The sequence below is a fragment of the Lipophrys pholis genome (assembly GCF_963383615.2).
Source record: "Lipophrys pholis genome assembly, chromosome: 5".
Taxonomy (NCBI): Eukaryota; Metazoa; Chordata; class Actinopteri; order Blenniiformes; family Blenniidae; genus Lipophrys; species Lipophrys pholis.
In genome coordinates this window covers 15,999,309-16,142,522 of record NC_137628.1, presented here as the reverse complement: position 1 = coordinate 16,142,522, position 143,214 = coordinate 15,999,309, and the positions used below count along the sequence as shown (strand labels likewise).

General features: G+C 40.6%; 4 protein-coding genes across 6 annotated transcripts; 3 read left to right on the top strand and 1 right to left on the bottom strand.

The window, feature by feature from the left end:
- Positions 1 to 82,490: 82,490 nt before the first annotated feature.
- Positions 82,491 to 82,820, top strand: LOC308109814 (snaclec 5-like; the record flags this gene model as incomplete). Its single annotated transcript, XM_080463620.1, has 1 exon — positions 82,491 to 82,820. The coding sequence occupies one exon, from the start codon at positions 82,491 to 82,493 to the stop codon at positions 82,818 to 82,820; it is 330 nt and encodes a 109-aa protein (XP_080319746.1).
- A 14,930-nt stretch (positions 82,821 to 97,750) lies between these two features.
- On the top strand, positions 97,751 to 105,380 carry LOC308109626 (CCN family member 1-like). Its single transcript, XM_080463322.1, has 6 exons — positions 97,751 to 97,972; positions 98,711 to 98,924; positions 100,646 to 100,893; positions 101,755 to 101,887; positions 102,769 to 102,950; positions 103,919 to 105,380. The coding sequence occupies exons 1-6, from the start codon at positions 97,922 to 97,924 to the stop codon at positions 104,222 to 104,224; spliced, it is 1,134 nt and encodes a 377-aa protein (XP_080319448.1). The 5' UTR covers positions 97,751 to 97,921; the 3' UTR covers positions 104,225 to 105,380.
- LOC308109625 (ATP-dependent RNA helicase DDX39A-like) lies at positions 104,508 to 112,079 on the bottom strand. 2 transcript variants are annotated; one of them, XM_080463320.1, is made up of 10 exons: positions 111,976 to 112,079; positions 110,990 to 111,197; positions 110,243 to 110,370; positions 108,424 to 108,700; positions 107,706 to 107,824; positions 106,666 to 106,797; positions 106,447 to 106,556; positions 106,093 to 106,237; positions 105,724 to 105,871; positions 104,508 to 105,477 (listed from the first exon to the last, which is right to left on the bottom strand). In XM_080463320.1, exons 2-10 carry the CDS (start codon positions 111,195 to 111,197, stop codon positions 105,461 to 105,463), a joined length of 1,284 nt encoding a protein of 427 aa, XP_080319446.1. In that variant the 5' UTR covers positions 111,976 to 112,079; the 3' UTR covers positions 104,508 to 105,460. The 2 variants fall into 2 exon arrangements, with proteins under 2 accessions (XP_080319446.1, XP_080319447.1); XM_080463321.1 differs by having other exon boundaries at positions 111,935 to 112,037.
- A 2,981-nt stretch (positions 112,080 to 115,060) lies between these two features.
- On the top strand, positions 115,061 to 142,871 carry evi5l (ecotropic viral integration site 5 like). Of its 2 annotated transcripts, XM_080463692.1 has the most exons (20): positions 115,061 to 115,505; positions 126,047 to 126,436; positions 128,249 to 128,438; positions 129,164 to 129,388; positions 130,383 to 130,457; positions 130,743 to 130,868; positions 131,039 to 131,182; positions 131,284 to 131,373; positions 132,303 to 132,400; positions 132,711 to 132,771; positions 132,883 to 132,936; positions 134,465 to 134,497; positions 135,311 to 135,451; positions 136,933 to 137,049; positions 137,856 to 137,996; positions 138,317 to 138,493; positions 138,575 to 138,721; positions 139,028 to 139,123; positions 139,216 to 139,311; positions 141,862 to 142,871. In XM_080463692.1, exons 2-20 carry the CDS (start codon positions 126,195 to 126,197, stop codon positions 142,177 to 142,179), a joined length of 2,571 nt encoding a protein of 856 aa, XP_080319818.1. In that variant the 5' UTR covers positions 115,061 to 115,505; positions 126,047 to 126,194; the 3' UTR covers positions 142,180 to 142,871. The 2 variants fall into 2 exon arrangements, with proteins under 2 accessions (XP_080319818.1, XP_080319819.1); XM_080463693.1 differs by lacking the exon at positions 134,465 to 134,497 and having other exon boundaries at positions 115,097 to 115,505.
- The last annotated feature ends 343 nt before the right edge of the window (positions 142,872 to 143,214 follow it).

Below are 143,214 nucleotides of genomic sequence, written 5' to 3'. Positions count from 1 at the left end.
TCAGACCCTCCACAGAGCACTAGTCCATCACAAAGTGAGACACACACACACACACACACACACACACACACACACACACACACACACACACACACACACACACACACACACACACACACACACACACACACACACACACACACACACACACACACACACACAAACAAACACAGAAATTCATACCTATTCAATTACAAGGAAGCCAGTGTCGGAGCATGTTTTTACAGAAAAAAACAAAAAACAATGCAGAAACATTGAGAATAAATGAAGTTTGCAAACTTTTTTTCTGTGACTTGACTCAGTAAACCTTTATTTCATGGTTGATATTGACCGTTCCATGCGAATCAGTTGTATTGAAGCGGAGAAACATCATGTACGGGACTGTGGACTGACGAATACCCAGAATCTTTCAGATTATCTCGTAACCCATAGCAACGCAGGAAAGTCTGGAACTCTTGATCTTGAGTGCAGTCAGATCTAGTGAAACATGCTTTGAGCTTATTGATTAGACCTCAGGTTTACAAATTCTTGACTCCAAGAAGATTTGTTTTTAACACTGTACAAACAAAATAATACTTTCTGTGATACCAGTTAAAACACGTTTCGTTCAAAATATTTCACATATTCTCTCTGCCTAATACATTGAATTTTGTGTAAAGGCTGTTGTTGTTTCAGCCGAATGCCTTTAATGTGTAGCAGCATTTGGGACTATTTATATTTGAATGTCAGTGAGATAAAATTCCGCACAGTAACACTAGATTACATGCATGCATCATTTCCTGTGAATCCCCTGTGTGTTAGTAGGCAATTTCCATTCAGTGTGGAATGAGTGACTCAGCAACCCAACAATGAAAACTGCTGCACCATATCAAGAGGCAATTACTGAATGTAAATATACTGAATGGCTGTTGCAGTTAAAAAGAACGAAAGAAATAAAGAGCATTATTATAGTCAGGAAATGCAATGATCAGACAATTAAAACTTGTTATGATTTTCATACATTTCAGTTTCCTATATTGGCTTATACATGGTCAGTGCAGTGATTTGTGCTTCTGTTTCACAGAGATAATTTCTCCAGTTCGAGTCCAGTTGGGCCCCTTTCTGTGTTTCTAAGTTTGCATGTTCTTGTGCTTGTATGGACTTTCTCCAGGTGTCCTGGTTTCCTCCCACAGTCCAAAAAACGTGTAATTGAGGTTAACTGATCATTACAAATTGCCGCCGATGTGAATGCGAGTGTGTGAGAGATGGTCTGTCTCTCTGTTCATGGTGGACCACTGGTATCAGGCCCCTGCAACCCTGATTTGGATAAAGCAGTGTAGGTGGGTAGCAAATGCATACAGTAAAAACCATAAACCTGTTGATATCGCTGATCCAATCTCTCCCCAGCATATTACCACACCACCTATCAAAGCAGAGAGGTCCTTGGACATCCAGATGTCCAGAAACACACAATCTCTGTCCTTCTTTATGCTACATGTTTCTAAATGCCCCTGGTGTCCCCCTAAAAACCAAAAACAATTTTTTGACTCAACCAGTGCTTTTATATTATATTTTTATTATATTATATTATTTACATATATATATATATTACATTATATTATTTGATTAGGCATTAATCAGTGTAGAGACAGGAAAGAGACAAACCCATAAAGTCACCAACAAACTGTGATTTTAACAGTCTTGTATCTTTGTGATCTACCGCATTTTACGACATGGATTTTAAAATTTGGGATATGAAAGTTTGACTGTAGCAAGTCCAATGAACGGGCAGTGTTGATACGATGATCTTCTATACACAATGCACATTTCATCTTTTTCTGCTGAATTTCTATTGCTTGTTAGTAGCTGCTGAAGCAGCAGTTGAACTGTGCACTGAAGTGAAAAGACCCTGAAATTTCTGTCGGAGAGAGTGAAGCTCTCTGTGGTCAGTGAACCCCCTCACTGTACAAGATAAGACCACAGATTTTGAGTTATATCTATGATCAAAAGTATTGTTGCGATCACTCATGTTTAGTCTGGGACAACACAAAGTCATACTCATGCTTCAGTCGGCTTCAATAATCATTAGGGATCAGTTTAGTGTGAAAATTCTACACATTTTGTGTTTTAAATCCATCTATTTACTTACTTCTATAATATCTGCAACTGCACTTTTAATTCAGATCTAATCAACCAGGAAGATGGAGCCTGATTAACAATGAGAAGATAACTTTCAGTTAGCTATAAACAGTTTGAGATTAGAGATACAGCGATGTTGTTGGTCTGAATCCGACTGGTTAATACGGAGTTCAATGAATAATAAATCAAAGGCTTGAATGCCAAAGTATATTCATCAAATCCTCATTGACCTGCGATAGCATGAGAAAATAATGTCACCCCATTCACCGCATCACTGTGATTTCAATTTAACAACAGAGTCATTTTAAATTGCAATGAATACTTTTCATCAGAGCAACTCATCCATCTTCTTGACTGAAATATTTACAATGATCATAAAAAAGCACTTAGGCCCCGTGCAGAAAATCTGTTCCTTCTCTCTCTCTCCGTGGACCCATATGCATATGGGCCACGGCCAATGGAAAGCTTCCAGTCACATCTACGATAGTAATGCTAGATGATGTCGCATCATAAATTCATTCATTCACATGAAGTTTGAGGCTAAGCACCGGAGCTGAAAACATTTTGCACTGGGTAAAACTGTTTGGAAGAAAATGCTGCATGTATTATGTATTTAGTTGCTTTCAGAAAAGCCCTCTGGTAACATAGCATGGCAAACAAAGTAAGTATTGATAAATTAATAGGCTGGGTTCTTAATTCTTCATCAGTGTTTTCAATCAGTACACCCAGGCTTTGTTAAAAATATAATATTCAGCTACCAACTCCAAAGTTTACCCATTCCCATAATGCACATTGGCAGCATTGCTGTTTTGTAGTTTGTGTTGTGTGTTTAGTGGCCTCACAGTGAAAATATCTTCTGTTCGAAGGTTTGGGCGTCTTTCTGTGTGGAGTTCGCCTTTTCACCACCTGCATGTGTGTTTTCTCCGAGTACATCAAGTGCCTCTCACGGTGCAAAATATACACCTGTGATGTTTATTAGTGTCTCTAAATTGATTGTGTCCGTCCATCCAACCGTCAACCTGTGAGCCTAATTTGGTTCAAACCATATAGGATACAGGGATGAACATTGTGTCTTGTTTAATCAAACCATTCTCAAAAAGTGAGGCTGGCATCCCCTGGGGTCACCAGGGAGCTTCGGGTGGAGCAGCAGGAAAAGAAATGACTTCTCCGAGCAAGATATGGAGGGAAAAACTAGAAATGATTTTTCTTACTGAATATGATGTAGGTGTAATGGTGTTAAATGAAATCCTGAAATAGGCTTTAAAATAATAGGCTTTAAAAAATATTGTACATACAGTGGCTGACCATATTTGAAACCAGATATTTAAAAAGGAAACAAAGAGGGGGTAAAGCATCTAACTAGCTGAGAACCTAAACAGCCATTAATTAGTTAAAATGCGACAAAGGGTTAGGGTTAGGGTTAGGGTTAGGGTATTGAACTGTGATGAGCCTGTTCAACAAGAGTATAGTTTTGAAATGTTATCTAGTACTTTCTTTTGGGTGATGTGCTGCATGACTCTTGGCCCGGCGCCATCCCAACACAGAGGGAAGTTGCCTGGCAACCAGCCAGCTGATGTGAATGAGTCTCCGCTCACTTAATGAACCGACGTATGAGAGGTGTCTTCTCATCTCACTCCTGTCACCTCCTGTCCAGATAAGTACACTTCTGAACATTGCAAAGAATTTCTTTCGGCTCCAGAGAAGATAGTGTCCATGGTCACCGTGAAAATAGAAAATAGAAAACATCAAGATTGAATTGGGAAGGATTCAGAACTTGGACACAAGCCTCAGGTGAATATACCAAATACTTACGACTTATTTACACTTTCAATTCAAACTGCAATCTATAAATATCACACTGCATCGTTAGTGGCAATGAATAGAAATTATTAAAGATAATAAGCTGCATAAAAATACATAGATGATTGGACAGGTTAATCAGCTCGGTCCATGTGTGGGTGTGTATTATGTTGCATTCATTAAAGTCTGCTCACGCATTTACAATATGTGAACTTGTTTCTGTTGAACAGTTTAAGTGTGTTTTAGAGTTGCACTAGGTTTATCTTAAAATTTGAAAAAGACTTAGAAAGTTGTCATATTGCAAACTGAAGTTTAATTTGTTCACAGAGCGGGAGAGTGTGACTGTCCCAACTACGACTGACCGGATTCTTTATTACAGCGATCACTGATTAACTTCATCCTCAAAGAGAAAAAGAGTTTTTCGTCTCTCCTCGAGAATCTTTCTCCGTTTTCAGGGTGACTTTCAAACTGAACACATGGCTGCCTGGTGACCAGATGGGGAGATTTTTCCCAACAGCTGCATGTGCCGTTCTTGGAGGACCTCTGTCAAAAAAAAACCTCCCGACTCACCTCTGAAGGACACGCAGCATGTGTGCGTAGCACGGGTAATAAATTTAGAACTGTTGTGAAGGAAAAAAATTACATTATCATGAGCTGGCAAGTTAGAAAGAAAATAAAGGAAATCTCCATTTAGACAATACATTTTCACATGAATAAATGCTTTCAGGTTAAACTAAGGACAGGGTTTAGTCAATGTTAGGGTAAGGGTAAGCAGTGCTTACCTGCGTGCGTGCGTGCGTGCGTGCGTGCGTGCGTGCGTGCGTGCGTGCGTGCGTGCGTGCGTGCGTGTGTGTGTGTGCGTGCACATCCAAAAAATGCCTCTTGCCTGTATTTCAGGAACAGTGTTTTAAGGGGGTTTTAGGTTCCACAAAGCCTCTTGGCTCCACATTGAAAAGTATCAGACACTAGCAAAGTAATGCGAAAATCTCAAAAGAAATGATGCTCATGATACATGAAGCCATGTGAATGTCACTTTCAGCCACTTTATTTACCTGCTGCTGAGGGGAATAGTTTACTGGTGTATGAAGATTTTAAAATCGAAAGAAAATTTGATGGCAGTCAGAAGACTTTATCCACAGCTCGGTAGAAAGACTAAAGACAACCACACTTTTCCTGCCATGTCAGAGGATCCACGAAGCGTTTACACAGAGAATGGCTGATCGCTGAGGGTGACGCCTAATCAAGCCTCCTTCACCGAAAACAGCTCATCTGCCTAATGTCTCGGAGACGCTCCTGCGAGTCTCTCTAAACATTCAGTGTGATGCTGTGCTGTGTTCTCCAGCAGAGAGCTAGAACACATTAAAGTTTTTAATCTCTGCTCTCGCTGTTTGCAAGTTCCACTGCCATGATTACGATTCAAACGCATGGCAGGAAAGAACCCGTGTTTTCTCTGTGTGGCTTGCGATGAAGAACGGAGGAAAGAAATGATTCACTGTGGATGCATGAGACCTTTCCTGTGTGTTTGTTTCTGTGGTGGTGTGTTGTCAGGCAACAACAGAAGGTTTATTTCCATCAGCCTCCCAACAGTCGCGTGTCTCCATTTTCAACATGTCGGTTAATTTTTAATGAACAGACACAAAATTTGTGCCAACAATTATGATCAACCATCCGGCTTTCAAGTGTTTGTTTTTTGTTTTTTTTTCTCAAGAGTGCTAGACATTTACTCACCCTGGCTTGCTGATTGTGAGCATTGTACTGCTGCTTTAATAAGAGAGACAAGGACCACAATTAGGAGAGTGAAGTGCTTGTTCCACTATTTCATCTTTTTTTTTTTTTTTAAATCGTGATTTTTTTTTTTTGTAGGGTAAAAGTTGAGGTCCAAAAATCTCCTTATAAACATCCTACCAGGAGACACTCAAATATGCAGATGCGAATTAGCCTCCGGATAAATCTGGTACGGTGCATCAAATGGTAACATTTGAACACGAACCCCTCTAAATAAATAAATGAAATGAAATGAAAAATGAAAAAAAAAAATGCACCATCAGCCATAACAATATGATCTCCTTCTCATCCCTCCTTTTGAGTCCATCTGATTATGAGCTGTGGTAGCCTCCACATAGATGTTCGCAGCAGATCCTTTAAGACCTTCAAGAGAAGAGAATTTAGTCAATGAGCCTTGTTGCGGAACATGACTTTGGGAGGAGTTTCTCAATTTTTTGCAGGAAATGTGATTCATCAGGCAGCTTACATGAATGTAATGTGGAAACTCAGCAGTGCCTACTGAGAATGAACAACCGGCGGCTCCTTAAATCAAATAGTTTAACTTCTGAAAAGAAAAATCAATATCATATTCATTTATTCAGTATTTCCTAATGAAGGAGAATGAATTTCTTACCAGGTAATTGACCTTTTTGTGGAAAGCCACAAGAGAAAAATTGTTATTCAAAGCCGAGTTGTTATAAATCTTCAAATTTGGAATTTTTTTTTTCTTTTTAAGTAACTCTGTATTATAAACATGTATTGAAAAAGAGTCAAATGTAAGGTATTCATTTTGGAGCCAAATGGCTTTGTTGGGTTATTTATTGATACATTAATTTGTAATTACCAATTTGATGAGGAAGCTGATTAAGGTGGTCCTAATGGTGACACAATTAGTTGTTACTTTAATGAAAAACAAGATGCAGGAATATATGATTAATAAGGGAGCTGTTGATTGCCAGAAAATGAACTGGCATATATACTGCTAATAAAATAATCATCATCTTTAAAGCATGATTACAAATATCTGCTTCTTCAGTGTCTTGACTTTATATGATTAGAAATCAAATATGCATACGTGTAGTATGGTTGATACGACAAAATGAAAAATATGCGTTATTCTTGACATTTTTTTTAACGTTGACTCCAAACCGGAATTTATAAGCATATTTCAGTCAAGCATTTTCTATAATGACCTAAAACAAAGCATTAATGAGCTTGGTGTCAGTCCTATTTGGTCTGTCAGCTGTTAAGGATTGTGAATTAAAACCATATCTGAGCATATTATTAATGCCGTTTATACAATAATTAATCAACACAGGAACAGATTGATGTACACAGCTGAATAATTACTGAGCAAAAGATGAGAATAAATATCTTGAATAAATCTTGAGAATTATTGGAAGCTGACATTACTCGGAGAGGAAGATCACATGTTCAGTGGCCAGGTCACCACCTCTGACCTCCATCAGCTCCCCAGAGCTCCCCAATGTGGCCGCATCCTAGAAACAGGATTGGAAAATCCAGAAAAGGATTTTCTCCCAAGGGGTTTGGATTGATTAGTTTAGTTTAGATGTGTGGTCATACACAGCAGCTTGTAAAAGCACGTACACGTATCACTCACACCCACTCCGGCTCCGTAAACACACACAAGCACAAATTGAGACACATATTTCTCCCTCCCGTTCTCTTTATTTGTGTCCTGAGCGTCATTTTTCCAAAAGGTCCTCAGAGGTCCAATTTGCCCAACAAGCCTTTGGTACAATGGTTCTGCTGACACACACTGTGTTGGGTTTTTCTTGTTCACCGTAACTGCTGCAGAGCGTGCAACTATAATGACAGCTCCCACTGATTCCCACTGCTGCACACCACACTGTCCCTATTCAGCCTTTTGTTACACAACTGTGTTTGTTTTTGCATATTAATTTCGGTGTCTTTCTGCACCAGCGTGCACCAGTGTCCTTGTGCGGCTGCGTTGGTGTCTTGCAGAAAACTCTTCGCTGAATGCGTGTGTGCATTTGTAAGAGCGATGTGAAGCCTACAGATGTGAAGACAAACATTCAAACATTCATCTCTTTGTAGTGCATTCTCATGTTTCCTGCCACGACACTTTAATGAAGCCGACATCCGTCTGAAGTGGAGGAGGAGGAGGAGGAGGAGAAGGGAGAGGAGGAGGAAGAAGGGGAGGAGGATACATCCAGCAACCATAGTCATGTGGTCAGATCCCCGCTGGGCTTTTCACATCAAGGTGGAGTGTGCCTATTTCCCTTCACCTCAGATCCGCTGCTATTGCTCTCTCTGAAAAGAAACTTCCCCTGCTGTGCCAGTTCTAATTATTAGGAGGGCTCACACTTTGGATATGTGCATTAAAGACGGGCATGAAATGAACTGACTAAACTGAAATGCTGTGACTGTGAGAGAGACTCACACACTGAAAACACACAGACTAAACCCTCCCAATCCAGAAAGATAAATGAATTAGAGTGTTTTGAAAATCTAGATTCATACTGAACCAACTCTGAAAGCATAGCGGTTAAGACAGAAATACAAAGATGTCTAAATCAGTTGTGAATGTTGGTCTAGTCCAGGGGTCGGCAACCTTCAACTTTCAAAGAGCCATTTGGACCAGTGTCCCACTGAACAGAAACACTGGGAGCCGCAAAACAACTCTTTTCATAAAAATGAAGATAATACTGCATATATCAGGTTTAACCTCTATGCTGCGTAAAACGCTAAGGAATGGCAGATCAAAAATAAAAAGGATAAACAAAACTGCATCTTTTACAATTAAGTAAACATGTCTAAATAAATGAATGAACCAATGAGGACTTGATCCCTGGTCTCCCCATATGGCAGGAAAGAGTCACAACCACTGGACGACATTGATAGCATAGGGGACATGGCTTCCCACAAAAATTTAATCACCACGTCACTCAGTTCAATTGTTTTGATGACAGTTTTGGCTCCAATCAAATTTTCATTTTACAAAAAATACTACTTACGTGAGGAAGGGGAGAGGGCGAGAGAGGCAGCGCGACGGCTCCTTTCCGATCCAGAAACTTCTGACCCACCAGAAATAGACCAACACCCTCTCCGAGTCATCCGTCCGTCCGTCCGCCACCCGCCCACCAACGAGTCATAGAGCTGCATCCACAGCTTCCGCCTACATTTTAACCGCACTCTCTGTGGTGGGACCGCGCAACAGAGTTGGGTTACCACATATCCACCAAGAATTGTGCAGCCAAAGATAACGGATATTATATTATAGTGGATAACAAACTGTGAAAGTCCTTCTGACTTTTGAGGTTTTAAGCAGTTCAGCATAAGACATTTTGTTCTTGCCCAATCATGCCAACTCACGTACATCAAAGGCTGCAATACAGCTTGCATTGTCATTATTCAATCTGCACACAGTTTATTAGATTCATATCGTATAGTGTAGCTTGCAGTGAACTTATAAGGCCCCGTTTACACGACAGCGTTTCACGTGACAACATCTAATCCGTTAAAAAAAAAGGAAGGGCGCTGTTGCTTGATTTTGTAATGAAACCACACAGACATGTGTGCAGAGAACAATAAACTATAAATGTGAAGGAAATGGAGAGCACCCGACATCCGTATGGTGCATCGGATGCTATCAGGGGTGAGTCTCAACTATAATATATATATATATGGACGATAAAACTAGAATACGGACTGTGAGACATACCACTACGGGTCCGCCATGTTTGTTTACAAGTGGATGAGCAGAAGGAAGGGGAGGGAGGGGGAGAGATGCGCATGCGCAGTAACAGGCCCTTTCGCCTCCAGCAGTCTCTGCAGGAGGGAATAGCGACTGTGAAAGAATCTTTCCACTTTAGCAGCTTTGTATCCGCAAAAAAACTTTGCGGATACAGTAGAGCCGCACACTGGTGCCGTGTAAACAGACCCCCCAAAAGTGAAGAAAGTTTTGCGGATACACTCGTATACGTTGTGAAATCGTAGTGTAGAGAGCATAACAGGGAACCGGGTTTAGACCAAGGGAGGTAAACTTTTCCAAAAGCCCACATGAAAAGAATAGTAGTAGTATTGAGGGCCACAACATAAGTTGACATGAGTTTTGCTCAACAAGAATGATTAAGGATTTCCCGGTGAAATCCAGAGGGCTGGTCAAGCAGAGCTGAAGGGCCACATGTGGCCCCCCAACCCTACTGATGACGTATTGTTGCAACAGGGACCCATGTCTGTGTATATATTGTCACAACAGTGGTCATTGCAACAAGAAAGAGCAAGGGAGATGTAATATTGCATGTTAACCTAAGAGAGAATGAGAGAGGATATGTTTGGTTTGGATTTATAAAAGTATTTTTTTCTCTTGAAAAAGGTTATCAATTCTAAGCAAAATACTTCCTTAAAACCAAATATCCAGTTTCAGTTCTTCAGCCTAAACACATAGTGGCTGCATGAAAACGTGACAAAGACATTTATGTTTTCAAGAGTGTTGTTGTGGAGTACTAATATTTCTCCTACAGAAGTCACAAACAACAACATATATTGTTTTCAGAGCAAGTCTAAATAGCCATTTTCTCAAGTATGAATAGGAGGATGCTGTGAATCAATGAATACCAATGTTCAGTGACAATTGTAAACAGAATAAAGGTGTGAATTTACATTGTGTGTATCAATCATGGTAAGTCTGGGTCAAGGTGCAAGGTTTGTTATATTGTCTTCTTCACTGCTTGAGTAGGAATTTTTCATGTGTTTGTCGAGTTTCCCTCTGAATTATATTTTAAGCTCTTGACTTCTCTGCAACAGCGTGGCAGAATAGTGATTTGCACTGTTGGCTCACAACAAAGATTTTCAATTTAGGGGCCAGAGGATTTCTGTGTGGCTTGCATGTTCTCCCTGTGCCGGCATGCTTTATCACGGGTGTTTCAGCTTTCTCCTACAATCCAGAGACGTTATTGACGGATGATTGATGACTAATGGGTGTGTGGGGGATGGTTGTTTCTCTCTGTTTGCCCGGTGATGGACTGACAGCCTGTCCAGTGGGTACTCTGCCTTCTGCTCAATGTCAGCCGCGATGAGCTCCAGCCTCTCACAACCCAAACCTGGATGAAATGTGTATATATATATATATATATGATTATATATATATATATATGATTATATATGATGGTCATGACCTTGCTATGTTTAGCAATGTGATGTGACCGTGTTGTAATTGGTGCTATTTCACTGGAATGTAACTCTGAGAGTAGAGATGAAGTGACTGAGGGGTGAGGAAATTAAAAGGGACCAGAAGATATAAAAAGGTGAAGAAATGAAGGTTTAATAGATAATGTAGTGGGAGGAGAGAAAGGGGGGGATGAACGAAAGAAAGAGGGAGCAAAAGAGACAGGTGAGGTAGGCGATCGTAGCCACGAGAGGCAGACGCCATCCTCGTCAATAATGCATACGTAATTGGCTGACTCCACCTCAGCGTCAATGTGAGCCTGAATAAATAAGGTGGTGTGTAAATAAAGGAGGCGCTCAAATATTTAAAGAGGAGCAAATCAATGGCCGATGCCCCGGGTGAGCAGGTGAGCGAGGGAAGGAAAATCCTCCTCACTTGCTCGCTCACTCGCTCGCGTGCAAACAGCCTTTTTGTTTATTTGCATGTGCTTCTTTTTTGTCTTTGTTCTCTTGCCCAGCTCCCCGCAGCAACTCTCCACTCTAATCTCCATTCTATACACTTTTTCTTCCTCACCTATGCCATCTCTTTTCTGCGCTCCTCTCCTCGCCCCACCGCTCCCTCCTTCATCCTTCCATCTCTGCGGCTGTCCTTGTTCACTCCAACCTATTTCAAAGCTGGCATAGGTGAGGCAGGCTAAAACTGATAAGGGTCCCCTCTGGGAGCCACGGTAATGAGGTAGAGAATGAGGGAGAGACAGAGTCGAAGTGAAAAAGAGGGGAAAGAAGAGCAGATCCAAAAAGCAGCAGTTGTAGTCATGGCACGTGCCTGCAAGGCCAAAAATAAAATCTTAACATAAATGTTACATTCACTCAGCGCCAAAAGGGACAAAAACAATGTAATTTCACTGCATGAATCTTTCAATATTGTTTTGTTCTCAATTAAAACTTTATTAACAATGACATTCAGAAATCTTAGTCAACTTCCTTCTGTCACTGCGGCGACATCTTGGGCAATGCGGCTTCAAAACTTTAAACATTTAAACAGTCTTGGTGCTGAATCAGCATATTTCTGTTAGGTGCCATTTTTGATGCTTGGTCTTTACACCAATGCTTCACAGTCCTGCTTTGCACAATTGAGACCATTTTGAAAGGTCAGGTCAGCTCTTAGTTTCGTTGATTGGGAAAAAGTTTAGTCAGACATTTATACGTCACCTAGACCAGATTTCTGACCTGGCAACAACATTCCTAATGGACTCTTACCTCACATGCATGTTTTGGGACTGCGGGCGGAAACCGGAGTACCTGGGGGACACCAAAGTATAGGGTAGCTCAACTTTTCATTGACGGTTTACAGGTATTTCGGGATCTGTAGTTTATTTTCTACTGCAACACCAACACACCGCACCATTCACATAACAGTTGCACTGTGCAATTGTTATGTGCCACTTACACACCATACAGTAAAAACTGCAATATAAAATATTATTGCGCTACAAAATAAATATGATATTATGCCACCTTCCCGTATTCTCCCGTTTCTAACACATGGACATTTCAGAAGCAAAGAGTGCTCCATGTTTTACTGGTAACACTAAGTTACACAATGATTGAGAAAAAATAATTGCTCTTGCTCTAACAGGAAGTGGTAAGGTCAAAGGTTAAAGCATGCGCTGCATCCATTGGCTGAATCAGACCATACTGGTTTTAAGTATTGATAGATAGATAAATAAATAAATAAATGTTTTTTATTACTTTATTTTTTTTTAACCAGACAACAAATTCACACACATAAAAAAAAAAATCTAAATAAACCAGTTTTTAAAAATCAGATTTGTAAATGGGGTGCTATGGCTATCCCAGGGGTAGCTACATTACCACCAAACCCCTACCTGGCAAGGCCTTTGGAGGAAACCCATGCACGCACGGAGAGAACATGAAATCTCCCCACAGAAATGCAAAGTATTGGAGGGGAGCCATCCCTCTTATTGCTCCCCAGCAAATCACACCTTTGACATAAGAATGAGGTAATTATTCCTGGTGCAAGTCAGTCTTTCAGTGTTCCCGTCACTAAATCCATTAAGCGCATTAAGGTTTTGTATTTTCAGCTACCTAAAGTCCATGACAGAAAAAAGTTGCGCAAGTACACCAGTTTCAGTGCTACACATGAAACATTCATCCACCTGCTGATCGACTGCTGTACTGGACCTTCGCTCATGTGGTGAATGCCGAAATGCTTGAAGATTTCACTTCACCGGAGAGAGCAACTCCCAGCGAGCCACTGCTTCAGAGACTGACAATGACTCTCATCTCGATTTCTTCAGGCTCATCATCTACAAAGTGAAGAGATTGCGAATATCTGAAAGTCACCCTCCTCAGCCCTGCTGCACCTGAACACTCTGTGTATGAGGATCGCTAACAAGATTAGTTACAAGAGACAAAAACAATCTTAATCACACGAAGACCGCAAATACAGCTAATCTCAGTGTATTTGTCAACAATTATGTGCAATTTCCCTACTCAGCTGCATATACACTTGGTTTTTATTTTACAAACTAACACGTTAGGCAATTTCCCTTCCAACATTTTTGCATATTGCAGTCCAATAAGCATCATCTTCTGAGTATAAGGAAACTCCAAAGACCCCCCCACCCACCCAACAGCTCTGGTTATGTTTATTCTGTCTTGAGGTTTCTCAGTTATCAGTATGTCATATATATATGACCATGGTAAGATGTTTTGTTTGTGTTTCTCAGACTGTCTCCATATTTTTTAGTAGGTTGATAGTGTGTCAGCTGAAGTGTCAGCTATATTGATTACTCTCCACTTAAAATGACCCATAACTTCTCTTGTGTAGCTCATTAATTTGACCTACTTTTAAATAACTTTTCTCGATGTGATCACTGCATTGCTTCTTTTTTAGACCAGCTTCTTTGACCTTGAATATGACAACTTCATTTTTCTTCTTTCCCGCTTAGTCCGTTTGGGGTCGCGGTGGCAGTATAGAGAGCAGAGAAGCCCTGTCTTTCCCAGAAAATCTTTTTTCTTTAATATGTTTGGACCAATATGGTCTTTTCAAATCTAATCTCATGATAGAGAACAAATTTTATTTCAGCTTGAACTCCCTCTATACTTAAATACCTGAACTGAGTTCCTCTCACTCAATTTTAAAGCAGTTTTTTTTCCCTCCTGAAATAGAACCATGTCAAACGGCCTTGTATCAAACTTCAAGATCAGGTATTTACTGGTAAATTCAGTATGTCCACAGGTAAAAAACTGGGAAATAGAGATAAAACTATCTAAGAGCTATGCTTTAAAGTTTCATGTCAGTCAAAAGGTCATAGAATTCCTGTAAGAGTTGACTCAGCACATAAATGTTGGGTAAACTGGGTTAAGATTTGTCTTGTAGAAACGGTTTCTGCAGCTAATAGTTCCAAAGCATCATTGTAGTAATTTGTATGCATGGCTCTTATTAAATACGCACACTGAGGTTAGCAAACATCAAAACAAATACATTTCGAAATGTGACTGAAGGTCATTTCCGTCACCGGCGATGATTCAAGAAGAATCGCTTGCAAATTGTCATTCCTCTCTTCCTCTCATCCTGTTCCAAGCAGCGAATTATTTCTTTAAAAGAAAAACAGACAGAAAGCATGATGAAAGACAGCGGAGGAGCTGAAAGCCGGTAGAGAGGCTGGCCTTCAGCTTCCGTCTGCCCAGTGAGGGTGCACAGCAGGCGGGCTGAGGAGATGAAGAGGCCCCTTTGAAAAGGACGCGAATGGGAGCATCTTTTAACATTCCTCCAATGCTTTCCGTCTGATGTGGGAATCAGCTTTGAATGCTTGTCACTTCACACACTGACCAGATCACATTAACAACAAAGCAAACAAGCCAGGCAATAAAAGGGAGACACAAAGGCAAAAAGTAGCAATTACCTACTGTGAAAAATAGTAAATTCAAGTGTTCACCCGCAGACCCAAAATCCCCAGAACTCAGAGTATGTTGAACTGTAAAGTGCTGATCAAACTTCAGCCTGCAGGACATGAACAATGATCTCTGTCAGCCCGGCTGTGTGCCTTCAGACAAGAGGAAATTTCAACAGAAGATTTAATCTTTGTCCGTCTGGCGGACCTACTTAACACCAATTTGCCATTTCGATCTCATTCTCATATTTTTGAAAAGTACCTCTCAAAATATAATGGCCTCTCGTCTCACTGTGATCCCATTCAAAGCTCTTAAAACGCTTGACATTTTTTCTCCACACCTTTTTTTATCTGAGAGAGTTCCGACAGCAGTGTCGTGCTCACAGTCTTAGAGTCATATTCTCAGACTTAAATAAAAAAAAATCCAGGTGGAAGATCCAAGAGAAATGTTTATTGATTCAATTGCTAGGGACATGGAATCTTCAGAAACCTTATTTGGAGAAGACATGTCAGTACCTGTATTTACAAGACTATTTGAATTTTCAGTTGGCAAACTACAAAGTTAAGTAGGTAGAAAAAAAGACAGTAATCAATTTTTTTTTATCTGTTAAGAACATCCATTCACCTTTAAGCAATATTTTCAACAACATAAGAAAACACAATCATTCAGGTTCCTCTATTATAGCTCTATTTTTCCCATAATGATCCTTTATGTTTAACCTCCCATTCCTTCTCGCCAATAATCTTACAAACTGTGCTCGTCTGGTTGTTTCAGTACAGTAAAGATAAATTGACTTCTCTTCCCATCCATGTGTTTGCTGTTTGTGTTAAATTACTGAGTTAGATTTAGTTCATTTCCATTGACTTAAATCATTTCATGAAAAAAAATGAACTTGGTTGTTCTGTAAAACATATAACCTATTTTGTTTATTGTATTTCATGTTGAGTTATTTGGATTTTGATCACAACTGGTGCCGCTTTGCACTCAAATACATTAATAAATAAATCTCGTGAATTTGGTTTACCTCTAGGCACTGGGGAAGAGAATTTTCTCACATTTTTTAATGTCATTTTTAAGTCTTACCCTCCGAGATGGGTGCCTTACAGTAATATATGAAGTGATATAATACTGTTACCATAATATTATTATAGATGCTTTGAACTTCTGTTTTCGTCCCTGAATAAAAAAAAGAAGTCTTTGAGATTAATTGGAGGTTAAATTGGATGTAGAACAGCAGAGTGAGAAGTTTTAGGAGATGGGTTAGGGTGAGGACAGAGTAACTATGCATGATAATTAGTGTTTATGTGTCTTATTAACCCGTGTTTTTATCGCTGTGATTGCTGTTGAGATGTTTCACTGTTCAGCCCAAGTAAGCAAACTGGTGTTTTTATTTTTGGTAGCCTTTTTTCTCTATTGGCATGTCGAAATTCAAAGTTACAGAAAGATGTGTTGCACCTCTGTGTGTCTTACACTTCTATTTATTCTATTTTCTGCTCTCATTAAGGTCATTTATATTTTCTTATGGAACAAATCTTTTTGTGCTTTAATTTTGACGATGATCTCTTCCCTTTGTTTTATTGATGGTCCTAATTATGTCTTAATGGCATAAAGCACTTTGGGTGGATTTGGGTTTCCTTCTTGCAGAAATGTGCTAAACAAATAAAGTTGCTCAGTCTTGCCTCATCATGCCCTTGAGTCCCATTGCAACCCCCCCCCCCCCCCCCCCCCACCAAACACTGAACACTATCCTACCCACAATCATCCTTGTTATGGACCCAGAACAACTACTAAACTGAAAACACCTCTTCAAAACACATTTTCAACTGTTAATGTCTAATGAGGTCAACCGTACTAGATTTCTGCAAAAGTGGGTGGATTATTTTTCCAATTAACAGCTGAGTGTGTCATTTTTACGTCTAATTACCTTCACAAAGTCACCTCCTGGTAATATTAGCCTCAGCAGTGGAAGAGCATAAACATCGTCAATAATCCTGTAGGGAAATAAAGAATCTTTGCACAATAAAAACCCAGCTGTAATCATTATCGTGTGTATTAAGTGTTATAAACTACAACTCTGTGTGACATCCCTCCCAATGTCCTGGATCCAGTGATATTTTTCCTTGGAGGGAAATTGGCTGATGCAGGAGAGCTGTTGATTAATGTAGACTATTAAAGATGGCCCACTTTTGTTTTTGCGGCATCTATCCACATTTGTTTGTTTGTTTGTTTGTTTGTTTAAAAGTTTCATATTTGAAAAGACATGTTTCTTTTTTTGGTTTGTTAGTTTGAATCGTATATGTAGGATATATTAGCATCTTTATTTCCAGCTGATAACCCATGCAGCCGAGGTTACTTTGGTGATTTATCTGAGTTATACACGAGCCAGCCTTGTGAAGATGAAAAAAGTCTGAGTTAATCTCAAAGACAACACATGTCACCTCATGGCTCAATCTTCTGCTCGTTTTATTTGACACTTGGGCCCATGAAGAGATTAAAGTTCGCCCACGAATGTATTTTTCACTTAAATTGCTCAGTAACTCTTCGACAGACTCTGTGCGTTTGACTGAAATCTCCTGGATTCGCCTTTTGCACCTCGCGACTGCAATAAAGCGTGAAAACAGAAGCCAGAATGAGACGTGCGTGTGAGGTTAATGCGTTTTAAAAAGGAAAATATACAATAAGCAAGAGGGGTGGTATAGTGGTTAGCACTCTGGCCCCACAGTGAGAATGTCTAAAACTTATATCAGGTGTGCCAAATGTAAGGCTCGTGGGTCAAAATCGGCCTGCGAGAGGCTCCAACCTGGACCTGCAAATTATACAAATTTCAAAGAAACAACCACCTTAAGAGTAACAGACACAACACAACACTGAGACCAGAGCTGAGATATTCATGATGTTGCCATGAAGGACAGCAAACTGGTTGCTATCAAACTAGCCTCAAACTCATGTTGTCAGGGTGAGTTTGTAAAAACATCCATAATGCTCCAGTTATAAAAATGTGACATTTCACAGTATTTTGCTCCAGAAGTGGTCTTCAATCTTGAAACTATTATAATTTTAAGTAGCAATTCTTTGGTTTTGTGAAACTAGAGACATTTTCATCACATATACTTGGTGTCACAATAAAGCCAAAACTTAAAAGTTTAATTTAAAAGGTTGTTATGGCACTATTACACCGGTCCGACCCACCTCAAGATGAAATGTATTATAAAACACGCATTTAAAAAGTGAAGCCTGACCGTCAATAATAATGCAAGACGCCGTCTCAATTTGCATGACGTGTGAAAAATAATGGAAATGTGGGACTGTACTGCACACAACAGGACATTTGGTCACCCTTGTCCCATCACGCAATAAAGGGACCAGTGCTCGTCTCTTCCTGATTATATTTTAAACCAAGACAATGTTTCCTTGATGTTGTAGTTTCAAAAAAATTAATTTTTTTAAAGCAGCACCACAAGCGAAATAACTGATTAGTTCCATTTTTGATACAGGCGGGGTTTTGGGTAAAGCCAGATGTGGAATTCTGTGTGCATGTCACAAACAGCAAACCTTACAGTGCAAAGCATTATGGGATTGATCTACTGAAATAGTCAGGTGAATCTTGGTGCATATAAACCGGAACAACAGTCTCGTTACTTCATTGAGTGTTCATGTAAATGGAACAATCAGAAAGAATTAGATCAGGGTGACAAAAGGTGACTATGTAAAGGCAGCTACTGTTCAAAATACTCGCTTTGTATATTTGTCATGTCCAACACTAAAAGACTAAGTGACAAGTGCAGGTTTTCGTGAGAGACGTTTTTTACCCATGCACACATTCCCGTCGGCACAGCACTCTCCTTCCCCAGTCTCCCAGTCTGCTACCATCATCAACTAAAAATATCACATCCTGGGGACATCTCACACTCCTTGACTTCCATTTATTTGTTTAGTGAGCTGTTTTTCCCTCACCTCCCTCGTGCCTCATGCAGCTCCAGTCGATTGTAAACAGATAAGTGCTTTCACTATGTAAAACCCAAACAACAGTTTTAGTGTCCCTGAATCCAAAGGCTGCTTTCAAAAAAAGACGTTGATTTACAGTGTGAGAATCACTTAGGCACAGTGTAGAAAAATCACTCAGCGCAGTAGATGCGTCAAGAAATATAAAATACGGTATTAAGTCAATCACTAGGATGTAGTGAACTTCACAGATTTGTGGTCTGTAACAAACTAAGAGGATTTATAAGGGGAATTTCTATAGCAACAAAATGAAAGTTTCAGAACATAAAACCTGAAGTGATTTTTTTTTTTCCCCTCTTGTTCCAACTCAGGACACACTTAAAAGAATGTTCTCTTCCTGATGACATTTTATATGCCAGCCCAGTGTGTTCATGACCTATTTTGTGTGCTGACCTCTGGTTTATGAAACACTGCAGCGAATCATGTTTTTTTATGTGTACTGCTCAAAAATAGATATGAGTTGTAATTATAGCTGGGATTGTTATGATTCAAAGAGGGTGTGTGTGTGTGTGTGTGTGTGTGTGTGTGTGTGTGTGTGTGTGTGTGTGTGTGTGTGTGTGTCTCGCTGTTTCTGTCTCACCATCACACACACACACACACACACACACACACACACACACACACACACACACACACACACACACACACACACACACACACACACACACACACACACACACACACTCACAGAGAGCCTGGGGACTCTTCAGCAGCAGAAGAAGCTTTGATCAGCTCAAGGCAACATGGAAAGTAAAATCGAGGATTATGCCAGGGCGGGTAGAGACAGTTGAACTGGAAAAACACGAACACACTCGACACTCTGAGTGGCCTCGTCCATATTAGAAAAACGATCCGCAGACTCTGTATATTCAACTCAGAGTATAGTCGGTCAAGTGGAACGAACATGGGGAGCTGTGAGATGGACTCTGAAGCTCGTATTGACAGGATGGGACACAAATGACCGAGCTATACATGACAGCACAGATACCATGAAGAGATTGCTACAAGCCAACAAACTACCACTGGGAATACACAAAGAAATGATGCATTAGAGTCAAATATACTGTATGTATCTGTTAAAGCTTCTTGGGCACTTATTTTGACACTTTAAGTAGATACAGGAGGGAATCATATTTTTTTCTGGTAATATTTGTGGACCATTTGTTTTGCTGAAATCCAATCTGCTGTTGAATTTCATCTCTGCTCTGTTAATGCTCCCAATTAGGCTCTTTATTATTTTCGGTTGTGTCCCCAGAGCTGATGCTTCTCTCAGGCTGACAAAAACATTAAATATCACTTTGGAGTGACGCTCAGGCTGTTTTCACAGAAATGAAAAAAGCCACAGATGGTTAAAAACGTATCTTTCCAAATTTCATCACTGATGAAATCCCAAGAAAGACAGAATTCTATTTATTTATTTATTTATACATATTCAGTTTTGTTTCTGTTAGTAGGAAACCACTTTACCAGCTACCAGAAATAAACATTTATTGTTCAAATCACCATCGTAAACATTAATCTATGTCACTCACACATGGTTTATTGGCAGCAATCTTGCTTATTGTTTGCGAGTCCTGCTTCCTCGAATACTTGGGTTTGTCAAGCGAAACATCTGTCTAGCATGTCATTCCTAAGAGACTAACATAATAACACAACTCAAAAGCTTTTTTGATAACTGACACACATCTAAGTACAGATTTCATTGAGAACTGATTCCCTTCATCAGCATAGTTCCTCTGCAGATAAAATCCTGAGAAGAGATTCATTATTTGCATGTCATTAACAGGCGTTTACTACCCGCTGATGTTGTATTTTAAGTTACAATTTTAATGATTAAATGTGTATGTGTGTCATTGTTTTTCATTTGAGTCTAAACTGTTTTCTTTTATTCAGATTTGACCGTTTCCATTTTTTGAGGTGACCCTAATCATAAGTGCTCTGGGCTCTGAATACTGATGCAAACCCTAATGAACCTCATTAGAGCTGATATTAAGACAAGTGTTTAATTAGATAGATTTTGAATTAAAGCCTCAAGCTCCTTATTTGTACAGTATAGTCCCTGTAGCTCCTCCGTACTAAGCAAGACAGCTGGTACTTCTCCATTTGCATTTTCTTCATTAAAAAGAAATACCTGAAATATATGTCACAGTTGAGTGTAAAACGATACAACATGGCCAAGAGCAAACAACACAGATGGCGCAGAACGTTGCCTCAACACATGAGTTCAACTTTTTACGGCTTTCTTTTATAATCTGTGGCATCTGTGGATTGTCAATACATTGGTGTATGTTCAAAATATATGATTACACTGCTCTTCTTTTTGGGGATATTGTCACTGTTTTATATGTTTTCTTGTGCTCATCTGTTTAAACATTTTGTGGATGATCTGTGAAGCGCATAGAAGTACACTCTATAAAAAGTAGGGGAAAAAAATGGCTGTCGGTTGTTTAATGGATTGTCTGATGGCCATTGATCGGTCAGTCAGTCGGTTCGTTCACCGAAGATGAAAAAAAAGTTCTATAAATCTGGATATACTGCAAATATTTTGGACCCACCTAAGGGGTTTGGGTTATTCTTCAAAGTTGATCATCAAAACTTCATCCTACAAACTTTGATATCTGCATATCAGACTGCAAACTTCATATCTGTGGTGACTTTCTGACTCTATCTTCAGTGGATGCAAATATGCTGACGGCATCTCTTGTGACTTGGATGAAAGTTTTAATGAGATTCAAAGCACGCACATACACACACACTCACACACAGACACACACACACACACACACACACACAAAAACACACACACACACACACACACCCAAAAAAAACTTTAACCTGAAGCAACTGTCACCCGGAGTGTGCAAAACAGTCACGAGAACTATACATGGATATTTTCCCTCAAGGCATTACACAGCATCTCAGTCAATGTGCAGACGCCGGAGGGGCATTTCCTAACAGCAGGTTTAAATTTGTCCATTCTTCTGCCGAAGGTTGTGGCAGGAGTCACCCATTTTGCAGTCTGTACAGACCTTTTCCTCATCTCAAAGAAGCCAAAAAGGTTTTGCAGGTGTGAAAGCCTTCACTTTAAGGTAACAAGAGCAATATTAGGAGGACAGGAAAACTGCTCTCCGCAAAGCTTCCCGATATCTTGCTTGTATCTCAGTGTCCCTGTACTGCTACAGATAATCCTTCACTCCTGTTAAATTCTCTTCTCAAGGTTTCAGTTGACAACCTCTGAGCTCAGCAGGCTTTGGTCACTGTGTTGATTTGAGATAAAGGATATCAAACAGTGACAGAGAGAAGGCCGCGTTTCCATTTCCAGACAGCTGCTTCTTGTTAACCCTGCACTCTGTGGCATCCTGTGTACCAGCAGAGACAGCCTCCATCCTAATGAATGGCTTTGGCACTGTCAACACCAGATTGTCATGCTTGTGAAAAGACATTTTACTGTCAAATGCCTCGCATACTGTCATCAAACGGCCCTGGGTAGAAGCTATAATGTTTGCACAGGCACACAAAAGCTGACAGAAGCCACATGTGTTACCACCACCGACATCACTAGCATCAGAATGAAGGACATGTCACCTTTTGTTGTCCAACTTACTCAATCAATTACTTGATGTCGGTTAGTAGTCCCAGTCACAATGCTGTTGGTTTGTTACCCCATCTCACTCTGCATCTGGGTGCTGAAGTGTCCTTGCGCAAGACAATGAACCCTCAAGCTGGGTGAGCGCCTTGCATGGCCGAGCAATCATCACTGGCAGAGACTGGTCATGTAAAAGCACATTAAAACTACAGAAGCGGTAAAAATGATTTATGATTTACCATTCAGGAGTGTAAGAGCTCGAGTGGGTTCGGAGGTCACTCAGAAAGTGCAGCTGCACATCAACACATCACCACAATCAGAGATATTGTGGCTCAGAAGGTAACTCAGTACTGATCCATTGGCTGTTTTCAGATTTAAGCCAAAATACTGCATTTATAAAGCGCAAAACTCAATACTCCATTTAAATCTGGCCGCCATCCCCTTCAAAAGTGGCCACCTTGTGCTACACACACCATCTCTCTTAATGCCTTATGAAGTCTCTTTTTTTCAGTGTACAATCTGCCATCTGGATCTTCTTCACCGCCAAAAGATCATCCTCTCAACTTGGATTTCACTTTGAGTAAGGACGACGAAGTCACAGGAAGCCAAACCCAGGGAGCAGTGCCTGTGGAGCAGCAGTGGGAACACAACAAATAAAGAAATTAGTGCTGTCAATCGATTAAAAAAATGTACTAATTAATTGCACAATTTTCTGTAATTAATTGCGATTAATCATATTGTTTTTCTACTGAAGCTTGTAATGGACATTTATTCAGGGAAAACCATGGAATTAATGTTGACTCAACACACGGAGACCATATTTAAATTAAAAAACAATTTTTATAATGTCCTTTTAGCTTTGCAAAATAATAAAAACATAAATAAATTAATAAATATCTAACATAAGTCTGGGTTTTGTTAGAGTCCAGGTCCACCACTTTGAGAATTTTAATATTTCTGGAAACAAAGACACACACACACACACACACACACACACACACACACACACACACACACACACACACACACACACACACACACACACACACACACACACACACACACACACACACACACACACACACACACTCACACACAGTATACAGGAGAGCCAGGGAAAGAGAGAAAGAGGAGAAATTAATATTTTACCTGCAGTATTTCCTCCAGCGTTAGCAGTTTAGTGGCTACTGGTCAGACAACATGGCAACCTGCTGTTTTGCTGCAGAATTACTTCTGCGGTCGGTAATTTCGGCTTTATAAAGTAAAGCTAATGACTTTCCCTTTCTCAATCAGCCTTCAGGTAAACTTTTAAAGTGAAACTTTCTGCCTTAATATTATTCCACTCAGTATTGTGCTGCTCTGTAGTCATGGTGCTGCGCCCAGAGACGCTACACATGCTGCTGCTCCGGTAAGGAAGTAAACAAAACTGCGTTAATTCCGTAAAAAAATTTTTACAAATTAAATGTGTCAAATCAATTAATTAAATTAACGCGTTATTTTGGACAGCACTAAAAAAATGAATGAATGAATGAATGAATGAGTAGAAGGATGAGTTGCAAATCAAACTCAATATCTTTATATATCTTTGTAAATAGTGTCTTAGCAGTTTAGTATCTTTTCCTTTTACTCTGCTTATACGTTTGTCTCATTTATGTCAACCTTTGCATGCTGAGTCAGCAGTTTTAGGAAGTAACATTTGCTGGCTTCATGAACCAACAAACTGAAAACCAATGATATGAAGCAAAAAAATGAAAAAAAAGAAAAGCAAACGAAAAAAATGAAGGAAATAGCATGTACTACATAAGCTAAGTTGAATTTGTTGATCATTTCTCAATAGCCTCATGCAAGCCGATAACCAAAGGGCCTATGTGTGGCCCGCAGGCCCTGCAATGCCCAAGAGTGATCAAGCTCAAGAGTTTGAGCTGATTCAGCACTGACACAGAAGGAGAAATTTGCAGAGCCCAAGAATGTCAAAGTAATTCACAAGCACGCTCTTGGTTGAGCTCCAGATCTACTAAATCTCCAGCCTTGGAAAGTGCAGGCTCGCCCACTAAAAAGACTGCTCTTTGTTTTATTGTAGCCACGAACCCAGATCAACCTCACTGATGATCCTCAATACAAAGTTTGGTTGTGCCAGGAGAAAATACAGACTGCCCCACAAAAATCAATTTAGTATATTTCAGCAACACGAATGGTATTGGTTAGCACTGTTGCATCATGGCAACAACATATTTGGATCAAGCCCGAACTTTGGAGGTCTTTCTGTGTAAAATATGCATGTTCTCCTTATGCGTGTGTCCATGTGTTGTTCTCTCCCAGTCCAGAAACAGGCATTTGGGGAATGTTTTACAACATAATGACATTTACAACATTTGTGATTTAGGAAAAAGCCATTTGTAGAGTTTGAGATTTGACCAAACTGTGTAGTAAATCAATATTGTACTGCTGTTATTCCCTGAGACAAAGCCGACACCTGAAACGATTCATTTTCTTTCAATGCACTCCGCTTCCAGCCCTTCCCTGTCCCAGGAGGTTTGTGAGACAGGGAAGGGGAAACACTCAGAAGTCTGCAGAGCTGATGTCATACAAGAAAGACTGAACTCCTGATTCCCTTTCTATGCACCTGGCTGATCTTTTTAAAGGAGCAGCTCTAATCCCAATGTGTATTTTCCTCTCTGCTGAAGTTTCTCGCTGACAACACAATGTTTAACATTTTCTGCACTGCGTCTTCATTTTCTCACTCGCCCAACTGACACTCCCTCCGGACCAAAACACATAAAACATAAAGTTGCTTCAGTTGAATTTTTCTTTTCTTTTTTTTTTTAATTGATCTATTTTGAATATGTGGTTCACTTTTTCAATTCTTTGTGATTGTATGACAGCATTCCATTACCTTGGATGACATTGTGTCTAGCAGGGGTTTTTTTCTGAAAGCCTTTCTCACACAAATTCACTGACTGTTTTATTGAAAACAAGATTGGATATTCATTTCGAACAGAAAGAGATTACGTTTTTCATTTTGTCTGTCAATCAAAACCTGGAAGTAAACTTTCATTATTTTTGCATGCCAGAAGCATAGTTGATTATGAAGGATGTATTTTCTTCTGTAGAAGTACAGACAATGTTATGAAAAAGTACTATCTATTCAACTACTTTTCTCAAGTCAAAGTAAGAACCTTCCAGTTCATAAATTTAATTAATAACAACCGTGATAAGAGACCGTTATCCTTGGTTTAATGATTTAGAAAGAAATGTTTTGCAAAAGAACAACCCAGTGGAAATGGAAGAAAAGAATTAAAAAAAAAAAAAGGCGGCAACACGTAAAAGGGCGTGTAGCCTATCAGCTCACTGAAATATCTTCGGCCTTGGGTTCAAATGTGAAATAGACAGTCGAATATATTTTACATTGTGGATAAATGAACCATGATTTGCCCTGCAGGAATAGCTACGATTGTAAAAAGTAATATGGAAATCAACCAGCAGTAAAGCTCATGAATACTGCTATATATTACTTGTAAGGCCTATGCAGTAAAAATATAGTAGAATACCCAACAAAATACCATTAAAGGAATTAGTTACAATGAGAAGAAAGAATCAATTAGACTAAAATCATGTCACAATATTGTCAAAAGCACTTGTCTCGTATAGCTTAAAACTAATCCACACAGAAGACAGAACTCCAACAGGAATCAGACAGGGAACAAGGTGTGGAGATGTCACAGAACTGAACAGGGTACAGGACCGAAAACAGAAACTAAGCAGACAGACCAATGAAGACAGGGACAGACTGACACTAGCAGGACGTACGTGACAAGACTCAGGTGGAACTGGTTGAGGGGTAATCTGAGAGGGAGCACAGAGGAGCACACAAGAGCCCAGTCACTCCCGACATGCAAACTAAAAGCAGACATGAAGCCAGCACTATGAATAAATAAAACATGTTGAACAAAGCCATGAGTATTACAGCCTAAAGAGACTTGACATGAAACAAGTAACAAAACCATGAACAATCATGAACATCGCGCAATGAGTATAACACCGGGGATCAGAAATACAAGCAGAGGACATATACAGGAGACAGGAAGAACTAGCGGGACAGAAATAAAACTGTGACCATATTTTCTTCATTTGCTTGAAAAAAGACCACGTGAAGACATCAAAACAGTGTGTGTTGGTGTTCAGCAGCTGAACAAAGCTTTCTATAACAACCACCAAGACCCTGTGTTTTTTTTTCCCTTTCTATGTGCACATTTAAAAAGCTTTAAAAAACTAAATTATAAAAGATGCTTAATCCCATTGCTCCTGTACTGAGCTATCACCAAACCTGAACGTTGCGGTGGCAGCTTATTGTGAAAGCTATAGAAAACGATGGCCCGATTCTCTTGCAGATGTAGAGATGGGAGGCACCCAGAAATCACAGCACCATCTATCAAGTGTAGGTTGGCTACAAAACATTCAACTCCTGTCTCTCGTGTGTCACTCCAGGGAGGGCGATAGTGTTGGCCAGTGACGAGAGCAGTGGTTTTATTGCTGTAACAGCTGTGGAAACCGAGCAGGCACTGAGAAACAGACAGGCACCTGGCACTTCAAGGAAGCTCCCTGTGGCACAGTTGCAGCTAACAGCTACGCTACAGGGCTTGAAGGTGTAGTTGCACCTTGCTCCCTCCTCAAGACGACACCATTCCAAAAAGAACCGCTGAAAGATTTCACGACGTTGAATGTGCTGCTGGATGGCCTAATGACAAGGGACTTCAAGGTCATTGAGGTATAAAGAGATTGCATCAATTTCCTCATCCAATTATTCTTAAGAGAGCAGCCATTTCTAAAGAAAAAAAAAATTCATTGGCTCTTGTATAAGAACCTTTTTTATCGTCACAATTGTTAATACCAAGGTGAAACAAGGACTTTCTGTTCACTCACTCTCTGGTTGTCTTGAATTAAAGACATAGCAGCAATAATATTTGAAGTTGCGAATGTCAACATATTTATTACTATAAATGATCAAAAGAATACCAGGACTGTTAGAGGCGTCATGACACATTTATTGGGGAGACCAAGGAGATTAGGTTTTATCCTCAGCATTTTTTGCAGTTCACTAACAACAGATTCTCAGTATTTTTGTATTTTGGGGCAGTACCAAAGACATCATCAGCTGCACTCCCTACAACATCTAACGCCAGACAGAGGACTCTGAGAAACTTTCAATGAAGGAAAAGTAGACCCAGATCTGTGATAGTCCCCAAACTCAATGACATCATGATCACAGTGTCATCCTAACAGCAGTCATAGCAAAGAGGCTCTTTTAAGCTTTTCATACAGAGAATTTATATAGAGCAGCTCATTTTGTATGTCGTGAATAAATTACAGAAGCAGAAATGGGTTAAACATGTTAGTCATGTGAGTTGTCTTTTCAACATAACATGTTTTGTCAATGCATTCATATTTTGAAAAATACAGAATGATTAAAATTTGATGCAGACAGGAAATTCTATTCTTGGAATAGCACTTGAGGCCATATTGAATAAAGTGCTTCAGACTTTTCAGTTTATACAAATGAGAAATAAATATCACCTTTTATCGTATTCACATATTTTGATAGATGCCAGTACATTTTTGTTGTGATGGTTGAAAACATATTTCAGGGTACTCCACTGAAAAATGTGTTAGATTTGACATTATCTACAATACTGTACACACACAATGTGACATTTGGTCGGATAAATTGTTATATGAAAAAGGGACAAATTCACTTATTATATGTATGTTAAAATGTCAGCGCAAAACTATGAAAAGAAGCCCCTTGTTTTGCTTTGATCTTTGGTTTTTATGGTGATGGAACACAAAATTCCAGTTCATTTCTCATTTCAGTTTGTTTGTTCGCATTTCACCTGCAACCAATCCTGAAAGTGTTTCCTGATCGACTGGGACTCAACACAGAGATGCATCGCAAGTTTTGAATTTTACAGGAACTCTTTGTTAAGTTTGTGCTTTATTTCATGTTAAACTTTGTCCGTCAAAGAAGAATCCACACGCTTCTATGTTGATGACTAACCTCTCTGGGGAAGATAAATAATGGCAGATTTTCACAATCTAAAAAAAACATCTTCATTCACTATCAAAATCTTCTATCTCGAGAAAAAAACTAAACACGAAATGACTCATGACGGGCCTGAGAAGCAAAGCAACAGCTATCATACTGTATAACGCTCCTCTCTCATACATTTACTCAATTTGTGCATTTTGCTCTACAGGAAGCAGCAGGAGCAGGGGTGTTCTGTCTTTCTGTTCCATTAGGAAAAAGATTTGTCCTCCTAAGAGCCCTTAACTGTTAGTAATGGTGCTTGTGTATCACCCCCAAGGCCTTCAGTGCTGCTGCTATTCCCTTCAACTGTCAGATTGCCCTTCAATCAGAAAGAATGAGACTACACTGAAGAGTATGCAGACTTTTTGAAAATCCTTGAAGGACAATCGCGGAAGTTTAGGCAGCTCCCTAAATACTAACAAAAAATTGTATTCTTATGGCTTTTGGCTCCATTTTTCAATTAGTGTATTTAACATTTTTGCCCAAAGATCAGGAACCAAAAAGCACTAAGTAGAGTGTACAAATAATATTCGTATTACTAGACAAATTGTTGCAACTTAGGCCCCTTTTATGTGACAAGGTTTTCAAATGAGAATGTAAAACTTTCTTTGCGATTTGAGTTTCTGTTTACACAAAAACGGTGCTGGGAGCAACTAAAAACACAACTCTTCCAACGGCTTCCAAGGTGGAACTTTTTGAAAATGCTCTGACTCCGTCTCGTTCTCTGAAATGCTGATACTGCTCATGCACACTGTGGTCATACTAAATCATTCCACACATGCGTGACAAGGACTCTCACGCCTGAATTTAACAGCGCTTCTCCAACAAAGTGTACATTTCCTACACCATAATCTAGAGATCACATGTGGAGAAACAATATTTTCTTAAAGACCTATACTGAGTGGACCAAAACGATGGCGAAAGACAGTTTAAAGGAGCTTCAGTGTTTTACAACGTACTGTTCTCTGCGTCCATACAGTGGTGACAACTCAGCATTGGTTTGACCTCGAAGTGCATTCTTTTGACATATTTGTCCCCATTTTCAGAGCTGATACCCAGTTGGTTTGTCTATTATCTACTTTAAAACTTTAATAAAAGCTTTATGAATGTTGCTTAAATCATGCCAGTTAACCTCATAGGTCCACCTGACCGCAAGCTGTCAACTGATTGTAGATCTGCGACTTCGCCAACAGACAGTTTCCATCCATCTGTTTTCTGTAAGAGAGGTAAATGGAGACTTCACCGAGGCTGAATGACCACTTAGAATAAATCACCAAGACAGTTGGACTGATAAAGATAAAGCCCAATCACCTGGTTGTTGCCACTCATTGAGTGAGAGGAGAAGAAGAAAGACCAAGTGAGGCATTATGGTTGCTTTGATTTGAGAAATCAATGGAAAGGTCCAAATGCTAGTGCATAGTGAACATAATGTCCAGGGTTGTGCAATAACACTGAACTTATTACCACCCCTGGGGTAGATAATTCACAGAAATACCATGATTCTAATGGCACTCTGCTTTTATCTGTTAATTAAACCTACTAACACTGATTGTGTTGATTGACTGATTAATCACATTAAAAACTGGATTACTCAGAACATTCTGCTGAGCTACTTGGACAGAACTCAAGTAGCAGTTGTTGGTCTTGATGCTACTGCTGGGCAACCGTTTTTTGACAATCATCACAATTGCAGACATTTCTGTAGTAATTTCTGTTCACGGGTAATTTCTGTTCACAGTCATGTTCAAACACCTTTATAACAATTGTGACATTGTGTCAAAACAATAGCTAATTAAGAAAAACTAAAATGAACCAGCAGTGGGCCTAGGTATTAAGATTAACAGTTCCATTACTGTCAAATAAACCCCACAATTAATGTTTATCCGGGTCAGGTCTAGTGTGCTGTAAACATGGATTTCAAATCTTATGAAATGTATCAGTCGTGAAGTGCAACATAGCCATGAGGAATTCCTCACCAAGATAAGACATATCAATGAAATCTAATGCTACTTAAAAGATTGCCAATAGTGCTGCATCCAACCAATACCTTTCTATTTTAGTTAGGGTTTGGGTTCTCTGCAGTCACTTTCCTATACTTAAAATTCAAATTACAATTATTTTTAGTAGGTCTCCCTTTTAAGCTTTTATCCTTTCAGGAATTAAATCCGGTCATTCAGACCTGGAAAAATCAGGATATGTATCCTTCTAACCCCTCAGAGACTTGTATTAGAACAAAACATTTTGGTCTGGGTGAGACCTTTAAGATATAATATGTTTCAGAGTGGACTGTCATATTGAGCAACCTCTGTATCTAACCATATGCAAGCGTGATTAGACATTAACTGCGTAGGTTGAGCGGGGCATCTTCCATCTTAGATTCCTAACCTGTCCATCTTTCCAGTGATCATCCCCTCGACATAGAACCCAGCTGTCATCTTAAATGTGTAGACTGTTGACCGAACACGGGCCCGAAGAAGTACAATGTATTATATAAGTAGTGTCCATTTACCATTCAAGCATGTCCACAAAGTTGTCAGACACTTTTGTGATATTTCCATAAACTTTGCAAAATCACGCCGAAGTTGACTCACACAAACTCTGAGACCGTCATTTACACTTTTATTACCTCCCATTTGGGCTAATGGAGCTTTCTGTTAGAATCTCCGAATAAACAATATATTCATAAATTATAGCCTGTTCAAAATTCAGCTGTCAGACCAGAAAACCAGAAAAACTCAGTAATGTGTTTGATTTGATAAATTTCCAAGCCCTCTCTGGATGTTCATTAAATGGTAAATGGACTTTGTTTATATACTGTGGCCCATTTTCACCACTTCATTAGTCTCAGAGAGTTTTACACAGTTCGTCACACATTACGTTCAGTCTCTGAAAGTTCAGATTAGGAATCAAGGTCTGACTTTTCCATTGAATTATGGTTTTGATGTCATTTTTCCAACCTACTATATATCCTTCATATTTTCTTTTTTATATACCCTATAAATGTTTTCCCTTTTCAACAAAATATAAAGAAGAAATAAGACATTTTCTAGATTAACATTATAACATATAAGTGACATAGATACATACAGATGACCCTGACAGGACATTTAATTCAATCACAGAGGATGAGAGCTTTGTATACATTGAGTAATTGTCAGGGATTGCAGGTGGTGTGTGGATGGACCCAAGCGCAGACTCACAGAGTTCCATAAAAACCAGAGTTTATTGAAGTCCAGGGAACACGTGGAGACGCAGGGGACACAAGGGCGATGAGAGGAGCGACACAATGACAAGTAGACAAGACGATCCGACAAGGACAGCAGAGGGAGAGGGGTTTAAATACACAACGAAGGGGTGGACACAGGTGGAACGCAATGATGGGTGGAGACAGAGGGATAAGGCCACTGGTTAATTGTAAACACGAGAGGTACGTCCGAATTGTCCCTCCTAATCTTAACTATCGACTTTTCCTTAACCCCGGAAGTGTTTTGTGTGGCGGCCATGATAAGGACTGTCAGAATTCTCAATAAGCTAAGGAAAGGAGGCTTGATGCTTCCTTTAGAGCCTCCTTTAGCTTAGGAACCACTGATGCATCCTTTTGCAAAGGAGGCGAGCTCATGCTGCCCCACAATTCCTTGCGGCAACAACATTTAAAGGGACCCGCTCATCCGAGCGTTCAGGGAAACTCACGATGTCGGAAAAAGGGAGCAGATCAAAGAAGAAATAATCTGCCTTTAACAACTTCATATCATATAAAACCCAAATGCGCTTTTTGTAGTCCATTTTTGGAAACTTGTAGTTCTTTCCTCACAATGGTGGACGTCACTAACTTGCGCCGCCGTCACATTATTATGACGTCGCTAAGTGAAAGTGCTGTCTGACTGCCACACTAACGTGATCGCCTTTCACTAACTACTTTAGAAAGCCCTCTAACACCTTTCTTTAACCCGTGACGTCATCCATGGGGTTAAGGTAAAGTCGGTAGATAAGGAGTTAGGAGGGACAATTCGGACGTACCCGAGGTGAGACACAGGGGCAGATACAAAGACCTGACAGTACCCCACCTTCAAGGGCCGGCATCTGATGGCCCAAAAACGGGGGGGGGGGGGGGGGGGGGGGGGGGGGGGTTCACGGGGACACGGAAGGCACAGAGACTTCAGGACAGAAGGCAACCAGGACTCGTGAAACACAAGACTGGGGGGAAACACGGGACCAAAGAGACTGGGGGGGACAGACGGGAACAGGTCACGGGGAAATCAGGCCGGACGTGAACAGGCCATAGGGATCCTTGAAGTAATGGTGTGAAGTGGTTCTGGTGGAGTCTGCTGGGTCCATGATTGGTCAGATCATTCTGTCGGGGATTGCAGGTGGTGTGTGGATGGATCCAAGCACAGACTCACAGAGGTCCATAAAAACCAGAGTTTATTGAAGTCCAGGGAACACGAGGAGACGCAGGGGACATAAGGGCGACGAGAGGGGCAACACGATGACAAGAAGACAAGACGATCCAACAAGGACAACACAGGGAGAGGGTTTTAAATACACAAGGAAGGGGTGGACACTGGTGGAACACAATGATGGGTGGACACAGAGGGATAAGGCCATTGGTTAATTCAAAACACGAGGTGAGACACACAGGGGCAGACACAGAGACCTGACAGGAATTACTTTTTTTTCCAATTGACAATTGTTCACCTTAGAAAGTCTGGTAGTTGGTGGATAATAAATCTATGTAATTTAATGAAGGGACCCCATGTTGGATTGATTTTTGAGAGGTAACCACACTTCAGGGTCTAGTAGAAAATCAAATCCATGTATCTTGGATAAAGCTTTTCAGAACTTTTATAGAAAAAAAAAAATAAAAATCTGGTCAGTTAAAAGATTTTTTTTGGGGGGGGGGGGTTGCCAGATAATACAGTCTACATTTATAGTTCTTCTGAATCAGGGGTCGACAACCCGCGGCTCCGGAGCCACATGCGGCTCTTTCGTCCCTCTGCTGCGGCTCCTTGAGCCTCAGTCCCACTTCAGTTTCATCCTGGAATGGACCCAGAACGCAACCAGAAACAACTGGGTTGCGCGGTCCCACTACAGAGAGTACGGTAAAATGTAGGCGGTGTTGTGGACAACGCGGGCATGGAACGATCATTACGCAACAATAGTTGCGCGAAGAACGCAGCTCCGCGGTCATCCGAAGCCGCGAGCTTCCTTTGTCAGTGACACAACAGAAAGCTTTCCCAATCCGAACTGCAGCGCAAAGATCCCGCTGGATCTCTTCCTCTTCTGTTACTGAGAGAACCTTGTCAGAAGACCGCGGTGCTGTGGAGCACCGATGTTTCAATAAACCCAGTCAACAAAACAACCAGTGCGTGCAAAGCGGCATATGTGAACAATAACGGGAGGGTTTACGGCAGATGAGATGTTTTATCATTGCCGACTTGTTGAGAGTGACGATCGTCACTACCAGTCAGCAGGGTGAACGGACGACTCGTCCACAAAACTGCAAACCCGGACAACTCGTCCACGGGATTCCAGACAACTCTTCCACAACAATTCTTTTCAGCATTATTGATTTGAAGGATTGGATTTCAAAGTATATTTGACACATTTAGAAGGATTATTACGTGTATTTGACACAGAAATATAACATATTAAGTATATTTGAGACAAAAACATAAACATTGGCAGCTGCCCAGAGCGCTCCCAGTGTGTTGTGTTCAGTGGCAAACGAGTCCAAATGGCTCTTGAGGTTGCTGACCCGTTTTAGATTATCTAAAGTTAAATGTTCTGAAGTGACACTTGAAGATTTTACCATTGCAGGATTGTTTTCCTGAACATGCAGAGGGAAAAGGAACAAAAGGAATTGAAACAGATTAGAGGATGTAGAAACATTTGCATAACACAAGTTTTTGTCCGGTAAAGTAATATATAGACTGGCTGGAGTGTTATATTTGGGGAAAAAAACCCAGAAGAAATACATCGTCCTCAAATGATTATATTTTATGTGTAACCAATCCAGTTTCAAAACCACATAAGTTATATCAGTCCTGATAGCTTCAGAGTTTTCGTAGCTAATGTAAAAAGGTTTTGGATAGCACAACAGCATATTTCTTATAGAGTAAATTAGAGAAAATCTATGATTTTCTGCAGCTATGAGTTCAGAAAAAAATGTTGGTTGCCTCTTCATTCACTGACAGTGAGGCACATATTCACCCAACGCCACATTCATCTCAAGTTCAAAAAGCTTTTTAACTGCAATAAAGCCTGATAAAGGGAAGGACAAAAGCCAAGAGAGAAGGACAAGAGTGTGAAAAATCACTTGAGGCCAGAGTCGTCCTCCACCCATCCTTGACACTCCATACCATCTTCCTAGATCCTTCTGTCTCCTTCTTTCTTTGGTCTTCGTGTACTTATATCTGTATCTTGTACAAAATGGAACTTTAAAATGGATACACTACATCTCACTGAAATGGTTTTGTGTGCACATGTTAGGAAATCCTAATGAATGTGAATTAATGTTTTGTTGACAGTTGTGAACTGACACCTGATTCATTTTGTATTAATGCCTGTCATGTATTTAATTTCTCTTCACACAGAACTAGAACCTACGTTTTCTTCACTATACAGTTCCAGGCCAGCTGTGAGGGAACTTTCCAATCACATCTTTTGTGGATCCTCAGATCACCACATTTACTTCATTTCTTCATTACTGTGGTGAAACAAGTGTAATGTAGATTTTATTGTACATTTTGTGTGTGATCATATTCATCATAACTAACTTTCTTGTGTGTTGAACTTAATTACTGGAGGAAAGTGCTTTATGTGTCTGCCTCTTCACATTAGTTTTTTTGTACTCTGAGTAAGTCATACCTAATTAACAGCAACTGATTTATACATGGGGAGTTTTCTGTGTTTCTCGACCTTGGGGCGTTATCTGTATTCACCTCCCATCTTAAGATTCTCTGTATTGGGATGTTTTACCCTTCAGAGAAACTTCCTGATGCCCCGCTGTGCGCGCCGTGTGATGGACTCCTACTTGTCTCAGCTCTGGTGAACTAAAATTTCCATGACACAGGTCAAGATACACGACACACTTTCTCCCAGTGAAACACTGAGTTTCAGGAATACTAAGGCTGATGTCTGGATGCATCAGGTTTATTGGTTAATATGAAAAGTTGTTGTCAAACCTGCAGAAGAAATGCCTATTTTTCCCCTTTTACATGGCTGGATATATGTGCAGATAGGTTTACATCTCAATACCATCACAATAGACGCTTCAACCGATATGTTGTCTCACAATATTCACCCTAAATTGTTCAAACCAGTAACCAATCATGCACTATAATCAATTTGAAAGGAAACCCACACATGAAATGTGTTTGCATAGAAAGTTGTGCATTTTATTTCATGCACTGTACAAACGAGCATGGTCACAGCTTCAAAAGGAAAATATAAAAAACTAATAATAATAATAACAATTATGTGCAGAGTTTTACTATCACTTTTTTTGTGCAAATACAAAGTTTTGGTAGATCTCCTGTATACGAATGGCTTTATAAATATAGGCCATTGTATTGGTCATGTATGGTAACTAATATATCTAGCTCCAAGATATCTACTGGAAATGGGTCACTGCTCGACCTTTCACTAATATTGTGTTGGTCTTGCTGGGTGAAATGTACAGTAGAACATATGAATGTTTAGGGTTTTTTTTCTTCTTTTTGTTTTACTGTAAAATTGTGTCGTTCTATAATTGAGTGATTATGTATTATGTGTACTATATATTGTACTGTGTACTATACAGTTGGTTTGCATGTGTGCTTGTCTGTCTCTGAACCTGTAAATATAGGTTCAGGTACACATACATCTTCTTTCTTTCATTCTTATTTTTTTGAGTGTTTTGTCAGATTGTACTCAGGCAGCACCAACAGAACAAGAGCTGACTCAGGACTTCGAGGGCTCTATGCGGACTGACTGAACAGGACTGACGCGATGGTAAATTGAGGTGGCTCAGTGTCAACATAAAGAGATCTTAGCAGAGGAATATCTTTTGTTTGTTCCTTTCCTCTGTAAATATACCTTACTTGATGGCTATGCTTACACATGGTAGCCATCAGTGAACTGGCACTCTCTGGAGACTTAAACATGACAAGGGACCTGCACAGTAGTCAGAAATGTAATAGTAAAACCTTATCAATAATCAAGACTATCTGAACTGAACTGATTAACTGAAATTGAACAAGCCCTGTAGGATTGCTCGTCTTATGTGTATACAGAGGTGGATCGCTACGTTTTTGATGCCCACTTCTTTATAATGATGTCTTTATGTCTGTGTTCTTGTTATGCATTTGTTCTATACACAGAAAAATGCTCGGGGACACAGTCAAAACATATGAACCAAGGTATTTACAAAGCTCCCAATTGGTTCATGCACGTCCTCTCACCTGCTCTGCACAGCAATGACCAAAGAAATATAGCGCTGAGGCAACAAAGGTAGTGAAGAAAAGAACTGCTGACAAGTAAACAAAGCTATAAACCATGTTTGCACAATAATATTTTAGAAAGAGCTTTAAAAAGGTTCATGGAGGACAGAAGTGCCTTCAACACAGTTGCTAGAATGCAGGAAATGCTCACAGCTATTTGGTGAGAAATACTGTAAATGTAAGTATTTCTTGTAGACTCCAGAGAGGACCTTTGAGGATTTAAGGCAACTGAGTGCCTGTTAGCTGCTATCTGAGGTACTATTATATCACAAAAAAGGAAATAGGTGTTGTCACGGCTTCTTGATATGAGTTTTATGTACAGTTGTTCCCCCTCCTTTCTATTTTCAACGAGGAGCTGACAAATAGTACTACAAGAGTCTGATTGTCCTATACTATAATTGTATTATCAGCCATGCACAAAATAAATCACTGCAGCTTGCAGACAGGTGCACAGCTGGAGTCCTTGGCAAGACTTTTCACTTTTCTCGTAGCTATTCTGGCTTCTCTCCTTTCCTTTTTGCTTTCTTCCCAGCTGATTAATCTCCATGAAATGCGTCCCAGTTCGGGTGACGCACAGCCGGAGTGCTATAAATGACTACAATCCCACACCATAAACTGTGGCAAAGCCATACCACGGACAATAGCAGTCTTAGAAGGATTCATTTGGAGAAGGGGCTGGTGGAAAGACAGCTCGTCAGACAGATGGGCAAAAAGAGACAAAGGACCAGCCGAGAGCGGAGTCGGTCTGCTCTCTGCAGCGGGACAGTTTGAGGCCCTTTGTAGCATAATGCTTTATAACAAGCAGCACAGTGCAGCATGCTGCCTTGTTAACAGGCTATCACATCTAAATCAGGCTTAACAGTGTGTGAAAACATCAGGTGTCTGTCATGCTGCTGCAGTGGACATCTCGCATGTTGAGAGTGGAACAGTATTTATCTGATGACTGTCGAATTTGCATGATACGTTGAGGTGTCGAGCCACATTAATCCTGTGTAATGAAAAAGAGTGTATCTCCAACAGTGCTTCAGTTTCACATAAAAGCACTATTTCCTGCTTTTCATTCACCATCCTCTTAAATGGAGGGTGGTTTGTTTGACTGACAGCAATTTCTAACTTATATATACTTTATAAAAACATTTTGATGTTATGTGATGTTTTGATTTTAGATCTTTGAATAAATGTTTAATATACCACGGCTTCCTCTGATTATATTAAAAACTTTGGGAGCAGCAGATACAGCTGTTCAACATTTAATTGAAGAACTGGTGGTTCCCCCTCGGACTCCTTCTGTTGAGATATCAAACTGCCCTCCAGCGAGACATCTGACCAAAGACAGTTCTACACCTCAGCCCAGATTGCACTATAACTCACTCCATCTGGTAGGAGTCCCATAAGGCAGCTTTTGGATAACAACTCTGTATTCAAGAACCTGTTTGGCCACAATGTGCTTGTCAGCACCAAATCAATTACTTGATAAGAATAAGAAACGCTCTACATTTTTATTAATATATTTCCTTTAAATAATGAAAATCCCTTTGAATTCGCGTCAGTATTTCATTGTTTGTGAGGTAACAATATAATGTGTCGTGATTTCTGTAATGCCACTACATTTGATAGTTACATGCTAGTAACTGATTACTCTTATGAAACTAAACAAGCAGTTAGATTTAGCTGATTACTTGTCACGTTATGACTCCATTATGAAGCTACTGTCTCTCTCTGATGGGCTCTTATTGCTTTAGTGCGAAATGAAGCTTTTGTCCTAACACTTGCTTTAATCCCAAACTTCTGCAAATTGTTTTAACTACCTTTTACCCCGAGGCGATAAACCTGAAAACACTAGCTCAGCGTCTCCATTGTTACAGGCAAGAATAGCTGACGCCAAAAGCCCCACCTCTCGGTTAACCTACATGTGCTAATTCTGCCAACCAACAACACAACAATGGCGGATTACAGGGTTGTGTTCGTGCTGAAAAAAAAAAAAAAAAAAAAAGCTTGTTGTGGCTTTTACAACAAAAACCAGATGCTCTTTTCTTCCTGTGTTTTGTATTTCATTAGTATGCTTGATGCCTTTTTATCTGTTTTGGTGTATTTCTATGGAAGCATTATTGCACCGCTAAAGTCTTGCTATGAATAATACAACATTTCCAGCATTTCGGTGGTTTCTGCTTGGACAGATTCATGTGTACAGAAAAAGGTTGTTTTTTTTTAAAGAAATGTTTGCATATTGGTGTGGATAAGGTCCCATTCAGTTCTCCTAATGGCTTAATGAAAAATGCTTAGTAACATCAACTTTAGTCATTATATCTTCTTAAAATAAACTTTTAATTCATTGATGAACTGTCTCGTTGATGTTGCTGTCTGCAGATTGTTAATTATCTCATCAGTTTTGATGTTTCTTTTTCCTGCTAGTTGTTCTTACACAGGTCCATGTGGAGGTGAATATTAACCAAAATAAAGCGTGTGCATTACTATTTGATTTCAAACTAACTGGTGTAACTTAAGTTAAACTTCATGAATGAATCAGTTATTAGACTATAAATAAATGTACAGACCATCGCCTGTATTGAGGGACACTGAATATCCAGATTACTTGGTTGCTCAAACGCACATTAAATAAAATTTGCTAATAAATCAATGAGAGCTCAGAGCAAAATCAACAAATATTTTTTAAGAGTATACATTATTTCAGCAGTGCAGATGGTCCGACGAAAAGGTTCTTCACAACAGGTGGAATCCTTCAAGGTGACACCCTTACCTCTTTGTGATCGTTGTAGACTACATCCTCAGGCAATCACTTTATTGCATGAACACCAAAGGCCTTGCCGTCAAACCGAGTCACACCAGACGATTGAAAGGCAAACATCTTACAGATGTTGATTACACAGATGATACAGCATTCACAGCTGATCATCTACAAGACACTCAGGACCTATACTAACATGTCTAGATGACGCAACAGCCAAGGTTGGGCTCTTTCTCAAGAAGACCGAATACATGACGATCAACGAGAATGAAGTCCATCAGTCCATCCAATCCAACGATGGCACTGTGCTGAAAAAGATTGACAATTAAAAATGCCTTGGACCGTTTGTCTCTGTTAGTAAGCCTGTAAAAAGCTACATCTTATCTGGCAGTCTGGAATATCCAACTCTGCAAAAACATTTCGATGGCACCTACACCAGGCTTCTAATGAAAGTGCAAAACATCTCCTGGCGAGACCATCAAACCATGGACCGAATCTAGGGGACATCCACCCAGTATCTACCATCGTTGCGCAGCAAAGGGCGAGCTTTGCAGGGCACTGCGCTCAGGCACAAGACCAGCCGGTTTCTGATATAATGTCCTGGAGACTCCCGTGCCCAAATAGAGGGAGGCGACTTCTCAATGACATGGGTACTGTAGCTCGAGACCTGCAGCAGTCGGTGGATGACATCCCCACCCTAATGAAGGACAGGGAAATCTGGCGCTTGCTAGTGAACACCATGTCGACTGCAGTCAACCAATAGAGAGATAAATAACAGGATTTGTTTGTTGTCTGGTAAGTTTTACAGAAGGTTGTGTCAGTTCAGAAAAACCTGCGCAAACAGCAAACGTCCACAGTCATTCAGCTTGTGGAGGACACCATGTATATGGATTCTCTAAAGAAAATCAATCAACATATCCAGTTTAAACTGTTGATTTTAACCCATGAAACTTCACAATTTGCTGCACTGTTGTGCAACTGTCAAATGTCACACTGACAACAACGTGACCTCCATTTACTCCACTTCTCTTAAGCATTATCTAAATCAAGATAATTTCTTTTAATCATTTACAGTGTAATAATCTTTAGATAAGTAGGGATTCTGCATCTTCCTAAATTAGTGTGGATTGAGGCTTGGCACGGGTGTAATCCCATTTAATGACAGAGCTAGCCCAATAACCGCATATTACCTTATTTTACTTCATTTAAATGGAGTGATTTATAGGAACATTTCCCGTTTTACTTTCTTTTCTATATGCATTGGGGGTTATTTGTCTATTCTCCCATTCTATTTGGTAGTTTCTCATTTGTAATCGATGTGTACGTGGAGGCAGTAATATCAAAGCTCCCATGCAGCTATTAGTGATGTCGTTGATTGTGTTCTACAAGAGAGGCGGCATGTTAATGAGAGTTCAGACATGTGGAAACTCCTAACAAACACACACACCAATACACAATTAATCACACTTGAAAAATACGCATTCCTATCAACTTCCAACGCCTGTAAAAATTAATTATGTGAACTCATAAACACCTTATGGAGAGGCAAACAGAATCGGCATCCATCTCAGTCACAAGGATTTTAATAATAAACACAGACGTTTGTGTTTCTTTGGGGAACAGAAGTACAATTTTGCAATGCATACTGATAGTGCTCCAACACCATCTGAGTCCCATCGTCACTCTGTTGGCGCTATGACTCAGTCGCTGTCCCTCCATGGAAATTCTCCTTTAATTAGAACAGCAACACACCGGCACAGCAGGCAGGGTTGTGTCAAAATTTGGAAAGTTCCTCAGGTGGAGATGAAGAAAAAGAAAATGAAATTGACGAAAAAAAATGAAGCTTTTGTTTTCATCAGCCAAAAAAAGCACATTGATCTTGAAGTAATGCTTTTCAGAGCTCAACAGTCCATGATAATTTCAAGAATAATATTTAGTGTCCTTAAGATTGTATTCATCTTTTTGTAGAAATTGATAAATAACTTTCTCCTCCACTGGTTTAGATAATCCTTCAATACTTTCATCTAACTCTGCAGTAGTTGTGGAAGCTACAATCCCTCTTCTGCTCTGTGCCAACAAGGCATTTGTTCCCTATTCTCAATGCAAATTTACCTGCTGGATTATTTACTCTGGTAATCCTTTAAATCCTCTGTTCCCCACAGTTATCTTGGTCCAGAGTCAAAGCTGTGGCTGTGCTTTTGTACTTCCCAAAGGTCAACTGTCAATCAACAAAGTTGGTTTTTTTTTCTTCTTGCTGTCTTGGTGGGCAGAATTGTTCATACGATCTGTGAACTCATATGTAAATATGTCACGTCATGCCTGCCAGGGCTCTTCCATGTGCTTACTCTGTGTGTGTCCAGTGTTTGTGTGCATTGTAACAGTCACTGATTTATACAATCAACCAACAAACACATCTGAGAGGTTAAACTATGTTGAAACAGATGTGACATGTGTTCCTGTGGCAGAATAGTCATTCTTGGGTCATTTTTTAATTATATTACTATTATCGTTTGTTAACTTTTTTGGTTAGTCTTGTTTTAATACACACTGAGTCAAAACTGTAAACCACAATATTAGTAGATTTGTTTATTGATGATCTGTTGGTAATGTGTTGGGACTCAGATAGAGGGAGACACCTCTAATCAGTCTCTCATTCTTCTTACTCATCTTTATTTCTCCTGTTGAAGAGAAGGCATCATAAACTTGACAAAACATCCATTCATCTTCTCTGCTGCTTCGTTTAACTTTAGACCCCAGAGCACAGCACTGTTGTACTTTACAAGTTCATGTTTTTGTGAATGAGGCCGACAGCGATTGAAACAGTATGTCACCTTCAGACAGCAACATTTTTAAAAACAACCACTTTATACCCTGAAACACCACAAAGGCTGAAAAAAGCTGTAATTTGTATTTGAGGCCTATGAGTTTTGTGTTACAACTACACTACACACACACACCCACACACACACACACACACACACACACACACACGTGCACACAGAGAACAGAACAAAACAGTCTTTCTTTATTGGATATTTTCACTCAGTGTCTGATGTATAAATATCCTTCTCCACGTAGGCATACGTGGAGAAGGATATTTATGCTGTGACGATGCTGTGAATGTACAGGTCACTATATACACAATGTTCAATTTAAAAGTGCAAAGAGCAATGTGTTTCGAAAAGTGATTTCAAATCCAAATGTTGAGAACAAAACCATCCAAAAGGCAACAGAAGTCATATGTTTTCACATAAAAAGGCTGTTATGTAAATGAAACATAAATTGGATTTTTCAGCAAATGTCATTTATGGCTTTTTGGTCAGTTGTTGAAAGGATAACCTTTGTTTTTACGGCACCAAATATGTGACATTCAGCCATTTTCCTCGATGTGAGTTTGACTTTTGAGTTTATTGGGTGAGTTTAAGTCTTAATGTGTGAGAGGGGACAGTTTTGCTTTCGACATTTATTGGCTCTAGTTTTCTCCAGTCTGTTGGTGAAGTAGCCTCAATCATTATGCAGGGGGGATCAGTCTTATGTCCAATGTTGGGATTCGTACACCACATGGAGGTTCCATCCCAAAACACAGACTGCCATTATATTTCCTCACTATTCCTGGTCTCCCATTTGGTGATTAAATACAGAGATACCTATTGACATTTGTTGGTAGTTGTCTGGAAATTCCTCAAAACTGTGATAAAATGTTTCATGGGAAGACTTAGAACAGAAAAATTAAAGCCATCAATCAGTTGTATAGACAAAGAAGAAGCGATAACCTAGACGCTGTCGGGTTTCAAAGCACCCAGTCAACCAAACAAACTCAGTGTCCATTCACACTAACCCTGAACTGCTGGTGTTGAGACACATTAACTTCTTAGTCTGTGAAATAACAAGTATTTCCATTAATGCACTGTGCTTGAATGTCACACTCTCGTACATTTTGAGAGTTTGTGCCTCCGCTAATTACCGCATTCTTTCCTGCTCATTAAATGTTATAGAGGTGCATTACCAAGCAGGTGCTATATTCTGAAATCTACATTTTTATGTCTTTTCTTTTAAAGAGAAATAAATAAAAAAGAGGCAGTCAAGTTAAATCATTTAGTAGTGATTATTAGTGTCATTTAAAAGCACTTTCTGACTTTTACTTCTCGAACTGATGGCATTAATGAAAAGATCCTCTAATAGCTGAACAATGACAAAGATTTTCCACCTGTTTCTGAAAAAGTAAGTCTTTTTTCTATTAAAAGATAACGGGCAAGATGTTGTCTTATAAAACAGTCATCTTCAGCAGTCATGCGGCTTAGTAAAGGACGGCTAATGGCAGTCCATTGGGATGTAAGGAATTTGAGAAACAAAGTTTATCAACAACAAAATGATGATCACAATCACAGCAGCTCCAATGCGTACCAGGAGAGAATACGCCTGTGTGGCTTTCGATGTGACTAATCAACAGCAGAGCATATATTAGGATATTAAACCAATCATCTCTACCTTTTCAGTGCCTCCTGGGATTCATTTACTGCCGCAACAGGGAAATGGTGGTGGAGGAAGTGCTTTGTAAATGAATAATAGAGATGGGATTTATGTCTGTTTGACGGCAGCCAGATCTTGAGGAGCTGTTCCTTTCAAAGAGCCGTTCAAAAGATTGGCTCTTTGTTATGTTCATTTATTTCTTTAGACATCAACCAAGGGTACCTTGTTTTTAATCAAGGAAACAATTGTAGCAGTTATAAGATACAATATGGATCAGAATAATTCACTCTTACACATCAATTATTTTGAAATATTGGTCATTGTTTCATTTGGCCTGTGATTTCATTGTAAACATTCCATAAGGTGGTGCCATATCCCCATGCTTTGACAGTGAGATCACTATCTGAATCTCCCCCACTTAAAAAAAAAAACTTTGTAGCACCATAAAAACTAAGCAGACTGCAGATAACTTCCATGCATTGTGCTCTGTCTTAAAAAATAAAGTGCATCCAGATGCTGCTACACTTCCTCTGACCGGCTTATTTTATGTTGGGTTTTTTTTTTTCATTGCTAATATCTCCTCCCTGATAAAGCAGTAAAGGTGGTTCTGCTCCAATCTCCACCCACTCTTTCTCCTCTAAGTTCGCTGTGAATAATGTAGCTGCAGTTCAAGGAAATGGATCCTGCTGCGGAAAACTCAAACTCAGTAGTTCACGTGACGGGAAGGTGGACACCTCATTGGGAAACAGATGACATGTGAAGAAAGCGAGGGCAATTTGTACATATGAATGGCTCCCAAATGGCAACCGGTTCTCGTCATTCACTTGAAAGAGCCTTTCAATCGACTGACTCGCTCCCGAACGTCACATCTCTAATAAGTAGCCTATACACCCTTCACCTCAGCCATTAGACATTCGATAGTATGAGTGTGTATTTGTGTGAACGAGAGGGAAGAAACGAATGTGAATGTTTGGGTGCCCAAGTAACAATACATGAAAACAGCGAGAAGAAAAAAGCAAGAACAACGAACAGATGAAAAGGAGGAGCTGCTGTTCAGTTTTCTGCAAAAGTGTGTGTAGACATGAGGGTGGATGTCACCCCAGAGTCTGCTGCACATTAGACCCAGGCAATCACCCACCATCAGGCCTCTCCCCGTTAACTGCCTGAATCCTAATTAGGCCCATGCCTATGCAGACGCCTGCACACATACACTCACAAGCAGAGCATAAAAGACCATCCTCACAGTCACATCCAGTGCCTAGCAATGTGAATCACTTCATATGTTTCACTGCAGGAGCCTCTGAGAGGGAATAATGTCAACCTGGATGCTCATGTCTGAGATCTCTGTGTATCTCTTGTGTTTGGGTTGAGTTATTTCAGGCCAGCTTTATGGTGTGCAATTGTATGGTGATCGGACCGGAAAATAGTGTTTTCCTTTGAAAGGGCGCTGGTTGAGTGGCTGCTCAGTGGACCAAAGAAAATGCCACATACCTGCAGATTTCATGAGCATTCACCAGCTGCGTTATTTCTCCCTGTGCCTCTCCTTCCCTTTCATTTTCTAAAACCAAACGCACAAAAAAGGAAAAATATATATATGAAATGTTCACATCAGACATGGGTAGTAACGGGAGGAGTAAGAATTAATGTTTTTCAAAGAAATTACGACATCTTTTAAAATCAATACTTGACAACAAATGGCTTACAACAGTATTTCCACATATATTCAAGGTTATGAACAGTGCATTGGTTATTAGCATTGCAGATATGTTGTCAAAGATCTGCAGAGCATTTAATCTGTTTTGTTAAGTAGTCTCCTAATGACTCGTTGAACCATTTATTGCAGTCTTCCTGGATGAGTGTTGCTGGAGAAGGTTTGTTATAGCTCCCACTGTATGTTTTCTTTTCATCTTACAGGTTGAATTTAGAGCCAATCACATGCCTCAATATTGGTAAACAGTAGCTAAGTATACAAGTGCCATGAATTCTTAGATTAAAAGACAGTCATGTAAACTCTCACGTCTGAGTAGATTGGACCTATCTGAGAAAAATATGAAATTACGGTGGTGTTAAAATGTTTATGATCAGAGTCGATGTAAGTGAAACATTGAATAACTTTGTACTGCCGGAGCTTTGTGTGCATGCCTGTTGTGTAACGTTATCAAATCGTTGTATGAGAAAATTAGTAAGAAGATGCAAGATGGTAGACAATGGTGCCACATTGTCCCTTCTTGATTGTACTCTGAGCGAGGACAATAGGTTTTGGGAGTTTTATTTTTTATATTGCACTTTCAAAAGAAACACAGGCTTGATTAGTCAACCTCACAAATCCAACTGCTATACTGGTGGGTTTCCAGGCACAGCTGAATATGGGGTCAGGCTTGCATGTCACAAACGGCCAACACAGTAAAAGGATTATGAGACTGATGGAATTGGATCATACTTTTGGTGAATATAAGTCATAGTCTGATCACAATATTCAATGTCCTTGTAAACAGGTCAGTCTGACAGAAACAATTCAATCAGATTGGCAAGGAAGTGACCATATATTTGTAATACGTAGATGAAATGCAGATCATTATTTGTTGGATAATATGGTATCTATGTACATCTGCTAAATAATAAGGCAAAACCATATGTGTTCCATATAAAGTCTAATAAATAGAATATAAAATGAAAAGTAAATTCACCTCACATCAGTCGCACTCTACTGTAGATTTGCCTACGTTCTGAACAGTCTCGCTCAAGCTATACAAATTGGGACGTCTTTCCGTGAGTTGCTTTTTGTAGATGTTTAACTACTCATGGTCTGTCATAGTCTTTGATGGTAAGTCAGGTTTATTCACCCACTTTTTATTCATAAAATTTTTTTTATTGTTATTGACATTTTTTTTTTATTACATTTTTCCAATTTTTTGGCTGACTGCAATTCTAGTGCCCCAAACTAGATTGTGACCAAAAGTCAAAAAGGATTAGTGTTATTGTGAGTGTAGCAAAACTGCACACCAAGCAGCCTTTTGGCGATTACATTAGACACAAACAAGTACTGCTGGGTTCTGTGCAAATAATTTTAAATACATATAGTTTACAAAATAAAAGGAAAACCTTAATTTATAATAGTATAATATTAGATCATATAATATAATCAGGCTAAAGAGGAGCAGGCCCTCACACGCCAATCTGTACATTAGCATGACTGCTGAAAACTGTATGCCAAATTTCAAACTACTTATTATGTTCAGCAATTTCAACAGTTTTTAAAGAAGTGATTTGTAACTGTAATCTAATTTATAATAAGACACACAACACTGTAACTGAACATGTAGATCTGCTTGGTTATTCTGTTGAAAAGAGTCTGGTGACAATGATACTCGCTGACCTGCACATAATCACTTACTGCACATGCAGTGTAAATGAGTAGGAAGTGCAAAATAATGGGCAAAATAGTAAATGTCAAAAACTTTCTCCGGTTTGGTGGAGATTATAAGACTTTATAAACAAAGGTGGCCCCACTGCACTGATGTCATTTGTCTTCATCATGGCCTGAGCTCTCATGTTTATGTACGGCATGTATTTGCATGTGTGTGTTTGTGTTTGCTGTAGATGAATTCAGAGAGGAAGGGTGAAATGATCCCCTCTGTTTCAACGAGCCCAAGCTGGCCACATGGCGGCTGAGCCCGGCAGCGGCCATCTGGATCGGCTGGCGTTGCCCGGTTAATTGACTGGAGTTTTGGCAGGATGAGTCTTCAGTTTGGATAATGGGTATAGCGGTGAAATGAGGAGTCAATTCCAAACTTGGCTGTCAGAACACCACGCAGTGAGTAGTTTTCATTACTGGTTGTATTACATCTTGGTCAGCAGGCACAATTATCTCTGAGTATGAGGCTGAATAAAAATACTGACTACCAAAAAAAATCCTCTGACCCGAATCACCATTTGAGGCTGGCAGGATATGCAATTTCTTTTTAATTGTTTAATGTTTTGGTACCTCAAATTAACTGCTTTTCACTACCAAACTTAAAAAAGATTAAAATAATAATAATAAGAGGACACACAATAATTTGTTCCAACTATTGGTAATAAGCCTCTTGAGCAATTAGCCTTTGGGGTTGTTTTTTATGGACAGTCTTATCGGGGAGATCTACTCATTATATAGATTCATGATGCTGAAAGCATGCTTGTGAATTCAGTAAAAATGCTAATTTTTTTACACTGAGGAGTGTTTATGGAAACTAAAGATGGTGCAAGCATGGTAGCTTACAGTAATGCTGGATAGATATTTTCTATTAAATATTTTCCATTTCTCTTTCTTTTATATTAATAGTATTACCTAAAATGTGCTTATGGATGGATGGCTGGATGGATGGATGGATGGATGGATGGATGGATGGATGGATGGATGGATGGATGGATGATGGATGGATGGATGGATGGACGGATGGATGGATGGATGGATGGAATCTGAAAGGTCATTGACCCACTGTTAGTCTGAATTGACTTGATACATCAACTCCAGCCAATTTAAACATAAAGCAGTGACTCCACAAAATTATCTGTCCTGATTTTTCATAAAACGGTTGGAAACTGAAGCGTGTTAATTATATTTGCATTTACTCTCTACTGAAAATTAACTAAGTTGTCCAAGTAAAATATTTATTGGTTTTCGTTTGCAGTTAGCTGAATGAGTAGCACAGTGTAGCAGTGATTTCTACGGACATGGAGACCGTTTCCCTGTGTCGGCTTTCATAGAGTCCCGTGTGTGTGTGTGTGTGTGTGTGTGTGTGTGTGTGTGTGTGTGTGTGTGTGTGTGTGTGTGTGTGTGTGTGTGTGTGTGTGTGTGTGTGTGTGTGTGTGTGTAGTGAATAGGATATCATTATTGATCCAATTAGCCCAGTTTTTCATTCTGACTTCATTCTCTGTGAAAAACAAACATCAGGGAGATGCAGTGTTACCATATACAGTATATGCTCACATAACTGCGGTTCAATTGGGAAAGTTGGTTGCTCTCTCATCTTCCTCCCATAAGTGTAAAAGCATCCTTGGGAAAGACATTGTAACCACAATATGATGTGAGAGCACTTTGTACAGCAGCTGTTTTGATTGGATATGACTGATAGTGTAATGGAAATAAAACAACATTTAAAGTTACTTTAAAAGCGTTGAATATTAAGCCTGTCATCTTTTCTCTGGCTTAAACGTGACTTTCAGTGTTTAACTGGGCGGGAGAATGATTTGACAGACGTCATGAAGAGGGCATCAGAAATGGCCAGCTCAACTAAAAAGGGGTCCTGAATCCCCTCCAGTATTGCAGATTTACTTTCCTATATGCTTTAAAACAGGCGTACAAACACTGACTCACAACCGGACACAGACCCAGAAATACATACAATTGACTGAGAGAAACTATAGAAGAATAAACTGTTTAGTTCAATCCTCTACTACCAGGAAAAAAGAGATTTTAATGTGTATATGATCAGCTGCAGCTGAATTTTCTGTTATAATGTGTTCATCCAGCAAAAGTTATGCTCCTTAATTCTACTAATTATGATATTTTTAAGAATTAACTTTGATCAAAAAAGGTATTGGTCACTTATGTTTGCAAAAGAAGTGTTAAACAATAATTATCTTTTTTGGGGGCTGTTATAAAATTTGCTTACTATTTCCCAGGAATTTGCAGCTGAAATTATCACAGTGCTGGCAAAAGATCAGCTTGTGTTTCGAAAAAGTTGAAACTTGAGGCTTCTGAAGCGGGCCTGGCACAGTTCATAGAAATCCTCTGTGTCTAACCTCCCCGTGCTCCTCTCTGCTATGCAAATAGCTGCTGAGAAGATGACCTTTTTAACTCGAAATAACAGGCATGAATATGGAAATGTATGCATCTGGTGACTTTGGCCAACAAGCAGAGGCGCATAATTGTACTATCATCCACCCACAACGGCTGAAATTTTTAGAGCGCGAGCTGCACTGCGATTGTTGTGCCTAAAGTGAGACACTTGCAGTGTGTGTCTGTGTGTGGTGGTCCTGGACTGTGGAGGATACCGATCAAAGCTCAGGGCGATGCAGGAAGACTTAAGAGGATTGTCATGCTATGCCCTTGTGTGCGCCTTTGTACTTCAGGGCCTCTGTGTGCACACACAGTATGGGCATGTAATTGTGCAAGTGCTCAGGGGGCACTATTGGGTCTATTGGTATGTGTGTTTGCATCTGGGCTCTTGAGCATCTGTGTCTTTATGCACCTCTAACTCCATATGTTTCTACACACAGCGGTGCTACATGTCAACGCATACGATCTTGTAGAGCTTGTAAAGAAAGCAAAATGGCTCTGGAAGAAATTCGATTGAAAAGTAAACATAAAGTTATGCATGTTTTTCAAAGAAAAGAGGACAAATCTCTACGTTTTCAATGGATTCAACAGATTAAGAGCATGACTGATGCAGTAATACAGCATAAAGGGAACAAACTTGTCTTGTGATGTTGAAACTATGAAGAAGAAAACAGAAGTCTGAAAGTATTTTGTGATAGAGCACATCTCTTACTGACTGATTACTAATAAACTGTTTACTCATTTTCAATTAAAGAAAAGTGCCATCTGCTCTCAATGTGTTTATTGCTGTTTTCTTACCTGCGTGAATGTGGTTGAAGGTTTGTGGGCTTTCTGAAACAACCTGAGCACATCCTCTTTAATTGGTTTGGTTTGAAGTCAAAAACCAGTAAAAAGTGCTTTACTGCCCCCTACTGCACCGGAGTGTCAGTCAAGAGTGGGAAAAAAAACTTGTGAATAATTCAGAGTTTTCTACTGATTTCATCAGTTCTAACGTGGCTTCCCGTGATTTTGACCCGCTCTTCTATCTTTCTCATAATTTGTGTCTGTAGGACTTTTGTCCAGTCACCTGTCAAATAATGACAAGTAGTGAGCTGAAACATTTTTATATTTCTTTTGTGTATGTGTGCAAAATTGTCTTCTTATTGTGAAGGAATTTATTGGTAAACTATGAGATAACCTTTTGGGGGACAAAATGTTAAAAATTGTATTGGGGGTATTGGGGGGTTAAAAGAGGTGACACAGAAAAGGCGTATGGTGCTTTTATCATCTTTTTCATTGTTATTGATTGTATTGATTCCTACATACAATACAACCACACAGGCAGTGCAACGACATTTGGAGTAAATACCTCTGACGATATACAGTATACACAGGCTACTAATCAAGGTAGTAAATAAATTTGAAGGCTAAAAAGAAAAGCATTTATTGATTTTTCATGTCTTCTATTGTGAATAAATACTTCAGACAGTGACAATTATTCACTCAACGTTAAATAATCAGGATCTACGCAATAACTTAATGACAATGAAAGCCAGACCACTCACACTCATGGTTCTAAAAAGTCCGAACTCCTGCAAAGAGGTGCGGATTAAATAATACTGTAGCGGCGGCGGCAGATTATTACTGCAACAACACATCATCAGTAGGGTAAAACGAACCTGTCTCACGACAGTCTAATCCCAGCTCACGTTCTCTATCAGTGGGTGAACAATCCAACGCTTGATGAATTCTGCTTCACAATGATTAGGACGAGCCGGCATCGAAGGATCAAAAAGCAACGTTGCTATGAATGCTTGGCTGCCACAAGCCAGTTGTCCCTGTGGTAACCTGGTTTCCAACATCACTAAGTTATTGTTGATAATTACTGTGATAAATCATGAGCATGATCAGTGTCTTCAAATAGATGAGTATCATTAATAATAATAATATATAACTAAAGGCAAACTGAGCAAATATGTTATGTTATAGGAGTGTTTCAAACTGCTCGCCCATCGTATGACTCGGTACCTATGACGCAGCTCTCAGTTTCACAAAGGTTGGTGACCCCTGCTCCACATTATGGCAGCAAAATCCACTATATGAGATTATTGATATTTCAATGTGTTGAATACTACTATTTGGATGGATGGATGGATGGATGGATGGATGGATGGATGGATGGATGGATGGATGGATGGATGGATGTTCTTCCGTTGTTGGTATATTTGAACAATGTGAATATATTTGGTGTGTTGTTGTTGTGTGTCTGTGCTCCTTTATCATAGGCCCGCCACCATTTCAGCAGCCATGTCGATTAGCCTTTCATCCATCCCTCGCAGGCCGAGCAAACACTAAAAGCTGAATACTGACAGCCAGCAGGCCGTTGGTGAGTGCTTTGAGTGAATGGGACTGATTAACAATGTAGTGGCACGGTTGAGATACAGAAGCGGATGGGAGACAGTGAGAGAGAGAAGCCAGACACAGAGCAAAATATAATCACGTATTTCTGTCCAACGCTGGATGGAAGTGACTTTAAACCCACAGTAGGGTGACTGTGTGTGTGTGTGTGTGTGTGTGTGTGTGTGTGTGTGTGTGTGTGTGTGTGTGTGTGTGTGTGTGTGTGTGTGTGTGTGTGTGTGTGTGTGTGTGTGTGTGTGTGTGTGTGTGTGTGTGTGTGTGTGTGTGTTCCTTGCGCACAGTCTGAAGCTGAAGATCAAATTTGCATGAAGTGAAACAAACTAATAAATATTGTACAACAGTTAGTCTCTTGACAAAACACACACAACAGTCATGGATATATGCAATATTGACTTTCGTCATTAATAAATGCATATTGACAACAGATATGTTGGGACCACAGAAGTTGCATTGTGGTGAACAGTCTGGTCTAATAATGAGAATTTTCTCCAGTCGAGTCTGTGTTAGCTTTTCAGCAACATAGAAATTGTGTTCGCCATGCCACTCATGCAGAATACATTCTGAAGGTCTACACAAGTGTACAAAGTTTAAAAATGTTCTTCGAGTCATGTTTGAAAATAAAACAAAACAAAACGCATTTTCATCTCAACTTATAGCAAAACCTTTTTGATAAAATCATAAAAACATCCTGAGAAGCAATAAATATGAAACTCTGAATGCAATATTTTGGGTACAAAGTGATCGTCAAACAAATTGAAACTTTGTTAATGTGATGAAGTGCACTGTTGTTTGCTTTGCTTTTTGAACCTGTATAAATTCAGGCGTAATTTACTTTTGAATTTACATCCAAAGTGGTTCGTTAAAAGCAGTTGTTAAGTGGCAAAAATCAGAAGAGTGATATAATTGAAGATCAAGTATTGTTTTTATACATTGAAAATAACTTTAATAAGACTTAGGAGGGATGGCACTGATGGCACACAAACTCAAACACCATCAGTAATGTTTAACATTTCAAACAGTCTATTTTCCCAACTAATGATCATCAAGAAAACTTCATTCAAATTAAGTTAATTCAACCCATACCAAGGCAGTATGTCCACAGTAGGTTCAATGTTTTAGCCAGAGAGGGTTTTCAGTTTAGAGTTGGCATGTTTTCCCTGATGGGGCGAGTGTGTGCGTGGCTGCCAATAGCCTCAAACACAACCTCCCACAAAACCTAACGTGGAAAAAGGATGGATGACGAGATTTCTCACCATGATGAGGGATAGAGAGTTTTTGAGAAATGGGATGCAATTAAATCTGACCAAGCTGGAGAACAGGGCTGGCAACACATGCGCATTGACACAGTGACATTCACCCTTAATTGTAGATTCCCATTCACCATTGGGAATCCCAAGACATAACGGTTAATGATTTGATATGCAGGTTGTTCATGAAGGTAATTCTAAATTTATCGCGTACAACCATTCTTCCTATCTACTCTCATAATTTTGCATCATAGCTTATAGTTTTAACTTTATCCTTGTTATATTTATGATATCACGTCTCTTTATTTTTTTTAAAAAACATGTTCCTATAAGTTTCATTAAAAATAGATATTAGTGCTAAGGTCACCTTAAAATTTATTTTAACAACTGCTTCACGATGCAACCCATTATATCTAATGTCTTCATTTTAGGCAAGAATGTACCAAATATTACTTTGAGAGTCTATCATCAACCCGTGTTTCTATACTTTATTTTTGTAAGTTATAAATTACATGCATCCTAATAAACTTTTCTACCCGCAAGCATACAACAATAAAGAAAAAGTACAAATACACAAACAAACACGTACGCACACGTAGACCAAGAAAGCTATTAGCCTTCTACTACCTGTGGCTCTGGAAATGTCAAGACACCATTATGTAGTGCGGTATTGTGGTCTTTGCTCGGCTCACCTTTGGTATTTCCTTTATTTTGCGTCTGAGATGCCAGCGGGTCCAGTGTTATGGTAATGTTCATTTTGATAAGCTGGGAGTATTGCCTGATAGACAGGGCCATGAACAATAGAGGCTCTGGCCTCGTCACTCTTGGCAGTAGGTCAGGGACACAAAGGAGACATAATGAGCAGAGATAGCATTGTGACTGGAGGCTGCAGATGAGAGACTCTGAGGGTATTGTATGGTGGGCTGTTTGTACGTCTGAGGGGTGGGTTTATTTGACGGAGAAAGCCAGGGTGCTGTCGTGGGAGGAATTTTGAATGGTAGTTTGATTCTGTGTTTATGTGTGGACACACTCCAACACCAGAGAGATGGAGAAAAATACAAAATGGCTGCCAATCAGTCATCACATTGACAAGCAGCCTGCAGTCATCATACTGTGCTCCTGGACACGTGTGTGTGTGTGTGTGTGTGTGTGTGTGTGTGTGTGTGTGTGTGTGTGTGTGTGTGTGTGTGTGTGTGTGTGTGTGTGTGTGTGTGTGTGTGTGTGTGTGTGTGCAGCTTACCGAAATACACAAAACTTCATAACAGGTTGATCAATAGCCCATTCAAGAGTAATGAAACACCAGTCAATATCACCACCCACATTTCTGCCTCATAAAGTGATGACAGTCTGTCTCTGTTTCTCACTCTCTCCTCCAATTAAAATCAAATAACACCGATCCCCCTGTCTCTGTTGCTCTTCTACTGCAGTTACTGTCTATATGCCTCCGTTTACCTCCATTATGTTCCATTGTAAAAGTATAGATGACCATGGTGCATGCAAATAATGCAATTTTCTTTGTTAGGTGTTTAATAAAGCCAGCTATCAGATGGTCTATGAGGCATTCAGGTGATACATCATGTTGTGAGGCATGTGGCCAAAGGTCAAGTTTCAGGAAAAGCCTTCAAGTTGTCATCTACAATTTTGATGTCAATGAAGTAGTTTGACATTTTGGAAATACATGTATTCACTTCTCCCAGTGAGTCAGACGGGAACATCGATCGTGCTTGTGTGTATGAAGTATGAAGCTGAAGCCAGGAGTTGGCCATGTCGAGCTTTCAGTAAAGACGGGGAATAGATGAAAGCATCCACCTTGTTTCTGTCCGAACCTCTGAGATACATCTTGTTCTATTTTGTAGTGTGAGAGAGAATTATGGTCTCTCACAGCACTCTTCTCTAACATGTCAACCGAATTTCTACCATTGTGTAAAAAACCACTATGCAGTCGAGACTTAAGACCTAGCTACAGTACACAATCTTGTTTTAAAGGTGTTGTTGTTGTATATCGTTTAACTCTCTGCTGTTCTACAAGTCTTTATATATTGTCTGTACTCACATCATGTGGTATAAAAGTTCACATGGGCTGAAACCAATCCCACTGGATGAAAGGCAATGTACAACCAGAACTAGTCACTAGTCCAGCACAAAGACAGGAAACAAGTTAAGTTAATAACAAGAGTACTCTTTCATTGCGAGAGGAGGCTTGAGTACCTGGAAGAAACCCACACAGTTAAATAAAGAGCATGCAAATCCTGGGCCCAAAAGCTAAAGGATTCAAAAATATTTGATTAAGTTTGCCAGTGAAACAAGCTATAGTGTCTCTTATAAAACACAACGACGTTTATCACGGCTTTGTAGTTAAAAAGAACTTTGGTAAGGGGTGCACTAAGAGTTGGTTTACACAGCAACAGTTTCAATTGAAAATGTTAAAATTCCATTCTGTTTTGGGTGTCTGATTGTACAACAACCGTGTTTGTAGCCACTGAAAAAGCAACTTTTTAAAGGAGGAACTTTTCAAAAAGACTCGAGCTCCGTGGGAGTATACATGGGCGAAAATGACACTTTTTGGAAACGCTCAGACTCAGTCCCGAGAAGACAGAAGCGCATGCACACCACGGCTGTAGTAAACAGTTCTTTCTGCACATGTGCAACTTGGCCAATAAAAACGATGGTGGCCTCCAGAGTGGCACGACTCCCAGTCCATATTCTCCTGGGACTTCGTGGGTAGTTTTATAATTGAGAGTTACCTGGAATAGCAATCCAACTTCGCTGTGTGTCCACAAGAATATCTGTGTATTCGCCACTGTCAATGTTTAGAACATATTGTTGTCTGCGCGTGTAAACGCAAAGCTTTTCTCATACTAAAACACAAAAACCATGCATTTTCAATTGAAATGTCATTGTGTAAATGGAGCATAAGTCCTTCCTCATCAAACGTATATTGATTTGAGGAAGAGGCCTTCTGGTCTCCCTCTTGTCAGCCCTGTAGAGAACATACAGATTTAAGTATCTCGGCACTATCAATAACAATAAACTCTCCTTTTAGCACCAGGTCAATGCCAGCAAGCATGTTGTTTTACATAAAATTGAGAAATTTGAATGACCATCGAATCTCTGTGAGAATGTATTATTATTGTTGTATTGAATGTCTCCTGACATTCAACCTTTGTTTGCTAGTATGTTTCTCTCACCCTGAGATAGAAAAACAGACTTAGAGTTAGGCCCCGTTTACACGACAACGAACACGAGTGTATCCGCAAAACTTTCTTCACTTTTGGAGGGTCCTTTTACACGGCACCAGTGTGCAGATCCACTGTATCCGCAAAGTTTTTAATCCAGTTCCCAAGGTGGAAAGATTCTTTCACAGTCACTATTCCCTCCTGCAGAGACTGCCCGAGGCTACAGAGCCTGTTCCTGCGCATGCGCATCTCTCCCCCTCCCTCCTGCTCATCCACTTGTAAACAAACATGGCAGCAGCGTAGTGGTATGACTCGCGGTCTGTATTCTACTTTTATCGTCCAGATCAGTAGTTTTATAGTTGAGACTCACTTTCTGATAGCATCCGATGCGTCATCAGTCCATGTGGATGTCGAGTGCTCTCCATTTTCTTCTTGTTTATAGTGTTCTCTGCTCACACCTCTATGTAGTTTCATTACAAAATCAAGCAACAGCGCCCTCGAGTGGCCTGGCATACTAACTACATCGTTGCCTCTGTGTCCGCTGCTGCAGTGTAAACACACTCCTTTTTTTTTTAAGAGATTAGGTGTTGTCACCTGAAACGTTGCCATGTAAACAGGGCCGTAGACAGTTAGATAAAATTGCATAACAACCAAAGTGACTCATACAAGACTAGAACAATGAAAAAACTTCTGGCAATCTTGGGTGACTGCATGTGTCCTGTTTACCAAGGTGTAGATCCAATACGCATACCAACTCTTTTGTTCCTACTGGCCTGCTTAACAGCTGCAAATAAGTTTGAATATGTGTGTGTGTTGTATGTATGGTTTCTCATATTTTACTGCTGGCTGCCCCACAAATTGCCCACTGAGATTATAAACTTCACTTTGACATTTAATAACTATACCAATGTGCACCAGCAATAAAATCCTTCAATCAATGGATTCGCATTTGATATGCCAATGCTAAGGTCAGTGGGGTTAACCCCACTTATCTCCTACAAGCATTAGACCATGATCAGAGGTGTACGCTGGATTTTCTCTTATCGAGATAACTTCAAGGATTAACCCTGGGTTTTTCGTACCACGACACTCGCTCTAGTCTCACGGGGATAAATCACCCGGGCAACTTACGCTGAATGTCTAACCTGCTCCAGAGTAAGATATGTTCTCGATAAGCAGTCAGAGGTCTGCCTCCTGACCAATCAGATCTCTTGGAAAATGACTTGGCCATTCTTAAATGATGGTGAGTGATGCGTGGGTTCAGCGCTGAGCTGCAGCGGAGTGGAGACAAGAGGAGAAATTAATTTAGAGCGATCTTTTTGACATAATAAAATAAATCCTCTTCACTGAGGCTTTGAAGGATGTTTTTGTTCTTGTTCTTGACTTGTTCCAAGTCTGTTTAGCTCCACGGGGGTTGATCTGGAATAATGAGGTTAATGATCACACACCTGACAGAGCTGCAGAAACATGAATTTACTGTATAGAACGCAGAACTACTCGCGCCGTCGCAGTGATGAATTAATATTCCAACACAAAACACACATGGAGAAAACTCTGGATGTATAATCTAAACTGAAAAAAGAGCAGTGGGGAAGCTCAGCCCAACACATTTCTGCTGTAATAAAGTGAAAGTGAGTGATCACAGTGCCGTGCTGTCTGTTTATTTCTGTCTATTATTTATATGAATTAAAATCGTATAATCTCACAAAGTCACGCATTAACAAGTCAGGAATGGTCTGTCTTTGGACGGGGCAACAGTGTTGCTTTTAGCCTGGTGGATGTGTTTGAATTCTTCATTTTCTCAAAGAATAATTGATCCTTCCGTAATCTGTAAACGGCGCTGCAGGGGTCATCCATGTTTGTGATGGTCAGTCACTGTAAACTCTGCCCCTTACACGCACGCACACATAGGTCTTGGTTGAACCTGCTTCATTATCAGGATTGCACGTGTCTGAATAAGTCAACCCAGAGATCCTGGATATGTTTATTACGATTCATAGTACAGGCCTCAGATTTTATTCTATGCAGGTTTTCTGTCACCATTTCATCATATGACCAATACAGAATGACACACAATTGGAGTCACCAGTTAACTCAGTTGTTATTCCTTTGGATAGTCGCTGAAATTTGGAGTACCTTGATCCAGGAGACCACTGGTAAACATGCATATTACACATACAGTAGAACAAAGCCAGAATGCAAACAACGACACAACAGGCGAGCATTATTGTTGCATGGTTCAATCCAGGAAGTTTCCGGCTGTGAAGAAACCACTTCATTGTCATGCTGCCCTCCGGTCTTCATGTTCTACACTGAATAAATATTTATGAAGACCTAAAGTAGTTTCCAAAATATCAGATTCTTGAGATAAACAGTTAATACTGAATTTGTGTAAATATGTTTACATACCAGCTGCCATACCCACCTTAACAGTGATCAGTTCATTGTTAGTTCTTTTGAGCTGAAGAAAAGACAATGAATGATATTTCAGCAACATGAGCCTGAGTCTCCAGAGTGTCCCCGTTGCAGCATCCTGGTATAAACCTTCAAACTGTATCAACATTTAGAGCATTAAAACGATCAATTAAATATATTACTTTATTTAGTAGATAACCCGAGCAGTGCCATCCTACCACAAACAGGTAACTGCTCAACAACAAATTTTCATGTTGCATTACAGGAAACAAATTGATGTGCACAGCAAGAACAAACAATGGCCATGCACTGCTAGAATAAATAAAAAGTTATTTCTCCCCTGAGTGGACACCAGTCATGCTTGTGTCTTTACAAATGCTGGTTCTCTAACTCTCATTAAATAGTGACAGCGGTTGTCGTGGTTACCACTAGGAGCAGGTCACCTGTAAAAATAGACTTTGTTCTCTGCGCCAAGACAGCAGCTTCCCTTCATCATTTGCTTTGCACCTCTGCCATGCAATTGCATTAATCAGGGAAACAGTTGAAATATGTGTAAACAAGGGATAAAGAGTATTAGGTGTGCATTCAGCACACGGTAAGATGAGGCATTTAGGATTATTTGAACTATTACAACACAATTATACTCTCAACCTGCTTATACACCGAGTGAGGAGATAAACAACAGAAGGAAACACCTGCCTGATGTGAGGTGATGCAATACAGCCGCAGCACAGCAATACATACTGCCATCAGTTTTTAATGAAACTGCTCTTTCAGTAGGTTGTTCATGCTGATTTAGCTTCAAATCATGTTCCATGAATTTAGGAGATTTCGTCTTCTTTTCTGGGTCAACTGTTATGGCTTGCGGTGTGCGCAGGACAGAGAAAGCTGACGAGGAGACGGACTGCAGTGATGAAAATAGTACTTATTGGAACACGTGGATCCGCAGGAGCGGTTTGAGTCCGAGCGGGGGTCAGGCAGCTGGAGTGGAGAACTGGAGCTCCAACACTGGGGCAGCACACATTGAGTCTGAACAGAGGAGGAAAAACCAGAGTTAGCAAAACGAGGTCTAAGAAAGGGCACAAAAGTTCCTCTTTCCAAAAGCTGAGCTGGCCGAGCATAATAACACTTGGTGAAACCGACTGTCTAAGATTGACCCAGAGACTTTATGAAGGAGGTGATGATGATGGCTCTCAGGTGTGCAGCTCAGCTCCAGTGCAGGGCATGTCGACTCCGCCCATCACACAGACACACAAGGGGAGGGGAACACAAGAAAAAGAAAACAGAAAAGCCACGGCAGAAAACCATGACATCAACAACCAATGAACTTTCAGAGTAACCTCCTTTACTCAGACAAACAGAAAGCTAAACACATGGCTCATGGCGATTCTTCCCTCATTTACCTGGAAATGCAGTTTAAACTGCACCTGAAGTTTTGCCTGTCACTTCATGCAGCATTCCTACCTGATTTATAGTCACTCCCTACTAAAGCAGCCAAACGCTCACTCTCTTGTGCATGCTGTTTAACAAATACAACACAGCACATGAGCCAATTTATTCAGGTGACATACTCTGATTTGCTCTTGATGTTTGTACAAATGCTGTGAACACTTGCATCTCTTTCCTTGTTGATCCCTGCCAAAACGAACACAGCCAAAATCAGCCCAGTGTAACATTTTAGCCTCATGATATTTATTATTTCCACTAATAGCCAATAATTAAAGCCAGAACCGCTTCTCCCTATATGCAGAACAAACACTGCGGGTCAGCCCTCACATTACTCTGGGGGCTTCATTTCATGAACAAATGTGCCCTAATTATGCGCGGTGCAGAACAGGCTTAACCGTTTGCATGCAGGCACTAAAACGAGTTAGTGAGGAGAAAAGGAAAGTAAACCCTCCCGCTAAAGTGATTAACATCTGACAAATGAGCGTTCAGAATGGACACTAGTTCAAGTGAGGAGATCATGACTAAAAGACAAAAAGTATTTGACTCAGGACCAAGTAAGAGAAAAGAAAAGATAAACATAGAAGAAGCTTCCCTTGAAAGTTGGTGCAATGTTAAAACTCCACCTGTGAAAGTATGTCCATGTTGCCTTAATCTGTAATTAATGACACAATAATGGCTGCTTACCGCTGCCTGTTAATGCTACTGGAGTTCAGTTTTTTTTCCAGCAGCACATGTTACCACAGCATAAATGTCCTGTTGAGGCCATGACTGCCAATAATTACATCGCTCTCACGGGAACATGTGCAGTGGAGTGCTCCCAACAAAGTCTGATTATAATAATGACTGATTAACTCAACATTGTGTGTGTGAGTGTTACACCATTTGACTTCCTGCTAAGTGATGTAACTTCAGCTGAACTTAATGAGAAATTCTGTCATCAGATTGACCCGCAGAGTGCTGACAGCTCCGCTAATGTGTTACAATAATACAGTCAAATGAGTGAAACTATTAAACGGAACACGAGTGTTTACGTACTGGCCAGTGGCGCCTCATAATTCAATTTCCATTTGGCCATCGACGGCTTTGTGTAACACAAGAAATTAAAATGTGTCAATGTTTTGACTTTAAGTTCACCTGGAAAGGTGTGACGGTGTGACGTTCAACAACTATTGACAGATTTTTTATTTTATTTTTTTCCACTTTTAATTGTCAAAAGTTTCAAGTAGGTGAAGTTAATGTGGAAACGCAAATAACCTCCTCTCTTCTCTTCTGTCTCCGTGCAGGAGTTTCTCATGAAGTAATAAATATCCTGACAAAAACTAACAGGAAATAAAGCCAAACCTTTTTGTTTGTTCTTCCATATATTTCCAACTTAAATAATCGCATGGGAATATAAAGATTGTTCAAGATACTTGTGACTTTGAAGTCTGACATTGTCCCCGTTTTGTTTAGTTTTTTCCCTTTTTTTAACTGGTGAAATATGGATTTGTATTTTCAGAATTCACAGTAACACTGAGCTGAATGAATATACATGAATGTTTATATAATTTGACATTTTGTTCTATTTTATGTCTTGAAAAGAACTAAAGTCAGCAGTGGTCAGTATCGACTAAACTAACGGAGATAGTTGCTTGTTTCTTTGTGAAGAAAAGAAGAAGAAGAAGAAGAAGAAGAAGAAGAAGAAGAAGAAGAAGAAGAAGAAATAGTAAAAAATTCAAAGGTTGGGGAAACTTTGCATAGTCATACCATTGAGAAATAGATCCTCACCTCTCCTTTCTCCTGTTGTGTTCTGCTTGTCTATCACTACTTTTTAAACTGTTGTGAATATTATTCATGAAACCGAACACAAAAATGGATTCTGTATCTTGATCGTCTTTGATGCATTCAGGCACACGCTTCCCTACAACATAACCGGCGTTGTAAACTGCATCTCATGTTTGGAGAAGGAAAGCAGTATCAGGAACATCTCATGCTGGGAAATGTTTCCATATGCCTCTCCTCACAATGGAAACTCTGAATGTTATAAATAACCTCATCAACAATCATATTCAGGACGAACGTCTCGAGCAGAAGCATTTTAACAAAAAGGAATCCACACAGGTGTTCAGATTTTTTTAGGGAGAGTAATTAAGCCTCTCCTCAGGACTGTTTGGGTGCATCCAGACGGCCTCATTAGAAGCTCAGTGGCTCCCAAGTTAGGTGTATTGCGCCTATTAAGATCCAACAATTTTCACATTTATGACGTTTTTAGGTAAATGAAGTGAGCGACCTCAGGAAATTTCAAAATGAGAAATATAATTTTCCCGTGCTTCTAAAAAACACCTGTGAGATTGTGAGAGCTTTAAAAGCCTTGGTGCACAACTGCTGCACAGCACAGTCTGCATTTTAATTATGGCCTTGAGGCATTTACTAACAGGGTCTGTCTGTGACCCTGTTAATACCAGCGGTCAGGTCAGACTGTGCTGTATTTCATTTGTATGTGAGACATTCTTTTTCAGCCAGCATTTCTAGGATTCCATAAATGTTGGCAGCTGTTATAGGTGTCATATATCCATATCATAATTTTGTCTGTTTTACAGCCAACGTGCAAAACATGATGTGTTTACCTAATGCTGCAGTGAAAACATAACCAGGATCAGACTGGGTTTTTATAGTGTCTCTTTGGTCTGCCAAACTATTACTTGAGTCCTTCTGACTGCTCTGATTGATGAACAGCATAATAGTTAGTGATCCCATCTGGCTTCGCTGATTGAACTCTTTGCGTGTTCCAGACGGACTTCATCACAAGAACTCCCATTTCCTGTAATCACCTGGACTGTGGCAACAGGAACCTCTAAAAAGCAAGTGGCCCACTGCCAGTCTTACAGAAACTAATCAAGTAAATAGAGGTTGACTTGTAATTTGTCCAGTCAAAACCTTGTTGACTTACAATTACACTTGTGTGGCAAAATCAGCAGCGTGTTAGCGTGTTTAATGGACTTATTTACGGGGGTCAACTTGAGACAAGAAGTTCGTTTTAGTTACTCAAACTATTTCCAGACAGAAACTGACCAGTTGGGCTGAAGGAGTCAGACTTAGTGACACATTGGAAATATTTTACTTATACAGCCAATCCAGATTCAAATTAAATTGGGGCTTTGTGATGCTGTTTCATTACTGACATTATCACCTGGATGGATGGATGGATGGATGGATCTCTCACATTCACACAGTTGGTGTAACTTTCCAACAGGTCTCCTCAACATCTTGCCAGTTCTGTGCCCTGCATATTCGGTTGCATACATTCATTCATTTTCTTCCACTTATCCGTTTCCGGGTCGCGGGGGTGACAGTCTGAGCACTGTCACCCAGATCACAATGCACCATTTAAGAACCTTCCTGCAGGTGGTGAGCCCACGGGAAGGTGGCGCCCGGCGTGGGACACGAACCCACTACCCTGAGATTGTGAGTCTCATGCTCTACCAACTGAGCTAGCCGGGGGACGCATACATTGTAATTATATTTTCATAAAGCGATAGAACCCGGTCAACATTTGTCGCATCTACTACTAACTCAACTGGCTTAGCCTTCTCCCTATACTGATTTAACACGAAACACATTTCTCCCAAGTGGGGTTTCAGTTAATGGATCGTATGTGTGGATTTAAGTAGGAAAACAACTTTAATCCTCCCAAAACGTTCACGATAACCACTTTCAACAATTTTACTTAATTCTAAATTCAACTGTTGCAGTTGTAATTCATCCCGTTTGTACCATGTATTCACCTCCCTTACGTTTATATATCGTAGGTATCGTTTATACCTGTTTCCTTCCAACACTCCAAAGAAACATACACCAGCTCCCCCCTATTGCTATGCAATGTCGCTGCCTCCTGGATTATAAAATTTCCCCAATGTAAAAAAAAAAAAAGTATTCAAATACTCATATAATGACAATAATTTCAATGTTTCTGGAGGCTGAAGTCAATTCATAAAAGTCTGAGTACATCCTGGACAGGTCAACCACACACTCACACAGTCCATTCAGAGACAAGAATTCAGCAATAACACATATGGACAGACTGATGAGAGGAGAATATATGGAGAGAAAGACCCACTTACTGTATATACAGGAGAACACTTTCCACAGAATGGTTTAACAAGTATGGAATTGAAATGGGGAAACTCTCATTGCAAGGCAAGCCTGGCAAACACTCCACCACACTTTCGGCAAATTTATAATGAGGTCTGCTTCCGTTTTTTGCACATTACAGTAGTTTTCCATCTTGTTGTAATATCTTAAAGAGGCTTTGGCAAAACAAAAATGCCTCCTGTGATTGAATTCTCCTCTGGTGACAGTGAGTCAGTCATTTAATCTCTGCGCTGCAGAGCCGCCTTAAATGTAACCGTATATGTGGATCAAAGTGGGTTTGTGTAATTCGTTTAACTTTGCTATACCTGGCAGAAAGGAAAGACCACCACTACGGCCCCTTGAAGTCTTGTTGTTGTTGTTCCCACATGTCCGAAATAAACTTTTTCAATTCAATTCATTTCAAATGATGGTTTTTTTTCCACAATCTAAAAATTCATAAAAACTTATCATGAACATTCATTATCATTCATCTAAACATCATGTTGATTTCATGTATCTAAAACAAAAAAGCTGTTAGTCAGATATAATAGTATTCATCAATATGTAGGATTTTATTTGAGGTTTTTTTTTTAATTTCTTTTGAAGATGTGGATCAATCACGAAATATGCATTTAAATTGAGGGAAGATGTCCTTTTTCAACCAGCTTACTACGAGGTAATATATGTAAAATCGTAACTGCGGGAGTAAAGTGTGCTGTTGTGCCAGTACTGTCTTTGCTGGAGACTCAGTGATTGGATTCAATTCTGTAAGGTCATGTCCACTTGGATTTGCACACGTCTGCTGTCGACAAAGTCACACACCTGCGGAAACAGGCACGTGGACACACATCAAGTGTTTATAGGCCAGTGGAATGTGTTTCTTGTCTTTATTAGTGGCTTTGGCATCCAATCTGGGCAGATTGTGACAGTGATAGAGCAGTCCATCACTGACCCACATCCCAAAGAGAGAGATTCATTTCATTACAGAACTTGGGAGGAAGAGAGAGAGAGAAAATAGAAATCAGGGACAGGGAGAGAGAGAGAGAGAGAGCAGAAGAGAAAGAGAGAGAGAATCGGGGTGGAGGTGGAGATTCATTTTATTACAGAGCCCCGGAGCAGAAACCTGTCCCCATGGTGACAGATCGCCACAGCAACTGCCTCTGATGTTCAGAGTGAAACAGCGAGACTCTCTGCAGCTGATTAAGTCAGTAACATATCCAGATACACTTTCCAGACTTGGAACTCGGAAAACACACACACACACACACACACACACACACACAGAAATTGCATGCATCCTCCTCTCTGCTGTCTATCTAAACTTAATTCGTCTCAAACATGAAAATCATCAGTAAGTAAAATAAGTCATGAAACATCCTATGTTGTGTAACGCAACTGATATCAACAACATGTCCGGCCTTTGAATTTGGCCATGTGCACAGAAAATGGAACTGATCCCACCCAGTAGCAGGCTATAAACTCGTGGGAGGTCCTGTAATGTGCTAAATGATCCATATATTTATGCCAGACCATGGAGGGGATGCAGCCAAGGAAACTGAATGTCCTCCAGACAAACTGGCCCAACCAGAGTTCACACATACAACTCATACAAATAGAACACTTTGCATTAATTTCAGAACTTTGCTTAAACTTTTATGAATTCATAAGGCCTTGCAATACCACCTCAGCGATCTCTGAGGTTCTTGGTTTGGGTTTTTGTTTGCTTGCTTTCGATTGAGTAAGAAGTCTCCATTTATGCCTTGTTTAAATTTATCAACAACCAAGCATGCACATTTCCTTAGCTTCAGCACGTCCACCCTGCAATTATCTTTGTCCCTACTTGTTCTTCCTCCAGTCTGTCACCTAAATGTCACTCAGCCTTTTCTGATCCTGTAGTGTGCCAACTACGTCTTCTCCCCTTCATCACCACCTCATGCTTTGACCTCAGCTCCACCACCAGTGTTTGGACTTCAGGGGTCTTATCTTTTATTAGCTTCATCTGGATTACTGCTTTATGATGTTCTCCGGTTTTATCCTGGCATGTAAACTCGTGGAAAATCAGTGCAGCTTTAACACCGATTAACTCTTCATCATGTCACCTGAGAATGGATGGGATATATTACTCAACAGGTGAACAGTTTTATGCAACGTTGATGTGTTACAAGCGGGGGGGGGGGGGGGGGGGGGGGGGGACTGCGCCTCACGTGAGGTGATCTCAGTCTGCAGTGGTCAGTATCTGTGAAAAGTGGTGAAACAACAGCTGGGTCATGGCCGACTCCGGCATCAAGCAACACACAGGGAGCCAATAAAGATTTAAAATCATATTTTGTTTGATTTCATCAAGAATGCATATCCATATTTCTAACGTTTTAAAGCACTCAACTTTCTCAAACTTCTTCCCCACATGCACCAGAATAGTAGGATTTTAAACAGTTTAGTGGAGTTTTTGTGAAGTCCTGTGGGGGAGCTGATCAGTGTCTGGATCTATTCTCCTTTCCATTACTCTGATCTGTCTCGGTAACTCAGCGAGCAGCGACGGCATAGAGAGCTGCAGATGTTTGGAAGTGACAAAAGTCGAAGGGGAGAACATACATCACTGCCCTGGGAGTGCACGTATGAAAACCCACTTCGTGAATACACATCTTCACATGTGGTTTGCAGGTGACATCTGGTGCATAATGGTCTGATAAACATTTAAATCAACATCATTGAGAATTCTTTGGCCACCCAAAGGTACCTTGTGTTGTCCTCATATGGATGCAGTTAAAGCTACTGTGATTATAACAACAGTTACACCCTGAATCGAGTACACAATGTGTAAACGATATTTGTACAATTGTGCAATTTAACTCAATATTGTTTTAGTTTCCCTGAGTCTGTAAATGTAAAGTTGAGTTTGAAGTGAAGTGTTTGATAATGCTCTTCCAGCTTCTTGTAAAAGTTCACCTGTGTTTAGATTTCTGTCGCAGTAGTATGATTTCATGACTGTACGCAAACGGGCGTGTTACGATGCTGGTGGGTGAACGATATGTGGAGTTTAGCTGATTGGTACGATCAAAGAGTATAAGAGACGCTATTAGAGCAGTACTCTCACACAGTGGTCCCTCATGAACGCCTTTAGCAGAATAGCACTGTGTTGTTAGGTGTATATAGATGTCGATATTGTCTTTGTACTATTTCAGTTAATTTTTCTTTCCTAATACAGGATGGTTTTAATTTGCTAATAGTTCCCTTTTTTTACCTCCTGTTGATCTGTCCTGCTTAAATTACGCATAAAATGTACATCTATTGTGACTAGCTCAAGCAAGCAGAGCCAGATGTTGGGTTACACTGTGTTAAAGTAAGCCACAGCCTGAAAGATCACACTGAACCTCTCACAACATTGCTATGCAAGCAGGACAACATTCATTCTCTGGCCAGATAGTGCATCAACAAGAACCCATCTGTTCCCAAATCCTGGTGTCAAACACAAACTTAGAGTAGAGCAACACACCACCATGCAGAGCATTGCTGTGATTTTTTTTTTTTCTTCTCTTCTATTTTCCCTTCTATGGAGCCCCTGAGTGGCAAGAGAGAGAGAGAAAAAAAAATAGCCCGTGGGAACAAGAAAATAAGTTGTTACCTCAAATTAATAAAGTGCGGGAACGAGACAATTCAATCCATGGCCACAAGATACTAACTCATTTCCTTATGTTTTTAACTTTCAGTAAAGACTTGTGATCTCATTCTTTCACGTTATATTCTTTTCACCAACGTCACCCCCATCCCCATCTTATTTGCTGTCATGCACACTTTGAGATCAAGTGATGCAGAACACATTAGATGTTGGTGTTTTCGAACTAAACCATGTGAATTAAGGATATTTAAAGCTATCTTGGCCCAAAAATGGTAGATGGACTTCACTTACATAGCACCTTTCAACTGTGTGAGCAGCCCCAAAGCGCTTTACATTGTTCATCACATTCACCCATCCACACACCAATGGAGGCTGCAGCCATGCAAGACGCTGTCCAATGGGAGCAGTGTCTTGCCCAAGGACATGTGGAGATGGGTATCGAACCTGCAACCTTCCAATTGGGAGATGACCACTCTCCCAACCGAACTATATCACCTCAATAATAAAAACAAAAAAAGGATGTAAATCCCAGCAATCCTAAATCTGCCCTGCTGAATCATGTATCCCCTCTTACCATAAATAAATGAGCTTGGGACTTATTTTTCAACATTTCGACATTACATTATGAATTTCCCCTCACTTTATTTCTTCAACATCGGGGAGGAATGTAGGTGTAGAATGGTAGAACTCGTTCCCCCGTGTTATTTTTTTCTCTCTATGGTCACTCAGGGGCTCCATTCCCACTTCAGGGTTACCCTGTGATTTTATGTTTCTGTGGTTTATTAAAGGAGAAGGTTGAATCACACTGCCAAAATCCAGTCTGTTCACTTGTTATTTAAACCTATGTCAAAATATTTTTGGCTGTGTTTGTATTTTAAGTACTTTTCATTTGAAAACGATAGCAAGTAGGGTCAGTTTCATGTTACGTACGTAGCACCGTGTTCAGACACGAGGTAATTGAAAGTCCTTTACAACGACTTAAAAATGAATTAAAGTAAACATTAAAGGAACAATATTTGCACAGGTGCAAAAGCAGCATTTCAAATAGTTGCATTTTCCCCCGTTTCCACGGAGGCAGAGTGTTTTCGAAAAACCTTTCTAAAAGTTACCAAAGTGTCTATTTTTCCTTGAAAACATTGTTGTGTAAAAAGAAATCTTTCAGTTTATTTCTGTATTTAGTTGGAGAAGATTCTGGCACATCCAAGTTTGAGTCTATCACTTAGATGTAAGTGTGAGTTGAACCACAAGCTACACAGGTTGACATTAAAACACAGAAACACTCTTTTTAGATTTTAGTTTTATATATTGTATTGCACTGCAGCCCAACAAACTAGTTTGTCCCTGTTGATATGCAGGCACTGAGAGCTCTGCTGTAAATTCATTTAGTCATTGTTTGGCTCAGAATTGCTTGTGCAGTAAGCATGATTTTAAGTTGAACTTGCAGGGTGATAGATGAGACTTTTTTTTTCTTTACTTCAAGCTTAGTTATTGGAGGTAACAGAGGGGAAGGATGTAATTCATGGACAACAGGAGTCAGCGAGGCCAACGGCAACATGTCATCTGAAGTTAGTTACTGAGGAGATGAGAAAGAGGAAATGACTTGAGATTTCAAATTTAGCATGGACGCCATGATCACCGGTTTACTGCACTGTGATCGGAATCAAAGAGCCTCGAATCAAAGATCAGAGTCTGTTTGCCTTGACCTGGCTAATCACTGCATCATTATGACAATTACCACACTGATTAATGTTAATATAGACCATTTTACTGTTAAACAAGCACAGTTTTTTTTTTTTGTTTTGTTTTTTTATCACGCCAGGCAGGAGAAAAATGTGTGCTAAGTCCGAACAAACAGACTTGGGGGCAAATAAACACTCTCATGGTCACCCCTCAGAGGACAAAGCTGTTACAGTTTATTCCACTATGAAACATGCCCCAGTCCATCCACCGATGCCCCTGTGTGACCTTCCCTGGATAATAAATATTCCACAAACCATCGCTGATGCAATTCTCTTTAATAGCCGTTTCCCAATCTAGACTACCGCTATAGCCATCTAGTATAGCCACGCTTAAACATGGATCTACTCTCTACAGAAAGTAAAGCACACTGGAAAGCAAACTCCTCACTGGCTGTGCCCGAATGTAAACACAAAGAAGGAAAAACTTTAAAGTGATGGACATATATTGGCTTAAAGAGAGACAGAAGCTATCAGGGGAAATTTATTTAGGCTTGAGGCTGAAGCTGCGGCTGGTATACAGGTTTTATTGGTGTTTGGTGGAAGGTGAGCGTGAAGCCCCTTGCATACTGAAGTGCAGCGGCTTTTTTTTCTTCAGGTAATATTTGCAACAGCTGCAACGATATCTTTTGTGATAAAATTAGACGGTTATACTGCACGACATTAACTTTTTAATTTCAGGAATGAGCCACAATATAACATGCATGGAAAGAGTTCTAATACTACATTTGAAACAATCCTGATTCATTTTGTTGCGAGCTAATTATACACAGTTAAATAAAAATTTAAAGTGATAGCGTAAAAGCCTGGAGCTGAAATTGCACATATCACTTAACCATTTGTTACTTATATTGCCAAATTTGTATTGTTGATGTGTTTTATAGGTAGAATCTGGACTTATTTTTTCTTCTTCACATTAGGGCTCAAGCACTCATAAATATGAGTCTGGATACTGTGCAGCAGATGTCAAATTCCTGAGACTTGTACCCCATTAAAACAACTCAAACAAACAACGCTATAAATATACCCAATAAAACTATAGTGAAGCAGAGGATGAAAACGGCTATCCTGTAAAGATGGCAACCTCTGTAATATAGGCAGGGGACCTTTTGAAAAAGACCTTTAGAAAGTTAAATAAAGCTTGAATGGACTGTATTTCACAATATAAGGTCTTCCGTTCTCTCTCCAGCCTTTTTGTCTGAGCAGAAACCACAGCTGTGCAAGTAAGAAAGATTTGTTTGTTCATTAAAAGCCAGAGCAATGATGAGTCATTTGTGTGCCTTATGTAAATCTCAGCTCCGTATTGTCAATTCTCTCTCAGATGTACACTGTAAACACACCCAAAGGCTTGATATTTCCTCCCTGGTCTTGTCACTATTGTCATTCTCTTGTATTTATTTTTTCATCACCCAACGATGTTTCAATTTTTCAAACTTCCTCTCTATTTACCTTCTCATTCTCTGTGATAGTGCCTTTCCATTTATTTGTATCTTATCCCATCACTGCCCTTTGCTCCTCTCTCTGTTTTCCATCTGCCTTTGAATCTCTCTCTCCCACACACACACACACACACACACACACACACACACACACACACACACACACAGTCTCTGATTAGGCTGAGTCAGTCTCCGGCGAGCTGACCTGTCCACCAAAGCCAAGGTCACCACAGTGACATGATGGAGAGTCTGGCCAAAAACATTTAGCCAGCTTCATTACTCCCTCTCCTGGGCCCTTGTACCTGTACCTGTACCTCTGTGAGTGTGTGTGTGTGTGTGTGTGTGTGTGTGTGTGTGTGTGTGTGTGTGTGTGTGTGTGTGTGTGTGTGTGTGTGTGTGTGTGTGTGTGTGTGTGTGTGTGTGTGTGTGTGCGCGTGCGTGTGTGTGTGTGTGTGCGCGTGCGCGTGTGCGTGGCTCCGCTATGAAGTGATTAACAGAAGCAAGGCTATCAGATCAGGACACAACAGAGTGTGGAGGAGCCTGGCTGTGCTCTATAATGTGTGAGGTATATTAATTAATGTAGATACATTTTTTTCACAACATACACATGCACACTCACACACACACACTCACTTCCCAATTAGGCCATAAAATCAAAGCTCTTCATTAAAATTTACTGTACTAATCTTAAACTCACAGATTAAAGCTCAGTCTGTTTGTTAATCTGTTGCCCAGATTCTTTGGTTTAAAGCAGATGATTTCAAAAAGTGAGGTGCACTGTTTTCCCTCCCTGTGGAAATGACTACAGTTTAGACAATCGCTCCCTTTCTAAAACCACCCTGCCTTCTCCATGACCCAACACACATCCTTCATCTTCTTCAAATATCAATTATAAATTAAAATTTAAAAAACAAGATGAATGTCTTCAACAACTTCATTTGCAAAAAGTATAAAATATCATGGTCACCATTCAATAGGGCATGTCAGATGTTAAAAAGTAGAACATTTTATAATTTCATGATACATAGAGAAGTAGCTTGTCTTGAGATGAAAGTCACGGATTCATCTCCAAAAAGTTGTGACACGTACTTGTTTCTTAAGCTCACCACGTATCGTTTTATTCAAGCTGCGTACGAGCGAGCTCACTGAGATTGAATGAAACAAAAGACAGAGTTAATAAAGATGGAGAGGCCGAACAGCACCATTGAAACCAATCTTGAGTTTGCTGTCAAGCCTTCTGCGTCCTCTCTCACACCTGAAAGTCAAACATCTCCACTGTGAATGCAAAACCTGGATTTAAGGTTTTGCCATTGCCCTCCCTCGTTTAATAAAATATATGTAAATGCTTTGAGCATGGAATTTCACCCCAGTGTTTTCTGTCTTTCTTCAGGTGCATCAAGTGTGAATGTTCGGGTGATATTTTGATTTTCTCAACAGCATGCCTTGTTAATACTCAAAAAAAATATTTCTTTGACAAACATTGGCACAAAAAAATACTTTTAAAAGTTTGGAATACATAATGTCTCTTCTGTGTAAAGCGTCAAACCCAACAAAATAATTGCACCAAAAATATTAACATGAAAACTGTCTCCTCACAAATATGCACAAAGAAAAAGTATCTTTACTTCAATCTTGAGTTTATTTAGTTTTTTTCTGTCACACTGAGCGTTCTGAGGTCTCTGCCACCTTTTGAAATAAATATCTGTTTTTGTAAATGCCCTGTGTGTAAATGTGGCCTCTCATTTTGTAAAACTGAACCGCAAATGGGAATTCATATCCTTCTTCTGTCAGTGTGTTCCTAGTTTTATCTTGGTTTTCATGTTTCCTCTGATTATTTTGCGCATCTGATCAAGTCCTGCCTCCCAGTGTGTGTACTCAAGTCCTCCGTCTGTCCCTGTCTTGTTGATTCTAATGTGTATTTCTGTTGCCCTGCAGTTATTCCTTTCATTCTTGGGTTGAAAATAAACTTGCTTTGTTCAAACCTAGTTTAGGTCCTCAGTCCACACTCCCTGGTAGTCTACTTCCTGTTTGTAGCTTTAGTCGGGCTGCTCACAAGGCAGCTACTTACAAATTGAATCACACATAGTACATGCAAAGTGCCTGTGAATTCAAATACTTTGAAAAACAAAAAAGATACACATCTTCATGAATTTGGAAAAATTCTATAATACCTAAGAAAGGGTATGAAGCAAGAAAAAGAGTTCAGAACAGGTGAAGCCTGTTGCTCAGGGGGGAACAGGCGAGGGATGATGGATAAGGAACACTAAAGAGGATCAACAGGCCGGGCATGTTGAGGAAACAGGCAGGAATGTCTGGAAATACCAACACACACTTGATAAGACTCAGGATGAAACGTGTTAACACTCTGGGGTAGATGACAACAATCAAGGTTAATCAGAGGGGGAGATGCGGGCGGATAATACGACGGAACCCAGGTAGTGAACATGAAATGAATTTGATACAAAAAAACGAACAAAACCAGAACAATATAAAACATGAAGCACTATGGAGAAAACAAGATCATCACATTAGCCCCTCTAATAGAAGTAAAAAAAAAAAAAAAAACATTACAGTTTACAGTTTATGAGATAATAACTTGTTTTATGTGATAAGTGATGAGATACACGATATAAACACTCAAACGTCTCCAAATATGTGTTGCATCTGTCTGCAGCAGGAGAGCTGCTCCCCAAAGATGAAACTGGATGAAGCCAACTCCTGCTATTGTTTAATTACCCCCATAAAAGTCTCATTTTGCAGCTTTTCACGCAGAGGGTGCTGAGGCAGACTATTATCCACAGAGAGACGATTGAGGAATCAAAATGAAGAGTCCCCACTGCCAGCTCCTCTAATGGGGAATGTGACAGCCAAGCACTGCATGAATCAATGTTTTCACCAAGTGGAGGAGATCTTGAGGAGGAGAGTTCGTCCACTATTTGTGTCAGGATTAAAGAACGTCCTGAGAGGAGGAAACCGGGTGTGCCGCCGTGAAAAACAAGATTCGGTTTCTTTCTATTAATGTCAAGGAGGCAAAGCTTAAAATGGAGAGGTTCAGAGGAATCCGACTGATAAAGGAGGGAGGACGATGGGTCACCGGCTTTCATCGAGTCAGCAGGCTGTGTGCATGCTTCGGCGAACAGCAATTAAAACCTTTTTTCTGGTCAGACAGATCTAATTAACAAGTGTAACAACAACCATCTTTGCAAATGAATAATGGAAAATAATTGTGTTGTGGGATTGTTTGTTTAGTTTCAGCTATAAAATAACTGTTAATGGCCGTAAACTGTCCAAACGTGGCTTCAAGAGTTTTGCCAAAGAGTAAACATGTAATAATCAGTTCAAGCGACTGAGAATTAGTAATAGAGACCAGTAACTAGTTATTTATTGGAAAATAAATTATCTGAACTTTAAAGAAACAGAAAACATTTTCGATTTGTTGTTGTTTAACTAAGACAGAAAACACTACCGCGAATAACACAAATTCAATTATAAAACATGCAAGACTAATGCGCTGAGGAAAATGACAATAAAGAGTCAAAATAAAAAACTCAAATTCAAAATAGATCAAATACAAAGGCAACATAATGTAATACAAGGTGAATATAAAAAGTAGATTAAGACATAAAATGTTAAAATAAAACAGTCAAGAAATCAGTTTAAAGTTACTCGACCTGAAAAAATCTTTAAAAAATACTTTTTAAGACCATTACCACTCATTTCCACAAATTTCCAACCCTCAGTTGCCTAAAATCGATAGTCGACATGTTTACATTTCCCAACTGACGTCATCTTCGGAGTCCTGCATGCGTGGCCTTCTGGGATAACAAAGATGGTGTCGATGCAGCTCAAGCAAAAATCTCAACATTTCACCGATTCAGCTCGAAAGAAAGCCAGACTTTCTGAAGAATTCAAGCCAGGAGAATAGTCTTGAATGTTGTGAAACTGATCACTAATCGTTTTCTCAGTGTGAATAGAGAGATTGTGAGTGTACAAATGGGATCTTGTGACGCAGTGCTTTGGGAATCTTCAGGAGATTCGATGACCACAAGATGTCAGCAAACCCAGAGTTCTAATGTGACAAAATTTAAATGCTGGAAATCCCTGTTTGGATGAGTGCATTGACACGTTTCCTTCAGAAAGGTAGTGACAACGTATTAGAGATGTACATCAACAAATAAAACTGGCTCCTAAATTTAAGAGGGTGCTACCCCCAATTAAAATGTTTTACGCTGCTTTGTAAGCTGGTAACAGATGGTATCCGGCGGATATAAAACGGAGGAGAATTCCACATTTTCGATGCCTAAAAAGCAGCTTCACCAGTCTTTTTGTGTTTCATGACGGGAACATTTAGTGAAGACTACCTGATCTGGTTTTATTTATATTTTTTTTAATATTCGTGTTGTTTTCTGGAAGCCAACCTTCTAATATGCTACCGAAATATCTGGTTGTAGATGAGTATGGACATAAGAAAAGATATATGGTATAGAAATATATGGTACAAGTGACGGTATAGTCATTTGTGTTAGAGATGAGCAGGTAGTGGCAGGTAAAGGGTTAAACTGTGTAAACTATATCGCAACAAAAGCACTGTGAGGCCCAGCCACAGAGAAGACAGTATATATATATGTATGAATAGCAACATCCCCTGGACTTATTTCATCGATCTTCACAGCATCTCCATCGTGCAGAGCATGTCACAGTGTCCCAGAGGATTTCTGGTTCTGTTCACTCGAAAACTTCAAGGCGGCTGCTGGAGCCACAGTCTCACTTTGGTTTGGTGCAAATGCAGCTTGAATTCTCCTCTGATGCTCTGGTGCAGTGAGGAAAAGCATAAGCACATGATGATTACTAGAAGATAAAAGCGGTAAAGTGACAGTGCGTGACAATGAATATGTTTTTTTGATCACTCACATCTTCCCTCAGACTTTTCACATATTCTCTCATTGCTGTACTTCAAACCATTTCTTTTCTTTCTTTTCTTTCACTTTTCCAGCCTCAAGATTCATGTGCTGTGCAGGATGTTCTCACACCATCAAACCTGCAGCTTATTAGACATGGGATGTCTTTTCCCACTGGATTGGCGGACTGTATATATTAGTCTTAATGCTTTTAGTTCATAGCAAATACCCTGTGACCTTGCAAATGAATATTTTCAAAGCTAATTACCCGCAATCCTTCAAAGTGCAATTAATCATTACAAATAAGCCAGGAGAATGTACTAAGACGAACTCTGCATTAGTCACATATATAATGTATGGTTAAACAATTTTAGTCCTGAGCTTAGCTCACATGCACATTAATCAAGTCATCATCAATAATTTCTCTACAACTGAACACATTACCTCAGAGAGGAGACAGAGGGGGATTTGGCCTGCTGCTTCTAACATGGTCTGTGTCATTGAGAAGTCATGCCTTATTCAAGGTAATCACCTGCTTCATACGAGGGACTGCAGGGCACAACATGCCATGCTAATGAAGCCATTTGCATGACGACGCCGGCAGAGCCCGTGTCGTACAGAGACAAGGTTGATATGGGTGTGTTACTATTAGGATCAATTTTTATTTGATTCATATTTCATTTCAGCCACCTACAAAGAGCTTATCGTTCAATTAACACTAAACTGAGGCCCATGCACGCAGAATGCATCCTGGTGATTATTGTGAGCTTCATAGGTTCAGAGAGCTAGAATACAATTCGCATAAAGTTATTGAAAATAAACAAAGATCCACACTATTGTTTCCACCGTTGCTCTCCACAGTTTTTATTTGAGAACTATAAGACATTTTAATTGTGTTGCCACTCTTTTTTTTCCACTTTGTATTGATTGTGACACATCATCTCTCAGATTAATTCTTTTCTATTTTTGTTTGTCAAATTCAAATAAGTTTGCTGTAGGGCTCAGATACATGAGACAACTTCCTCTACCACCACATCCAACTCCATGGTACCACTCCATGGTGACTTGGGAAAACCAACATGGAAACTACACCATTTATTGCAGAACATTCTCAGGACCTCAGTGTGTGACTCAAACCTGTACTTTTACCAGAGTAATTTTACTCAAGCACGACACCTAAAGTAAAGAATGTATTTTTGAAAACATCTGATTGTCATTCAGAAGCAAAACAGCAGGTATTGAATCCTTCCATTGGCCCTAAAACTGTGTTAACGTAGCAGTAGTTTCCAAAGCTGCCATATAGAGTATTGTGGAGACTTTTATTTTCTCATTATGTTTCTCATCATTTTTCTCTCCTGTTTTGTCAAGAGGAGGCGGCAGCAAGAGCTGCTTATTATTGTGCTTATTAGTACTATGTTATTGGTTCCTTACACATCCTGCCACCTTATCACTTTAATACTCAGTTACTGTTTAATGTGAGTGGGTTTTTTTTCATACTTATTACTGTTTTGTTTTTAGACCTATTACTCTTTTCATTTTCGAGACGCCCTTTAACGTCTCGTCCTGAGGCTTCAGACTGAAGCTAATCACTTGCTTTGATTGAACCTAATGATGCTCATCAGGGCTCTTATGGGGGGGCTTAGCCCTGTGAGCCTATTTGTGCGTGGTCAGTTGGTTGTTAATATTGTGCAGCTTGTCTGACCTCCAGAGCGAGCCTCTGGGATAAAAAAGACAGCTGACCTTCTACTAGAACTGAAAATTTTACACACAGTGACACAAATGAAAGTAAAGGTGTTGCCTGATAGAGAGGGGGGTTCCTTTTTTTTGTCAATTGAGAGCAACATATGTACGTTATAGCTCAATAAACTGTGAGAATAGTTTAGTTGAGTAAAATTAAGCAGATTTCTTTGGTGATTTTCCTATAAAACACTGTGCTTGATGCATTGTGTTTAACCGCAATGTACCTGAATAATGTCATTAATTTGCTCTGGAGGAGAGACTTCTGTCTAACGCGTCGTCCTCTGACTCAATGTGACTAATCAAATGAAGCCACACCTTCATGTGACTGCACACAGATTCTGCAAAGTAAAACCAGTTCAATATCAACAATTACTGAGTGATTCTTTCTGGGCCTGAGATGGACAATATTTCTCTTGCAGAAAGAAAGTGGACTCTGGGCTAGGCTTTGAGAAACTTGTCGCTTTATGGCCACGCCGATATTCTTCTCAAATGTTACTCAGCATGCCCAATATAATCTCTTTTCCAATCGAAGGGACAGACATAAATTGTGAATCTGGATCAGTAGGATCAGTAAGATTAAGCTGCATGAACAAAGAAAGTCTTAGGGTGCATTCACAATTTCATTTGATCTGGACCAGAGTTCTCTTCATGGACCCCTGGAAGACGTCAGTCTCGGTTCTCATGCAAGCGGATTTCCAGCGGGCGGCGTGAGAGGACGTGAACGTGACATAGAGTGCAATGCATTCTGGGTAGTAAACAAACTAAGCTAATCAGGAGAACCAAACGCAGGAAGAAAAAGTTGGAAAATATCTCTCAGGCAGACGTGGTGTAGTGAGGAAGAAGTAGAGCGAAAACACATATTGATATCTGGTCTGAAGACTATATATTGCAGCTATTTGTGGCTACCCATTAGCCACGAGCTAATTGGTCTAACCACCACCCTGGGGACTTCCGCTTTCGGTCCGGACCAATGAATGAGCAGTGTGTCTTCTTTACTTCCTCTCTGGTCAGTGTTTGTTTCAGGCGACAGCGCCCCCAAACGAGCCGCTGTTGAAACTGCATGACATATTCTGGGCAGTTTGATCCGGTCTCAAAACACAAACCAACCAGATGTAACTTGTAAACGAAACACTGTTAACCACCAAGCTAGTATGGAAAGCTAGCCGTGACAGCAGGAGACGGTCAGTAATGGGTTTTGTAAGATGGATTATGGCTGTATAGACTGCAATGAAAGTTGTAATGAGGTAGATAGCTGATATCGCTTCTATCAAATAACTTCCGGCAATGTTTCTTGCTACCTGAAATAGTAGAATAGAATAGAGTACTTTATTGTCACACTGTTTAAACAGTTAAAAACAGTATTAGCAGCAGTGAAATGCGACAGCAGCATCTTCATGAATACACAAGAGTGAAATACAAAAGAGTGTGTGTGTGTGTGTGTGTGTGTGTGTGTGTGTGTGTGTGTGTGTGTGTGTGTGTGTGTGTGTGTGTGTGTGTGTGTGTGTGTGTGTGTGTGTGTGTGTGTGTGTGTGTGTGTGTGTGTGTGTGTGTGTGTGTGTGTGTGTGTGTGTGTGTGTATATAAGGCTAGTCTTGACAAATAGATACACAAACAAGTGTTGTGGTTGCATTTTGTCGCTGAGATTTTACTTTCCGAATTGTTTAATACAATCTTTAATATAATTTGTGTCATTATTCTTCAAGCCTCTGTTGAGCATGATTGCTTCAGTGTGTGATTGTGTGAGTGTCATTGCTGCACTTTTATTTCACATTGATTTTTATTTATTTTTTATTATTATGGATGTTTATTACTTTATTGTAGTATGAGTGGTATTTGTTGTCCATGCAGCAGTCTCTTATGTCCAGGACACCAAACCACCAATAAACACACCTTCACCTTGACCCTGACCTTGAGCTTGACACTGCTTCACTGCTGATGCTCAATGCCAGGAGTCTCAGACACCTGGCCTCCAGAATGACATTGCATGGTGCCAAGAGTATAAAGACAGGGAGCTGATTTTACTAATTTATTCAACAGAGATCACATTGTTTTGTAGAGTAGCAGACATTACTCAACACGGAGACCGAAGCCGAGAAGATGCAGTGAGGGCGCAGAGAGAAAGTATGAGACACACTTGGCAGACCTTTTTTTGTTTGTTTGTTTCTGGGAGAGGAGTTTTTCACCAATATTCAGCAATAAAAATGGCATAATGATATTGCTGTTTTTTTCCTTTCAAAACTTTCAACGTAGACACCAGTGCTCTTCACTGTGTTTAAGTTTATCCTGTCTATGGTGTGAAAATAGAGAGGTGAGAAAACTCTCCAATACAATGAAACCACAAATACCGAACCAGAATTAAATCATTATTATGCTGCTCAATAGTCTCCAGATGAAGAAATGTGCTACTGTAGCTGCTGATTCCAGAGCCACAAGCACAGAACACCAAATTGATCATTTCATCACTTTTCACTCATGGTGGTCTATTTTAACAAACGAGTAGTCATGGGCAACAACTTGGTTCTACATTATTTCGATCCATTGGTCAAACTTGAAGAAACTGCTATTGAATAATTTCTAGTCTCAATAATATATTTACCTCATATATCTTTCACATAAAATGGTTTTACTTGTCATACTTAATACTGTGGCAATTTGTGTCAACATACCATAGAGGTCAGTCTTTATTTGAATATCTTGTTATTTGTGTGTCTTTTACAACTGTTCATCTTGTGATTTAGCCATGACTGATAACCTATTTTAAATAGATTCTTCACCAAAGTCAGATTTCCTTATTTTTTGGGCTATATTTATTCAACACTGGCTTTGGTAAGCAGTTGAAACTAATGAGGTAAACCTCAAGGCAGTGTGAATGCACTTTATTATAATTTGTCAAGAAGATCTGTGTTGTGTAAATGAAGCATATTCACAGTACTGAAGTATGTTCATATCAGTTCTACAACTATTACCAAAGTAATGCCACAAAAGTTGCCAACTGCTAAATGAGCCAAGAGTTTAATCATTTAATGTATCTTGTTTCCTATTGGATATTCCCTTTGTCTACTTGTCAGAGTAACATGAACTGTGACTATGTAAATGATCCACACATATACATTAAATGCATTTAGATCATTTCAGATTGTACATTTTTCCTGAAAACAGCATTATTTAGGAAATAATGATGAAAATAGTAATAATGAACAATCTGAGTTTTAGTGTTTGAGGTTAATTTGTGACTACAAAATTGTACATGGGTGTGACTGTAAAAAATACTTCAAAGTTTGGGTTGAGGTGTAGTGGGAGAAAAAAAAACATTATATATAAATGTTTTACAATAACTTCACTACGTTTCTCAATTAGTTACCATTTACTTGTATGAAATGCATAATACAATTACAATTACTGATTTATTCACTTTTATTATACTTTTCTCATATAAGTGAACCATTAGCTTTATCCAGATCCGTAGTCTGAAGTGCATTTACTATTTCAATAAACAAATCCATCCTGAACATTTTCTGACAGAAACAGAAACAGTGAGGGTGTGCCTACTATATTGTAATGAAGTGGCTTCCTCAAATAAAGAGAGCGATCTTCTGTTGTTCGTTTATTTGTACTTTATCTCAGTTTATGTTAATATGTTACATTAGCTTAGCTATCAACAAAGTGATATGCCTTCCAGTAAGGCAGGCCTGATAAAGAGACAATTAGGAATATGAAAAATTACATTTTCTCAATTCACAAGTTACTTTACATCTGTAAAGGGTGGAGCGGGGGGATGTTTGGTTTTTGCTAACCAGTCAAAATACATGCAAAATCAAACATTTAAGAGCATTGACACTGCAATAACACCATTACAGAATCAACAGCAGCAGTGGGCAGTGTCAGATTGACTTTCAGGGTAATAACCATGGAAATACATACATTTTTCTTCTTTTTTGCTTCTGTTTTTTGTGCAGAAGTTAAGGGAGAAGTAGGAACACACCATCTGGTCCGTGAAAGCAAGAATTGGAAAGACGCTCAGACTTACTGTAGAAAACATTTCACCGATCTCTCTTATGTGAATGACCAGAATGATACTGAGAAGATCCTAAAAGCTGCAGGGGGCTTTAAGTTTTGGTTGGCATGGATCGGCCTTCAACAAGATCCTGCAAATGCCACTTGCTGGAAATGGTCAGGAGAGGAATACGTTACACACACAAACTGGGCCAAAGGAGAGCCAAATAATTACAAGCTTAGAGCGACCAAAGGATGGATCTACTTCAATGGGAAATGGTATGATTATTTTGAAAACATTACCCTGCCTTTTTACTGCATCAAGATATCTGTGATGAAGGATGAGAAGAAGACTTGGGAGGATGCTATGGAGCATTGCAGAGAGAAGCAAAGTGATCTGATCAGCATCGTCTCTGGAACCGAGCGCCTTCTCGCCCAAACTGTGATGCGGCGCAATCAGCTGACTGAACCTGTGTGGATCGGCCTGCGTTTGCTCGCTGACCAGTGGCTGTGGGTGGACGGCAAGTCTATGGTGTACGAAGCGTGGAACGAAAAAGGAAACGATCAGCAGTGTCCAGTGTGGAGACGCTGCGGAGCTCTAACATCGACGGGACTGTGGGGCCACTATGACTGTGTGGAGAAACGTTACTTCCTCTGCACCTGACAGATTCTGGCAAGCAGGCTCAAAATGTATGGCTTCTTTTTAGCAACAGAATGTTGCAACACCTAAACACAATGTTTTGTGAATAGAAAATATAGGACAATTAATTTTCCTTTTTCAATCTCTCCACTGTTACATCGTTGTCTGTCCCTTATTTGCTGTGCAAGGCTTTCATGACACTTAGGCATTGACGACTTTGTCTTGTAACTGACTCTGAATATTATAATGCTTTTGAGGAGTGTCGGTGATTGTCTAATTGATATTTTAGTTATGTTGCTTCAGGATAAAGTACCATAATAACGTGTGTGAACTCTGACATATGACAGTTGCTATCTAAAATATAATTTTCTTATCCTTGTTTGTTCTTGGTGTTGATGTTATTTCACAAGTAAATCTATTTCAACCTAAAAATGAATAACTACTCTATTGTGGTGTTAAAGCAATATATTTTTCTCTTATTTGGTGAATAAGACATGTTTCTGAGTGCTTTTACTTCTCATTGGATATTTATTAATTGTCTAGATTAAATAAAACATACAAATTGTGACAAAGGAAGAGTCATTTCAGACATTGTCATGAGAGCGACGAAAGGGTCCAGCACGGTAGTATGGCTTTATTCTCCAAAAACCTCCAGGTCATATAAACTCAATGTTGCTCAGTAAAACACACGGTAAGACACACTACATGTATTTGGAGAAAATTTAAATGACTTCCATTCCAATGGCAGCTAATGCATTCAATAGTGATTGATCTAAGACTGTTATCTGGTCACATCGATTTCATTTAACAAATTAAAACAAGGTGTCTTGATGGGTCATGACAATACACTATTCTTTTGGCTGGATTTGGAGCGTACGCCCACACACACACACAGACACACACACACACACATACACACTGAGGGGTAACAACAGTAATTCACAAGCCAGACCAGATTTTAACACTTAAGATATTGAAAGCATCAGCTGAACAATAATACAGACACAAGCACAGCAACAAACAAAACGTAGTTATTCCAAGTCTCGCGGTCTGCTAGTCGAGAAGCTCTTCAGTTATTTTCAAATAATGATATCACACCCCAAAAAATAAAGTCTGGCTGTCAGTTTTACCAGCATTCTGTAACAACTTCTCTGAATAAGATGAAAACAATTTGCATATATGGACAGTGGAGTAAAATACTTGTTGACGACAAAGTATTTTACAATTCAAATATGAGTGAATTAGGACAACGTTGACGGTCAAAACCATTGCAAATAAGAAGCAAATTTGTGAAGATTTGTTTCTCAAGGGCAAAATAAATAAACTTCTTCTAATTTTAAAAAGAATATAGAAATCTTGGGTCCAATGGAAAATTTAATGTTTCCTCTGAAAAGTGAACAGATTAAAGCGACATGTGTGACTGCCTATTTCATATTCTGGCAAGTTTTGAAGGTTGTTTGAATTTGCTTAAGAAATGATTAAAAACACACAACAAAGATTGGGCAAGAGATAATAAAATAACTAAATTCCTCCTTTATTCACCCTCACAGATACTGAAGAGGTCTGATGACAAAGATGACCATGGGCCAAGTGGAAATCAGGAAATCAGGAAAATATAAGACTTTAGATTTAGAAAGTGGATATTAGTCAACATAGCAAGTTGTTTGAATTTGTTCTTAGTTGTTATCCTTGAGGTAATCTTTTTTTCTTCTTCACTTCTTTTCACTCTGCATCAACCTTGCAGGCGCACCAGCCGTTGGTGTGTGTGTGTGTAAGCGATCAGCAATTCACCTGATCCAGTTATGGGTTATGGTTTCATAGTTTCTGTTTTATATTTATGTTCATGCTACATTTATGTTTTATGTATTCATGTTTCACGTTGTGGCTGGTTGTGCTCCCCTGAAACTCTCATCTCGTTTCATGTGTGTCTGCCATCGCCCTTGTGCCATTCCCTGTGCTCTTTCTCCCTGTATGTTATGCACTGCATCTCATTATTTTCTAATCCCAATTAAAGAAGACAAAAAACAGACAGTTCATGCACAAGCTACTTTTCCAAGTAAATAAACTATCTACAAAAAGTAGGAAAATTAGTGTTTAGTGGACGCGTTCTTTGTTGTCATGATGCTTGCTTTTTTGACAGTAATAATCACCTATAAATACCACCCAATAAAATGTTTTATTTCTCTCCTAAATGCTGTCACATATATAAAGGTCCTGCCTTTATGGGTTGAAAATAGTGTACCATGTTTGGCTAAGAAGAAGTGATAGAACAAAATAAATGGCTTTCCTAACCTTTTTTGGCTTTTTTGTTTATTTCAGTAATTTCATTACTTTGTGAAGAAGTAGCTCGTGTCGAGAAGAATTTTCTGTGACTTATCCAATACTGAAGAGAAGACACATGTCCTGTAAATTATATGCATTTTATGGTATAATGGGTTGACGTAGCTTTTTAGCTTAGCTTGGCCTATGTCCGCTGTCACAGTTCTTTTCCCAAGCACCTCCATGTGTCCTTCTTTGCAAACCTCAAATGTCATCTGATGGACATAATTTGCTCCCATTAGAATTACTGCAGCCCTTAAAGTTGGCATTAGATCTAACCACTGGACGTACAAATAGGATCAGTTTGCCCTGTGTGGAGCATAAGTATTGAAATGAAGACAGCTGATAACTACCATTTACCAAGCTTCAAATCAGGGGGCTGCCCCCATTGATCTCAGATGTGGGGAATTATATCGAACCTCACATGAAACTGAAAGCTGCAGGGACTGGAAAGTCTTTCTCACACTGTGTCTCGTTCCTCTCAAGTGTCAACATCCAGCCATTGTTTTGAGATGAACACACATTCATGCTAAAACCGTGGTATTGTATTTGTAGGAGCCTCCAGAAATGTAGAGGTTTATATACTGTAGCTGTAGTGCACCTGGAAAGTATTCACAGTGCTTAAATTTTTCCACATTTTATATTACAGCTTTAGTCCAAAATTCATTGAATTCATTGTTTCTCCTTACAGTCATACTCACAATACCCCATAATGTCAATGTCAAAGAAAGTTTTAATACAACATCAGCAAAATTATTAGAAATACAAAACTATGAAAACCCATGTATATTGAGTAATCACAGCCTTTGCCACTACTTTGTTGATTCAGCCGGTGCAGCAATCACAGCCTTTTTCAATATCAGCTTGGCACACCTATCTTTTGCATGCATCACTGTGATAAGCGGTGCTTAGTTTCCTCAAAACGTGGCATTCATGCTAAAGAGTTTAATCTCTATGTTGTCAGATCAAAGAATTTGGTTTCTCGTGGTCTGTGAGTCCTTCAGGTGCATTTTGGCAAACTCCAGAGGTGTTGCCATGTGATTTTTACAAAGCAGTGGCTTCTTTCTAGCCACTCTACCATACAGGCCTGATAGGTGGATCGCTGCAGAGATGGTGATCCTTCGAGGAGGTTCTCCTCTCTCCACAGAGAAACGCTGGAGCTCTGACAGAATGACCATCGGGTTACTGGTCACCTCTCTAACTAAGGTCACTTAAATGGCCAGGTAGCTCTCAGAAGAGTCCTGCTGGCTCCAAACTACTTCAATTGACACATGATGGAAGCCACTGTGCGACATAAACATTTCTCGGTCATCTCACGATGGGAATGTTGCAGGTTCAATTCCCATGTTCACCTATACCCACCACTCAACCACAAATTGCTCCCAATGGATTTACTAGGCACCTTGCATGGCAGCTGCCTCCATTGGTGTGTGAATGGGTGAATGGAACCAACAATGTAAAACATATTGGGGCTGCTCAAGCAGTTGAAAAGCGCTATTTAAGTGAAATTCGTCTCCAGACAATTCCTTTGACTTTCGGTTGCAGCCCAGAAAACAAGTTTTTGTGAGAATCAGATTCTGGTTCATATGTTTGATTTTGATGCGTCTCATCTCTCCAATGCCATTGACTTCACGCTTGGTTTGCGCTCTGACGTGCTCTGTCAACTCTAGAAATTTAGAAGAAACGTGTGTGCCTTTCCAACTCATGTCCAATCTATTCAATAGACCACAGGTGGACTCAAGTTCAGCTGTTGAAACATCTCAAGGATGGTCAGTAGAAACAGGAAGCACCTCTGCTCAATTTTGACCTTGAATTCTTACGTTTCTATTTTCACTAAAGTTGCAAACATTTCAAACAAATCTCTTTCTGGGGTGTTTTTGTGAAGAATTTCCAGGGGGAAAAAATTATTCAAACCATTTTGGAATAAGGCTGTAACAAAACTAAATGTGAAAAGAGCAATACATTGTGAATACTTGCCAGATGCACTTCTATTACCCTAATTTCAGTGATTACACAGAGGTGATTACCTAAATGCTTTACCTGAAGGGTTAGATGCACTTAGATGCAGCAACAAGAACAATGTTTGGGTCAGGGATTACTCTTTCTGAACATGATTTATTCCTGGCGGTTTTTGTGAAGAAATCCCAATGAAAAGAATACATGGAGTGTAAAACTGTTGAGTATGTTTTGTCAAAACATCCCATTTCAGTTAATAAATGTGTTTGCGGATATTATCCAGACAAATTAAAAATAAATTTCTTGTGAAGAAATGTTCTAAATCGTCTTTCCTGAGCTCACTTTAAACATTGTCGGTATATTATTGAGTACTGCTGTGTATCATTTAGAAAGAAAAGCCACTAAATATGACTGAAAAGAGTTATTGGGATTTTGTTTAAAAATGGTAGTCACCAGCAGCATTGTTTTTGTATTGAGTGCTCATGTTCAAATAGTTGTTTACAATTTTTCATAAATGTTCTCATTATAAACATAAATACATCAGTCGGTTGCACTAACATGGATTAAGAGATGTTTGTTAACTGTGCTGCTTGTAATATTATGTGGTAGTTGTAGACAACTACAAAAGCATAGAGTAGCACCAGTGACCAAATACTTGCCCTGTCAAGAGTTAATGAAGGCACATCTAAGGATTGTTGGGTCCAACCATTCACCTTCCAATATTTGCAATGTCAATGGCACTAAATCCTCTCATTTGCCAGTTAAATGTATTAGTTGAGAAATCTATTGCACCTGCAGTGACCCCGGGGTTAATCACTTGGTTCATGTTAGTGTAACTAACCTTCCACAATATATGCATTTATACTGATTAAACAAGTATAAGATCTGAATGTGTAAACAAGGTTTAAGTGAGTAAAACCAAAAGGCTGCACTGTATCCTCGATAAATATTAAGGTCTCGGGATTTCTTCCTCGGCAAGTTGCTCAAGGTGACCGTGTGTGTAGGGAGGATTATTTTCTATCTTCGTTTTGAATTGAATGTCCTCCTTCTCTTTCATAGATACATTCATAGTTTTATGAGCTCTCATGAGCACAATTATTGTTAATTCAAAGCAAGAACTGAATCAATTTACTATGGTCTTTACTAGGGTTTTTTCAACTCTTTTATAGTGAAGGTGTGTTTCTGTAAAGTGTGCAAGAGATCTGCATGTGACTGTGAAAGGCTTTTTAAAGACAGAAGCATGGATGTTGTTTTTCGAGGACATTTCCTCAGACAGTGGACAACAACCCTGAATCAAATAAACGGGTCGTTATCAAGTTTCTGCAGAGCTGGATGAAAATCCGTTGATGGGAATCAGCTGTGTTGGAGCAGAAACGCCTTAAGTTTGTGTTCATTCCTGTGGTGCAGTTTCCTAGAACAGGAAAACTCCCTCTAGTCCAGCCTGCCTTGTAGCCACACTTGTGACATTATTCAAACTGAATGGCTGACGTGTAGTCTGTGACACAACCTCCACAACGCTGGTTGCAAGGTAAAATGCAATCTGATGCATACTAGATTACTTAAGAGCAGCAGCCAATGATTTCACATTTGTGCCATTACAGTCTGTTACAATGACAGAGTGCATGCTGAAGTTCATCATGTTTGGTGTAACTGGAAACCCATTTTTCAAGATAATGATCAAGGTCTGGAATCACAGTTTCCTGGAGGAAACTCGATATTGCAGAGCAAGCAGAATTGGTTGTTTTTTTTAGGTTTGATATGCTAATACACCCAATCATGTTCCTCATCCATCACAGGGATAACATGCACCTATGGCTAATCTAAATTCACCAATTAGCCCTACAAGCTTGCACAGTGGGAGGAAGTTCGAAAAGCAAGAGAAAATCCACGTAGACACAGTGAGCACATGCACATTTGTTGCCCCACCAGACATGAGATTCAAAGTGTTTCAGATGTTTGTTTGTTTTTTGAGTAGTAACTGTGGAAGCCACTGCTGCAATGTGGCACTTTTAAATGAACTTTTCTGTCATTATTACAGGAAGTATTCATGTTTGGCTCCAAATAAAGATGACAAAGTAAAACTACCTTCAATCATTTCTTCTTACTGCAGCATCTCTTCTTGACAGGGAACAGCTGCTCATCATCCATCAAAGGCTCCAGGAACCTGCAGCTTCCAGATGAAATTTTTTTTTAAAAAGGCAATGCCATTATGTTGGACTGTTGTCATTTTAAAACTGTTTCACAGAACAAGAAAACATTAAAGTGTTTCTGATGCTCTCCGGCTGATCCCAGTTATCTACTTTCTCATTTCCAGCCCCCCTATTAAGCAGTTCGTGCTCTAATTCAACAGTTTCTGTAATCAATCTTTTTAAATGTTAAAAGAAATGTATTTCCATCAATGTTATTATGCTCTTTAATTTGCGCTGTCCACTGTCAAAGCGCAACACGCTGAATCTGATTTCACCTGAACTGCTGCTTCCTTCATCTGTTGAATCATACCAGACAGTGTAATGCCAGACAAAATGCTCAATAACCCTGATTGTCAAATAGCCTCTTCAGATTTTCACTTCATTTCCTCCGTAATTGAAATCTGATGAGCTTCAAGCTCCTGAAACACTATCACGGCACCATAATGTCTTCAGTTAACTCCAGTCAACCATGTATAGTCCTTTCGTTCTTTTCCTCGTGGACATAAAAATTATGCAGTGAGTCTGTCAGGCGAGAAGCTCCGAGGAACGAGAGAATTCTTTGGGAATTCCCAACTGCAACTGTGAAGGAAGCAGATGGGATCAGGGTAAGGAAGCAGAGAGGCGTCATTTATCTTCATAACAACCTCATTCCAGCAGGGTCGGAGCAAGCCAAGGAGGGGGGATGGAGAGGAGAGGGAAATGAAGGGTGGAGGAAAGAAACAGGGTAGAGATGTGTGTTATCCATAAATGTTGCCGACATGAGATATCTGAGTTAGTCTGTCTATCCTGATGGCTTCTGATCGGCTTGTGGTGCAGCTCATGTCCATATTCTCCACTGGAATGAGGAAAGAGGGATGAGTGCTTGTGAAGAATGGTGAGAAGGAAATTATGGATGGGGAAGTAGAGAAGGTAGGATGTTGCAGAAGAGACTGGGTTGCATGACCAGGGACAGCTGGAGAGGGAGGAGAGGCAGCTAGAACATGGCTGAGAGGGAAAGAATGAATCCAGCATAAAATAAGAATAACATAAAAAAAATAATAATAATACAATGTAGACAGATATACAAACAGGAATGTCTGGTGCCATGCCAGTAAACTTTGTAAAGCCGCCTTCAGAGACAGCAGCTTTGCAGGTATTTGATAAACACTCAAATCAAATGTGTGAGACAACAAACTCTACTGTACTTCTTCACACAGTCCAAAAACATGCATGTGAGGTCAGTTGGTGATGCTATATAGCCTATTGGTATGAATGTGAGTATGTCTCCCTCTATATTTGCCCTGTGATATACTGACCCCCCAGAGTGAACTGGGATGAGCTGCTGCCCCCCACAACCATGAATTAGATAAAGTGATCAAGAAGACAGATGGACATACAGATACTACACGTTCCTTGACTGCATTTGGGTTATATGTTATAAATGCATAGATCCTTCATAAGCACGATGCACCCCACATCTGTGACCAGCCCACTGTCATCTTTTTGAAATACTCTCTCATGCTGAGGTACAACTTGACACAGTACGATAAGCTTTGTTACCCAAGGAGCTCTTGTTTTGTTCAAGGTGTTTTGTGTGCACATCTTATTAAGTAAAGGTAGAGGTTGGGAGATTTTGCCCATGAGTTTCAATTCAGTGTTGTAAATTCCCCTGCGACAGTGATAATGACGTTAGATTGGTGTAGTGTCATGGGGTGGTAGATAGGGAGTGAAAAAAGAAGGGCCTCATGACTCCCAAAGACTCCAAAGATGAATGACCTGCGGAGGCGTTAGATAGGTGTGAGAAACCAGTCGAAGGAGTTTGATGGTGAGACATTGATGTTTTTATATTAGACAGTATTCTTCCATTATATTGAGCTTCCTTTTACATTCTGAATAGGATCTGAGATGCACGAAGTCTACATTCACACACCCACTCACAATCTGAGACCTTCTGGATCTATACTGCCTATATACCATGCACACTGCATATTGTAGGCAGGTAAAAGCATGGCTAATCATAGCGTTAAGAGACTTCAGGGTCTACATAAGGGAGGGTCTACATAACATGTTAAAAACAACAGCCTGAATGACAGTGCTACCAGCGGCTCGTGAGCATATGCCTCCGACCAAAACCAAATTACTTGTTTCTTGGTGTAATTCCCTCAGTTTTTACATAAATTGCCATCAAGCGCCCAAAGCTAAAATCTACTATGCATTTACCCTTAAAACGGCTTATGTGTAACGAGCTTCCATATTTGTGCTTTTCAAACCCAGCGCCCCCATGTGGGAAATGAAGACTAGCAGCTGGCCAAAGGGTAATCCCTACCTCCCAGACAAGTGGGATATTTAGGCTTACACGTCTTCAGGCGGTGCTGCAACTCTACCTGGGCAAATCTTTTTTTTTTTCCTTGCCTGTCAGTTGGTTGCTGTGAACCCCAGTGACTGCCAAGAAGTGAGGGTGGGTGTCTAATCACGAGACCATGGGTGATGGGAGACAAGAGCGTGCTCAGAATAAAACCAGGTTCAAAGCCCTCTGCTGTCACAATCTGGGGAAGATGCGGGTGTGTGTGTGTGTGTGGGGGGGGGGGGGTTAGTCAAAGGAAATGAATTGAAGCAATAAGAATGGGGAAGAAAGAAAAACGAGTGAAAGAAAAGAAGGAGAAAGGATCCTTCATCAGCTCCGCCACCTACTCACAGTCTGTTGATAAGAGTTTAATTAAAGATCAGGCAGGGTGAGCAAGTGGAGGAGGACAGACAAAAGCAGCCAAATATTAAACAATGGTACACCAGCAAGCTGAAATCGTCTGATATTAGTATCGATAAAGCCGATCTGTAAATAGCAAGTGCTGACGGGTGATGAATGTTTTCATTGTCAACCATCTGCTTATTCCCTCCTAAGAGACACATCAGCTAAAGAGAAAACCTTTAGTCTTTTATATGCATACTCTCCTCTGGTTCAAGCTCTCATCATTGACCCTGAAAATAAAATAACGCAAAACTCAGCATTGGAATATAATCAACATCAGATTTCATGCTGTTCAATTTTGTGCTTTCTATATGTCTGCACTGCCACAGAAAAATTGATGCAGAGCACTGGATCAAATCTTGGAAGGGCAGACTGATTTCTCTTCATAATCCAGTGTTTGGTTCCATCTTGTGGAAGTTTAAGGAAAAGATAGAGTCGCCTGTTGCTGGCTCATCCAGCTCCTTGACACTAAGCCAAAGACTGCATAAAGCAGTTTTACTTATAAGAAACTGGTGGGAAAAAATAGACAAAAGAAATCTGAGAAAATAATGACAAGATGGTTAAACTGCTGATCAGATCAACGTGGAAACACAAGAGTCAGAAAGAAGGAACCCTCCTGAGAGAAATGTGACTCAAACAAGACTGGTCCATCCAAGAAAAATGTACAGATGTTGATACAGTTATTTATTGCAAACTGAGGGGCCCTTCAGGCCCCTTTCTGAGTGTACCTACCGTACTGATTTAATGATTTATCCATCACTTTGTTGTGAAACTTCCACCAGAGGGAGAATTGAGTGCATGCTGGTGACTGGAGTTGCTGCTGCTGGCCAGGCCTGTTTCTTCTCTCCAGAAAGCCAGCGTTGCTCGTCGCTCTCTTATGTAACGTTACAATGCTCTGTGGGTTTCAAACGACACAGTTCATCAACACGGGAGCCATATGTCGATGTCAGATTTAGCACATATCCCATTACTCATTATAATATTCTATGAGGCAGGTGGCATGTTGCACAGTCTCACTGGAGGCTTTCCCACACGCTCTCAGTTTATATCAACAACAGTTCACGCTCAGGTTTCTTCTCTGTTATTTTTAAAGAATGAGAGTGTATGTGCACCTTCCTTCTTTCTCCACGTACATGGTTGAGGTTCCCACATGTTTTGCTTTTCCACTGCAGCAGGAGGGGGAAAACAGTTTAATGACCCTGCTGTCACCACCACTTGCACTCACTCTTGCTGCTTTTCCACCCAGGACAAGCCTCGAGCCTCAATTTCATGCTTCCTTTTGGATTTTCTCGGTAATGATTACATTTAAACTATGTTATATAACATGTACACCCATACCTCTGTCTAAATGTATTTAGGTTTTAATTTTTTAAGTATGTGACCTTAGTATGGTGTAATTTGGATCATGTGACCTTAAGAGTGGTATGGGCTGAGGTACCAGCCGTCTGTTTTTGTGTGAAATACCACACTTGCCTGACTGCCGGGAACCCCATCGTGGCGGACCAGACCGGCCAGAAACTTGCTCACTCCTCCTCTTGAAAAAACAAACACCCTTACCATGAAACACCTGTCAACCCCCCCCCCCCCCCCCCCCACCCGACCCAAACCCCTCGAACTGCAATCCTGCTTTTGCCGCTTTCTTCTCACCACTCTCACACCTTCTCTTATTCACTGTTCTTTCCTCTGAACTTTCCCTGTTTTCTCACGTTGGACCTTTCTCATCAAGCTGGGTCTCTCGTCATGTGTTTTTCTGTATCGTGTTACATCTAGCGTGTACCTCCTCAGCCATGTGAGAGAGGAAAACACTTATAATGAGTGGCCTTCAGCTTCTGACGTGTTTTTTTTTTTTTTAGCCCTGTATATTATATTGCTGTGTTCGTATGAGACTGGTACATTTTGGAACCGTTGCTATTTTTCCGGTCAGGCACTTCAATACAAGTTCTGATCAAATATTTTCATTTTCCAAAATGTAGTACTTGCATACTACAACTCCATAAATTAACCTATTGGTCTTTTTTACTTACATTGTGCTTGTTTCTTATATTTCCAATTGAAATACAAGCATCATGACTATTCTGTTTGATAAATTGTATTTTTCAGGTCAAACTACTTCTTTTACATGTTAATTTACCGGTTCCTAGTGGGACAGTTTGGAAAGTTTCTGAAAAGGTGGCCCATCAGATCCTCTCATGTTACACATCTACCTTTACTAAATTTTGGAATTCCAGTGGGATTATGATTATCGTTTTAATGCCAAAGACTTTAAAACTGAGCCTGCAAAGCCAAATATGGGTAAAAATTCCTGGTTGACATAAGTGAAGATGACACCAAATATATATGGACAAAATTTTTTTTATGAAGGCTGCCCTGGGGCATTCATTAGTCTCTGGCTCTGGGAAGGTAGTAAAAAAACTGATGATTTAAAAAAAAAAATGTAAAAATCCCCAAACTCTGTAAACCGTAGCTGTCCCTTTGGCCAAATCTCGCACTTTAAAGTTATTTTATTTAATCTCCTTTTAATATTGATCTTTTTTTTTTCTGCAGTTAACAAAGCTCCTTTAAGAGGTCGGTTCCCTACTTTGGGAAACTATAGGCAATGAAAAGAAACATTCTCCCATGAATCCTGTGTGCCATTGTATTTTATCTCTACCTTTTTCTTTCCTGATTAGTTCCAAAACTCAAATCTCACAATCTAAGAACAAGATGACGTCCATCTATCCGTGTTGGGCCTCCTGTAGAAAACCTGACATCTGCCTGGTATTGGCCTGGAAACGCTCCAAATGAATCCCTGACGCCGCCCCTATTCTCAATAAATCAGATGGATCGTTTCTGATATCAACATTAAATATTGAAGCGAAAATCCCAGAATTGAATTATGTATGATATTAACCAGATAGAAAAAAAGGGCACAAATAAGGATAAAATTATTGTTATTTCAATGCATGCACTATATTGTTTAAATATATTTTGAAATGGTGAAATAAAATGCTTATAGGATTTTTACTGTCTTTAAATTGTCTATAATCTACACATGATGTATTTAAACACACTGGAAGTGGAAAGGGGGCATAGGTCTGCATTTACAAGATAGTATATGGGTATTGTGTTTTTTCATATGTAAGTAACTTATCATGGCAAAACTATATTGGAGTTCATATCTAATTTAAGCCCAACTTTTGTCTAGTAGACTCTGGTTTTATTATCAATTGGGAAAAAAGTTATTTTAATTTTACTGTGAGAACATTGGCTTTTTAAAAGACATTTATAACTGACCAAAGAACTGTTAAAACAATACAAACCGATTCTAAAATCCCTATAAAGGTTCTCACAGTCCAGCAGTCACGTAAAGCAAATAACTTTCCTGTCTGGCTGAAGCTGCCTCATCACACAACATTAGTTTAAGTGTTTGTCCCTTTGATTCTCTTCGGTTTAGCATCGGTGGAAAGGCTGAAAACAGCAGCAGTCACAGGATTTTCACAGCCCCCCTGCCCCTGCGCCATGACCACCGAAGGATTAAAATAGATGGGCCGTGACTTTGTCTCTTTGGTCACGCCATTAGAGGGCTATGACTGACAGTTTCCTGACGCGGTTTCCTTTTTTAAATTGAAAGTCATGACTCCAGTCCTCAGTCTCTCTATGGTGTTTTTCAGTCAAACACGAATCAGGCTGGTGGCTTCACAACACACAGGCTGACTGTTGGGAGTAACCAGCCAGTCATCAACAAAGATTGACAAAAAGGAAATACAGGTTAAACACAGATCTGCTTCAGAGTTATAATACATATTAGACACGCACTTCTACTGACTTTGTTTTTTCACTCAGGATCGTTGACAGCTGCATTTTTACAACATGTCCAGAGTAAGGTGACCGACTGACTGATGACGCAGACATGAGAACAACATGTCTTCCCATCAAAAACACCAGAGTTAATGATTACCCCACCTGCCCTGCCCCAAACCGATCCAGATTTCCTCTGTTTTCTCCTCTATTGCTCATGACGTCTTATTAAGTGTTTCACACTTCTTCTTTTTTTATGAAACTCAGTGAGAAAGGGCAATAAAGGCTTTACAGTGAGTGACTTTTCGGAGGATCCGTTGGAAACTCATTAGTTTGGTGGTTTAATTAAAGTGACAATAAGCTAAAGCAATAAATGTTAATGTTCCATTCACATTTGTCTACAAAAACTTGTAACTTCTGTTCTGTTTTATGTTGGACATTTTTTTGAAGTATGAAAAGGGTTTTAAGAAAATAATTGCCTATAATTCTACGAATAAGCTGTGAAAGTCTTTCTACTTAAAGTTTCTGGCTGTGAGGAGTTGCTATTTGTTAATGAGGTCTTGACCTTGCTATTTGAAGTGCGTCTTTTAAACTGGTGCTGAATGTATATATGGTAGTCTACGTCCTCCTCAGTGACACAAGTTTATATTTATATTGCCCTAAACTTTCTATTGTTGTTTTTGCTGTTTACAAACTTATTTTATCAGGCAGTCTTAGTAAAAACAAATAATGGGAAAAAAAAGCTATTGTACACATTCATTTTCCCAAAAATTTGAAATTACTCATTCTAGAAGGGCCATTTTCTTAGTTTTTTTCTCCACACTAAAAGGAATAAAGTAATACAGAAGGCAAATCAGGCGGGACTTTTTTTTTTTCAGGAACAACAAGCAACTATGTGAAGAATATAAACATTTTTCATGCTATGGAGTGTGAGCTTATTTTAGTCTGTCTGATTGTTAATTTGGAGGTTAAATCTGAAAACAACATTTATCAAGCCAGAACCTAATCAGTAAGAGAATGAGAGTGAGGCTAACAAATATATCACCAGAACCAATATTTTCCTGTGTATCTGATAAAAATAAAAAAAATGCCCATGCAAGAAATCATTTGAAAATGGGACTTTTTCAGGTCTGAGAACTTTAAAGGTACAAAATGCAATTCATAGCAGTGTCTTAACTTTCCAAACCTCCAGCTATCACATTCTTTCATCATAAGAGGTCTCTGTGTTGGGGCAGGTGTGGCTGGAAATCTGTGGTTGAAAATAAGATGACAGGAGGAGGGGAGGCCAACCCTCATGTGTGCTGCCCTTAAAAACAATAATCCCGCTTTCAACCTGGACTCGGCCATTCTTTCCAAGTGATCATATCCTCGTCGTTCCCATGTCAGCACCATGCGGTTAGAAATAATAGTGAGGAACAGACAGCCCACCTGAATTCAAGATGGAGCAAAACAATCAAAGCCTGCCTCGGAAAACTATGGAAACATATTTTCTCAGGCACGGACAAAGAAAGGTGTGTTCACTCTCCGTGACAACTGTTATTATCTCACTATTTGCTTAATACACTCCACTTTAATTTTCTGGCTTGGCACCTACATTGGTCTGGAAAAACACAACGATTACACCCCCCACACCCCAATTCAACCCCGTCCTAAGTCAAAATTAGTGTAGGCATTATTATTGTTACCGTGCTGTCTGGCCCAGCTGAATATATTTACTTAGTGTTCGGAGAATAGCGGCCACAAAGTAAGGAATGTGACTAAGTGTGACTCGAAAGCGGCTGTTGCATTTTAATTTTTAACTCATAAAACAAATAGAGACCGGCCCTGCATTTTTATGAATGGCTTCATTCGTTCCAAAACCTGCCCACCAATCAGAGCGAACTTCCCCCTCGTGGAAACCACGCCCTTTGAAGCCACATAGGTCCCTACCTGCACGCTGATTGGCCAGCACTAAAGAGAGGGGGCGGGGCTTGACGGAGGGTCACAGCGGATATAAATTGGACTTTAGAAAGTTATCCAAGAAGAAAACGGACTAAGGTCCAATGTAACAAGACATAAAGACTTGTTGTGAAACTATTTAAGACCAACAACCATTTTAGTGGATTGTGGCTGAAGGACCTACTTTTTTTGTATTTATTGAAGCTGTCATCTGGCTAATTATGACATTTCTGTTCTTCATGACTGTACTGACAACAGCTGTCACCACACAGGTAAGACATCTCTCGCCTGCTCATGTGGCTGCGTTTAATGTCTGTTTTCAGAGGGTTAGGCTTTGAGAGTGATCTTCGTTTAATGTGTGTGTTTCCTGGTGAAGTTCTCGATAGTGACAATGCAATTAAACCTTGACCTTCTGGGTATAAAAGGGATTTCACTACCAGGTGAAACCAACATCAGATTAACTTAATTACAGGTGTGACTGCATGTGAGAAGTATTTCTTTGCACTGACAAAGTCGTGGTGAAGTCAAATGTTTGGGAAATGAGTCGCATCACTGCCAGCACATCGTCTGGTTGTATAATTATGACCACTGTTCCTGTGAAAATGCTCATCTTTCCAGGGGATCAGCGTGTCGACTCATGTCCACTGTCCTAAAGCACAGTGCATGTTGATTCCAACAAAGTCGAACATGTTGGCTCTAGTGCTGAGCTATGAGTCAAGTCACAAGCCAGCAGGGGACTTGGTACAAACCCTCAGCTGTCTAGACAGTGAGGGATGACTGGCCAGCAGGGAAGAATTCAAAATAAGTCACAAACCCATCAGGAGTGTACAATAAAATACAAAGTCAGAAATGAATGTACCCATTCATTTCCTCGCATAGAAAATGCTGGAAGGATGACCTTAGCATCCTTATTGGAGTGCAGACAGCGTCAATGTGAATCAGCCTTTGTCTCTTTACTTTCTTTCCCCTGACCAGCATGAACGTGAGTTTGATCCATGTGTTCCCTCCAGGTGACTGCTGGCTGCCCAGCAGAGTGTGAGTGCGCCGCCGAGCCCCCGGTTTGCCCTCCAGGCGTGAGCACTGTCCCCGACAGATGTGGGTGCTGCAAGGTGTGTGCTGCCCAGCTAAACCAGGACTGCAGCCCCATGAGGCCCTGCGACCACCACAAAGGGCTGGAGTGTAATTACGGCAACGACGTGACCCTGGCCTGGGGCATCTGTCGAGGTGAGAGTGAGAAGGACTGAGTATTTTGGGAGAGAGAGGAAATGTAACCAAAAACAATAGCTGCAATCTGGAGCCATTCTGGGCCTCTATTTGGCTCCCCTGCTCAAGTCACAGCAAGTAGTGCATGGAAAAGCATCTTGAAATTATAGTTATTATAGCTGGTATGATGTGCTATAAAAGCCAAAAGGTCATGAGAAAAAAGTATTCCCAGCTCAGTGACTGAGCAACATGTAACCTTGGACATCCGGGGGACAGCACAGGGGGCATTTTAATGAGTCGTGGATGTTTTATGACAGCGACGGGGGTTTCAGAGATAAAAATACTCTGTCCGACTGTACCACGCCAGTGCTGCCCCACGAACTATGAATAGCTGGTTCCTTTGGAGACAAGAAGTCTGACACATCCTATTTTCTTATTTCTGCTCACTTTTCTTCCGAAGTAATCCCCTGTGTGATTGTGTGTGCTGTTGCTATGTTGAGTCACTGTGAACTTTTCCACAACAGTTGAAGGGTTCTGCTGCTCAAACACATTTATTTTGCGGTTAAGAACGTGTACACTTTCTTTTTTTTTTTTCTTTCTTTTGTTTTTTTGTGGGGTAAAAACACAGAAAAACTGATTTCACTTATTTAGTTAGAAAACAATTCAAATCATAATCAATTGCATTCTTGAACTTGCAATTTAAATCAAAAACATGGAAGGGATTTTTCAAGCTGGTATTGAAGTTGTTTTTTTACTGTTTGGAGGAAATTCGAATGGCTCCAAAAGGCTGCATGAGGAAGTCATTACATCTAAACTATTCACACTCGGTGCTTGAAATTTTCAGGAATTTTTCCACATCGTTAAACCTGCTGAAGTAGTGAATACTCGTACTGCAGTTGTTATTATTGAAAAGTTTTGTCACATTTTAGAGTTTTTAAACTTCACACTGGCCACATCTGACCATTCATTTATTATTGAATGACCCTAATGTTATAGAGACTTACATATGGGTCTGGAAAAAAAAGGCAAAGTCTATCATAGAAATATTACCTCATTTCTTTTGTTTGTCTGTTTTATTGTATTCTCCAACATTATTGATGGATTATTCATATAAATGTAGAATTAGCCAGGACTTGGAAAAAAGTTTAACTCTGCAAACTTCCGGCTAAAGATGTTTGATGAGTGTCAAACTGTCTTAAATGAAAGATTCTGCAGTAATCACTGATTAGAGCTTTGTCATTTTTAAGCATCTCTTCTTTATTGCAGATTAAGATTAATTTTTCAGTGTCTGCATATTTCAGACACTGAAGAAAAAACTAGCCTAACCTATAGTCCCTCAGCACTGGAGTAAATTATATTAGTTATATCAACTCCAAACCAACTCCAAGATGGTGTTATTCTTATTTTCTTTATTTTTACTGACGACAAACCAAACGAGCTGATTGTATTTCTGAAGGGAGGTTTTCCTCTCCGCCTTGATTTCCTGTGGTTTTAGGGCAACATAGCGATGCAGCAGTTCTTGCATCGCAGCACGAAAGCCTCAGTTTGAATCCGACTTGGGGTCTTACTGTGTGAATTTTGCATGTTCTTCCCGTGTGTTCTCAGGTTTCTCCACTTTGCATTTCTTCCCACAGTCCAAAAACAAACAATTTGGGGCTAGTTGGTGATTCTGAAGTGAGTGACTTGATGTGACCAAGGGCGATACCCTGCCTGAATGACAATCTGTGTTTCTTATTTCTTAGCTAAATCTGAAGGACGCACATGTGAGTACAACGGCAGGATTTATCAGAATGGCGAGAGTTTCCGTGCCGGCTGCAAACATCAGTGCACCTGCATCGATGGAGCGGTGGGCTGTGCGCCTCTCTGTACTAACAAGCTGCCACCGGCCTCGCCATCCTGCCCCTACCCCCGTCTGGTCAGGAAGCCCGGCCAGTGCTGCTTCAGCGTCGACTGCCACAGAGGCACCTGGCGCCTTCCACTAAAGAAACAGGTTCGTTCAGTCAGGTGACGACAAAAGTCTCGATATGTAGGTGATTTAGAAGTGAAGAATAGCTCGTGAAACTGGTAATTAGTTTAGGTTCAGTTCATTGTCTGCAACTGTGATATTCTCCTTATAAAAAGCAGAGGAACATGGAAAAGGTCACATATTAGGTCTTTTGGTCACACAAATAGCAATAGATTAGTTGTAAATTAAAAAGAAAGAACTCTTTAAAAAAGGAAATCAATTATTCCCATAATTAAATTCAACCTGTCAAAGTACCAGAGATTTTTTTTATAGATTTATAGATTTCTTTTCTTTTCGCTATACATAAACTGAAATATTTCAAGCCTTTTTTTCTTTTTTTTTTGCTTTATTCTTAGAAATGTGGGGTTACAAATCTTCACAAATCAAACATACAACATCTGTTTATGTTAATATATTTTAGAGAAAAAAGTTATTTGTTTTTTTAACCGGAAGTCACAATCACAATAGATTTTTTTATTTTTTCAATATCATTATTATTATTAATCCTAAAATGTTCTTGTTGAAATGTTATGAATGTAGGAATAACTGACAAAATAATCCAAATTGGCTCTCCTGATACTCCAATTTTAGTATGAAGGCCTTTAGGTTGTGTTCATAATGTATGATTGCGTTTAATGTTGTTTTGCTGTCATTAGTACAATTAATTCTTAATGTTCTTTGAATGAAACCGCGTCTATTTACTGATTTTGCGTCTGAGTAACTTATTGTATCCTCTTACTATCAAGTTGTTCTGGTGTAAGAGTATGAAAAGTACAGAAAAGAGAGAGAGGGAGAGACACGGTTATAGCAATGACGAACCTCTTCTCCTCCTCTCTCTTACCATAGGGGCCTCCACCTCAACGACATCTGCCCGGTCCACAGCACCATCCCACACTCCAACATCCCGGAAATGAGCTGCTCCTCTCCAACAAGTTTGCAGACAGCTGGGAAAGTGAGCACGGCTACAAACACTTGCCTGGTGAGACACAGAGACACACTATGTACATCTAAGATTATTTCACTGCTGTAGACTGTACTCAGGTGTATGTTGTCCTCCAGCTTCTCCTGGGTCATGTGAGCGCCTTACACGGCGGCAGTTACCAGACGAGATGTGACAGATCGTGTAGAAACTGTTGAGGCCGCTGAAGCGGTAGAATGCTGTATACAAGTAGATGTTCATTCACGGTAAATGTCACAATGTCTATATTTGTGGAGCTGCTGTGAAACATAGACGGGTGACTGAGCCCCTTGTAAACACAATGCAAAATATTAATCAAGAGAGGTTCTCCAAAATCGAAATATTTACATACAGAAATAAATGTATTCTAGTCAGTGTCTCTGAGGCTGGACATGATCCCAGCGGACTTTAAGGAAAAGGCAGGATACATTTTTTAGAAAAAAGGTGCAAATATCTTAATCCTCTTGAAGTTTTTTTTTAAGTTTCTCTTAAGTTGGGTCAACTTCAAAGACAGCACTCGTACATTAAATTTTGGAGGTGTTTCATTTGGAACCAAATCCTGAAAAAGCCTCAAATGAAAAACAGCACAGTCTGAGAGACTACATTTGATATATTTCTCTCAGAAATTATTTTTTTCATTCTTCTTTTCCTCCTTTTGTATATTGACATGTCACTGTTATTTCATAAGGTCTCGAACTGAAGGGTGGAAGTAACAAATCACACTCATACTGCTGTAATTAAGTACTTCTACTATGTACCTATACTTTTAAGAGAATTTCAAAGTATGTCATATTAATCAAGCACTAGTATAGTTTACACCGGGGTTCTCTCTTCATTCCTGCTAAACCCCAAGTTTCCTCTTTCCTCCCCCCTTCCTTCTCGTCTCCAAACATTTGTCTCAGAGTGGAACCACTTGAAGGCGAAGACGTGTCCGACCCAGACCACCGACTGGTCCCAGTGCTCCCGCAACTGTGGGATGGGTGTTTCCTCACGCATCACCAACCAAAATCCTCAGTGTAAACTGGAGAGGGAGACAAGAATCTGCACCGTTCGACCCTGCGCCAGCCCGACGCTCCCCACCAAGGTGAGCTGATCTGAACCCGACATGAACTGAGAGACAGAAAGACAAACACAGACTGAGAACAGAGATCACACAACTGCTTATCAGGACAACTTATCTATTGTACAGCAAGACCTTGTTGTATTCCGATAACGCTTAACAATCGGGAATATTTTCAAGTCGTATATCTTTTTCTGAAAAGGGGAAAGACCAACGCCTTCCTGGTTTCTGTTTCAGCCAAAAGGCAGGGGCTGAAAAGCGTCAAAATCTGAACAGCAAAGAGGAAAAGAATGAAAAATTAGATGTTCTGGCTCTGGGTAAATATGCTCTTAGTGCTAAAGCCATCTTTATCCCGAGCTTAAGAACAGAGATTATCTTCACAGGGCTTTCGGGAAGCTCCACATCCAGTGGGAAAGAGGCAGTGCTGATTTACACAGCAGTGTTTTGGTGGCAGCCAGGCGCCTTTTTAAATATAGTCCCCCACCCCCGGCATTCCTGCCAAGCAACTGTCCATAGCTAGTCCTCATCTGTGTACTCAGAGTCCAGGGAAGTGGTGTGTCTATATTAATCCTTGGTGTTGGACACACACTAAGGGCTCCTTTCTCTGCTCTGCTGAGTTAAAAGCTCCAGCGCCAAGACCGATCAGAGGTGTGGGTTTATTTAACAGAGAAGGACACTCAAATGTGAAATAAATCTGAAAATTAATCACTTAAATCTAAAAATAATCCCCCCTCTGAGTCAATGTTTTGGCAAAACAAGAGGAAGTCTGGTCGCTTTAATGTGAAACTAATGAGTTTGAGTGTAAAGCTGCTTAAATCTGCTGTTATGTAAAAGGACGGTGCAGATAGGCTTAAAAAGTGAAAGCTTATTAGATTCTTTTTTTTTTTTTTTTTAACTTCTGACTTGTTTAGTGAATTTCATTACTGAAGCCAATCAGGCACAACAGTTCACAACATCCAGACCATGACACGCTTTGTATTTACATCCAACAGAAAGGGAAGAGCTGCTCGCCGACCCACAAAGCCCCCGTACCCCTCCACCTGTCCTACGGAGAATGCGCGAGCGTCCGCCTCTACCGGCCCAACTACTGCGGCGTGTGCACGGACGGGCGATGTTGCTCGCCGCGCCGCACGCGCACCGTTCCCGTGAGCTTCGTGTGCCCGGACGGCGAGCGCTTCCAGAGGTCGGCCATGTTCATCCAGTCGTGCAAATGCAGCGAGAACTGCGGTCACCTGAATGATGTGGCCCTCCCTCCGCAGCACTGGATGTACGGAGACACGCACAAGTTCAGCGACTAGTACCCGGGAGCCCGTTTAGAGGAGGAAGAAGGAACTTTGAGACGAGGGGCCCTTAAAGTGTTTGACAGCCACCGACTTCCAAAACCACGGGCGGAAAAGACCACCTTGGTTTTGGTTGCAGTCATAAAGGCGATCCATTTTGTACTTTTCCTGACCAGACTGGATCGATCACTGTTCAAACTGACGTGGGACTTAAATTAGAGCCCCGAAACAGAACTTCCTTACAGGTTCAGGTGTGGAGGATCCGAGGGCCTCAGATCAGCCTGAGAGGAGAAACACTTTAGAGCAACAAAGCACTTTATTTAGCACTGAAACTCTGGACTCTAATGTCAGCAATGCACAAAGAACAAAATCACCTTGTCTATCTTAGCTGTAACTCTGCCTTTGGTAATGGTAACGGCTTCACTTCTCACAATGCACCACGACTACTTATAATGCAGTTTGAGTTGAAAATTCCACTGAGTTTCTTACTTTACATAATGAAAAGAGACAATACCCACAGGCAGACATTTAATGTGCTTTTTTATGGCACTGCAGCCATGCACTCAAAACAAATGACATGGTTTCCTTTCTAGATAAGGAAGTCTACCTGGACCTGGTGAGCATCGAGCAAGGACTTGAACTGATTGATTTCTTTATTTTTGCATTAAATGCATTTTAGAAAAAATGTCTTAAACAAAAATATGTACTTTGTTTGGATCGTATTCTCTCCTGTAAATACATTTATTTTGATCCACAATGGTATTATTGTTGCATTTATACATTCATGGATTGAGATGCTACAGTGTGGCTGTAGCTGGTTTTTGTCAGTCATTCCTAGTGCCAAAACATTCCAGCTCAAATTTCATGTGAAACTTCATTATAACAGTTTAATTTTTTCCTACTGCTTCAAAGTCACCAGCAGCTTTTCAATAGAGTCGCCGCGTTCCCATACTGTGACAATGGCTCCCCCTGCTGGTGAGTATATCCAACTGCGGTCAAAAGTAACCATAGAAATTCTTGTTTTAGATATAAAAACTTTTATTTAACCAAAACACTATATTCATGGGTTGAAGAAGAGAAAAAATAACAGGCACCCAGCAAAAAAACACAGAAACAAATGTTGTCTACAAACATGTTGGGAAAATGATGGTGAATTAAAGGATTTTTTTTCTTTTTTTTTTTTTTTCTCCCCAATCTTCCTCCACAACACAGCAACCACGATCACACAGTCTTCACTGCAGAGACATTTCAGAGTCATCTGGACTGTTCAACTGCAAAGAGAAAAACAAAGGGAGGTTCAGATGGAGGAAAGTGAGTCTTTAAACGGAGATGTTCCAGGCTCCATCACACATCTCCCCTCTCTGTTCATATGTCAAAGTGTCCATGGTGGAGCCCAAATTCAACCCCTCCTCCCCAGGGACAAAAGTCACACATAGGCAGATAAATAAATGTGGTTACTGAATACCAGAAACTTTCTGCTCAAGCTCACAGCAAATGTGGAGGAAAGATACACTTACTGTAGGAGGAGATGTCGATCTCCTCTGGTAGCTCGGCGACGTTGACCTCGAAGCGGTCTTGAACCTCGTTCAGGGTCTTGGCATCAGTCTCATCTGACACGAAGGTGACGGCCAGGCCTTTTGTACCAAACCTGCCGGCACGGGCCACCTGCCGATAAGAAAGGCAACGCTCAAAACAGGCTCTGCTCCCACACAAAAAAAACCAAACAGTTTGAACATAATTTTGGAAACTTTCAAATTAAAAGGTTTAGTTTTCTGACTTCAGCTGAGCATAAAAAATATGTTGCGGTGAAAGCCACAAACGTTTGTATTTTTTTTGGGCTTAGATAAATACACCTAAAAACATGATGATATTATATCTGAACTGACTCTATGAAGGTAGGTGTCAGAATCCTCTGGCATGTCGTAGTTGAAGACGATGTTGACTCGCTCGATGTCCATGCCTCGGCCAAACAGGTTTGTCGCCACCAGGATCCGACGCTGGAAGTCTTTGAACTGCTGGTACCGTGATAACCTGCACGCATCAGAGCAAGAACACGATGAACCGACGGCACAAATGAGATGTAATTCCAATCTGATAAGACGCGGGAAACAAACCAAACCAAGGGAGAAATCCAAACCCAGGTCTGGCCTGTTACACACCGGTAACTAATTCTTAACTCCGGATAAAATGTTGTGACCAATTCTCCACTCTAAATTTTTTAGATGTGTAGAAGCACTAACCTCTCCTCCTGTGCCATGCCCCTGTGGATGGCAATCGCTGGAAAGTTCTGCTCCACCAGCAGCTGGGACAGGGCAACACAGCGATGGACTGACTTAACGAAGATCACCACCTGCCAGGAGTAGCAAGAACAATACTGAATACAGCACTATTTTATGTCGATAATAAACACAAGGATCGCACTTTCGTCCCCTAAATAACGCCAGTTAGTCTCAGTTTACCTGGTTGAACTCGAGCACGTCGAGCAGGTCGAACAGCTTTCGGTTTTTCTCGCTGTCCTTCAGCTTGCAGTAATACTGCTGTAAGCCATGGAGTGTCAGTTTTGTCTCGTCGTCCACAAACACTTCCATCGGCTGCACGGCGAGGGAGAGAGGGACCGGCGTCAGTCTCGCTCACACCAACAACATAACTCGGCATGAAACACGAAGGTGAATTTTGACAAAAAAATGGCGTCTGGGTGTTTGTTCTCCTGCAGCTCAGCGAGGCCACGAGGGGGGCGCAGCTGACAGAGGAGGATTATTCATATACCCCTCTCATATGGCCACTTATGACACAGACAGCCACAAGTAGGCAAAGCTAAAGGGGACTTAGTGGGAAATATAGTAAACCGCATGAAGTCCAAGACCTCACGGCCATAACCCTCAGTGGTGGACTTCCACTACCGTGTTTCAAACACAAAGCTGAATGAAAATCTCATTTTAAGCCAAGCAGTATCAAAACGGCAAGCATCTCAGCAAACATGGGAATAGCCGCCGGTGCCGTGTCAATTGTGAGTAATGACATATTTTCTCAGTCGCTGAAATAGTTTGCACTGTGATCCAGATTTTCTTTTTTTACTAGAGCTAATAATTGCATAAAATCAATGAAAAAAGCATTTAAAAAAAAATCTGACTAAACATCTTAATACCAATCTAGTAAAAATGGATATCTTTATTTAACAAAACCAAACACTTACTAAAAATTTTAACAATCTCAACAAAAAATTACAATGACATGTCCCAAAAAACTTCTCCAATAGCTGATGACAAACTCACTCTGACAATATGGTCGACATCTCAGCTCGGGTCTAAGTGTTCTGTTGTGTTGTGTCCGCTACTCGTTTGTTTAAAAAAAAAAAAAAACAACCTTAATCTATGTTTTACTTTGAAATTTCCGAAATGTTTTGGCGGGCCGAATTGGAGCCCGTTACAAGCCGGCTTTGGCTCACGGGCCTCATGTTTGACACCCCTGTTGTAGTGTGTGACAGGAGGGGATAACTCACATCCTGCATGAACTTGCGGCACACTGGACGGATGTCCTTGCTGAGAGTTGCACTGAACATCATCACTTGCTTCTCGTGAGGCGTCAGTCTGAAGATTTCCTGGACGTCACTCCTCATGTCTGCGAAGCAAAACAGTTTATCCAGAATAACTTTCCTTTCGTGAGTGTGTGTGAATCTTCTTTGCCAACAAATTAGGAGAGGATTTAATTCTTAGTTATTTATCTGTCTCTGTTTTGTTTTAACCTTTGTATATATATATATATATAGCAGGTCTTATTTTTTAGAGTATTCATTAATATCCGTCTTGAATTCAGTTCTTGGATTTCATTCATAATGTAAGAAGGGATGACGATTTTTTAAGTTTTTCTGGGATCAGTTATTTATCTACCCATCGATCAAAGTATCTGTTAATAGACAGACGTTTGGTAAAATGTATCATAAATGTTATTTTCTGATAATCCAAGAGAATAAACTCAATAGCTTGATTGGGAACTGTTGAACAAAATAAAACAAAGATAAAACCCAAAACCCAACAAATCATTTTTATCAACTAATGATTAAAGTAATAGAAATCACCCACTTTGGAATAAAAAAACATGTAAACTTATTAGATATATTCTAATTTCACCTGCTGGAGGAAATGTTTACATATTAAATGCGGTTAGATTTCCTAACTGCAGTCATTCCATAAAACTCCCTTTTTGCTCCTCTCACTCACCCAACTGCTCCAGCATCTTATCGCACTCATCCAGCACAAAGTGTTTGATGTTCTTCACGCTGAGCGTCTTGTTCCGAATGAGGGCCAGCGTGCGTCCCGGAGTTCCCACCACAATGTGAGGGCAGTTTTTCTTCAGGGTTTCCTCGTCCTTTTTGATGGCCATGCCGCCGAAGAACACGGATACCTTGACGGTGGGCATGTACTTGGAGAAGCGCTCGTACTCTTTGCTGATCTGGAAGGCCAACTCTCGAGTGTGGCACATCACCAGGACGGACACCTGAAGGGGATGGGACAATTATAAATGTTAGCAAAAGATGTTGGCCTGTCCAGTCATTTCGTTGCGTGATCTGTTTTAATCTTATTTCTGGAATTATGATATATAATTTGTTCATAAATTTTTCAATAACCATCCATTACAGTACTGATCTGATTTTAAGACAAGCTTTTTGTTTTTTTTACAAAACTGAAAAGGTGCAGTTATCCTATACTATTATATATAATATAGATTACATATACAGAGGAAACATCTAAGAAGTTCTGCAAATCTTCCCTGTTCAGCATGTTTGCATGGTCATGTGTCTGTGCATACATCTATCTGTTCATAGAAACACTACGTCCATAAAAACAAGATTTGTTCTGTAAAACTTGTTTCTAAATGGGAGCCATGTAAATCAGGGGGTTGTCTGCCAATCAGGGCCATGTCTTATTCCGAACGATACATTATTCAGGACTGAGAGCAAAATGAAACAATTCTGTGAGAAATAAAAGATCATAAAGGTACAAGCTGTTATAAAAACTGTGGTGCTGATGATTAACTGTGATGCATTGGTTCAAATTGGTCATATTTCACCTCTATTGCAGCGCTTCCTTTATACCAGGGATGAACCGATACCACTTTTCTCCAAAACGAGTAATGCATGAGTACTTGCATTTGAGTACTCGCCGATACCGAGTACTTAAATTTACTATAAAAAAAAATAAAAAACATTTTTAATGGCGCTGCCACTTATACTGTTACAAAACATTGCATGCGTGGCCCCTTTAAGAGGGCCTGAGAGAGCGAGCGTGTTTATGCGGAGCGGGTCCAGCACAAAGCTGTACTTAAAACTAACCGGCAAATAAATACAACAAGTGTTCATCTCAGAAACTGAGTTCCATGTCCTGCTTTCCATGGGCTGTGAGATGCGGGAATTGACCGCTCCTCATTGCTCGCCCACGATGTACGCTCCTCACCGCGCCTTGCAGCGGAGTGTCATAAACCGCGCCGTTATGTCTTCAGTGTATCTTCCTACATAACAAGGAAACGGACTCCAGTAGCCAATTAACCGTTTATTTATGTACACACCGAACAAACACGGAGGACCAGCGGTCTGCTGCAGGATAACTCAACACACACACACACACTACAATACCCACAATGCCTTGTGTTCGTCCTAACTACAGCAGCCCCAGTAGGTCTGAATACACAACGCGCGCTGCCGTAAAGCGGTATCGGGTGTCGTGGCATCGGTGGCACTTTAATGAGTACGAGTACTCATGCCTGGTATCGAACCAATACCCGATACTGGTATCGGGTATTGGTGCATCCCTACTTTAAACCAACATGAGGTTTTCCTCTGCACATATAGTTGGGCAGGAAATGGTAACGCTGAAAAAAATATTCTATTGACCTAATAATTTTGTATGGAGAAATCAATCAAGTATTTTCGAACGAATAAGGCTTGGCAATTACATCAAGTAATTATTGAACTGAACAAAGAGAAACCCTCAGTCAGTCTACAGAAATGAAATTGAAGTATATCGACTTGTAGCAACTCACCTGACCATCGACAGGTTCAATCTGCTGCAGAGTGGCGAGGACAAACACTGCCGTCTTTCCCATACCAGACTTAGCCTGACACAGAATATCCATTCCAAGGATAGCTTGAGGAATGCACTCATGTTGAACTGAAAGCCAAATAAACAGCAACTCAAAACGGGAACAATCTCAGGTCCCTCGTTAATATCAGAATGTGTTGTAAGACAGTAAACAGTAACCATGTATCATCTGTTTTGAATCTTAAACCTCATCCCACTGTGCTCTTTAACATCTCAATAGAACTGTTCTGAGTCCAAATAAACACCAGAGTGGCGTTCTTGTTTGTTTAAAAGTACAAATTGAGCTGTTTTTGTTTTGGTTTTAACAATTTGAACAATTCCAGCTTCCAAATGATTGTTAAAGTATTCAAAAGCAAACTAAGAACTGAAATGGGAATCATTTTACCATGTTGCTGAATACCAACAATATTGTTCTATTGTCTCAGCTTGTTTGAATCTAACTTCACCAATTGTTTAGCTTTAGACATGCTTTGTAAAAAAACCAATATGCATTTTAGAAAATAGAATAAAGTTCTGATCACTTTTCAAGTCACATAATATATAAAATTGTGTTTTTGATGTGACAGAGGGATACATTTCAGACTCTTCATCGCTTTACCATATAAGGCATGGCATTTGAGTAGTTGAAGCATCCGATTAGGCTTTACTAAGCTTACATAGAGTACGATAAAGATGAACTAGTCTTCACCTTCTGATGGATGCTCGAAGCCACAGTCCACGATGGCGCGGAGCAGCTCTGGCTTGAGGAGAAAGTCTCTGAATCCTGAGCTGTGGATGGAAACATAAGACCCCTTCACCTCCTTTCTGTTTGCTGGGGTCCCACTCTCTGGGATTCCCTGTGGCTCCTCATCCTCCTCGTAGTCCAGGAGCTCATTATCAACATCGTGATCTGCCATCTGCACAAGAGGTGGAAAAAAAAAAAAAAAAAAGACATCCTTATAAACAACAGACTCTAACAGTAGCACCTTTGTCGTTCATGTACATTCTGCCGTTTTTACAGCTTTAAAACACACAAAAAAGTGATAATTGACGTTGACTATGTTCTTTTAATTTTGCATAAACCAACCATCCTGTGGCTGGCCCTAGAGTTGAGAGTTTATAGTTAAAAAAAACAAAAAAAAAACGAGAAAATGTAAGTAAACTCTAAGCAGCGACGCTAAACAATGTTCAAGGATGACTGGCTAACGTTAGCTCACTCCTATCATAATGAATGAGGAGTTTGGAGTGATCTGAATGCGTTTAAGATATAATATCCAGAAACGTCCACACTTGGTGTTTGATACACAAACACACTCAAAAGAAAACGCGCATCAACAATGGAGACGGCGTCATTAACGCTGGCTAATTAGCAAGCTCGTGGCGACAAACACGTATCTGCGTCAGACTTTGCCAAATTAATTGTGTGTAATATTCCACGTACGCGTGAATTTTATGCGATATATTTCAGCCGTTGCAAAACAAAACTAGTCGATAAACGTTGCCGTTTAAAGGGGCACTGCTGTATCACTGTGAAGCTAAAGCGATTAGCATGTTAGCTTCCAAAGCGAAGACTGAGATGATCATTTTCACGAGCAGCAAATTAATAATCCTGAAATGATCCGTGGTTTCGTGTTGGACGTTGTTGTACACTTACAGTGGTATGTGGTGTGAGAAGTACAAGAACGCCGCGGTTACCTTGCTGTGATGTTTTATATCCCTCTGATTTCAATGAATCGACCGAGTTGCCGAGACGCACGCAGTTCGCAGGAGGGTGAGCACTGGTAAGACACATGCTTGCCGCGTTCAAGAACACCTCGGAAACCTTTATTTTCCCTATCAATTTTAAGAAAAGGAACGTCATTTTAACATCAGTCGATGGTTGGGAATGTATTTATTGGGAAATGTAATTATAGTGAAAAGATTTAATTTTAACTTTACTTTTGATGTTCATGATAGTGAGTTGTGTTGCGTATTTACGATACTCAGGATAGCACATGAAGGCACCTTCATGTAAAACGAATGACGCCGAGTTTCCGTGGATGTGATTGGTCAGAGTCACAGAGGCCAGAGAAAACCAGCATTTTGCTCATTTCTATGTTATCTATTTATACCTGTCATGTGTGTACTATATCCATGCATGTAAAAATATTAGAGGTGCCAAAATAATGCAAAGTCTTAAGCATTGTTGACAGTATTTTCAACTATATGGAGAAGTGCAGTATTCATATGGACCACTTGATAGCAATGATGTGATTTGTCAGACATCAGAATACAGTAGAAATACTTTTTGATCACAAGAGAAAACGTCATGATTTTCATACAAATATAAGCAAAATGTAAAGTTGCAGTAAGAGAGTAGGTCTATATTAAAAAGCATACACTTCAATTACAATTTTTGTCTTTGAGAATTGTTTGCTGTGTTCCCCAAGATATTACATAGCACCTATTGTAACTCTAACTGGAATTAAAATAGCAAAAACCTTCAGCATTTTATGAAATGGTAACATGAGTATGGAAATACAGCAATAGTGATACATGCTCCAACAAGGTGTTTTTATTACAGACAGAGAAAGATTTGATTTCTTTATCTTTGAAGGAGTGACTTCAAACTCATGCCTGGGTTGTGTAATAGTATAATAATCTTTTTTTATCCACTGACTCCACGAATCAAGATACAGCTCATCAAGTGCTTGACATAGTTCCTCTCACATGTTTTGATGGTTACCAACATTTACAGTGTGTTTTGCAGACAATCATTGAGCCAAAGCCTTCAAAACTCAGTCAGAACTTCACCCCTGGAGGTACACTACAGTCAATCACAAAATTTTAATTCTAAATAGATTTAGACTCACCATAAACAATCACTGATCAATCAGCCATCTGACAAGGAATTGACTTTGAAAAAATTCAAACAGTTTACAGTGTAAATGGTCTGTGGCATTTCATCTACAATGGTTAAGTCATTCCTCACCTCTCACACCTTGATGGAGCTATAATGTGTGTGGTATTGGTGTGTATTCAATGTAACAAGCAGATCTAAAGGTTTGTGTGGTCTGGCTTGAGGCTTCACCAAATAACTCTTTTAATCACCTTTATATATCCACTATGTCTTGTTTTCTTTCCAGTGCTTTTATTATTCACACAAGAGTTTGGATACAAAATAATTAACCTCATAGGTTAATGCATTCTAAAAAAATAAAAAAACACCCAGAGGACAGACCTAGAGTTACATTCAGTAATGAGATTTCACAACTGTAAACTAAGAACACAAATCAAACTTTAATGTGTAAGAAACAGATGATTGATGTCAGTGTGGTAGTCTTTATTTCGTACAAAGGTCCTTACATAAATCTATATGTAAGTGATAATGAATGAGTGTCCATACGTTAGAATAAATACCATATATAGACACAATTTTTTGACACTTTACTCACATTTGATATGGTTCTGAATTAGCTGCTACTATTTCAGTGAAAGAATAGAGAGGTGTACAATTTAAAGAGTTGCAGCTACAGTTATGTTACAGAGTGAATCCCAAATCCTATGAAATACAAATGATTGCAATGGATTTAACTTGATGGAAGCATTAGCAATAATAATGCAATACTACACATTTACAGTAAGTTATTAACTAGTGTAATGCTTGGAGATATTCTGAAAAACTTTGATGATTTACAACAAGCTACAAAACTTCCTACAAAACAACCATACCTCCACATAAACTGTTTATGATTGTTTGATACCACTTGTGTATCAGATCTAATCTTTTTGAGTATTTGTTTCTGAATCTTATAGTTGTTTTAAGGACAGGTTTTGAACAGCTTCATCAATGGTTTCTAAAAAAAACAAAACAACTTCAAATATGTATTAATAAGAACATTTGAAATTATTTTATATTGATTGTCCTGATTGATCTTGACTTGATTGACTCACTTTCTTTCTTGCTTGATACAACTTTAATTTGCACCGTTGCATGGCAACCAATGTTTTCAACTGGTTAAGCTGGTTATATCAAGTGTTCCAGCACCCATACTGTGATTCCCATCACAGAATAATGACTGCTCTCTATGTGTCTGAACAACACAAGCACTCATTGATGACCCATGGCTTTGTACCCTTGAACAAAGACTGTTCTCATTATTACTTGAACTTTTTGGACATATTATGTGCTGTACATGACACAATCAACCTATTGACATTTTGATGTAGAGGAACATGTTTGAGACCTTTTTCTTGTGTTTTACATGTTTTTCCATTGGTTGATAAGCGTGTATACACTGTTACTTCTAAGTGACTCCGCTACGGGTTGAAAATTAACCCCAAAGGTTGGACAAAGTTTGTCCAGTTAATTTTAAATCATTGTCATTAATGTTTCCTCTCATTTGATGTCCCTGTCCCTACCTTATATATAATTTTATTTTGCTCCGGATACTCTTCACATTCTACACAATGTTCAACCTTCATGAACTTAGAGTTGTTCTATTGTGAGACTTTAACTTTTTTTAACCACTTTTGGTGTGTATTTTTCCAACAAAGTTTGGCAGCTGTTAGATTGTTTTATTATTAAACGAGAATTCCTGAAGTAATGTGGAGTTATTTTGTTGCTAGACAGAGATGAACCCGTTCATCCGACACCGCTGTATGACACCTGCAGAGCCCGCCCTCCCGCAGAATAAATCTCCACACTGATTGGCTACACATGCTGTCCCTCCACGCAAGTCCGGGTTTTCTCCAATGCCATTGGTTAACAACACATCGATCACAGTTCCGTCTGCACTCTGATTGGTGCGCCCCACCTCGTGCTCACTAAAACGGCTCAGTCCGCCAGCCATTCTGTGTGATTTACTTGAGATGATTGATGCGGCCGTCTCCACCTCGTCCCCGCTGAACCGGAGCCTGCATCATCGCGCGGCTGTCATGGTGGTTTTAGCGGACGGCTCCAGAAATATCCCCATCTTGTGATTTCGGTTCACAGTCGGTTCCCTCGGTGCCCCGGGTGCGGAGCCTGTGGAGCAGCTGTGGCCGCGGCGCTGCCTCCCGGTCTGGTCCCGGTGTGGTCGGCGGCAGTAGGATGGCACTGCGTCGGACAGACTCTCCGTGTTTTTCCTCGGTGGATCTCCTCTGATTTTAATTAGCCGATAACGAAGGTTTGGCATTTTACGACGGACCGGCGTGGGGACGACGATAAATACACACGGCGCTCCGATTATGGCAAAGGAATCTAGGTACGCCTCGAATGATTTATTTTCCATCCTTTAACCGAATCTCGTTGTTATCGCTCGGTGTGTGTGTGTGTGTGTGTGTGTGTGTGTGTGTGTGTGTGTGTGTGTGTGTGTGTGTGTGTGTGTGTGTGTGTGTGTGTGTGTGTGTGTGTGTGTGTGTGTGTGTGTGTGTGTGTGTGTGTGTGTGTGTGTGTGTGTGTGTGTGTGTGTGTGTGTGTGTGTGTGTGTGTGTGTGTTTTGACGTCGCTAGCTTGTGGTGTGTCATTTGAAAACACAGCGAACGGAACATGTTGAAACCTCTTCAGCTTCATCCGCCTGCTCCATTTATCTCAGTGACATGAAAATAAAGATTCAACAGAGACACGGTCCATTCATTATTTGCCCATAAACCATATTTATTGCTAAGCTTTAGCTTGCTCCTGTCATTTGTGTGTGTGTGTGTGTGTGTGTGTGTGTGTGTGTGTGTGTGTGTGTGTGTGTGTGTGTGTGTGTGTGTGTGTGTGTGTGTGTGTGTGTGTGTGTGTGTGTGTGTGTGTGTGTGTGTGTGTGTGTGTGTGTGTGTTCAATGCCTTTCGTCCTCATTTCGTGTCGTTACACAATCGCGTCGTTTTGGAGACGCCGGGACATTTGGTGCCGCAGAGAGGGGATGATGTGTCATTTTGGCCACATATGTTGATCCAGCCGAGCCATGAGTCGACTGCAGAGCACGCAGGGCCCGTTGTTCAGGCATCCTCCTGGAGGACGGAGGCTGCAGGCCGGGATAATGAGCCGTCATGTCCAAACAAACCGGATTACAGCCGCTTCAAGTAGGACCGGGATTAAAGGAGTCACCCTCAACATTTCCGAGTAGTTGCTGTGTGAGATCTTGATAAACACTACAGACCATCCTCTCCAGGTTGTGGCCTTTGGCTGAGATTGTCATTGAATTGGTTATACTTTGCATTAAGGAATAGCTGCATGCATGTTTTCATCTATTGTACATTGAAATGAGAGAACTCTGAATATGAGAGAAAAAATCCACCTCTAATTATCTTAGATCTAGTCTCAGAGCAGTCGTCGGTCTCAAAATCAGTGGAAAATGACCAAAAATAATTCAGTCAATAAGATGTTATAGCCTGAAAGCCAAACCTGCATGTGATCAAAAGAAAAACGGTTCTGTTGTCATATAGCATATCTCACAACTATCATCCTCCTCCCAGGTGGACCTTGTTCTATAGTTCCTGTTTTGTCTTGCAGGTAAGATCCTTGGTGAGCTTTGCAGAATAACAACAGTAAGGCAAAATTCATGACCAGGACTAAAACCACCATGTTAAGTGGATGTATTGTGAATCTAGGCCACACATATGTAATTTCACCCACCCCACAGCAATATGAATGGAGGGATGTGACAACAACTAATAAGGTTATAGAGGACTAGTTACAAAATGAAAGCACTCCCTCAAGCACCTTCCTTTATTGGAAGAGAGGGGACTGTTCATGAATTAATTATCATACTCTGTTGATTGTAATTACTCCCTAAATGCCCTATGTCTCAGGGCATGAGTAATGGCTTTATCATGTCTTTGAACTACAGTTTGATTGCCTTCTGACTTATCTGTGAAATCCACTAACCGGGCAAATGGCATCTCGCACATTCCACTGTCAAGGAAACGGGTATCAGATTCTCAACATCCTGGCGACCTTGTTTTCTAATGCGGAAGACTTGAAACTTCTTTATCTGATTCCAACAGCGTACAACAGCCTGAATGTTACCTCTGTGACACTCTAACCTTTTCCACAGCTGCTGCTGCCTCGATATTCATGTGAGTGAGTGTATGTGTGTGTGTGTGTGTGAGAGAGAGACTGGTGAGCCAGAAAGAGGTCTGTGCAGTCTATTAAGGACAGTCTCTGAGCTGTTTGTTGATTTATGTTTGCACGTGTGAGGCCCCTTAGCAAGTGCACAGGGGATGTCATCTCATCGTGCTGTTCAGTCTGTCTGCCTGCTGCTGCTCAGAAGTAGTTCTGTTTTTGATTTATTGATGTATGTATGTGTGTATTTTCCCAACTTCTTGCAAAAACTATCAACCCAAATTGCATGAAATCTTCAGTGATGAATGCCAACTCCGCTCCGGAGCTCACAGCTAATAACTCGGTTCAACACCGGCGTGAAGGCATTGACTCTGGTGCTGGTTCATCTGTGTGGCTCCGCTCCGTGTTTCGCACAGTGATGTTGCTACCTGACGGGCTATTCAGCATCGATGTGAGTTAACGGATAACACACTAGCAAGGTCCGTGAGCCATCAGCGTGCTGTAGTGTCAACTCGCATGGAAATTGTAAAATGTGTGTACATCAGTGTCAGACAGTGGCAACATGAAGCATTTCAAACGACCATGACAAACGATGGAAGGAGTGGTGTGGTGGATCAAGTAACCTTTAAATCCATTGGTTCCCGTGGTGACAAATGTGGTGTTGGCGAGGGTATGCGCTCCACTGAGTGCCCGTTCTGGTTTAAGTATTTCTTTTTCCTTATGGACAAACAAAGAGGCTGCTGTTATTTGTTCCTCAGATGACAGTGTGCCATTTTTCTCCTTTTAAAATATGATCCCAAAAGGAACACCATGAACCTCGGATAGAACAGCAGTTGTCACTGTTGTGTATGGATTCCTGTTTTCCAGTTTTATTAATTGATGAGGTCAATGTCGATGTTTCTTTCTTAATGTGGCCAGCTGTTTGACTTGGCCACAGTCCATGATTGGAGTCGATCCTTTAAGGCTGCTTGCTACACATTTTGAGATTTCCGGCCGTCCCGGACACAAAATAGCAACAGAGACAGAATCACAGCCATTCTGGTTGTGGCTATAAATCAGTGGTCCTATGTTGCACTGTGAGACTGGTTGAAGGACGGTTGTGATCATGGTCCTGCGACCAAAGACAACCTGTGATAAAATTCTGACAGTGTCAGAAATTTTGGGGTGATCGGGACTGCTGCTGCCACCTACATCAACTAATCAATAGAAATGCAGTATGAAATGATGTCCTGATCAGCGCTACATCCGAATAGATGCTTTGCGGCGGCTCCATTCATGCTTCGCTTTATTTTTTTCTCTTTTTTTGGGGAGGGAGAATGGATGGCACAGGTTTATGACGTTTTCATTGTGCAATCTGCACACGGCAAACTTCATGTGGTGCCCAAAGTTTATTAGATTCATTATCACACAGTGTGGGTAGCTGTGAACTTATAAGATTGTTAAAATTGCACAATTTGTAGCTGCTTTAGCCAAAGTAAAATACAATAAAGCAATATATAAATAAAAAAGATGAGTTGTAAGTATATTTATCAAATATTTAAAAAAATAGCTTTTCCATTTGAAAGTAACATGTTTCTTCCCAAGTTACGATATTTTAGTCTTTATTCTTGCCATGTCCTTCACTGTTTTAATTGTTCCACTGTTACCTGATCTGCAGTGTGAATATCCAGATATGTGTGGACAGTAAGATGGTCGCGATGACTGAAATATGCTTTACACTTCATTTTACCTTCCAGAACGTGTCGAGACACGTGATGACTTAAATGTATGCCTCTCGTTGTCCTTTTTCTGTCCTTTTTTATTTTGTTTACTGGGAGTTCTTTTCCTTTTTTTAATGATTAGTCACGAATAATTGTTAACTGATCAGTTATTACAGCTGTTGCTTAATACTTTGTCTCATTGGACACTTACTTACTGTAATAGCTTAATCACTGTATTTTCACCATTTTGTGGACAAACTATAATTAAAAGGGCAATTTCAGGGGGTAATTTTATTTAGATGATTTTCTCTCACCCATTTATTTGATATAATCACTGCAGACTGGACTGACACTGACGCCTTGGTGCCAAGCTCTCCAGCTTATTGTTTTGGTGCTGGCCAGCAGCTTGCACGGTGCTGCACTGCTGACACATGGAAACAAGGAGCAGCTTGATGACCTGGCTGCTGTGGTTGAAGCTCACAACTGCTGCAGCTTGTCCACAGTGCTCCTCTCTTTGCTCCATTGTTCTCAAAGGCTTGCAGATTTGTACCTGGATGAGTGTCCCTGAGTTGAGTGGTGATCTGCTGCGTGTTGGATTCACACCGATATGCAAATTGAGTGCTGCGTCTGGGGCCCTGACATTAATCGGAGTTGTATGTACCTGGAATAGGGCTGCGGCCTACTCTAAATATTCCTTTCCTTTCTATTGTCACACCCGCTCCACTTGTAATCTGATCCGTGCCAGTGTTTCCTTTGGTGAACATCAAGGATTTGTATTTTATAAGCACACGTCATTGCAGGCCATCTTTGATTTAATAGCGTGTGTTATTGTTGGAACTGCTATAATCGTTCTGCTCTCCTGTAGAAAAGGTTGAGGTGTTTTTCGTCAGCCCAGCCATCGTATTGTTATCGTTTAAAATGAACACGAGGGAATGATTCACCACAGGCTCAATGCTTGGGAGGATGATTAACGACGCGTTGCCAAATGAGAGACTGAGAGCTGCTGAAACCTTTGTTGTCATGCTGAGCCGTTGATGATGTCTTTGCCCAATACACCTGTAATCTGACGGCAAGTTAATGGACCATCTGCCTTTTCAGTGCTTTGATGTAAACAGCGCAGAAATGTGAAGGTTTTGCATCATAAATTAGGAGGCACCGAAATGTGTTTTGATCAGTTTACGTACAAACGAGGCTTGGTTTCTTAGCGACGGATGCCAGAAAGAACAAAGTTCATAAATTGTGTCTCGTATGTTTTGATTTTTCTGCTGCGAGTCAAACCGGGCAGATTATCATATCTGTTAACGCCTCCTAACAGGACAGTTTGGTTACTTCATGAAATCCCCCAGGAGGCTTAAGGTAATCAAGATATACAAGAAAAAAAAACAATACCTTAACAATACTTCCAAAGAAATCAAGCAAAGCTAATTTGTTTCCTCCTCTCACGGCAAGCAACAGATGTTTGTAATCAGAAGGAGTGATTAAACAGCTGCTGAGCAGTGTCTGAGACAGTGCTCTTCGTAAAGTGACCCATTTTCAAACTATCTAATTAATGCAAAAGAGGAAACTAAAACCTGTCTCTGTCCCGCGTCACGGTTGGCCCGGCTCAGTCACATCGTGGTCGAGAAGTGGTGATGCACGGAATGTTACTTCCTCGGGGAAATTTAGTGAGCTGTGCTTCTGTCAGGTGAGGTTTTGGTACTTTGATTCACTCTGCCGTCCTTAGATTTTACGTATTTGTCTTCTGTGCTGCTTCATCCATCCCTGAGTCCATCAAACACACTCGCATTCACATTAATGGGAAACTTACATTCACCAGTTAACTTCAGACACATGAAGAACTTGCAAACTCCACATAGAAAGTGGTGGATTTTATAGTGTGTTTGCCACGTTTGTATGCACCAGAGCCATGTGAGGCTTTGGGCTTTTTGCGTTGCCAGTCTCATTCTTGTTATTGCAACACCTTGTAGACGCCAGTGTGTTCCTCTCAATCCAACTTAGACCGACTAGAACAGATGTTACCTGCCGTAATGCATTACTTTTATTGCAATATCTCTACAGAGCCTTCAGGTAAAATTTTAATATCCAGTACAAATGTCCACATGGATTCCTGGATGAATAAATTACATTTCTATGAACAAAACCTTTTGGAGCTTATGTTTGTCCCTTTTTCCGACACATTTAGTGTTGATTGTTTCCACAATCACATTTGGAACATTTAATGAATCTCGACAGACAATTACATAGTTTGTGGGTGTACGTGTCTGTGAGTGGTAATTCTAGTTCAATTATATTAGCGTGATTGCTTTTAATATTCAGTGGTACATCAAAGCAAAGCGGTTGCTTGTACACTAAAACCCTTGATGGCTACTCGTAGACATTATCCTATTGTAGTGGCACTAGAGCAGGCCTAATAATGTTGAGAGGGATACTAACTAAATTTAGAGCAGGAAAAGCATTAGTCATATAAAGTGTCCATAACCTGTAGATGCGCTGGAGAAAAGACATTGCCCTATGCATTTTAATTGCCAGCAGGGTGTTTCCTCCTTCATGGATTATTAATTTGACAAATGTCATGAAAATATCTGCTGCCTGGGATGGACGTAAATGAGTTGGCAATGTCCTACATATTATCGATTTGTAGAGTGCAGCCTGTAGATAAAGGCTGTTTGAAGAATAGATTATATCCCTAATGACGCTTCTGGAGGATGTTCCCAGGTTTTGTGCTCGATTACTCTCAAAGTAGAGAGAGAAACTTAAACCTTTGCTGTTCAATTATTTCATGCAGCGTCAATATCATTATTGTGAGATAGACACTAGATAGACAAGAGAAACTGCATATAAACGGCTGAAAAGTGGCGAGTCCCACAACCGGAGGATGCCTGCTTTAAGGTTGTCTTAAAAAAACTACTTTCATGACGCACAAATGGATTTGGATCTGCTTCACACAGCATTGCTCTGATCTATTGTTTGTGCCATGAATTTAACTCATCAATATGTCTGCAGTGTCCATGCACTGGGTCAGTTTGACTCCAGTTATTGATTTTCCAAAACGGGCAGAGAGAGGAACATAGTGTGTTAGCAGCAGCGTCATGAAGGAAATCCCATCTCCTTCCTCACAATGGGATACTTTGAGCAACACGTAGCCCAGCAGCAGTCACAAGAAGAGGGCGTAGAGTAGTTAAGGAGCATAAAGAGGAAGAGTCGGCGTGTCGGTAACCAAACATGAGATCATGAGTTTGAAGAGCAGCAGGGTTCGCAGCCACGGCTCCCACAGAGGGATTGATCTCACCAAGGCCCTGAAGGCATGACATGCACACATCAGCAGGGTCCAGGACCCTTTGAAAACGGGCTGATTCTTCTGAAATTCACTCATAAAGTACAGATTGGATTTTGAATTCTTGTCTGCGATAGCATGTAATATGTCTTCATTTCATCTGTCTTGTTGGACGTTGTTAGGAGATCAAAGGGGGCATTTCCTTTTTTTTTTTTTTTTTTTGTTGCCCTCTTTATCATATTTGCCCCAGGCGGGATCAGCCCCCATGTCTCGAATGCCAGATGGAGAGAGGGAACGGCTCTTTTATTTTTTTTTATACATACGTGTACAGTCTACATTGATAATGCAAACGTGTGAGGAAACAATAGTCTGGTTTGTTTCTGTGGACAGTGAGAGGGTGCATTCAAGTGTAAATGACACACAATACAATAGCTGTGTGCGGAGAAACTAAACACATATAGACAAACATTTGTATTGACATCCATTTATGACACAGCGAATGGCTCTCTTTAACAACACACACAAACATTAATGTGGACCTTAACCACACGTGGAAACCACAAATATTATGGAATTACAATGAGACTATGTCTTTTCCCAGTCTTCTGCAGTATATTCCAAGCATGCCGTGACATTATAGCGAGCCCACTGTCATAAACGGGACAACAGCCAGGCTTTAGAATAAAAAAAAAAAAAAAAAAAAGGAAAGTGGCTTGTTTTGCTTCGTCCAAGACCTTCATGGTGTCCTTCCGTGAAACGGGAAGAAGCTCTTTAGTCCTGTATGACTCACACATTTTTACAGGATGAGGTGACCACAGTGACACAGCTGTTTGACGCATCTCCGCTTCTGTACTGTCAAGAGGCCGACGCTTTAAAAGCTGCAGGTTTTACTGTACAGTGGCTTTTGGAAAAGCTCAAATGCAATTCACAGTTAATGAGATATTTGTGTTTATTAATTGATTTGTCTAAATTCTGGAACTGCGGTGTAAAATTTCAAATATGTAAACTCAAGCAAAGCTCCTGTTGAGGGTTTTATTCAACATGAGAAGAAGAAAAACCGCTTTGTTATGTCAAGCATTGCATCATTTTCTCTTTTGATGTGCAACAACTGAAACTGGTGAATGTGGTTAAATATCTCTTCCATATTCACCTTTACATACGTTGACATTCAGAAGCTTCAGCAACCACTAGTGTCTAGACTCTAGATGAAGTGCTTTTTTTGTTTAATGACCGTTTACTTTGGGTGTTTGATATATTAGTGGTTTGCACCTCACAGTAAAAAATGCTCCTGGTTCAAATCCCACTGCTTACTAGGCCTTTTCTGTGTGGATTTCTTTTCCAAAGACATGCTTGATTGCTTAATCTTTTGCGTAAACGATGGTGTGTCTCTCTTTAGAAGCCCTGTGACGATCTGATGACCTGTTTAGGACTAAACCGGTGATTTTCCTTAACGTTAGCTGTGACAAGCTCCAGCTCCTTGCCGCCCTGAGTTGGAGGGTGTTTGTATTGAAAATGGATAAATGGCGGCGCTTACCTCGGAGTTTAATCTGTGTTTGACATAGCAGATGCATCAATGGGACTCCAATAATGTTTCAGAAGAAAAAGCATAATGTCATTTCAAAATTCTTTTTTGCAGAAACTCTTCTACGACTGTGTTTGGTTTCATTTGCTTGTTAATGGCTCTATTGATTGGGCTGGTTTCTATGCATGAATGTGGTCCTTGTTTCTTTCCCATGCAGACGCTTATTCTGCTCCTCTTTTTTCCCCCCCGTTACTCTCCCGCAGGCTATATTTGTCTCTGCCTTGTTTTGCTGTGCCTGTCAGACTCTTATGCTTCGTATTATATAGGCTGCTGAATGTGTCTCTCCACCTTCATGCTTGATCACGTCGTACATAACAGCACTCCAGTGCGTTACTTTGTGGGATCTTTTTCAAACATGTGCACACAAGAGCACGTATGCATTGTTTTGATGTTCTAAACTTGCCATTGCTGTTATGGCCACACTGATCGAGAACCAGGCTGCTCATTTACGTATTTCCCATGTGTGATTTATCTCATCTGCATGAGCCCATCTTCCCTATCTGAATGTGATTTTTCCAGTTATTCCTAGCTGGCTGTCAGTCACACTGCGTGTGGGTGGCACACGGTATTTTCCACAGGGCTGCCATCTCGAAGACCGTTAAGGCACATCTGGGGGAGTTGACTGCAGCTCCACATTTTTGCTCCCTAGTGAAGAACAGAAGTATGGATACTTGCTCATTTTCTCCACACCATGATTTCACTTTCTTGCTTTGCCTCTCTGGGGGCTGACGGCAGCACAGAGACAAAAGAAACCGATCGTATCTGTATTCAGGGCGTGTTTGTGTTGAATGAGTTTTTACTTCTGGGTCTGCCTTCTTCTTGCCCATGTGAAGTCTTAACAGTGCCTCTCCACAGTCTGCCAACAATCTTCCTCGCCGCACTGTCAAGCATTCGCAAGCCGATTGTTGCATTTAAGCCAGAAACGTATGCCTCATCAGTGTCGTGATTCATGAGCAGGAAGTATGAAGCCGAGGACACACAAACGCACACATAGCTGGAAAAAAGCCTCTCAATCATTACAGACCGTTGCTTTATTTATAATCACATCATACATGAGAGAAGGAGACGATTAAAAGCTCGACAAATGTCTCTGTGTGAAGCCAGCGGTGTCTAATCTTGATAAGCTGTTTGACATTTCAGTTATCTTCCTGAATGAACTCGGTAGATAATTGGATTAATTAGTCTGGTTTGATAAATTCCTCATCTGTTTGCAATCACTTCTGCAGCCCGATTTCTGAATGCCCACCAGCATATTTAACCATGACTCGGGTGTTCTGAAAGCCGCGCAGCGTGAAATTAGCAGCAGGACTTTGATGTTATCGGATCTTCTTGACGGTTTGGCTCTTTCACTACTTCCCGTGAAAATATAACTATGCAGAACTTTGAATTGTTTCCGTGGAAGTTCACTCAGGTTTCTAGATCAAGTCAGCCAGGTAGTTATTCTCAGTCTAAAACTGCTCTTGCGGCAGAGTTTGACTGCGGTGACGGGTCTGGACGCTCGCCAAACTGATGTCATCAGTGACTAAGAGCAACTCCGTCATGGTAGTCACTAGAGCCCGGGTGTGGCCGGGCATTGTTCATGTTTAGATGTGAATTTTTAGGTCGTTTGCCCAAACACTTGAGGAGACATGACAAAAATGAATTGAGGAGGAGAGTTATGCTCCTTAACGTGAGTCTAATTTGCAAATGTTTTGCAGCTAAAACATCAGTGGAAAGTTTGAATTCCTGAATATAACTAAACAAAGGTTTTGAATTGTTAACTCAATAGCATAGGTGTAGACCAGTGGACTTTAGGCGTAGGGAAGAAGTCAAATACAAAGACTTTTGTTACTGTAATTGTGATTAAGTGATTTATTTATTTTTTTTAAATTACGTTTTCTCAATTCGAACACATATCTGTATTTTTTTTCTACCTATATGATCAAAACTGTATTATGACTGTTACTCTACAGACATAAACTGCTTTTATGACACAACCGAGTCGAGTGGTATAACACTGTCATATCGGCAATGCACACTTAACATAGATGAGCCGTTTGTTTCAGAAGAAAAGACACTAAGGCTTGAGTTGTTTTTGTCTTTTAATTTACCCACAGATTAGCAATACAATCAATCGTGACCAAAGTTGAGTACGTTAAATTTCACTCTATTCGATCACTTGTATTCATTTTCATTCTTTTCTTTCCCTCTAACCTGACAGGTTTGAAGATCTCTGATTATATCAACTCCAAGGCCTATCCGGTGGCTTATCAGGAAACTCTCAGACTCTGAGGAAAAAGACCAGCAGTGTGACACCGAGATCTTTTTAACTGCGCTGCTCCTGCCGTCTCCGCTCCACCCTCAACGCCATGTCGATCCCCAGCAACAGCCCAGAAAGAGAGGGCTCAGGTGGAGCTCCTACTCAGCTGGATTGCCCGTCCTCTCCCTCCGGCATGGACCAGGACCCTCCATCGACGGGCAGCCCCGTGCTCAGCCCGGACTCCTCTTCCCATGATGCAGTGCTGTCAGCACCCGCAGCCTCGCCGGCTGACTCTGAGAACCTGAGTCCGGATGAGTTGGAGCTGCTGGCCAAACTGGAAGAGCAGAACAGGTGAGATTAGTAGCAGTGTCCTGTCGGGATCAACTTGAGACAAAGTTTAGTTGTTGGTCCACTTGGTTAACGGAAAATTCTGTGTGAAGTAGTGAAAGGGCAGGACGATTGACTCAAAACAGGCGTTTCCTTTCATTGCTTCAATAATTAAAAAGCAATCTTTTATACTCTTAGCGGTGAGTCTTAACTTTATCTTCTTTCCATCCACTTTGCTGGAAATAATACTAATGGTGACGCCGAGTTAAAAAAAACCCAACATTTTAGTGTTTCAAGAGCATTTAGTTTTAAGTTGTTCTTAACATCAACAATGTTACAAAATGGAGGCATATTTTTGTGGTTATCACAGTAAAGTTAGTACTGTGATAACCACACAGTCTGTTATTTCATTAATGTTTTTGAAAATGCAAATGGTCCGTTCTTTTTTAAGTTTGATTTGATTAGCTTTCCAAACATGGACTCCCAGTGACTCCTCTGTGGCTCTCAAACAGTGCGACTTGAGCTGCACAACGCGGCAGAGCTTCGGTGAAGGTTACTCAATGTTAAAATGACACCACTGGGACCACTGAGACTGTTTTTCTGCTTTGTGGCGGAAAAGTGGCTCCCCGGAGAGGAACTTCCGCTTGTGCTTCGCGACGGTACAAAACCAACTCCCTCCACTTTCAAGCTAAACATCAGGGAGCTGTTTGTTTTTCCGGCTTATTTTTGTCTGCACATTTAAGTGTAAACATCTGGAGATATTGTGGTATTTAGCTAAATCTGTGGTTATTATTCTAGAGGGACTGAGTTATATTTGTTAAAAAAAAAAAAAAACAACACATGACTGCTATAAATACATATACAATCATTTTTGTTGATTTAATGTTATTGGCTGTTATTTACTTTCTATCAGGATGAAATTATAACATTTACAGGGATCAATACCAAAGTGATATGTTCAGTGAGATGACGCTTCAGTTGAAGGGTGAGGTTTAATCCCAGTGTTAGATAAGATTTAATCCTGCTCGACGAGAGGACCGGATTCTGCATGGAATATTTGTAATTACGAATTTGGTTCCACATTTCACTTTACATAACCCGCAAATTCAGAGAAAACCCATTTTCCTTTATCTGTTCTTCATGAATCTCAACGCTGACCGTGAGCGCATGTCACTGTTCATGTTTTAGTTTCGTGCTTCAGTCCATTTGGGCGGATGCAGCCCCGGCGTGTGGAGCAGAGGGGCCAAGTGACTTAAAACAAGAAGACATCAGGGGTCAGAATGAGTCTGAACCCGGTACCCTCGGGGTAAAGGGCGACCTCTTTAATCACATCAGCTCCGCTGTCTACCGCCCTGCTGCCTCATGGACTCAACACAGAAAAACATTTGAAATATTAATTAGTCTGCAGTTTTTTCTAAAAACAAAAAAGAAGCTATTTATTTCAGAGATGTTCACCATGAGATGAGCCGACGGCTAAATAATGCAGTAAAACCCAACAAAACGTATTCACCTGGTATTTCAAAGTCAGATCGTTGGGTCTTTATGGAAATTGAACATTTCCTTCGTGGTGCAGGATGCCAGGCGGCTGCTGTGATGTTTTCATGGCTCAGCCTCTCGTACTGTAATCTAAGGCCACAAGCCCTGAGGCTTTGGGTGCCTCTTCAAGGTCGCAGTCGGAGTCTCTGGCACATGTGCCTGCCATGACTCTTAATGCTTACCTTCCTTTACCTCTCTCTCCATTATCTACCTTTTCATGCATGACACACAAGCTGCTCCATCTCATTTGTTTCAATCAGAAAAATCCACGTTTCAGCTTCCTGTCGTGCTCCCTTGCAGGTTGCTGGAGGCCGACTCGAAGTCCATGCGGTCGATGAGCGGCTCGCGGCGAAACAGCGGCTCCTCGCTCGTCTCCAGTTCCTCGGCCTCCTCAAACCTGTCGCACCTGGAGGAAGACACCTGGATCTTATGGGGCCGCATCGTCAACGAGTGGGAGGAGTGGCGACGCAAGAAAGACAAACTCCTGAAGGTGGGGGCCAGCAGGAGGCCACAGGAGGAGGCAGTGACAGGAAATAAGAACTCGGGACTAAATACAGTAAAATTACAAATGCAAGTTCAGATCACAGAGCAGCGGGCTGTGAATACTTCAGTCTTTTCTCCCCTTTTTTTGGAGCTCGTTAGCGTTTAAAGCAATGCGCTTTGTCAAACCGTCTTTGGGGGGTAACCTCATGCTTGACATCTGTCAGTATGAAGCCATTTCCTCGTGTTAATATTGGTACAGTGGAGCCAAGGGCGTTGCATTTAGTTTTTTTGGTTTGTTTGTTTATTGCACTGCACCAGTGCTCATCTCTGCCCGTGCATCGCCTCCCCCCCCCTCCCTCCCGCTTTGCGTGCTCCGTCACAAAAAGAGTAAACCCGCGGGAGGAGAATACGGATCGAAGGACAGACAGTCAAAATGAGTCAGGGCAAAATAGGGAGAGTAGCGAAAGCAAGCAGGAATTTGTTGGCTGAACACAAACTTGACAGATGCCAAAAAATAAAGGAGTGATCAAGCATAGTCATCTGGATGGCTGAATGTAATTCTAAGAAATCATGCTGAACAGTTTAGTGTTTGTAGTAATCATTCCACAATTTGTCACTCTTTGCTGATCTGTTAGCTCCTCGGGGAACATTAGATGTCTTTAAATGTCCTCCCTCAGCATAGAGAGAAGCAGGCTCTCTCTCATCAGGTCTCTCTCGTCGTCTCTTCTCCAGGAGTTGATCAGGAAGGGCATCCCGCATCATTTCCGGGCCATCGTCTGGCAGCTACTGGGCAACGCCACCGACATGCCAGTGAAGAACCAGTACTCCGAGCTGCTAAAGATGTCCTCCCCTTGCGAGAAGCTCATCCGCAGGGACATTGCGAGGACGTACCCCGAGCACGAGTTCTTCAAAGGCCAGGACAGCCTGGGACAGGAGGTCCTCTTTAATGTCATGAAGGTGAATAAGTCTTCAGGCATGTATGTACATTATGCAGTACACGCAGTTTTAAATGTACATACTAGATAATCACAAAGCATGAATTCACAATGAAATCTGCTATATGGGGCTCATGTTGTATTTATCTGTGTTTATTAACACTGTCCTGCTCATATTTCAATCATTGGTAGCTGAGATTGTAAAGGTACCAGAGACCTTTGTTGTCCCTAAATAATTTATCTGAAAATATTGATTCAAACAGATATGCTTATATGCTGAAGGGAGGTGGGCTTTATTCCACTTCACAAATTGCAGAACTCGGGTCGCACTCTGGAAAGGTCGCGAGTACAACACAGGGGGAACAACTGAGAGATACACCATCAAAAGTATGCCTACTGAGTATGTGGAGTCACTCTAACAAGGCCCAAAGCCAATAATCAAACTATTACCTTGCTCTAAGGCTACAATGCTAATCACTACACCACCTCATGTAGTATCATTCTTTTAGCCCAGAAAATCAAGTCGGTTCATTTAGTAATGCCATAAAATGTATAGAAATTGACAAACTTCCACTTTGTAAAAACAGGGATTTGCCACATTTGCTGGTTATTGTTTAAACTTCATCAGAAGAAAAATAATTTAACCTGATGTTGTTGAGTGTTTTGTGGCATTACAGGAAAAAATATCACAATTTGCAAAGATCTGGTCAGCAGTCATTAATGTTTCTATTTTGCTCGGCTGTCTCTTACCTTCCTAATGTGATTTCCCTCCTGAAACAAAGCTCACAGAGACTCGGGGGAAATGTGTTGTGGGTCATTATGGAAACGAGCTTGTTGACAATCTGCAGATTAGTTGAGCTGCTCAGGAAATGATGGGACCTCTGGTGACTTGTTGATCTTGTTTCTCATAGTCTGGCTGTTCAGTCGGGTTTGCAGATGTCAATTTCCTACCAACAGAGAGTGTGCGTGTGCGTGCGTGTGTGTGCGTGTGTGTGTATGTGTGTGTGTGTTTCCAGGCATACTCTCTGGTGGATCGAGAGGTGGGCTACTGCCAAGGCAGCGCGTTCATCGTTGGCTTGCTCCTCATGCAGGTAATGATCAAATCGGACATTTCGGGAAAACAATCCATAATGAGTATATTTTGCCTCCAAGGTCATAATATTGAGTCTGAGGTTCATTATAATCAGTCCCACTGGATTTCTTTGCGCTCTGCATGGCAGGTGCTTGAAATAGTGCAAGGCAGTTAGGAAGTCTCTCGAGATTGTCTGTGGTGTATTGGAGTGGCTGAATTTATTAAACAATCCGGTTTTATTTTTTGTTTTTTGTTTTTTAACCTGGTACGCGAACCTCACTCACCTCCTTTCACCTCCTTCCAGATGCCAGAAGAGGAGGCGTTTTGTGTGTTTGTGCGCCTGATGCAGGAGTACCGTCTGAGGGAACTGTTCAAACCCAGCATGGCAGAGCTCGGCCTCTGCATCTACCAGTTTGAGTACCTGCTCCAGGTAAACCGCACCAGGTCATCTGAGTGTGGCAGTGCACCTTCTAGTCCACCAAGTGGCAGCAAAACACTTGTTTACATCTCCAGCGTATCATTTCCCTTCTTTGGTTGCTGTTTTCGGTTCGATTTTCTAGTTTTTTTCGACCTGCTCCAACCGCTCTGTTGTGATTTCAGGAGCAGCTTCCAGAGCTGAATGTCCATTTTCGGTCCCAGAGTTTCCACACGTCCATGTACGCCTCATCTTGGTTCCTCACGCTTTTCCTTACCTTCCTCCCTCTGCCTGTCGCCACGCGCATCTTTGACATTTTCATGTATGAGGTGAGAAACACGCTGAAATCCCCATGTATTTTGACGGCGCACTTCAGATTCCAGAGTGCATTATTAAATCAGACCTTCTAACATGCGTGACGTCTCCGCAGGGCCTGGAGATTATCTTCCGTGTCGGCCTGGCCATCCTGCAGTACAACCAGACCGACCTCATTCAGCTGGACATGGAGGGCATGTCGCAGGTATGCAGCCGCACGTGTGACACTTTCTGCAGAGATGACTTTCGTGTACACATTCAGCCATGACTCAAACCCACCACGTCCCACTTTCTCCCTTTTGCACGCAAGCTTCCTGAGTTACAAATCTAAGGTCATTTTTCTTTCTTTCTTTCTTTTTTTTTTAAACAAGCGGTTGCATCCAGTCAGCAGGTTTTTAAATCTGTGTTTTGCATGTACAGAACTCTCACGTTGTTTTCTATTTGGGTAGTTTGTTGTCTAAAACTGAATTGTTTGCCCTCGAGGATCTGGGGGCATCTGTGTTTACAGCAGAAGAGAAAACAAATTGTTGTTGTTTGTTGCCAATCACACAAACACAGTGAAACACGAGAAGGACTTTTTGTATCGCATTTTATCAGGAATTTAAAAACTAACACTCCTTTTATTCAGTTTTCTTTCATTTCGCTTTAATTTAACTGAATTTAGCTCTTGTTTCTCAGTAGAATTACTATTTTCTTTAAAATTCAGTGAAGTTTAGGGTTGCCTTCTCATATTGTTTTATTGCATTCAAAACACTGTTGAAAAATGAAATCTTTTGATTTATCTCACAAGTATTTCTACCATTGAATCGATGAAAATTTCCAGCAGATAAAAACATTCACTCATAAATTCTAATGTAAAAATGTTGTATTGCCAGTTCTCTACTTTCTTTTTAAAAAGTCTTCTCATATTTCTCTTCTTGATTTTCGGCTGTTAAATTTAAAAATATCAATGACAAAAACACAACATAATCCTGTGCGCATCCTTTTTACAGGACATACTGTTTATTGCAGTGAAAATTGGTCATTTTGTTCTTTTTATATCAATAAGATGGTGGTATTCGCATTACGTCTGTTTCCTTTTACTGTGGAGCTAAGCCGCGGTGTCACTCATTCTCCTTTCTCTTGGTCTGACAGCATTTCCAGAAGGTGATCCCCCACCAGTTCGACAGCTGCCCAGACAAGCTGATCCTCAGGGCCTACCAGGTCAAATACAACCCCAAGAGGATGAAGAAGTGAGGATGCTCATTACTCAGATGGACAGGCTTAATGTAGCCCGGGAGGATTTTTGTTTCGCTCTCACTGATCTGGAGAGTTTCTTTTTTTTTTTCTTTTTTTTTTTACTCTGACGCACATTGGCATCCTGTGTGTTGTCTTTGCTGTGTTAAGAAGAAAGAAGCAGTCCCCCCCCCCGGTCCCTTTTAAGCTTCATAATTATAATGAAACTGTGATTGCTTGAAACATAGCGGCAAAGTTTTTCAAAAGCAGTCATTTTAATATGGAAAGTTATTTTGAGAGTGCACGTAATATTTTTGTTTGTTTCAGACTTGAGAAGGAATACACAACAATCAAGAACAAAGAAATGGAGGAGCAAATTGAGATCAAGGTGGGTTGACTTTATGTTTTGTGCCTGATATATCTATCACTCAACAATGTTCTATTTTAAATGTTAAAAAGGCCATACACAATATCTGTATTTGTCTTTATCTGTTTGCAGAGGTTACGCACAGAAAACAGGCTGCTGAAGCAAAGGATTGAGACTCTGGAGAAGGTAAGAGACCGTCTGTCCGCTTGAATGGCTGTTTTTTATAAATCAGCAGAATTTAGGCCGACTGAGACTCCCAAAGAAAACTCAATGGGTCTGATTTATGTCATTTGTGTGGGGAGGTAAACCTGATTGACTCATGATTCATGTTACAGTGCAGACAAAATTCAAGGTCTGGATGAGGGAAGGCAATAACTTTTCAGGTGAAGGTGCAGCAGTTGGCGCTCTCGCCCTGAGTGAGAACGTCCCTGGTTCGAGCCTGGTTTATGGTCTTTCTGTCTGTAGTTTGTGTGTGTGTGTGTGTGTGTGTGTGTGTGTGTGTGTGTGTGTGTGTGTGTGTGTGTGTGTGTGTGTGTGTGTGTGTGTGTGTGTGTGTGTGTGTGTGTGTGTGTGTGTGTGTGTGTGTGTGTGTGTGTGTGTGTGTGTGTGTGTGTGTGTGTGTGTGTGTGTGTGTTCTGAGGGTGAAACACTCCAGAAACATGCACTTCAGGATTACTGGTGTCCCTAAATCAGGGGTGTCCGTGGGCAAAAACCAGCCTACAAGAGACTCCAATCCGGCCCAGCAAATTGTGAAAACATAGGGTTATTTATTAATTTTTTTTTTTTAGGAAATTCCCAGAGAGTTACGGACACAACACAACACTTGAAACCTGAGCGGAGATATCTGTGATGCTGCTGTGAAAGCTAGCTACCGCGTTGCTGTTTTTGGTTTTGCCTCAGAAGGTTTCATTAAAATGGGATTTATGTTGAGATTGCCGTCATTTTCTCTAGTAATTGTTTGGTTTTGTGAAAATGAGAAACCTTTTCATCACGTATACTCTGCACCACAACAAAGAAAAACTTTCAAGTTTAAATATAAAAGTTATTTTGGCACTATTTTACCAGTCTGGCCTACTCAAGATGAAGTCACATGTGTTTGACGTCCCTGAGCTAAACATCAGAAACATGTAGGACGAGAGCTTCAGGCGATTATTCGGCGTGTTGAGTTAGTATGGCACTATTTTCTGTTTTTCTATTTTCTATTTTCTATTTTCCAGGATGTGTTTGACAGTCCTGCTCTGAATTGTTTGTAGATTGCATCCACACACTCACATTCAGAGTGTGTGGATGCAATGATGGAGGAGATGGGTGTAGAAGGTTACAGTTACAATGAGTCAATGTATTTTCTCTATAAAGCACAGGAACATACAGCATTTGAGTGGATGCTCAGTCCTGGTGGATTTTCTTCTAAACATCTCCTCTGCTCCAGCACTGAGTCTTTAAATGTTTCCTCTTCTTTGAAATACTTTTCTTCTCAATGATATCACTGCTTCCTCTTTTTATTCACCACACACTCCTCTTCATGGCTTCTATTGTTTTTGTGAAATGATAATCTCTTCTTTCATCTGTGATCCTGTTCTTTCTTTCTTTTCTTCCCTTCGGATTTCCCTCTGTGTTTTCTTTGTGGTTTGTCCTCTCTGCTCTCCCTCTGTTTTGTTCTCTCTCGTCATCCCTTTCTTCCATCCTCTCCTTCCTGTCCTCCGTTGCACTGCAGGAGAGTGCTGCTCTGGCAGACAGACTGATACAGGTAGAGTACTGTCAACCCCTTCCACTAAACTTTGCTGTCTGTCCTCTTTGCCCCCCCCCCCACCCGTCCTTGCACTGCTTCTCTTCCTTTTCTCAATCAGCCAAAAGTGCATGAAAGAGTTTTTTTTCTTTTTTCCTCATACTTGCTCAGTCCGCAAAATCGCCCTGAAACCCCTGAATGCATGTTGTGTTTATCTGTGATGGAGCCTGACGAGGTGGTTCAATCCCCTGCATGTAGCACGTTAAAGTCCATCTGTTTTGACAAGTTTTACTAACTCGGAAATGTGTTCGTTACCAAAATGTGAATTAAATCGCCAAGCTGGTGTAAATGTGCTTATTTGCTTTCTTGCTTGTGGTTGGACAAAAAGATTTCTGTCACTTTGGCAGTAGCTTGTGTGTACCATGTATGTAGCGACTCGATCGCACCGCAGGTGTGTGCCCAGCTTTGTCTGACGGTATCAGAAATAATCTCACGGCACAGATTGTATTTCTAACACGTCTAAACCTTGCATGCTTGAAGCTTGGCAGAGTTAAGTTAAACCAAAAAGTCCTTTTAATGAAGAATCCTAATAAGTTCACCCTAAACTTAGACTTGCTTTATAAGAGTTTTGATCTTTGAGAACGTTTTGGAAGAAAGCAGTGCAGCCTCTTTTCCAAAATATTAAAAGGCTTTTAAAGGTTTAGGAATTCCTCCATATACTTGTTGATGTTGTACTCCCTGAATGCCAGCGTTGTTCTAACCAATAACATGAGATCTCGACAGAATAAACTCTACAAAGAGTCCAACGCCACCCTGCTGTGGTTTCTGCCGTAGGGTCAAGTGACACGAGCACAGGAGGCGGAGGAGAACTACGTGATCAAGAGGGAGCTGGCGGTGGTGAGGCAGCAGTGCAACACAGCCAGCGAGAGTCTGGAGAAAGCCCAGGACACCATCAGAGAGCTGCAGCAGCAGAAGGTGAACCACACCTTCATGAAGAGACGTGGCGAGCTGAGCTGATTCCTTTCATCAGGATTTATTTTTCTTAACTGGGTGGCCGTTCTCAATCGATTACATACGTTCCATCCTTGAATTAATGCTATTGTGCTACAGATCATATTGCTATTTACATATCTGTAGATGTCAGGCAGCGCTGCATGGAAAAACAGACATTTATAGTAACTAAGACATGAATGATAAAGATATTATTCAAAGCAGCACTGCTGCAGGTGCCACAGCACGGTAACATTCGATTATTCGGCCACGTCAATGATTAGAATTACAATATAGATTCCCCACCGTCTCATTGTCGGAGTACAAGTACCTTAGAGTGGTCAGTGTATTTACAAGCTTATTTAAATCTCTATGTTGTACATCAGGGGTCCGTAATCTTTATGACCATAAGAACCTTTTTCACCATTTTCCACCAAATCAAATTCGTCTGGAGCCGCAAAGTCTGTTAATTACCTGGACTGAAGAAGAAAAAAAAAGAGTTGTATGTTCTTTTCGGTTTTTAGCAAGTCCAGGTCAGGAATACAATTTCGATAAAAATGAAAGCAAAATGTTTATTTCCATTACATATTATATGAAAGCTTCATGAAGCCGCGGCAGTGGGAGGCTCCGGAGCCGCAGGTAGCAGACCCCTGTTGACATTTATGTGCCCTGAAATTGTGTGCGTGTCAAAAAGTTACACCGTCGTCACTTCAGCTCTCCACTGCGTAAAGAGGGTGTAAAGAGCGAGGGAAAACTTCAGATCAAATTTATCATTCACCAAACAAACGGTAAACTCTCGGTGGAGGCATGGTGACAGGCGGTTTCACTCCCTCCTCCAGATACTCGGTCTCCTTTGATAACCGAGACTGAAAGCCCCAAAATGACAAACCGAGAGTCTTGTACTCACGCTATCTGCTCACCCAATTTCAAAGATTTGTATTTTGCTTCATAGGGAAGTGTTTTTCCTCTCACGCGCTTCTGCTGCTCTCCGACTCTGCGTCGTAGTTTCACTTTGATGTGGTCAAATAAAAATGTACAGTATCGTTTGTCTACATGGTAACATCACTGAGTCAGACGCTCAAGTGTTGCGTGACAAGTTTTTTCTAACCAGCTATTTCTTTTACTTCCTGAGTGTTTCTATCTTTAGCCACACAGCAGAAGAATTAACTGTATTAAGTCTTTTTTATATATATATATATATTTCGGTGAAGCTATGGAGATCTACAGCAACACCTTACTCAACTTTCCGTCTCTTCTTTTCTCGACAGAAGAGACCAAACAGTCCAAAAGAGAAATAAATCCTGTGAATAAGTCACTGACCTGTTGTTGCGTGAGCTGTGCCAATGCTCAGACAGACTCGCGTATCAGAAACCGTCACGGTCGAACACAAACTGGCCCAAGCACACTCTCTGTCGGTGACTAATGTGTTTCCCTGAATGTCTGCGACTCTGCGATGTTTGTTTCAGTACACGGAGCCGTTCGTCAACAATCTGCAGACCCAGCTGGAGCAGTCCCGGCTGCACGAGGCCGAGCTGCTCGGCGCGTTGAAGGAAATGCAAGACAAGGTGCTCGACCTGGAGAAGGTGAGCCGGCAGACTGGACTCCTTGTGTAGGGATTGAGCTGAGGAAACGTCTCTGAATGTGGGAATGATTTATTTACTGTAAAATACCCTGCGTCATTTTGACAGGTTTTCTACTTTTGCTTTCACTTCGTGAGGTGTTGGGACACAGCAGTGAGAAAGACTTTACCGTAACATAGAAGTGAAAGCTGCCGGAAACGACGACACATCAGCCGTTTACGTTCAAAGTGTTTGAAAATTGAGACATTTTGCATAATGTAGTTATTGCAACTGGTCTGATCCTTAGGTTTTAGGCCAGATAACTATTAAATAAAGATTTTATCAAACCTAAATGCTGACGTGCAGCTTCTGAGAGTCCTGGCTGGCGACGTTCAGAAAAGGCCAGATTTACAACAAGTTATGGGTACAAGCACCTAAACACAATCAGTTTTTACTCATTTGTTCATGGAACAGACGCAGTGGAAAACAAAGAGTATCGTAAATATTTATCATATTGGTCTGAATGTAAGATTCCTTGGAAATAAGTAATTTTTTGAAAAAATAAAAATGACTTTTCTTATTCAGTAATATTTAAACAAGCACACCAGAGACTATATTTAAAACTGTACTTTGAAGGCCAAGCTTTTTTTTCATGTGTTCCCTACCTGCATTTTAAAAATGTTGAAAAGAACTGTTTAATTCCATTTGTTTATATTTTACGAATTAAGTACATGTCTTCATAATACCAAGGAGTCTGCAAAATATTTTTGTCAACATATTTGGACTGATGGCAAAATCCAGATGTTTGAAAGGTAATCTGGCTCTTTCAGAAGAGCAGCTGCCTGCCTGATGAAAACAACGTGGCGGCTCTTCAGGAAGAGGTGAAGCAGATGAAGCTGCGGGAGCTGGAGACGCTGCGTTCCTTCAGAGAGATGCAGGATTCTGTTGCAGAGCTCAACCAGCGCTGGCAGGTGAGGCACCAAACCACTGCTGCTTCTCTCTCAATTACCTGTGTGTGTGTGTGTGTGTGTGTGTGTGTGTGTGTGTGTGTGTGTGTGTGTGTGTGTGTGTGTGTGTGTGTGTGTGTGTGTGTGTGTGTGTGTGTGTGTGTGTGTGTGTGTGTGTGTGTGTGTGTGTGTGTGTGTGTGTGTGTGTGTGTGTGTGTGTGTGTGTGTGTGTGTGTGTGTGTGTGTGTGTGTGTGTGTGTGTGTGTGTGTGTGTGTGTGTGTGTGTGTGTGTGTGTGTGTGTGTGTGTGTGTGTTTACCCGCTAACGTGTTTTTGCTCCCGCAGCATCACATGTCTCGTGGCGGCAGCACAGGCAGCGGGGGCGGCCATTGGAAGGAATCCCCGAAGAAGAACGCCATGAACGAGCTGCAGGACAAACTGATGACGGTCAGGCTGCGGGAGGCTCAGGCCCAGGCCGAACTCCGGGAGGTCAAACTCAAGGCCCTGCAGCAGGAGAGCCAGGTGAGACCTGCAGCCATAGCGGCGACTCTCCAGAGCCAAATTCAATACTTCGGTGCTGAATTTGACTTTTCCTCTCTTTAGAACCAGATCCACAGCAAATTGATCGGCCGCCACGAGCAGGAGCGCTCCGCCCTGCAGGACCGGCTCCAGATGCTGACCAATCAGAACAAAGCTCTGCAGGGCCAGCTCAACGAGATGAAGAGGAAGCAGGCCGAGTTAGACTGCAAGGTGTGGATGTGGAGGATCTAACTAGGAGACAGATGCACACGTGATGAGGGATGGAAAGAAAGCATGGATGTAGGGCATAAAGGGAGGGGAGGGTAAGATGTCGGAGGGATGGATCGAAAAAAGAATTTGGAGAGATAAGTAATAGATAATGAATTAGGAGAAATGGAGCACGCAGCAGGCTGTAGACGATGAGGCAGAAACGGTTGGATTATCAAGCTCAGCATTCAGCTTCGAGTTTAAACTTATCGTCTTGGTCCTTGTTTCCATCCTCTTCACTTCCCTTCTTTTTTCTTCTATTTCCTGCAGAGTAAAGAGGAGGTGATGGCAGTGCGACTGAGGGAAGCTGACAGTATGGCTGCTATGGCCGAACTCAGGCAGAGGATTGCTGAGCTCGAGATACAGGTGTGTGTGTGTGTGTGTGTGTGTGTGTGTGTGTGCGCGTGTGTGTATGTGTGCAGACGGTATTTAGATCTGTGTGTGAAATGTGTTTTCAGAAGGAAGAAGGGCTGATCCAGGGCCAGCTGAACCACTCAGACTCCAGACAGTACATCAACCAGCTCAGGGACCAGATTGCTGAGCTCAAGAATGAGGTGGGAAACAAACATGCACACACATTCTCATACAACCTTTTTGAATAATAACAATCACACGCACACACACACACACACACACACACACACACACACACACACACACACACACACAACTTTCTTCCTCATGTTACCATGGTAACAAAAGTCTACTTTCTGGTAGGCCCTTTTTAATCCACATTTGTTTAATCCTTTATTGTTCCTCTTCATAAATTGATTAGTGAGATGTTGGGAAATAAGTGGTAACAGATTTGTTTTTCTTTTGATTTACTGTGCATCAATTGGACCTATCCATGCAGTTTGATCAGCTTTCACAATGTTCTGATTGTTTCCATCCAAATGGCTAATTAAGACATTAACTGTTGGATTTGCCTCAATATCATTTATAGAGTTTATTACTGTCGAAGACAAAAACAGTAATGGATCATTGAGACCATAAAAGTAACCAGATTAAACTTGTGTCTTGTCATTGATCTAATCTGAGTCTGTGATCAGCAGTGAAGGCCTCTTTAGTTTTGTTTGCCACATATTTATCGCTGTCAAGTCTTTGTTTTTAAATCTCCAATGGCAGATGTGATGAGATCTTTTATAGTTTCATTGTTCTAATCTCTGCTCAAGCCGCAGCCTGGAGAGATTTACTGATGTTGGTACTGAGAAATGCCAAAAGAGCTTGCTGAGAAAGTGTCTTCGAAACGCCGTTCAGTGGAATCGCTTCGCGTACCGTTTTACTTCACACTGTGTGGTCGGAGTTGTTGGGGTTTGAGGACATCGCTGAAAAAGGCACCGAGCGGTTTTCATTTGTACTGATGCTTCAAAATGTCATATGACACACAAGATGGTGGTGTCGACTGTGCTCGTCGACCCGCTTCAGCTCTGCCAAACCACCGCAGGAGAATCTTGTCATCGTGCAGCCTCGCAGCAGACACCACTTCCACCCAAACACACGCACCCTGGTCTGAATGTGTCGCTGGTAACGGGAGCCCACTTGCAGCTTCACGGGCATTTTCTCATCGTTTCAATCCCACTGAACCGTACTCCCCAAAGCCCAGTGAAGTCGAGAGCAATGACACAGTAGTCTAGTTTTGCTCATTTTTGCATGTTTAGATTTAACGCGGTGAGTGATCGGTGTGGCGCTCGGCACGCACCCCGGGTTTGTTCATTCAGAGAGCGACAGTGCGTGACTTGCAGGGAGTGTGTTCAAAGAGTGAGTAGGTGCAATGAGACTGCCCTGCCCTTTATCGCTCCTCTATACTCTTCTTCCTATCTCTTTTTTCTTTTTTCTTTTTCTTTTTTCTCATCAAAGTGTTTTGTTTTTTGTTTTTTTTGTAAACGAGACTGAAACTTGCGTGAGTATAACTGAGGAAGGAGAGGAAGCCATTTAGAAAAATCTCAGTGTGACACTGCAGACAGCGGTGAGACGTGTCGGCGTCTGCCATGCATCCTACATCTAATGCATAAACATAAACACTCTTCTTTCAGTCTAAATGAAATGACTTTGTTATGCAGGGAATACAAAGCAAGTAAAAAGATAGAAGTTGGCCTTTGCTGTTGCATAGAGCAGATTGACAGTCAAAACATTTCCACTGGTTAACCACTGATTCCCCCTCCTCTGACTGCCCCCCCCTCCCCGCCACCCTGCAGCTAGTGAGTGCATGATCGGTGAGGGAAACAAAAACCTCTGAGATTTGTCATGACTCACTGTGGCCTGTGCAAGGTCAACATGCAAAAAGTATGCATGTGAAAACTGGCGAGCGAGTCCAGAGAACCTCACTGCTGCTGCTACAAAAACAAACGAGGCACACAGACGCATTATGTTCTGTTTTATACTTAGTCAAACATCATTTTTCCTTCGTTTGGTTCAATCAGTCGCCCATCTGTCAGTCTGATCAGTGTGAACTCTTGAGAGGTTCACATCAGTGGTTTTCGCAGGGTTTTTTTTTTTAATCACACTCTTTGAAGCATTTCCCAGCATTGACTTTTAATGCTTTGGAAATGGTGTTGAATCGGTTAAACGAGTGTTTATCTTTGCTCCATGACACACTAACATGTTGGGTTTTTTTTTGCAGAGGTGACAAAGAAGCATTTGCAGGCCTTTAATTTGATTTATCTACTGTTGACTTTCTAAGTAAATGTAGACTCATCACTTTTGCTAGAAAATGTGAATCTCATAAGTCGCATCACATTTTTGCTAATAAATGGATTCATTATGCAGAACCTGAAGCAGGTATTTTAAGCCAAATGTGTATTTTTTCTGTATTGTCATTAATGGAAAAGCTATTATTTCTTCAAATGAAGATTTTCAGTCTTTTAAGTTTACAGTGTAACAAACTTCATTAACATGACTTGAGTTTTCACAAAGCGTTTCCTTCATAGCTCATTGTACAATATCCTCAGATCACATTAGGTCATTTGTTATTTGACGTCTTCAGAGAAAACAAATAGCTTTAGTGCTCTACAATGCGATAGGAATGAGCAAAGTCAGCAAAGTTTTCTGTCAGAAAATCTGGATTAATGTCCTCTTTGAAACTCCAATTCGTTCTTTCTCCTCAGATCCGGCAGTTGCGAGGACACAAGGCGACGCTCGGCTCCAGAGTCGGTGGCGGAGGAGGAAGCACCAACTACCAGGACCTGTGCTTGGCCAGCCCCGCCTCCGCCGAGGGAGACTACCTCAGCTCGGACGAGGACCTCCTCCCCAGCCCGCTGCCCCCCAACGCCCTGTACCCCGGCCTGTCGGGCCCGTGTCACCCCTCCGCCCACCTCGACAGCGAGGGCAGCACGGACAGCGACCCCGAGGAGCGGGTGCAGACGCATCCGGACCCACAGCAGCTGTACGGCGGCATGGTGTGCGCCGAGGCGCTGGATAACTGAGACCCGGGAGGCGTGCGGAGAGTTGACTGGATTCCTTTCAGCTGCAGAGACAAGCTGCGAGACAAACTGTAAACTAGGATTGTATTCTCCAATCCAGCCCTCCTCTTTGGCATCTCCGGTGTTTACCTTTTACTTGACGCAGACATCGTGGCGACGATCGGACCGCTTCCGATCGTCGCCACCCGTGGCCCCGCTCCCATCACCGTCTCCACCACTGTGTTTCCGGACTCGGAGGTAACGTACAGCGTCTCTCCTTGTTCCCACCTGTAACTGCACCATCCAAGTACCAATCCGTCCAAACTCATGACACACGGCAGAACGGACTGAAACAGGACGTGTGCGACCGTTGCTCCTCGCCGCTCGAGATCCACCGCTAGAGCTGAATCTGTGACTGTGGCATGGAGCAAAAGAAGGGTCGACAAGAAGAGAAATTAATAACCCCCCCCCTCCCTGTGAACCGAACAAGACGTTTTCCACTCCGTCTGCCCTTGTATAACTCTCCTTCCTCCTTCCTGAATCATTCAGAGGTAAAAACATCCTCGTTCTTCATTTTTCCGTCAGGAAAACACTTAATTCATCTTCACTGCCTTCGTCAGCCATCCATTCGCCTCCGTTAGTGTTTAAAAAAAAAAAAAAAAAGAAACTCTGAAAGGTGATGAGTGAACAAATATACTCACATCCAACCTTGAGGATATTACAGGATGGCTCACAGAAACAGAAGACACGAATGCAAGTGACAGCATTTATATTCAAACAAAGTCCCGGTGACCCACAGTACAGAAACTCACTGTTGCCAAATCTTTAGTTAACATTATTTAGAATTTTTGTTGTTTTTTTTGTTTTTTTAATTTATTTATGTGTTCTAATTTATTTTGATATTTCTTTATTTTTTTACACATCTATATGAAACTTTACGCGTGTAGAGATACCGACGAGGCCAAACTCTCCATGTCGTCCTTTGTGCCAACTAGTCGCCGGTCACAGGTTCACTGTGACAGAAAATATGCTGCTATGATTTCTTTTTAGTTTATTCTC

What these genes read in the sequence shown, in the direction of transcription:
- LOC308109625 (XM_080463320.1), bottom strand. Translation starts at nt 111,197, where the DNA reads ATGGCAGATCACGATGTTGATAATGAGCTCCTGGACTACGAGGAGGAT. An exon ending in TTGAACCTGTCGATGGTCAG is followed by an intron (nt 108,701 to 110,242) that starts GTGAGTTGCTAC and finishes CATCCCCTTCAG; the next exon opens with GTGTCCGTCCTGGTGATGTG. An exon ending in CTGACACCTACCTTCATAGA is followed by an intron (nt 105,872 to 106,092) that starts GTCAGTTCAGAT and finishes TCTTATCGGCAG; the next exon opens with GTGGCCCGTGCCGGCAGGTT.
- evi5l (XM_080463692.1), top strand. Translation starts at nt 126,195, where the DNA reads ATGTCGATCCCCAGCAACAGCCCAGAAAGAGAGGGCTCAGGTGGAGCT. An exon ending in AGCTCAACCAGCGCTGGCAG is followed by an intron (nt 137,997 to 138,316) that starts GTGAGGCACCAA and finishes TTGCTCCCGCAG; the next exon opens with CATCACATGTCTCGTGGCGG. An exon ending in TTGCTGAGCTCAAGAATGAG is followed by an intron (nt 139,312 to 141,861) that starts GTGGGAAACAAA and finishes CTTTCTCCTCAG; the next exon opens with ATCCGGCAGTTGCGAGGACA.
- LOC308109626 (XM_080463322.1), top strand. Translation starts at nt 97,922, where the DNA reads ATGACATTTCTGTTCTTCATGACTGTACTGACAACAGCTGTCACCACA. An exon ending in CAACAGCTGTCACCACACAG is followed by an intron (nt 97,973 to 98,710) that starts GTAAGACATCTC and finishes TGTTCCCTCCAG; the next exon opens with GTGACTGCTGGCTGCCCAGC. An exon ending in GCCTTCCACTAAAGAAACAG is followed by an intron (nt 100,894 to 101,754) that starts GTTCGTTCAGTC and finishes CTCTTACCATAG; the next exon opens with GGGCCTCCACCTCAACGACA.